This window comes from Mus musculus, chromosome 16 (assembly GCF_000001635.26).
Source record: "Mus musculus strain C57BL/6J chromosome 16, GRCm38.p6 C57BL/6J".
Classification (NCBI taxonomy): Eukaryota; Metazoa; Chordata; class Mammalia; order Rodentia; family Muridae; genus Mus; species Mus musculus.
The window spans coordinates 93,339,191-93,477,088 of record NC_000082.6 but is presented as its reverse complement, the minus strand read 5'-3'; the positions used below and the strand labels follow the sequence as shown (position 1 = coordinate 93,477,088).

Genomic DNA, 137,898 nt, shown 5'->3' with positions numbered 1-137,898 from the left:
GTACACACATTTAAATTCTAACAATGGAGGTGAAGTTAGTTTGTAGAAAGAAGCAGTCATGTTTGAAAGTAACTTCTAATTGAGGTGCAGATGAAGTGACAAATGAGAGAAAGATCTGACATAATGAATCAGAGGTGGGACACACCTAACACTCATGAGGACAACACAGAAAGTGAAGCTATTTCAGAGCAGTGCAGGGCGAGAGTGAGCAGTTTGGGAGTCAGTGAAGAGAATGCAGTGGAGTTGAATTTGTTAAGGAACCCATGCAGTTCAGTGCAGGTGAGCAGAGGCAGCTGAAACCAGAGGCTATGAAGGAAACGGAACAATCAGAACAATTATCTAGAGTTAATTTGTATCCAAGCAGAACAATTCAGTGAGAAGCTGAGAGAAGCCAGTTTGAATCAGTCAGCTTGGAGAGGAGTTTGAGACAGAGTATCTGAGTTGACTCAGCCAGCCTGAGTGCAGAAAGAACTAGGAAGGGTGAGCTTACTCAGCAGTAAGCCTTTGAGATGACAATTACATCTGGCAAATAAAAGTTACTTTTACATCAATGTTATCTCTTATGGGAACCAATCTGGTTCTACAAGATTGATCATTTATGCCACAGGCACAGCCTGGCCTCACAGGTAATCATCTAGGGCAGTCTGTCCTCCAAAGCTCTGCTGTTCCAAGAATCCAAGATGAGTGCAGGGTTAGGAGAGGGACATATTCTACACCTTGCTGGTAGAGCAGGTTAGCTAGATAGTCACTGCTCAATGCTTTACCTGGCTATGCAGCCAAGGAAGAAGACAAGAGGAAGGGCGAGTCCTGCCACATTCTGTCCTGCTTTGAGCTACATTGTAGGACTTTGTGAGTAAACCATGCTTCCCAGCCAGAGCAGCTTCTCTGTGCCTGTTACAGTGTGTCTGAGAATTTCTTCTGGATCTGGTTTTTAACTAGGTGAACAATTAGGCAAACTTGCCTGTCACACTTGGTACTTTCTATAGCAGCAAAAAAGTAACAGGTTTCATGATGGCATTTTCATTATACAGTAACTCGAGTCATTCATGTTTACTACCTGTTCTCCCTCATCTCCCTGCCTGTATGTGCTAGTGTTCCTCCTCCACTTTCACAACACATTTGTTTTTATCACTCTCCCAACCCCTTCCCCAAGGACTCTCTTCCCTCTCTCATAGTTTTCTTTCTAGTTTCCCGTCCCTGAACCACAGTCACCCCCACACAAATACACACCTAAAAATCAAAGCCCAGATCCTCATATGTAGGAGAACATGTGGTATCTAAGCCTGGGTTATCTCACTCAATACAATAGTTTCCAGTTTCATCAGTTTCCCTGTTAACTCTGTGTCTGAATAATATCCCATTGTGCATATAAACCACATTTTCAGTATCTAGTCATCTGTTGCTGAACATCTAGTCTCATCCCACTTCTTTCATATTTGTTAAGAGCCTAGCAATAAGCATGGATATGACGCTATAAACAATTGTTTATACACAACACCAAGGTATAGCCTACTACAATAAATCAACCAAGGCTGTGGGAGCCTGAAGTAGGTGGGTATATCAAATTCACAGTCAGGAAGCAGAATGTGACAAATGCACGCTGCTGTTCAGCTCTATTCTCTAGCTATATGGTTTAGGATCTCAGCCAAGGGGATGGTGCCGCACACAGTGGTCAGGTCTTCCCACTTCAACCAATGCTACAAAAATAATCTCCTACATGCATGTCTAAAGGCCTGCCAGGTGATTCCAAATTCTGTCAAAGTAACAGTGAATGCCAACCATCACACAAAGTGTATATAATTGTGTTATAAATATTACTTTGGTGATAAAAATAAATTAGTAAAAACAAATAAAGTGAAAAGAAACTCTGTAGCATTGGTGCTTGCCATGTGCTCCTTAGTGATCCACCTTCATTTTCTTCCAGCCACCATCTTCTTGACACAATAGTCATTGCTAACCTTGGGTGGAAATTGCTACAGCAGAAGAGAAGGTCAGGAGCAGGTGTGACACTGGTCGCCTTTACCTCTGGTGCTGTGAGAGGCTTGAGTGACAGCGACTACCAGCTTCTTTTGTTACACATTAGGCTGTCATTTCCCTTAATAATCTCCACCGGCTAGACAGCCTGCTGTTTGGCACAGGCTTAAGTGCAGGTTTGCTGAATTTTCCAGTTTCAGAGATGAGGACTAATTCTTCCTGGGCTCTTCTTGTTGTCACAACACCAGTGGCAAATCCTTGCTGACTGATTTGAGGAGCTGTTGGGGTTGATGGTGACAATTACAGATCCCGTGCTTACATTAGGATGCCCTCTGATCCACCCGAGTGCTTCAGCTGCCTGATTAATCAGGCAGCTACAACTGTACATCATTGTAATAATATTTACTTTGAAAACTCACAGTTGGACCAAGGTCTCTAGCGCAGGCTCTGCTGACACCCAGGAATCTTAAACTTCTTATTTGGCAAGGAGGCGTATGAGCCTTTTCTTGGCAGCACAATTCTTCCAGCAGATGCTTGTCAGATTCAGGGGCTATTAAGGAATTGATGTTGGATTAGTGGTGAGCTTTTTAGTTGCTTCCACACCTGGATGAAGCACAGAGTCTGCTGTATTTTTGGAGTCTTTTCTTTGCAGTGTGTCCTGGAGTGGAATGCTGATTCAATGCGCAGCAGGGTCAAAGCAGGAAGCTGTAGACATCTTCTCTTAAATGTTCTGGTTAGTCTCATGCTTACAAGAACTGTTGATCTTATTTTAAGGACACCCGCCCCCCCAATGCTATGAAGTTCAAGTTACTTGGAGAGTAAACCAGTAATAAACGAAGCCTTCAAAGAAAACCTGTACTAGGGAAGCCCTGGAAAAATACTTTCATTATTAAAATAGCTTTGCTAAAATTGTTCCCCATTTTGACTTAAAGTGAGACATATTTCACAGTATTTCCAAGAGCGTATTTTTGGTCTGACTTCTCATTAAAAAATATTTGATGCTGGTTAGACATTAAGTCCTGGGCTTTCATAAAGGCTTGTGGCATCCAAATCTCCAAGAGTGGGCCATACATTTCTACTTGAACATTTTTACACATAGAAGTTTGAGAATCACTGACGTTTGCATTTTATCATTTGGCACTTCTTTGTTCTTATAGATTAATTCTAATTGACAACTTAACACAATGTAGATTCACCTGGAAAAGGAGACTCAGTAAAGAATGGTTTAGATTAGCTTGGCGAGTGTATACATCTATGGGGGATTATCTTGATTATTAGAAATACCTGTCCACTGTGGGTGGTATCATTCCCTATGTAGGTAATCCTGCACTGTATGAGAATAGAGAAAGCAAGCTGAACACTAGCATGTGTGCACTAATTCACTGCTTTCTTCTCTTGCCTGTGGGTATAGTGTGACTCGCTGCTTTAGGTTCTGACAGGTTTAGGTTCCCAGCAAAGATGGACTGTCAACCTAAACTCGTGAGTCCGTTTTTTCCCTTGGATTGCTTTTGTCAGGGTATTTTGTCACAGCAACAGGAAGCTAAGGCATAGATATTCCCTGGTATGTGCTGAATTTATTGGAGCCGAAAATAGCCAACATCTGCTCATCCCCAACTTCCTTTCTGTTCTGTCTACTGGTGTTGATTGCACATTATTGAAATTATTTTATTCTGATGATTTCGATGCACCAACTGCTTTCTCTTGAACACCCTCAGCCTCTCTATGACACCCTGGGTCTGCTCCTCATCTCTACGCTAGCCTCTTCCTCCTATACCTGACACTTCTGAGAAATCAATTGCATGACTGTCCTTGTTTTCCATCACGTTGTAGGGTTGGGTTTCAAATGCCTTACACCAACCCATACCTATTTGCTGAGCTCCAGACCTGGTTTGCAACAGCATACAGAGAACCTGCACCGTGGATGAAGGATGAACTCCTCACATCTACCTGTTGGAACAGAGCTCAGTTGCCCCCAGCACTTGACTCTTCTTTCCCTTTCTGAGTGGAAGTTGGTAGTGTTGTCTTCCATTGCGTTCCTATATACTCTTCTCATTCCAGCTCTGGTCACGAGAGATCTCTTGTTTGCTCATGCTCATGCTATCAGTGACATTCCAGGTTTCTGATTTCTTTCCTGGGGTCAACTGCCTCACCCCAGACCCTCCTCTAGATGGCTGATCTTCACTGTCCACTTGACCGGATTTTGAAGCACCTGAGAGACACACTGCTGGGCATATCTACAAGGATGTTTCCAGAAAAGATTGATTGGAGGGTGAAGGTCCACTCTTAGTGTAGGCAGCAGACAGCAGCTTGCAATGGAGAGCCCAGAGAGAGAGAGAGAAGAAAAGCAGGATTGGGCCTTCCCATTTTTCCAAGAGCACTGAGTACGTCTACATGTGCCCGTGATCCTCCATGACATGACTCCAGCTTCTTCAGCCTTCATGGTAGACTGAATGGCAGCCACTCCTTGAGTCGTTTCTAGGCTCTCAGTGCTACATCAGGACTGCTGAACCCTATAGCCTCCAGCTACTGGGCTTTCTGCCTCGTGGGTATTGATAGACAGTGAGGAGTCCATGTGTTGGAAGCCTGGTCCTGGGTGTGATATTATTGGGAAGTTGTGTGGCACTTTCCAGGGATTGGGCTTAGTATATACTGGGCCATCAAATGCTGCTCTCTGAAGAGAGTAGTTTAGTTCTTATGAATTTATTAGAGTTGTGCAATGGCCCTGATTCAGTTGTGTAAGAAGGTTGTTGTAGAGGGAAGGATGTGGACCCCCCTTTATCTCTGGCTTCCTGACTCCAGTAGGTATCTTCCTGTCTTGTGTACTACAGCCACGTGCCATCTCCAGTGATGTAATGAATCTGGAGGGCCCTATAAGAGCCAGTGAATACCTGCTGTTAGGACTTACCGCCTTTGCGACCATAAACTCAATAAACCTGTTTTCTTTATGCAATGCTTAGTTTCAGGCATTTTGTCTTTATGATGAAAAATATAATAGAGTAGTCATTTCACCATGTTGCTATAGCATGCTTCCTGCTTAGCTCTGCATTGTTAGGAGCTCAGAAGTTCTGCACTGCCCAAGGTCTCAGTCTGCTGCTCAGATCTCAGCATATGTCCATTGTTCCTCATGAGAGACTCTCCCCTCCTAGCAGCAGGGCTGAAGGCTAACATGTAGGTGCTGTGTTCCATAAGGCTTGGTCCTGGAACCCAGACCTCGGCAGTCAGGGAATGAAGAAAGGACAGAAGGAAAGACACACATACAGAAAATCTTCAGGTCAGGTGATCTCTACAACCATACCAGCTAACATAGCACATGGGGGGAGGGTTAACTGGTTTAGGTAGGAGGTCTCTGTAGGCAAGCTGTCTCAGGCTGCAGATATCAGGGAGATGGAAGCCACGATTGCAAGTTTTTGTTCATACTGATCAGTAATCCACAAATGCTCGTACCTGGGCACGAGGGAGAAGGCTTTGCCAAATCTGACCTTGACTCATGTGGGAAAAGACTGCCAATTTCCCATGGGTCTGAAGCCTTGCTTCTTGCCACAGCTTGTTTCCATGTCAACAATGTTCATTTGCTCAGGACGTCCCTCACTCCAGGCTTCCCCTGCTCCCTGTCACCTGGGTGGACATGAGGTCCCTGATTTGTGTCCAGTCTGTCCACGACCCCTTCACAATCATGAAGCATGCTTCATAGAACATGGTGGTGGCCTGTCCTTGACTCTGACCTCCAGAGTTTGGGATCCTGACTGGCTCTTAGTAGGCACTTAATTACCACTTCCCACATGAATGAATTATTCAGTACTTCACTTAAAAAAATCATATATCACCAAACAGTCTATACTCAGATTTTAGCCATTCTTCCATTTTTTGAAAAACATGCTGTAAGTTAATGCCTTGGCAGTCGAGTTTATAAAAACCACTCTGTTATTCTGATTAATTGACTCATGCTACCTGCTTAATTTTCTTATTAAAGGGTCAGTCAGAGGCAGGAAGTGGAGCGGATTCTGTGGTAAGGATCAACATTGGAAGCTTGCCCTCCGATAGGCAGGAAGGCGATTCAACAAACCACCAAGGTCCCGAGGCACATTGCCTCATCTGTTTTGACAGGTCTGGATTTTTTTTTTTTTTTTTTTTTTTGTTCCCTTTAAACTGAAGGATGTCATATTTCATCCCAGTAAGCAGAGTTGTGTTAGTCCCGGGAAAGTGAGTGATTCTAACATTCTAGATGATACCTTGCCATCAGCTGTCACTATGATCAAGTCTGAGATACCCAAGTAGGTACCTTTCTCCTTGGGACTATTTTAACTTTCCGACCACTGGGGTTAAGGAAACCACATGGAAGAGTGTTAGGTGTGAGCTTGGCGGTGCCAGACAGAGGGACCAACACATCAGTGATGCATCCCGAGAAATACCCGCTTTGACTACAGCACACACAGAGCTCAGAGCTGAGGACGTTTGCTGACTTGACTCCCTGGGGAGGCCATGAGGTTTTGTATGTTCTATTTCCTATACCATTCAGTCAATTCTGGAATGCTGTGAATAGGTTTCTTTCTTTCTTTCTTTTTTTCATACTCAGGAACTGTTAATAGATTTTTGGTAGCTTGGGAAGTGGCTGGGGAACAAGAAAGTAGGATGTGAGTTGGGTCCATTGTTTAAGATGCTGGACAACATGGTGGCTGTCTGGCTTGACCTCCAAAGGGAAGATGAACTCCCGCCCATCCCTCTGCCCTCCCGCCGGTCTCCCCAGCTCTCCCTCATCTCTTCCAGATTTGTGCCTCGTGGGTGCAAGGGAGGCCCTGCCCCTTTCCCAGATGAGCAGGAGCTTGCATTCGGCTCCTTGGCTATTCAGACTGAGACAGCAGCTCTCCGTGTGGAGACAGGCTTGACACTGTCAGCTATCCATCCCTTTCAGCCCACAGAGAGTGAGGAGCGTGTGAAACCTCAGGACTTCTCATTCCCCTGAGCCTTGCCCAACTCTGCATGGAAACGTGGCACTCAGTCTCACGCACTAGCACCCTGTTAGGGTAATACCATGGGAAGACCTTAGTTTACAGATAGATAGGACCATTGACTTCCTGTGGGCTTAAACTGCAGGCCCAACATTTCTGGGTGTGGAACATGAGTCTCTTAACATGCTCATTGCCATTGTGTCTATACTACAGTGGACCTGTAATGTGCCTGAGTCACAGCCCTGTTGGTTGTGGCTCTTTTCTCCTTGCTAAGTGGATGATTAGAGCTGTACCCAGTTATGTCCCTCAAACTCTTGCTTCTGAGCCTTTGCCTAGCAACTGAGTTCCTGGTTCCCACATCCCACAGGGCCGAGGTTCCCCCTTACCTTCCTCACCACTTCTCTCGCTCCGCTGCGGTCTTATGGCCGTCCACAGGGAACCTTCTCACCAGTCATCTGCTGCTCTTCAAACACAACTTGTCAATCTTTTCTTATGCTGGGTCCATTTTCCCAGGCAAACAGACTCTTATCTCACACTCCCCTCTTTCTGAAGGAGAGGCTCTTCTGGGCTCTTCTGAGCTCTGACACAAATTATATTATCTTTAAGACTATATAACAACATCAGACTGCAGTAGCTAGTCCTTATGGAAAGGGTGTCTCCTTCAAAGCCCCCCACTAGGAGTCCCAGAGTAGCTTTTGAATATGTATTGACACCTGTGTGTATGCCTCTGCATATGTATGTATACTTGTATGTATGTACATGTGTGTATATACACCTACATGTATGCCCCTGTATATGTGTGTTTACCTGTGTCTATGTACATGTGTATATATACACCTGTGTGTATGTCCCTGTATATATGTGTATATAGCTGTGTGTGTACATGTGTGTACATATACCTGTGTGTATGCCCCTGTATATGTGTGTATACCTGTACCTATATAAATCTGTGCATATACATCAGTGTATGCTCCTGTACATATGTGTATACTTGTATTTATGTACATGTGTGTATTATACCTATGTGTATTCCTCTGTATATGTGTGTATACCTGTGAGTATGCCTCTGTGTATGTATATGCCTGTTTGTATGTACATGTATATATACATCTGTGTGTATGCCTTTGTATATGTGTGTATATAGGCCTGTGTATATGTCTTTGCATATGTGTGTATGTACATGTGTGAATACCTGTGTGTATATACACTTGTGTATATGCCTTTGTATATATGTGTGTATACCTGTGTGTGTGTATACTTGTGTATACATGTGTATATGTGTATACCGGTGTGTATACCTCTGCATATGTGTCTAAGTAGACCTGTATATGTCTCTGTATGTGTGTGTATGTATAGCTGTGTGTATACCTCTGTATATGTGTGTGTATTTGTATTTGAGATACAACTGCACAGTGTAGCCCATGCTGGCCTTGAACTCCCAATCCTCCTGTTTCAGCTTTCCAAGTTCTAGGATGACAGGAATGAGCCACACCAAGCTTCTCCCTCTCTATCTTGTGGAGATTATGGTAATTGCTTACAACTCTGAGAAGTTGGAGCATTATAGAAACTGGTTTAGTCCTTTAAACTCTGTCTCCCAAATTTACATCCATAGTGCTGTAGCCCAAACCCAACACTGCTTGGGTAACCAAGAACCAGAGACTAGATAGTCTAAAGACCTAGGGTAAAACCAAACACAATTGGTAAAAAACAAAATAACACACAACAACAAAAAACAAAACAACAAACAAAACAAACAAAAAAAAAAACCCAAACCAAAACCCACCGCCACCATCACCACCAATAAAAACAATAACATAACTTGTAGTGGTTTTCTGCTATACCTATGGCTCAGTGCCTTATTCAGTCATCATCAGAGAGGCTGCCTCTTGCAGCAGCTGGGAACAGATGCAGAGACCCACAGTCAGACATTATAGGTCTCCATTGTATCCCTCCCCTTAGAGCTCAGGGCATCCTGTGGTAGAGGAGATGGAAAGATTCTAAGAGTCAGAAAGGATGGAAGGCGCCAGGAGAACACATCCTCTGAATCAACCACGATACACATGAAATCACAGAGGACAAAGCCGAGAGCACCAAGCTGACACGGGCTTGCACCAGGTCCTCTGTGTATGTGTTATAGCTTTCAGCTTAGTGCTTTCACAGAACTCCCTACTGTGAGAGTGAGCAGGTCTCTGACTCTGGTGCTGCTCATTCGTCTTGTTGTGTTTCTGTGTCCAACTTCAGGCTGAACGTTTTTGCTTCATCTTATTATATTTTATGTTTAAAGAAACCTGCTTACCCCTGTAAACGCTGTCTTCCAAACCGATGTCCTCAGAACCTTTCACTTCTGTGATGCCCGAAGCATCCTTTTGGGGGGGACACTCAAGTGTTCATGACACACAGTTAGACATTTAGAAGTCTTTACAGTCTTGGTAAAACGCAGAAATTGTGTGTGGCAGAAGAGAGAAGGAGCTAAGTTGCTTTTTCTTTCTTTGACAGTGTGGGTTCTGGGTGAGGAAACGACCCTGGTCATTCCGAGTTAAGGTGAAGGTCAAGAGTGGTCAGCGGGAAAGGCTGAGAATAACTTGGGGCATGGGCTTATCCTGAGCCCCGAGGCTGGGCTGGGAAAGGTCAGGTCTTCCTAGAGTTTCACAGCCTCCATGGAAACATCGGAATCCGAGAAAGCTTCATATACAGAAAGCAAAACCAGTTCTGCTATAGAGATACTGTTCTCTGGCTGGGGCGAGGCTCAGGAGTAAAGCCCTTCCTGGGCAATCATGAGGTCCTGGGCTTGGGGCCAGCACTCCTGTAAAAAGAGGATGGGACCCAGTGTGTCTGGGACCCCAGTGCTGAGGGAACAGAGACAGGAGACCTCGAGCACCACATTCAACAAGTGATTCTGTCTCAAAGGTATGGGTTAGAGAGGCATAGAGCAGGATACTAAGTGCCTGGCCTCTGTATGTATCACAGTCACACACTCATGCACATGTGCACACATTTGCACACATGCATGCACATACACACATTGTGTGAACATGCCCACAGGCCCACATGCACACGTGCACACACACCTGCACACTTCCGCACATATATGTGCATATGCATGCACACACACATGCATACACATACACACATGCATGCACACACATACACACATACACATGCATGCACATGCGCACACACATACACATGGTGTGTGAATGAGCATGAGTGAGCACAAGAGCAAACCCCTCTAAGCTGTGCAGAGAGAAAAACAATGATTGGATAAAGAGGGAGAGGGCAGAAACATGGACCTGAAAAGATGTTTATAAGACATTCATTTTGGTGCTTGAGAGATGGCTCAGCGGTTGAGAGCACTGACTGCTCTTCCAGAGGTTTTGAGTTCAAATCCCAGCAACCACATGGTGGCTCACAACCACCTGTAATGGGATCTGATGCCCTCTTCTGGTGTGTCTGAAGACAGCTACAATCTGAAGATGAGCTACAATGTGCTTACATACATTAAAATAAGTAAATAAATCTTTTTTTTTCTTTTTAAAGATACTTTATTTCAATGTCAAAATCTTTTCTGGACAGAACTGAGGGCCCAATATTACAGCACATCCACCTTTGAACTTTTCATAGTGACTGAGAGTGGCCCGAGACCCCTATTGATTTGGTTCAAGTTTATATGGTTACTTCTTGGTACTTGCTACATCCAGGCCATGCTGGATGCAGAGGTGACTATGTTGGTTGAGCATCTCTGACAGATCTTCCATCTAGGGAACCAGGGACTGTGGAGAAGCCTTGAGACAGAACAGTGTTAATGTGTCACCCCGGCAGAGGCTGCCTAGGGAAGCACCTGGCCTTCAGGCTTCAGGGGATGTTCCTGTGGAGTCCCTTCCTCCAGGAGATGCAGAAGGCGCAGTACCCATGGCCCATGTGACCATTTGAGGCCCCTGGAAACATTTCATTTTGTTAAAATTAGAGATAAAAATGAATGGTTGAGCCTGGGTAACTGTGTTTATATCATCACAGATACGGACTACTTGTGAACTTTAGGGCAGGTGACTCACGGGTGACTGACTGTTATTAGAGTGTTTTATAAAATACTGCAGATGGGGTGGCTTGAACACCAACACTTATTGTCTCAGAGCTTTGGGGGCCAGGAGTTCAAGGTCAAGGCTGAGTCCTTCCACGTCCCTCCCCCACCTCTGTGGCGTGTGTGGGTGCGCATGCACACACAGAGCAGGCTGGTGAGTGTGCTCCTATCATTCTCTGCTTTATTGTCTCAGGGAACCAGAAGCTTGGCTGGGCTGCCTGGCCAGTGAACCTATCTTTGCCTCCCAGTGCTGAGATGGAAGGTACATACAGCCATGTTTGTCTTTTGGCAAGGTGCTGGGGTTCGAACTCCAGCCCTCACATTTGCAAATCCAGCTCTTATCCACAGAGCCATCTCCCCAGCCTCCAGTAGTGGAGCTTTAGATCCTCTCCTCCTGGCATGTGCTGTCCCGGTGGAATGCTTGCTGCATGACAGACGCTCTGACTTCTGTCCCTCAATGTATTTCTTAGGAATAGGCCTTGAGCGGGACACAAAGGCCAGTAAGAGGCGGTAAGAACTTAATTAATGCAGGTCTACCCTAGTCCCTCAGCTCTTGTCCTCTGAGCCAGGTGAGCCAGGGTAGGAGCTGGCAGCAGCCCCTCAGTCTATCTTAATTTGCATCTTTTCTGATGCATGTCACCTGGGGGGGGGGGGAGGGCGCTCCAGAGGACACTTGTGCCCACTCCAGTCTGGAGGTGGGATTGCCCTGCATAGCTGTCCCTGGTATGCTGTGAGAAGAGCCAGCTTGGTTTCTCATCTCACCCCTCCTCTCCCTCCTAACGTCCCGCCCCTTCCCAAGGAGCTGACTCTGCGTGTGCATCTGGGTGTCTGGTCTTCATTACAGTCAGCTGAGTTGAGAGTTCACAAGCTTCGCCCTCAACAGCCACCTCACCTGGGGTTGGCCAGATGTCTCCAAAGTTACTTCTGATGAAAAAAAAAAAAAAAGGCCACAGGGGACAACTCAGGCAGCCCCAGACTGTCCTCCAGCTGTGCATACCATGTAACTAGTTGAGGCTGGCACCCCCTTTGCCCTCAGGGACTGGCAGAGCCCCCTGGCATGCAGCCACATAGAGGTTTCTTCTGGTGTCCATCAGCATCTGGGTCCTCACACAGGTTGGAGAGGGAGAAATGAAAAATGTGCTAAGTCCATCCTCAACTCCTTTATTCCAGCTTCTGCTTTGAAGTTCTCTGTGTGTTCTTGGATGTGTGGTTCTCAGTAATTTAAAAAAAAAAAAAAAAACCAACTCCTGGGGCTGCCCAGCAAACACCCTACCTCACAGTGTGGACTCCTGGGGCTGACCAGTGAACACCCTACCTCACAGTGGGGACTCCTGGTGCAGCCCAGTGAACACCCTACCTCACAGTGTGGACTCCTGGAGCAGCCCAGTGAACACCCTGCCTCACAGTGTGGACTCCTGGGGCTGCCCAGTGAACACCCTACCTCACAGTGTGGACTCCTGGGGCAGCCCAGTGAACACCCTACCTCACAGTGTGGACTCCTGGGGCTGCCCAGCAAACACCCTACCTCACAGTGTAGACTCCTGGGGCAGCCCAGTGAACACCTACCTCACAGTGGGGACTCCTGGGGCTGCCCAGTGAACACCTACTTCACAGTGTAGACTCCTGGGGCAGCCCAGTGAACACCTACCTCACAGTGGGGACTCTTGGTGCAGCCCAGTGAACACCTACCTCACAGTGTGGACTCCTGGGGCTGCCCAGTGAACACCTACCTCACAGTGTGGACTCCTGGGGCAGCCCAGTGAACACCTACCTCACAGTGGGGACTCCTGGGGCAGCCCAGTGAACACCTACCTTACAGTATGGACTCCTGGGGCTGCCCAGTGAACACCTATCTCACAGTGTAGACTCCTGGGGCAGCCCAGTGAACACCTACCTCACAGTGTGGACTCTTGGTGCAGCCCAGTGAACACCTACCTCACAGTGTGGACTCCTGGGGCTGCCCAGCAAATACCCTACCTCACAGTGTGGACTCCTGGGGCAGCCCAGTGAACACCTACCTCACAGTGTGGACTCCTGGGGCTGCCCAGTGAACACCTACCTCAGAGTGTGGACTCCTGCTGAAGCTGGAAGGAGCAGCTGTAATTAAGAATATGCAGAAGAAAGGGCTGAAGTTTTTCTTTTTTTTTTCTTTTTCTTTTTCTTTTTCAGCATCTGAACCCTCTTTGCTATTAACAGCAGGAAATATTTAGAAAAAATCCAGACATTTGCAAACATTTGACTGACAAAATACAACCAGAGTATTTCTTTTCAACTTTGCGTGAGCTTACGGTTAGTCGGTTAGTCGGGGTGTTTTCCCCGTCTTTATGGTTAGTCGGTTAGTCGGTTAGCCGGTTAGTCGCTGAGTTGGTTAGTCGGGATGTTTTCCCTCTGTCTTTAGGGCTTTCTCCCTCTCTCTTTCTTTTTCTACTTTTTTTTTTCCTGTTCAAAAATGGCTTCTGTTACAACTATTTCCTGTCTTTTGTTTTGGGCTTGGCGATCCAGCTAAGTGGCTTTTTATCATGGAAAACTTCCCGTTACCCCTTTAAAATACACCGATGGGGCCTGGAAAGATGGCTGGCCAGTTAAAGGGTGATGCTCATAGGCACATGCTGTTGAATCTCCAAATCAGGTTTTCTTTCGCAAAGTTTTGTAAAGTTTTTGCTGTTTTGTTCAAAGGTCTAAGATGAAAGGGCTCTGTGTTTGTGTGTGTGTGTGTGTGTGCGTGTGTGCTTATTATGGTGTGTACATTTGTGTGTTTGTCTACTATGGTGTGTGTGCGCACATATGTACCTACTACCATGGTGTATATGTTTGTGTGTGTTCATGTATCTTTGTATTTGTGTGTATGCCTACCATGGTGTGTATGCTTGTGTATGTGTGTATATTTGTATGTATATATCTGTGCGTGAGTGTATTTGTATATGTGTATATTTGTGTGTGCTTATTTGTATGTGTATGTATTTGTGTGTGTGTGTGCATGCTATGATGTGTGTATGTATGTATTTATGTGTATATTTGTGTATATATATATATATACATATACATATATATATATATATATATATATATATTTGTGTATGTGCTTGTGTATGTATGCCTGCTATGGTAAAAGTATATTTGTGTGTGTATGTATTTGTATGTGTGTGTTTATGGCTCATGGTGTGTATTTGTGTGTACATGTATTTATGCGTGTTTTTGTATATATATATATATATATATATATATATATATATATATATGAGTGTGTGTTTATGTGTGTGTGCCTGCCATGGTGTGTGTGTATGCATTTATGTGTGTATTTGTGTTTATATATATTTGTGTGTATGTTTGTGTGTGTGTACCTGCCAGTGTGTGTATAGGCCAGAAGACAACTTTCAGGAATTGGTTCTCCCTTCCACTGTGTGGATTCTGGGGACGGGATTTGAATTCAGATGGTCAGCTTTGATGGCCAGCCCTCTCACCCACCAAACCATTTGCCAACGTGTTATTAATTATTTAAGCATCTGGCAGTAGGACTGGCTCATTTGGGATGATTTAGTTGTTTCATCTTCTTTGCCTGAAGCCCACCCTCCCCCCTCCCGCAGCCCGGAGGAGGAGCTCCTCCCAGTGGCTCTTTAAAAGATGATCTGATTTACTTCATCACGGAGCCTCATTCCCATGCTTCTGGAAAAACACAGCCTCGGCTAGAAAGTGGCCTGGAGACTCAAACTCCTCACAACTCGCCAGTCAGGAGACATGTGCGCACGCAGAGTCTTTAAAAACAAATTATTTATAGCTTCAATCTTTTCTTTATGATGTGTTCCAATGAGATCCTCATCAGGGAGGCTGGTTTCATATTCCTCCCTGGAAGCCAAGGTATTTGCTTCCAAGTGAGAATTTAAAGAAAAGCCCAGTGTTTGACTTCTCCTTCCTCCTTATCTTTCTGTGGAGCAGATATATTGTGTGAGTGGTCAGCGCCTCTGCCAAAGTCAACTTTTAAAATAGACATAACGTAAGAGCCGCACGCAGCTTCAACTTGGTTCCTGGTGGAGTTTTGTCTCTGGAGGCCTGGCTTCCAGAGGGCGGGTTCGCCAGCCGGGAAGCCTGCAGCCCACGTTCCCCAAGAAAGAAAAATGAGCGCGCCACCCCATCCATCAATAGCATCGCTCCATGCAAGCTGGTGGAGAACTTTGAGGAATACGTGTCCCCACTGGGGGACACATTAAGAACATGGCACTGTGTGACACCTCAGCCGCAGTGAGTCTGGTCTCCTGTGGCCAGTGCGAGGCTAACCTGGCTCTCCTTAAGCAGGGCTCAGTAAACACACACGTCTCCGGCCGATTCCTCCAGGGTCTTAGCCTTCATGGGAGACTTCGATTGTTAATATAGTGTGTGTGAGCAAGCATGTGTGTACGAGCAGGCATGTGTGCATGGGGGTGTGAATAGAGGTCAGAGGGCAGCTTCCAGGAGTTGGTTCCTTCCTTCTACCACCCAGACTCCAGGGATGGAACCCAGTTTATCAGGCTTAGTGGCAAGTGCCCCTTTGAGAGGACTCCGAAGCACCGGGGGAATAAAGTGCTGGCCGGAAGCTGTACTTGCCTCTGAGGCAGAACTTCCGGGGACTTGTACGCTCTCGCAAGTCAGCCCCAGGATTGATGATCAGTGCGGGCCTGGGTTTGAGAATGAGTCACTGCGGATGTTTTAAGGGGTGAAGAGCAAGGCATACTGAAAAACCTTCCAGCCTTCAGATTCAGGGAAGTTGGATACTTCACAATGCAGAGCCGAGGGTCAATTAAAGAATGAACGAGGGAGGAAACATTCCAGCCCATGAGTGGTGTCTGTGATCGACAGCCAGGTTTAATAGCTATCAGGATCTCGCAGTTGGTAGTGGACCTAGAATTATTCCTGTACTCCTAAACATGGCAAAGTCTGCCATCCTCTGTACCCCAGGACTGTGGCTGGGTAAGAAGTGTCCTAATGTTCGCTCCCTGACGCTTAGCGTTCTAGATGAGGCCTTCGGGAGATGATTGGATAGTGAGGTCTCAGACGTCATCTGTGGGGGTGGACAATTGAAAGCCGTGGAAAGTTGAGGAGATGGGACCTTGCCTGAGAAGGTACTTCAGGAACCCGTGAAGGGTGTGGTTTGTCCTCAGCCTCCTTCCCCCATTCTCTTTGCCTCCTGGCAGCTGTGAGGTAAATTCCTCAGCTCTACCCTGTGCCCCTGACCTTGCTGTTCTGCCTCACCTCATAGCCGAGTGAGTATAGACTGAATTCTCTGAAACCTTGTGTCCAAAGACATCTTCCGTCTGGAGCCTTTTATCTGGGTATTTTATCAGAGCCATGGGAAGTTGACTGACACACTGAGACTGTGACTTTAATCTGGAAATAGGGTCTCACAGGCGGCCAGCCTCCGGAGAGGGATCTCAGGGTGAGGTCATGGTGGGTTTAGCAGGAGACTTAACTCCGCTGGCTGGTGTCCTCATAAGGGAAAAGACAGGGGATTTGAGGTGGATGCACAATGGAGACATTGATGTAAAGATGCAGGCAGAGAATGGAATGCTGCTGCCAATGCACGAGTTCCACAGGTTGCCAGTGGCCAGCAGGGTCTACGGTAGAGGCAAGGGGTGAATCCTTCTTCTGGGATTCCAGAAGAGCAGACTCTTTCTTGGCTTCTGAACTTCACACAGCGGAAGGGTAGATTTTTATTACATTGTAGCAATTTGTTCATCAGAAGCCCTGATAAGGGTCTTGGAGACCTCCAGGAGTTTTAATTTTGTTTGCAAGAGGCTCAGCAACTTGCCCAGGCACACACAGCAGAGGCACAGTGGCCCTCAGGGGCAGATGTTCCATCCTGGATGCTGACTTAGGGCTTCTGTTCACTCACGGCTGTTTGTAGAGCATCTCATATGTACCGAGCACAGAGACAGATGCTGGCCAGACCTCAGGGTAAGCAAGGCACATCTGACTTGTCATTCTGGGGCTTTTACAGTCCGAAAATGTTAAGAAAGACTGCTATGTGATAACATCGGAGTATAGGTCACAGTACTGGGGACAGTGTGTGTGTGGCTGGAGGGTTCAGAAAGTCTCCTCAGGGTGATGGAGCTTCAGTATGCAGAGACGGTGGAGAGCAGAGAGCTTGTGTGCAGTGGTGGGTAGAAGGCCAGGTTTTTATCTCCAGGTCAGGCAACGTCTTCAACAAGGATGCTAAGTCTCTTCAAGGACCATAGAACAAGATGAATCCCACCAACTGCCTGCCGCTTCTAACTTTTTTTCTAGATAACATCTTTAATCAGAGAGCCACTCCTGCTCTTCAGCTCTTCAGCCAAGCACCTCAGAGGAAGCTGAGCCCATGTGGAGTCCCCAGGGGTGGTCGAGTGATAATGTCACTTGTGCCATATGTACCCCCTTGGCAGAATGACGGATATGCAAACTAATTCCAGCTCATAGAGTGTAAGGGGAGGGCCCGAGGAGCGGCTCACTGGGTGAGAGGCCAGCATGAGAACTTGACTCCTGATCCCTGATATTTGTACAAAAACTCCAGTGTTTTCAGGCCCAGCACTGGGGGCAGAGACGGGCCAATGCAGAGAGTGTGGAACAAACCAGCCTGCTCAAAGCAGCAGATTCTGATTCAGAGAGATGCTGTCTCAGGGCAGCAAGGTAGAGAGGGAAATTACCGAATGCCTCCCCTCCCCCAACACTCACATCCTGTAAGAGGATTTCTGGCGGAGGCAGAGATCTGGATGCTCCTCCCTTCAGGCTGGAGAGGCAGAGAGGAAAACTCACGTTTCTAGAAATGTAGCGTCTGCCACAGTGACAGACATTTCGCTACCACCCACAACAGTGACAGACATCTCGCTACCACCCAGCAGCTGAAGCTCTCCCAAGGGACAGGGTTCTTGCTGGCCTGCTGGCCGCGTGGTACCACTGCCCAACTGTTGTGTTAGAAGGTGGCTTGTATCTGGACAGATCACACCACAGCAGCACAGCTCTATGAGAAGAGATTTACTGGGGAAAGAGGGGGTGAGGAGGAGGAATGAGGGGAACAAAGAAGGGGAGAGGGGTCTGGGGCCCTGCCTTTTATTCAGGCCGGGATGTAACCATGAATATCAGGTGCGCAGGTGAAGTGCGCAGGTGAGGCGCACATTGGGGGGGGGGGGGGGGAATGATGTGTGGCGGTTGCCATGGCAACAGACGCATGAGCGTCCCTGTTGCCTAGGGGTGACCTCATCGCTGGATTCCGAGGCGACCAGTTTCTGATGTCAACACCATTGCTTACCTTTGAGGTCTCTTTAATGTATTGTTATTTTGGCCAGTGGGAATCACTGCTGCTGGCGAAAGCATGGGGCTTCCTGGAGGAGGAGACCTGGTGACCCACAGGCTGTCTGAAATGGTCTGAAAACGAGCAGAAGTTAGGCCGATGTAAGTAGAGTGTTGTAGGCAGAAAGCACAGTCCCCGTCCCCGTGTGGTCGAAGACACAGGACAGTCCTGACTCAGAGGTAGTACGGATCACAAGGAACAGAGGTGGGGGGGGGGGGCACGGGGACGGAACGCCCTTTCTGACTCTCAAGATGGGCTCATCATGTTTGGCTCACGAGGCGCTGAGGTCCTCACTGAACTCAGAGGGAGTTTGAGGGAGTTTGGGCGTCGCTCTAGAGAAGATGGATGACGGTGGAGTGCCGTGTGATGCTGGTGCACAGCCCGCTGCTACCCAGGTAACCACGGTGGCCCTTGAACTCGGTTCCCCTGGACTCTCAGGACTTACTTGGGTGCCGTTCTCTTCTCTCTCAGCTGCCCGTCTAGGCTGAGTGCCGCCCTGAGCCCTGTGTTGGCCTCAGTACTCCATCAGGTCCAGCCCCCGGTCTCCTGCTTCGGTTTGTCTTTGTCCTGTGTTGGGTGTGCTGCTTGGACTCCTTATTCTCTCAGAGCGACCAATTGAGAGGCAAAGAGCAGAATGAGCGAGCGGCTTCCAGCACACTCAGAGTGAACCAGAGGCTGAGGGCACAGCCATTGTCCCTGCCTCCCATGAGGATCTATTTGAGGGGCTGGGCCTCCCTCAATGCCTGGTTTTGATAGGCCAAGAGCCATTGTAAATATATGAAACTGTCACTGGTATAGCCGAGAGGTGGAAAGGGAAGGGCTGGCTAATGGAGAGTCAACTGTGGACATCCAATTCTCCCCTAAAGGCAGGGTTGGGAGGGTGCTGGATGCAACAATGAGGACCTGAATCTAGATTGCCAGAACCAAGGGTAAAAAAACAAAAAAATCAAAAAACAAAACAAAACAAAAAACAAACAACAACAAACGACAACAACAACAGCAAAAAAACCAAAAACCCAAAAACCCAAAAAAGCCTTGCATGTGGCACACACACACACACACACACACACACACACACACACACACACACTTGAAGGGGCTGGAGAGATGGCTCAGTGGTTAAGAGCACTGACTGCTCTTCCAGAGGTCCTGAGTTCAATTCCCAGCAACCACATGGTGGCTCACATCCATCTGTAATGGGATCTGATGCCCTCTTGTGGTGTGTCTGAAGACAGCAACAATGTTCTCACATACATAAAACAAGGAAATCTTAAAAAACAAAAGCAAAACAACAGCAGTAAAACAAACAAAAATTCCCAACTACTTTGGAGGCAGGGAGACAATAGCTCCCCAAGCTGACTTTTTTTCCCCCTTCTCAAACTGTTCAGTTTGTCTGAGGAGGGGCACAAGTGGCCGGAGGCCAACACACCAAGGAGTGCTGACCCCAGCTCCCTGCTTCTGGGAAGCCTTGGAGGAAATCCTTTGGCACCAAGCAAGCAAGCAAACACACACCCAAACAAAACAGCAGGAGAAGCCCCACACCGAAAAGTTTCCACTTGCAAACATGTTTTTGTCACGGCCAAAGGTTTAGGATTGCAACATTTTGGGCGTCTTTGGCCCTAAACTCAAGGACTCTGCAGTTTTCCCAAAGCACCTAAAATAAAGAATTCTCTTTGGCAAAAACAGTATGTTTGTAAACAGAACGGTTTTATTTTTGAGAAACTCGATTCCTGCTTAGATGTAGCAGATTCTGAGTAAAGTCCCTGAGGCGATTTTCCATCTGCCTCCCTCGTTCCAGATTGTCCGTGGCGCAGGTAATGCTCATCTCCTTTCCCGCCTGTGTGTGGTTTTCATTAGCTGGGTGTGTGTCTGGAATGTGTGCCTGTTGGCCAACTGCCGGGTTCCTTCTGATGTTGGAGAGAAAGGTCCACAGATGAAGGAAGCCCTGGATGCTCCCAGACTGGGTTTCTCATGCCAGGACCCTGAGGCTGGAAGCATCCTAGAGGGGTCCGACCTCCTCCACGCATGGCCGGAAGCCTGCTTCACGCAGCAGCAACGTCAAGTCTGACCAGTTTGTTTTCTAGCTGATTCTCTAACACTTCATTGCTGAAGATGAGTTCTATCTTTCTATCCCAGCCACCAACGCATAATCTATTTAACACTCTGTCTCTATCAGCCTTGTTTGAAGGAAGGCGGCAGAGTAGCCAAGGGTCCCTAAATGAATAGACAAGGCCCCCGTTGGAGATGGAGATGTCAACAAACGGTTATTTCTCACCCTGTCCCCATGCCTCCTCTGTCTGTGTTACCTTTGTGTGTATTGTCTATCTGTCTCCCTTGCTATCTATTATCTACCCATCCATTATCTATCTGTCTGTCTGTCTGTCTGTCTACCTACCTAATCCATCCATCCATCCATCCATCCATCCATCCATTATCTATCTATCTATCTATCTATCTATCTATCTATCTATCTATCTATCTATCTATATCTCTGTCTGTCTGTCTACCTACCTCATCCATCCATCCATCCATCCATCCATCCATCCATCCATCTATTATCTATCTATCTATCTATCCTATCTATCTATCTATCTATCTATCTATCTATCTATCTATCTATCTATCATCTATTTATCTATCTATCTTTGTGTCTGCCTACCTACCTAATCCATCCATCCATCCATCCATCCATCCATCCATTATCTATCTATCTATCTATCTATCTATCTATCTATCTATCTATCTATCTATCATCTATCTGTGTCTGTCTGTCTGTCTGTCTACCTAATCCATCCATCCATCTATCATCCATCCATCTATCATCTATCTATCATCTATATGTATCTATCCTATCTATCTATCTATCTATCATCTAGCTATATCTATCATCTATCATCTATCTTTCATCTATCTATATCTATAGTCACCTATATCATCTACCATAACTATTATCTATTTACCTATCGTATGTATGTATGTATGTATGTATGTATGTATGTATGTATCTATCTATCTATCTATCTATCACCAATCTATCTCTATCTGCCATTATCCATCTCTATTTAGGAGAGAGAAGGAGTTATGGGAAATAACTTAGAGAATTTGCTCTCTCAATTAGGGAGCCTAGGAGAGGCTGTGATACACAGATAGAGGGCCAGGGAAGTCAGTTGTATGACAATCACAAGTTCAGAGGTTCCGGAGACCTGCAGAGGTGTGGATGGTATAACTGTCAGTCTGAGGCTGAGAGCCCTGTCCTAGAGCCCTGGAGTCTCTGGTGTGAATCCTGAAGTTCACAGCCCATAGTCCTGATATCTTGGGGCAGAGGATAGCCCAAATGGCACCTTCCCACCTCTTGTTCCATTTGGGACATGACGACTGCATAAAGTCCACCCACACTGAGGGCAAGCCGGCTCCACCCAAGCTATGAAATCAGGGAAGTCTTCTGGAACTTTCTCACAGACTGGCAGCTCAGTGATTCCTACGGGATGCCAGACACTGGGGCCTTCCCTCAGCACAAGAGAAAAGGCTCAGAGCCCACAAAGCAGGGGTGGGGGTGGGGGGCTACATATCAGTGATAGAGCTAAAGAATAATCATGCTTTATCCATCATCAGACTTCCTTAATCCAGCTAAGCTGGTGTTCCAAGAACTCACTACCACATTCCCATATACTCTTATCTAAAAGACTAAGATATGACATAATGCATGTATATACACTGTATGATGTGTGTGTATATCACATGTACATACTATGTGTATTTAAAACTCAACAGTTGACCCATCCTGGGTATTTTATTTAAAAGGAATGTTCTGCAGTCTAGTTGTGTCTATTTTCCTTTACTTAGCATGGTTCATGCACCTGTCAATCATGCCAAAACAAGTCTCCAACTCCTTTGTTCATCTGGGTCCAGTAGACCTTGGAAGGAAATGGGGTAGAGAGGCGTCAAAATGCCTCTGCCCCTTTCATCTTGTCAAGGGGCCCAGAGGTCTCCTAGGGTAACAGTGGCAGCAGGATGGCATCTTAAAGACTCAGGAGTGACCAGTCAGGACACAGTGTTAGTTATAGTTGCACTAAGTTCTTTATAAGCACACACACCAATGATTTGCATATGGCTTTTTTTTTTTTCATTTATTAGTGCTATCATTCCCACTGGCTGTGCTTTTTGTAGCTATTTTCATTTTTAAAATCAAACTGTATTTTAAGAACCTCTTCTAAAAGTGAAGGACTTTCTCCTCCTGGATCTAGAACCTTGCGTCTGCTAAGCTTTAGTAGCTGAGTCTGTACTGAGCAGATCCTGGGTGATCTCAGGCAGAGGTTACTGTATCAGCAATTCTTTGTGGCCACTAGGTGGCGCTCATGCGCTATTGCAAGTGGCTGCCGCGCTGCAAAAGTTACTTGGCAAAACTAATTGCCTTCCTTGTAGGTAAACTGGTCCTGTGAGCTGCAAGTGCCTCTTGGGTTATAGATTTCTCAGCCCCCTTCTCTTTCCTTAACTGCCTTCAAGAGTTTTCTTGACTACGGCCTCCTGGCTAAGCATCTAGAGTTAGGTCAAGTGCAAATACTGACTCTTATCATTGGCTGTTCTACGGCCTTGGGATTTGACTTAGCTTCAGTTTTCTCAGCCATAAAACAAGATGAAGAGTTCTACAGTTCAGCAGAGAGTGAGTAGCTCTGTGTTCAAGCACTCAGCATCCTGTGTGTTGGCATCTGCTGTTTTGTCATTTGTTACGGCCTCAGGGATCTCAGAGACGCTGGCTTAAGGACCTGTATTACCAGAATTGCCCAAAGATCTCCATACGAAGTTTCTGAGATCTGCATGCAGACCTTCCATTTCTGAACTTTTGGTGTGGGACCAGGGACTGGATGCCCAGGAGACGACCTGTTGATCTTGAGACTTCCCAGTCTCTACTGAATAAAGCAAATATTTGCCCTTTATAGGTTTATCCAGCTTCTGGTATTTAGTTATAGCCACAAAACAAACATAAGCTATCATAGCCTCCATCTGACAATGGATGCTGCTGGGGCTGCCCAGCTGTGTGGCTTTGCGGTCACTGAGTGACTGGCCATGGCTGGGTGTTCCACCTCTTCCAGTTGCCACGAGCAGGCTTGGAGTCTTTCTCTTTAGTGCTCTATAGCCCTTGCCACAACTTTCCAGTTTCTACGATCTCCCACCATGCCGCCGACTTGCCACGTTTCTCTAATACCTATTTATTTTTAGAAAGGAAGGAAGTGTGTCTCTGTTCATGTACGTTTGAATACAGGAAACCGCCATCAGGAATGTGCACCGACAGGACCCATCCTCTTCTCCCACACTGGTATACCAGAATTCTGTTCTTGGTTGTCGTAGTCCTACAGCAGATCCCCCAAACTCCACAGTTCTTGTGCTGGCTTCACCGCGATACTTTCTATCACGAGGGCCGCTGGATCACAGGGAGGAGCTACTGGGGCCGGCCACTTGCCCTGTAGCCTGGACCTTCTGTGGACCCTTTCCACTCTTTCCTCTCCCATCCGAACTGGCATCTTCTGTATTGTTATCGGGTTATAGGGTATGAAAAGTGTTCCCTGCTGGGAAGTCAGTGTCTCTCAGACCCCAAAGGAATCGACTAGGTGTGGTACATCCTCTGTCTAGGAAGACCAAGAGGCAGTAATTTGTTCTTCCCCTTGGCTAAGGTGCCCCAGCATGCCCTGGAACCCAGACCTTTTATAAGTGATGGCTGGGCTCTCAAATCCCCAGCAACATTACTTTTTTTATTGCACGAGTGTGACTTACCATTTTTGCCACGTCTGGTTCACATGATATCTTCTCCAGGCTGCCATTCTTCAGTGGCTCAGCTGGGTCTTGTCTCCTCAGACTATATTATGACAGGGGGCAGGGAGGGTATTAACACAGCCCTGGATCAACACTGTAAGGGAATACTATTGTCTCTTCTGAGCAAATATGATGGTCCCTGACCCTTGTTTTTGGCAGAGATGAAAAGAACTTGCTCCCCCAGATCAAAGGCTGCACGCCATGTACCTGAGCCTGTGATCTGTGAGGACGGAGCGTCTGGCAGGAGGCCTTGCAGCAGCTGGGGGCTACTTGTCTCAGTGGACACTATATGATCTCCCAGGACCCATCTGTTTCCCATAGGGAGTGAGCAGACTGTTTAATCAAGAAGTGGTTGGGTAGGGGCTGCCTGTGTGCAGCCTTGATGCTAGGGATTATTCTACACTTTACAGATTCTGATTCCTGCCCCTGCCCCTGCCCCTGCCCCTGGCCCTGGCCCTGCCCCTGCCCCTGCCCCTGCCCCAGGATGGGAAATTATTATGGCTTGGGCTAGAAGTGTTCTAAATAAAACCTTCCCCAAGCCCTGTTCACACACCAGAACACACCAGAAAACCCAGTGTGGGTATTTACCACTGTCCAATATGTATGTTGCTAGAAAACATCAGACACCTGGGGAAGCAGGTGGGTTCCTTAGCTGGTGGACCCAGCAGGCATCAGCCCTCGTCTTGTTGGATAAGAGTGATGACGAAGGAACGGTGGCTCGTGTATAAAGAGAGATTGTCAGGTTTTTAGGATCACTGTCTGCCATTTTGGGTCGGAAAACTTATTTAGGCCTGGAAATTGGACTAAGAACCCTCAAAAATGTGACCCTTATGTATCAATAGTCTTTAAAGAGGTGGTCACATTAAACTGAGGCCATTAATGGAGACCCTTATCTGAAGAGTTGATCACCCAGAAGCCAAGGAGAAACTAGTCCTGCTGACATCTTGTGAGATGGTTAATTTTGTGCCTATTTAGTTGGATGAAGACATGACCGCACAGCTGGTAGAACCTTTCCAGCATATCTACAGGAGGGTAGCATTTGGACAGACTGAAAGAGCTCGCATCAATCCCCACAGGCACCACCCAGTCCACTGAGGGTCCAACAGATGAAATGCTGACTCCCTCTTATCTTTCTGTGAGTGGGGACACCCATCTTTTCCCACCCTCAGACACTGGATCCTCCATATCCGAGTTGCAGTCTAGATTGCATACTGGCAATTACTGCCTTGTGCTGCCTCCCACCCCCATATTATGAGATCCTGTCTTCACAGCCAATCGCCGTGCACACATTGCTCTATGTGGGTTCTGCTTAGCTGAGAACCCTGGCTAATCCACTTGACCTTGGGCTTGTAGCCTCTAGGACCATGAGATGATTAAGCCACTTCATATGGCAGCTCACGTGTGTCAGACCAGATGACACCACCCTGCCAACCTTCTTTCCTGTTGTGTCTTATCATGGAATACCCAAGACTGTGTTTATAAAGAACAGAGGTGTCTTCATATCCCTAGAGGCTGGGATGTCTAAGGACCAAGAGAGCTCGCATCTGACCCAGGCCTCGGTACTTTGTATTGTATGGGGGAAGCTTAATCGGAGTGCGAGTTGGAAGGAGAAGAGGTGCTTAAACTCGCTTCCATCACAAAGCTACTTCCTTAAAGAAGGTTCAGCCTCTTTGAGGCCCTGCAGACAGAGTCCCGGGACACTAACACCTTCAGGTCAACTTCCCAATGCCTGAAGGACAAGGTTTCTGAAACAGGAACCTTATGGGATGTGTTAAACCACAGCGGTGGGCCCCATCCTCACCCTTTTCTGCTGTATGAATGCAGGAAGGCCTTTCCCTTCGGTGACCAGGAGGCCTCTGGGTTTGACCCATGGCGATGTGCTCAGCCTATGTCACCCTCTGTCACTCCCAGGCAGCTTCATCAAGGTCAACCTTCTTTTCTCTGTGTTTTTCTCAAGCAGCTGTGGCCAGCAGTGGCCGGTGTAGTGTAGTTTCTGACTCTGACAGACCACCATGGCTGCTCCCAAGGAGGGGTCACTCTGGTACCTGGGCCGTGGACTCTGAGGGGGACTTAGCTCTCTGGGTGCTTGTAGGGTACCCTTCTGTGGTTCAGGAAAGAATTCATCAGGAGGGGACAGAGGTGTCTGGAAGATGCTTTTTTCTGGGAAGCAGCTGGGGGTGTGGCCTTCAGTGTCCTGCTGAGCTGGGGCTGAGGGTCAGGCTGCCAATCAGCCCATTGTTTTCTGTTGTCACAGAAAAGCTGTGATCTTGGGCCAAGTGGCTCCTTCTGCAGGCAGCCTTAGCATAGGATAGTCCTCCCCAGATATCCATCCCAGCACCCTTTAGTTCTGAAGGAGGGTGTGGGGAAAGCAGAAGGTAGCCATGGCTGTAACCCAAAGGTTTGCTGGGAGAGCTTTGAACTTCATAAGGGCCAAGGTTAGTGCTAATGTGTCTCCTGGCCCTTGGGAACAGAATGTCAACACTGCCACAGAACCAGGACCACACTCAGGCCTGATGGGTCACGCAGAAGTCCGTTTCTCTTTCTTGAAAGGAAGTCTTTTCTAGGGTAGCATCTCCTAGGGGGCTTAGAGCACAGGTCAACGTCTCTTCTTGATTCGAATCAGAGCCTCCACCTGCCGCTGGGCTGTCATTGAGCCAGGAGTGACACTGAGACAACCTAGCTGTCACTGTGCTTTGGGGGCTGGTAAAGGTGAGTCAGAGAAGTGCAGACATAGACACAACCGGCTCACACAGGTCTGAACTGCACACCCCCAGCCTCAACCACAACAGAAGCTCAGCCCTGAAAGGCCAGGCCCATGAAGTGCTATTTGTTTTCATTGAAACTTCATCCCTCGCACTTAACAGCCTTCTAACCAGCAGCAGAATCAATTACCACGTGTCAGCCTGGAATCTGACACAGGAACTGAAGGAAGGACATAACCTCTCTAGGGAAGGGGAGGGGGAAGGGAGGGAAGGAAGGAGGATGGGAGAGAGGGGAGAGAGAGAGAGAGAGAGAGAGAGAGAGAGAGAGAGAGAGAGAGAGAAGGAGACAGGGAGAGGAAGGGGGAAAGGGAGGGAAGAAAGAGGAGAGGGAGAGAGAGAGAGGAGAGGAGAGGGGGAGACAGTACAGAGAGGGAGAGAGAGAAGAGGAGAGGGAGAGGGAGAAAGAGAGAGTAGAGGGAGGGAGAGAAGAGAGAGAGAGGGAGTGACAAGAGAGGGAGGGAGGGCAGGAAAAAGAGAGAGAACACTCCTGTGGGATGCTGGAAGCAAGCCACTTCAGGGCCAATTCTCCTGCCTCACCTTCCTCTCTCTCCTCCATCCTGAGCCCCCATTGCTGGTGCATCTCTGGGCCATTGTCTGCCACTTTCACAAAAAGCGATCAGCAAGCAACTTGGGCCTTAGATGTAAGCTGCTCTGTCTAGTAATTGAGGGCCCAAAGGTTCTTGGCGTTCATCTTTAATAGGGAGCTTTGGGGGATAGATCTTTCAGGGCAGTTGTGTTGATAGGGTGGGGCTGAACGCTACATCCTCAGGTGCCAGGGAAGAGTGGTGTCAGCCTCTTACAGAGAGCCACTTACCCTTCTGTTCCAGCAAGTCTCACAGTGAGCGCTCGCATGAGACATGTAGACATGGTCCTTTCCTGTCCCCAGGCTGCTGACTGCCTGAGAGCCATGCTGCCCTGGCCAGAACACCCATCGCTTGTGCTGCGATCTCGGCTGGCCCATTAGGATCTTCACCTGTGGAGATTCTCCAGCCACAGGCAGCCTTTGATGTGCCACATGAGTGCTCCATCCACGCGCTTGTCTGATTGTCACAGCTTTGGGGAGACTTAGGAGATCATTTTCTTTAAAATATTTCTAGGGATGTGTGGATGTGTGTATTTCTTAGAGCTTTTGTTTAGTGACTACACATTTCTTCCGCTGTCGCCAATGGAAGACCTTGTATTTTCCACTGACATTTCAGAAGTGAGTTTTCTGTTTCAGAAGTGAGTTCTGTTTGGACTGTCTCCATTATTTTCCTCCTCCTCCTCCCCCTCCTCCCCCTCCTCCTCCCTCTCTTCCTCTTCTCCCTCCCCCTCCTCCTCTCCCTCCTCTTCACCCTCCTCCTTCACCTCGACTTCCTCCTCCTTTCCTCTTCTTTTTCCTCTTCTTCCGTGCCTATCACTTTTTCACTAAAATCCTGATAAACATTTTGAGTTTACCATCTGTTAAAAAAAAATTAGTACCAACACTTAGCCACCTTGGAAACATACAGTCGTGAAGGTGTGATTGACATGTGTCTCTGAGATGTTCGGTCAACAATCACCACATGCTCTGTCTGCCTCTGCAGGAACCTGGACAGACAGCCTGGGTTTTCAGGATTTGTTCAGGCAGCACCCATCCCTTCCCCTCCCCTTACCCCCCCCCCCCCCCCCGCCCAGGAATTCTCCTTGTTTTTCTTTCACAGTGACCTCTGAGGCACAGGGAATAGTTTGGTGGAAATGAATGGCCTAAAACATATCTGGCCACAAAGTATATGATGCTGGGTAACATGCATACACATGCCTGCAGGTGTGAACACACACACACACACACACACACACGCACACACACACGCGCGCACACACACACGAATGGAAGCATATGGACAGCAGATGACTTCGAATGTGACTTACATGCTCATTAGGTCTTTTAAGAGAAATTCCTCACCAGGCTCCTGGTCCTGCAGGTGAAACGCAAGAAGCCTTCTGTTGGCGCCCATTTCAGATTTCTAAAGTTTAACTCCAATCCCTTTGAAGTCGTTTACTCTGATTGATGGATCATTTCAACATTTTGATAAATTCAAAGGCCCTCGATAAAAGACAAAAATCAGATGACTTACCAATCTGCGGTGCCAGACAAGACTGGAAATCGGGAGGAAATGTGACATGAACAGCCATAAACCGACTTAAAAACCTGTATCAATCACTACAAGTTTCAAAGGAGCTCGGAGACGTTCAAAGCAGGGAAACAGTAGGGCATTTTTAGGAGCCATTGGGAAAATATTAAAATGCTGTTGGTATGAGAAATAAATTCTAGTTTGTGCCTTTCTGAAGTCAACATTTTTATGACACAATTTGGCTTCTCAGAGAAGGGACACCTGCTGGCTTTGAGCAGAGGTACCCAGGCTCTGGCTTTTAAATTCGTGCTACCCCGATGGAGACAGACGCTCTTTCAGGCTGCGCAGGGAGGTCTCACCATACACCAAGGTGTTGTGTTCATAATAGCAGTAAGTGTGGCCGGCTTTCTTCACATATTTTGGGCTATGGGGCAGAAAGGGTGTGGGCCAGAACCCAGGGAGGGCTAGGACTCACAGAACCTATTTCCTGGTGACCCTCTTTCTCCAGTGAGGCCTCACCTCTAAAGGTTCACATTTCCTTCTACTGGGGACCAAGTGTTCTTCAGGGAACATTTTCCATTCATACCCTAACACCAGCCATCTGTTCCTGGGGGCCTGGAGTGTGCAATGGTTATTTGGAGGCTGGCTGGCAGATAAGTGGGTTGAGATAGTAAGACTGTCTAGGGAAAGCATCTTGTGTGTAAGCCTGTGTGTATGTGTGTGTGTGTGTTCACATGCGCGTGTAGGTCAGAGGACAGCCTAGGGTGTTGCTCCTCAAGCGTCTTCTACTTCTTGCTTGAGGCAAAGATTCTTATTGGCCTAGAACTTCAATAAACCATCTAGATTAGCTGATCTAGGTTCGAGGGTCCTATCTGCTCTCATTCCCGACTCCCCTCTGCTGGTCTTGTGGGTGTGTGCTTCCTGTGTGCTTGTGGGTGTGTGCTTCCTGTGTGCTTGTGGGTGTGTGCTTCCTGTGTGCTTGTGGGTGTGTGCTTCCTGTGTGCTTGTGGGTGTGTGCTTCCTGTGTGCAAGGACAGTGCAGACAATCCCGGCATCCTTAGCCTGTTAGCACCAGGCGGAAACTCTCAGAGTCATGTAGCAATTTTTATTTTGGAACCAAAGCTCCTATATATATATATATAATTTGTATTATTTTAGCTTATGTGTGGATGCTGGGAACTGAACTCAGGTCTTCTGGAAGAGCAGTCATTCCTCTTAACCACGGAGACATTTCTCCAGTCCCCACACATGTGTTTGTAAGCACAAAAGACAACTATATCTACCTGTGCATCTAAATATATATTGAGGAAATGGACTCCTCTAGCACAGAGAAAGAGAACTCCGTGTCTGTAAACTGGAGATCCTGAGAGGCTGGTGGTGTAAGCTAAGTGGTTAAGTCCAAGGTCAAAGGCCTGGAAGCCCGAGAGAGAAGACAGTTAACTCCCAGTCTTGGGGTTGAAGCAGTTGAAGTGGCTTTTCCTAAAGCAGACAGGCAGGTAGATAAAGAGAAAAATTCCTCTCCCCTATGATTTATTTGTGTGCTCAAGAGATTAGCTTATGCCCACACACATTGGGGAAGGCAATCTGGTTTCCTGAGTCCACTGATGACTTGCAAGAGAGATTGTTTAATTGGCGTGACTCACAGAAACGTAAAACATGCATGTCACAGCACAGAGGCCATTGAAGGCCTAAAGACAAACAGAATTGAGTCAGAACAATCTACTTTAAAAAAAGGGTCGGGTTCTGGAACTCGGCCCCGAATCATCTACGAGAGCGAGGGGAGGGGTGGTGTGGAGCGACCGTCACAGTTCATCTCTAACTCCTGTGCCAGCCCCAGCTCCAGCCTGTCCCAACGGGTTCTGAGCTGTCCGTTCCCATTCGAGAGAGGGGCCGGCTCTGACTTGACATCTCATCACAGTCTTCCTGTCCAGCTCGCCCTACTGCTGCTTCAACTTCACTTCATCCTCATTTCTCCTGAGACTGTGGGTGAGCACTGAGCTCCCTGAAGTAACTCCTCCCTGCTCCCTGGTTTATGCATCAACTTCCCATAGGGACTGTGTAGCCTTGGCTCTCATATTCTTCTGTTCCCATGAGCCCTTGGGCCCTGCCACTGCCTGGATCCCTGGAGCAGTACAGACACAGGAGATGTGTGGTTTCTTTTCTGCTTTCTAAGCAGCCCTCAGTGGTCAGTGTGTGGTGGAGTTCTTGCCTCCTCTGCACAGGTGAGCTGACTATTCAACTTCAAATGTTTTACTCAAAGCAAAATCCAGACTTTGCAACAATGTAACAAACCAGGTAGCACGTCTAAAGAGAGTTGCACTCATTTCAAGAAGGCTAGTCTCCTTGTGCACTAGAGGTGAAGGTCAGTCTACAGGGGTGGCCTAGCTTTGGGTCCTCGCTATGTAATCTCACAGCCGTGGTGGTTTTGGTCCTACGCATTTTGTGCTCAAAGCCTTCCGGTTGGTTTGTACATGCATAGTCTCTCATGGTGAAGATCCTCTGGGCAGTGGGTTTTCCCCCCTCTCTAAAGCGTAGTTTGCAGAAATGGTGGGCACTTCAAATTCTCATCCATTTGTCGGTCTGAGCACGAGACACAGCTGCGGTCTTCACTCACCCAAAGGATGGGGAAAGGCAAGAATGTCAGTATCTGAACTTCCAGAGAAGAGAAATTCCAGGGGAGAGAGACTTCTTGTTAAGGAAATAGCGTAGGGGATGGTGAATTCTTGTTCTCTTCTTATTGAAACCAAATCACAGTTGTAGAGCTGTTGGCAACTGTCAACTGCTGATGGAGGGAAAGACAGTTTTCTCTAAGAGTGTCGTCTCCACTAAGCTGACCATGCTCCAGGGGAAGACCATATATCTAGGAACATTTGAGTAGTACAACTTGGTTTTTATGGATTTAAGAAGAGGGACAGCAAGTTGGGTGGGTAGGAAAGTGGGGGTAGATCTGGGAAGCGCTGGGGGAGGACAGGTGGATCTGATCAAAGCACACTAGGAGTTACCAAAGAGCTAGTAAAAATGAAAGAAAAAGATTAAGGTCCTGGCATAAGGTCATGGTAAGGATGTGGGTGCACGGTCAGTTAACCATCCAGTGCCACTTTACAGGGATGCACCCGTCCCCCGACATCTCTCCTTTCATTCTTGTGCACTCTTTACATGTTCATGGACTCCCAATGCCCAAACCAGAACCCAGTGGCCAGAGATCTAGCTGGGTGAGCATTCTCTGACTGTCCCTCTCATGAGCAAAGCAACTTGTGTGGATTCCATCATGGGATTATGGAGGCAGATGAGTTAGCATGGTTGATGAGAGATTTAAGGATCATTAGTACCTTTTTTTTTTTTTGGTCAAGGGCAGAGGATCACAATGTTTACCTTTGCCAGTTTTCTTTTCCTTTCTTCCTTCCCTTTTCTTTCTTTCTTTCTTTCTTTCTTTCTTTCTTTCTTTCTTTCTTTCTTTCTTTCTTCCTTCCTTCCTTCCTTCCTTCCTTCCTCTCTCTCTCTCTCTCTCTCTCTCTCTCTCTCTCTCTCTCTTTCTTTCTTTCTTTCTTTCTTTCTGTCTTTCTCTTTCTTTTTCTCTCTCTCTCTCTCTTTCTCTTTCTTTCTTTCTTTCTTTCTTTCTTTCTTTCTTTCTTTCTTTCTTTCTTTCTTTCTTTCTTTCTGTGTGTATATTTATGGATGCTCATGTGCAGGTATGAGCACACCATGCTACGCGTGTGGATGTCAGAGGACAACCTGCCTCTGAGTATCCGTTCTCATCTTCCACCTTCTTTGTGGTCGGGTCCCTTGTTTGCTCTTGTGTGTGCCAGGCTAGCTGACTGTGAGCTTCCAGGATGTTTTAGTCACTGTCCTGTTGCTGTGAAGAGACACCACAACCAAGGCAACTGCTGTAAATAAGGCATTTCACTGGGGACTGGTTTACAGTTTCAGAGGGTTAGTCCATTATCATCAGAGTGGGGAGCATAGCAGCACACATGGTGGTAGAGCATAGCTGAGAGCTACATCCAGATTCATAGGCCAAGAGAGAGACACTGGGCATGCTGTAGACGTTTAAAACCCCCAAAGCCCACGTTCAGAGCCACACTTCCTCCAACAAAGGCCACACCCACTCCAACAAAGGCCACACTCACTCTAACAAAGGCCACACCCACTCCAACAAAGGCCACACCCACTCCAACAAAGCCACACCTCCTAATCCTTCTCAACGAGTGCCACTCCCTGATGACAAAGCATTCAAATATGACTAAGCCTACAGGGTTCAGGGTAGGGGCATGGGGACTATTTATATTTAACCCATCACACACTGATTCTCCTGCCTCAGTTCCCTCAAATCAGCATAGGAGCGCTGGGATTACAGTTGCGTGCTATCACATCTGCCCCTTTATAAGGATCTGGGGATCGGAGCTCAGGATCTCATGTTTGCATAACCCCTGCCATCTCCGTAGCCCAAGCCCTCCGGATTTTTATGGCAATGGGCTGGCGCCAAGGTATAGTAGGAGGAGTTTAAGGTTGAGAACTGGATGGATACATGGGACTGGATAAGATTTGATGCCTTATTATTTATAATCCCGCAGGCTGTTCCGAAAAGCGCACTGTCTTCCTTCCTAATGAAAACCGCGGCGTGGCATCTGAAATTACATTTATCTCTTCAACTTCCTTCCTAACCATTGTTTCACGTAGTCTGGTACTTCATTAGTAATGATTCTACTGACAGTTCCCTCAAACAGACCCTCAGCCCAGGTGGAGGAAGATGGATTTTTAACTAATCTTTTTTTGGCATAAACATTTATCACCCAGAGAGTAACTATTGCTTCTATTTTTCATCTGTTTTCTTTGGTGGTACCTGACAGTAGGCTGTCAGGGCAAATTAAAGTGGTGACCGAGCAATAATTGCCTCGAGACAGAAAAGCACGGGTAAAAACGGCTTTTTAAGGCAGTCGATGGTCAAGTCTCACGTCTGGATATTTAGGTGAGCATCTGCGAAGGCAGCTGGCAGGGCTGGGAACGTGTGTTTATGGAGCCTGCTTCGTCTTCTGCAAGTGGGGATTTGTATGAAATAATTCGGGTTTGCTGACTTCATAGCTCAGGCCTCCTGGAGCCCTGCCAGGCCCCTGTGCTTTCTGCAGGAGTCCTGGAGCTGTTAACACTAATCTTGTCTGTCTACCATTCTTTCCCCAGACAATCCCCTCTGATCCTCCCACCCCTTCAGCCCCGAGTCTGTTTACCTAATCATTGAGAACTGCTCCCGGATATCTAAGAAGAGAAGTCAGATTTCTTTCAGAAAGTCAACCGGAGAGCAGCAGGAAAAGTGTTTGGCCCGTTCTCCAGTGATGCCCTTGATGTTCGAGTCTTTGTTTTAGTCAGTTTCTGAACTGACTAAAACTTCAGTGGACTCCCGGGGCTTTGTGCCATGATTTCTTTGGGGACGATGAAGCAGAGCAACATCCTTCCCCTCAGTCAGTACGTGATCTATTTACAATTCTTGGAGGTATTTTTTACGACCGTGAAGTCTAGTGACTTCATCAGTGGGTGGAAGGGGGCCTGTTAGCATGGTCTCCTTTCCTGTCACTTGGCATAGAAAAATGTGACAAAATGGAAAGCTTTGTCTTAGAAGAGAAGGAAGTTTGCTCAGGTTTGGCCAAAGGAGACTTTCATGAGCTGAGGTAGGTCAATTCTTTGGGTTTGAGTTAGGGTTTCATGTAGAGAGTACCTCTAACTGCTGGATGACTGATGCAGGACACTTGGGTTACCTCAACTGCGTCTTCTCCCAGTCTCCTCAGAAGAAACCACAGCAGGAAGGGAAACCATAGCAGGTTGTTTCAGTTTTGCTCCTCAGATCCTTAAAAGTTGCAGTTGGAAAACCTCGCAAAGCTTGTTCCACAGACACACACGTCCCAGGGCGTGAGTGCTCAGGGCTGACCCTATAGAGCGAGTGATTTGATGACTGAGTTATTAATTCAGAATTGCTTCCCTGTACAGAAATCAATACCCATACGTCCTTGCAAACTTTTGGTGTATCGATTAATTAAACAAGGAATCAACACTAATTAAGTACCCTCTTGGTATCATGAGGTAGGATAATGAAATTGTGTGACACAGCCTGTGGCCACAGGAGTTTGTGGTCTCAGGCACAAAGGCAAGAAAACATTACCAGAAGAAGGTGTTCTGAGCAGTGCCTGGGGGGGCTGCAGGCAAGCAAGAGAGAAAGGTGAATGCAGGGATGTCCTGAGGCAGTGACTCGGGACTGGCCTGTCTGAGGCACAATGGCCTGTGTCCAGAGAGTGGCCAGGAGGTACAGGGGCTTTGTGAGTAGAGTCGGGAGTTTCTGTCACTCAAGATGGTGAAGTATGGCTTGGGGTATGCTGTTTCCCCTTCTCAGGTAATAATCTTTTGAATTAATAAATATCTTAATTTAAAAGTCATTTTTTTTTTGTCTTACAGAATTATCTGAATATCCGCACCTTTTTCTTCTTCTTCTCATATCTGGATAGGACATGGTGCAGTGGCTCTCCTTTCATGGCTCAGTGATGTGCTGTGTTAGTACAGTGCTTCATATGGACTGGCTGAGGGGTCCTTAGTGTAAACCTGGTTATGCTAGGTCATCCTGAAATGATATGAAAAGCATTCTGTGGATTTCCTTAGGATGCTGTTTTCTGTAGTCGCAGGATCCATCTCTAGGCTGATGGTGGTTTTCCCTCTTCTCTTGGCTCCCTTTCTTCTGGTCTGGGTTTGGTTTCGAGATTAGATCAGTTACACAAACAGTGTTGGCAAGCTCTCATGTGTTCTATGTTCTGATGTAACATACAAAACCAACCTACTCCATATTTAAAACTGCGTATTTAAAGACCCATTAAAGTCCATCGCCTCTTGGAGGTGGATTTTGGGTAATTTGCTAACTTTTCCCATAGATTCTGGCCTATGCCTGTGAGCTGCCCTCCAGGTGGTTTGGATACCAAACATATTTAGAAGGGAATTAAAAAACTATGCCTTTATCCCTTTGCTCTCCTTGCATTTCTGCTGCTGCGGTGCAATACCTTGACGAAAAGCAACCGTAATGGAGGAAGAAGATAGTCTGTTGTCCAGGTTCCAGTCCAACGCTGTGGGGAAGTCACCTTAAATCACTGGCAGGGATTGGAAGCAGCTATCCAGGTTCACAATCAAGAGCTGAGAAGAAGGAGTGTGTATGCTCTACGCTCGCTCGATAGCTTGTGTTCAGCCCCACCCTTCAGAGTTCAAGACTCTCTCCCTGGGCCAGTGACTCCTAACCTTCCTAAAGCTGGGACCCTTCTGTGTAGTTGCCCATGGCTGTGGTGGTGACCCCCCAACCACAAAATCCCATTGTTGTTTGTTGCTACTTTGTAACTGTGATTTTGCTGTTGTTATGAAGAATCATAAGGCAAATATTTGTGTTTTCCTTAGGTGATTCCTGTGAAAGGGTCTTTCCACCCCCCCCCCCCCCCCCCGCGGGAATCATCCATCTCTGAGGGGGTGGTTCCATCCTCAGCGGGCTGGGTGGTCGCATGTTAACCACTCTAATTAAATCAATCCTTCCTAGACAAGCTCACAGGCCAAGAGACCGTAAACAATCTCCATTTAAGACTCACTTTGCAGGTGACTCTTGTTGAGTCAGGCTGACATGTCTGTCACATCCTTTAAACGTTTTAATAGTGATCTTTTCTACTTTTGCATCTGCATAAGTCTGCTTTTAAGTTCTTAATTCAGGTGACTAGAGACACACACCTGTGCATAGGTTTCTAAGGTGTCTGCTATTGTATTCCCTAGTTTAACAACACTTATTTCAAAAATTATTATTTTCAACCTCTCTTAAATTTATTTGCTTTATAGATTGAGGGCTCAGTTAATTTAATTTTATTCCTTTTTTTTTTTTATCCTAGAAGAATTAAACTGCAAATATCCTAACAAGAGCCACTTGGGCATATCCCAAAGTTCTGAAAGTGACAGCTTTAAAATTTTGCACATTAAAAATTAATTAATTTGTTAGTTCCTTTATTTGTTTAATTTTAGTCAGGAATTATTTAGGACCATAAAATTGATGTAATACTTTTCATATTACTTTAGAAAACATCCCCACCATAACCAGCTTTACACACAGGTCCCATCAAGCATTGACTATGAAATACTGTATTAATGTAACACACTGTGGCCAGTTAGAACAGCAGTGAGTTACCCAAGTGTATCAGGAAGGTCCCCAGAGTAACTTCCTCCTGTTCTCTCTATATTGAAGATTCTATTAACTTGTATAATGGTCCAGGTTCTTACTATTAGTTATTTAAATAACCATTGTTTTATTTGATGCTGTGCAACTTGAAAATATTATTCTGTCTCCCCTTTGGATTTTATATTTATTTTGATATAAAATTTTGACCTGTGTCCTATTTAATATTCCCTATGGCACCGAAATGTCTTAGAAATGAAAACAGCTACATTTATCCTATTTTCATCTATTTAAAAAATTAAAAAATTTCCACTTTAGAATATTAAAAATATTAATATTAAAAGTTAAAAATCTCTGCTTATTAAAATATTGCCAACATTATCTTGTGAATACAACTTCGTTTAATTTTTAGATTCTCATCGCATCACTTTTAATTTTGTGTTTTTCAGGACACTTGTCTTTTTTTTTTTTTAAGGGTTTTGCTTCTTTCTAATGTTTGTTATTATTTTTATGTGCTCTACCGTATTCTTACATGGCTAAGTTCAAATATTCTAGTTTAACTCCTCAGGAACTCATTACATTTATAAAAATCATAAAATCTGTATTTGTATATAGTCAAAATTAAGAATGAGATCATTTTAGCAAGCCTTCTATATCAAGAAAGTATAAGATATAACTTTGCTCCCCAATTCTCACTGATAGCATTTAAAAATAGAAAATGGAGCTTTTGGTTCAGAAACCTGTTGATGAATGCGTCTTAGAGCAATCTGCACTTTTTAGATGTTTTACATGATCTGCAGTTTTTCCTCCTAGACCTGGGGACTAAATTCATGCTCTTCGGCTCCTTGGGCAAGTGCCTGGCACTGAGCTAACCTCCAGTCCTCTTGCCTTGCCTTCTCATGTTACTAATACAGACTGCCTCTAATAGCATTCAGTGTTTACAATCTGTCCTTTTGTATAACAAAGCTTATTAGTTTTGAGGTATCTTTTATTCCCCTACCTAATGGCTATAAGAATTTGAAGAGTCAATGGAATAGGCCAATCTTAAGGTTTTTTTTTTGTTGTTGTTGTTGTTTTTGTTTTTTGGTTTTTTTTTTTTTTTTGGTGGTGGTGGTGGTGGTGGTGGTGTGTGTGTGTGTGTGTGTGTATGTGTGTGATGTGTCTATGGGGTATAGGCACATCATATGGACACATGCAGACATGCTATGGCATGCATGGAGGTCAGAGGACACGTTTCTCCTTGTTTTTCAGTTGACTGCAGGGACAGCCAACCTGTGTGAGTTGAGCTGCTAGACATCCTCCCCTGCTCCCCTGCGCCTTCTTTCTCTGGCAGGAAAGCTGATGTGGCCCTTCCCACTTGGATGGAGGAGTCCTGAGTGCAGGACTCAGTTTGGGCTCCCCTCACCGCTTAAGGCTGGGCCATGGAGTGTAAACTCTCTCCTTCACTACCTGTTGTGAAGGAATTCTCCAAAGATTCCACTAAGCGTTTGTTTGAGCTTCTCCGGGGTGGGCTCCTCCTCAGGAATTCATGGTGTTGGCTCTGGGCACCCTTCTGTGTCTTCTCGCTCCTCATTTGTCTCTGTCATCCAGCGTTTCCTCCAAACCCTGGTGTACAATCCCACAGGGCACAGCCAGCTTCTCCCTAGTCGCACGCAGATATTTAATTAAGATGCTAACCGGGTCCTGCTTGCAATTCAGTCTTCCTGGTCTCACCAGCAACCTCTTTCGTCACCTAATTTGCATTTTACCTCAGAGTCTCCCTTCCCGCACTCAGCAGGGTCACAGTATCTCCTGACTGCTGATAGAAGAGCTCTGCCTGCCGCAGGCACCACCCTGACTACGGCTCCGGGTTCACCTCAGCCATGGCCCACTTTCCCTCTCTCCTGCTCTCATCCTCTCCCACGCCACTCAGTTAATTGGCTTCCTTCTTGAGATAAAACCTAAGGCTGGGCTCTGAAGGGATTTCAACTGCCTAAAACCCTGCGCCCCCAGAGCGTGGGCCTGATGAGGCTGGTTTGGGACAAACAAACCAGAGTCCTGGGGGCAGAAGCAGACTGGGTTCTGGCAAGGCCAAGGATTTAACTCTGTAACTCACACCATCTCCTTCCTTATTCTGGAAGTCTGTCAGCCAATGGGAGATTTACCAGTGTGCACTTCCCCACTCCTAAGCAGAGAGTGGGAGGAGACTATTCTAAACCAGAGAATAACATACACAGATTGTTTTTCAAAGTGGCTTTTCACCCCTCTTCCCATGTGCACTACGCTTTGATGATGATGCTCAGTTACTCAGAACTGTCCTTAAAGCTCAGGTTTGCATGTGGCAGTAATGCACTGCAACAGTGCATGCATATTACCCCAGCATGGCAACAGTGCATGTGAGTCCTCCCAGCCCCACAACAGTGCATGCATGTAATCTCAGCACTGTAAGGCAGGGGGGTTAGGAGCGCAGCTCCTGCTTCACAGTGAGTTCAATATCAGACTTAAAAAAAAAAAAAGAAAAATATAAAATAGAAGAAGTGAAAGAAGAAGGAGATAATGATGAAGAGAAGAAAGTATAAGAATATGAAAAAGAAGAAGAAGACGTAGAAGAAGGAGGAGCAGGAGGAGGGGAAAGAAGAAGGAGGAGGAGGAGGAGGAGGAGGAGGAGGAGAAGAAGAAGAAGAAGAAGAAGAAGAAGAAGAAGAAGAAGAAGAAGAAGAAGAAGAAAAAGAAGAAGAAGAAGAAGAAGAAAAGAAGAAGAAGAAAAGAAGAAGAAGAAGAGGGAGAGGAAGAAGAAGAGGAAGAAGAGGAAGAGGAGGAGGAGGAGGAGGAGGAGGAAGAAGAAGAAGAAGAAGAAGAAGAAGAAGAAGAAGAAGAAGAAGAAGAAGAAGAAGAAGAAGAAGAAGAAGAAGAAGAAGAAGAAGAAGAATGCAATGCTAAAATCCTGGACAGGATGAGGTTGAATAGTTTCTCTTGCTCCCTAAGCCGTATTGTAGGAAGAAGTGACAGGAGGTGGGTGTGAGTTAGTGGAAAGTAAGCCTGGTTTGGAAATCAGAAGCCTCAGCAATCTTCTGCGACTCTTCCTGTGTGTTTCCCAAGAGGAGAAGGCTGGGCTGACAGATCTCTGCAGTCCTGTCGCTTTAGCATCACAGTGACACTGTAATCCTCATGGGAAGTGTCACAACCCTCTCTTCTTTCCATGCTTAGCTAGGCACAAGGGAGAGGTGACTCTGCTCAGTGACAGCAGTGGGATGAGAAGGCATGGGGCGCTTGAGGGCTGGCAGGAGGTGCTAGTACTCAGAAGAGTAGATCTTCATTGCCTTTATTAGTTATTGGCTGGAGGAGGAGAGGGAGGTAGGAAAAGGAGAATGGAGAGGGGGAGGAAGGAGAAAGGAGAATGGAAAGGGTGAGGAGGAAGTAGAGATGGGGAGAAGGAAGAAGAGAATGGGGAGGAGCAGGAGCAGGAGGAGGAAGTGGAGGGGGAGGATGGAGGAAGAGGAGGATGGAGAGAGGGGAAGAAAAAGAGATTGGGAGAAGGAAGAGGAGGATGGAGAGGGGGAAGAGGGGGGAAGAAGAGGACCTGAAAGAGGAGTGAGCCACTGATCTATTGCTAATATCAGATGCTAATGACTTAGACTAGTTTAAATGGGATAATTGAGACATGAGCTAGGAGAAATGAACCATAGCAATTGGCCCAGGCATTAACTCATATATTAGAAGTCTCAGAGTCACTGATTTGGGAAACTTGTGCATGGGTGGAAGAGCCTGCGGTTACTCGTGACCTAGTAGGCACCTGTGGCTGCTGTGAGTCCCTGCAATGTCTGTGTCATGCCCTTCTCCCATCAGCTGACACTTACATTCCTCCCCAGTGTTCCTGGAGCTGAGAGGGTCTGTATGAGTATCATTTGCTCTCAGTACCACGTGCAACGTACGTCTTTAATTAAGACCGAGAGTAGCATTAGCTATGTCTACGGTGTAAGCATCAATATTTAGACAGCAGTGTGATGCTGAGTGTTTATCCTTAACCATGAGTTATGCTTCGTGGAACTGATCTGTGTGGTTGTAAAGATCAACTTTCTACCTATTTATCATATATTCCTTTAAAAAAATAGTTTTCTTGTCTTCCAGATTTGCTTCTACAGAAAACAAAGCCCAGTGTCTGAACCCTCGTGGCTAGCTGAATTCCTATGCTTAAACGTTGTCACGTGGATATTTATTCTCTCGTTTTCTGCTATCAGTACCTCAGGTCTGTTAGTGGACACAGTAGGGGCTGCCACCTCCCACGCATCAACTCATTGCGTCTCTATCTGAGCACAAATGCCAAGGGCTTGAGCTTACAGTTCTCTCTGCCTCCTGCATTTCTTCTCAGGCACATGTAAGGGTGACAGTTTTTCTTGACAGCTGGAGGAAAATAGGCAATCTAGTGAGTTCTCTGGACAAACACAGGAATTCAGGGTAGGATGCTGTAATATTAAAGAACAAAACTCAAGGGAAGAAGAGGAAGAAGTAACGTTGGGTGAGAGACGCCCTTGGGGGTCGTCTGCTGCAGCTTGAATGTTCCCAGTGTAGGTGCTGTCAACGTGAGAGTATCTAGAGGCATCACCTGTAAGAGATTAACTAGGGCCTTCTTCAAGAGAGATCAGGCTCTTATCAATGAAGCTTCAAGCAGCATTCAGCTCTCTTGTCCTTCCGACTTCCACCATGATCTCAGAGCAGGAAGGCCCTTCCCACTCACCAAAGGCACCGTGAACTTGGGCATCTCAGGCTTCGGGACTGTGAGAAATTTATTTCTGTTATTTATGAGATACCTAATCTGTGACATTCTTAGAGTGGTATAAAGTAAAAGAAGATGCGGCCTGACGAAGCTCTGTGGGCAGGCAGAGTTCTAAGCCAGTACTGCCCCTCAGTGGCTTAGCTTTGGCCTAACATGGTTGGCTCTCTATTTAGCCTGTGGCCAGAGTGCAGAGATTTCTGAAGCTCAGGCAACTGCAGTTAAGACAACAGCCCTTCTCAAAAGGGAGATTTAGTTATCTGCACATTGCCATGAGTGTACCATATTCTCTAGATTCTTAGTTCCTGTCCCTTTGGTGGGATCAAATTATAGCATGACTCTAGAGGTCTCGGTGTGCCAATGGATGATGTAGAACATCTATATTACATATTCATGGGGGAGGATGCTTTAAAACAACATCACAATATTGAATCCTATTTTTTTTTCAGTCCCATTGTTATGCTTGGTGGAACACTTCCTAGATGGCTTCCTGTTGCTCTTCCTAGGCCCAGTTTGCTTATGTATGCCACGAGGAGACAGATAATTCCCATCTATCAGAGCACTGTGGAAAGAATTATTGAGAGAACATTTAGTAGCGGTTCAGTGAATGCTATTGAGACAATTAGGTCTTCCGTAAACATATGTCACATGCGAGGCTTGGATCTACATACTTTCTTCTCCTTGTCTCATTGGATCTTCACTCTGTCCCTTTGCTAGAGCCACCAGAGCTAAGACCACAGACTGGTGGCTTAGGACAGAAGGCGTCTAGTTGTGCATTGTTTTGGAGGTTGGGGTCTGGCAGCAGTTTCTGAGAGAGCAAACACAGCGCCGGCATCTATAGCTCTGTTTCCTCGCTGTGGATACAGCATGACCAGAATCCTGAAGCTCCTGCTTCTGCGACTTCCCAATCTTGTGGGCTGTGCTCAGGGACTGTGAAGCACAGCGGATCTCTTTCCCTTAGTTTGCTTTTGTCAGCTGTCTTAGAGCAGCAAGAAGAAAAAGATCGGATCCAGGGATGCTGGTATTGGAGTTGTCCTGTGGAAAGGCAAAAATCCAGCATTAACTCCTTTTTTTTTAAAAAAAAATTTATTAGGTATTTTCCTCATTTACATTTCCAATGCTATCCCAAAAGTTCCCCATACCCCCAACTCCCCTATCCACCCACTTCCACTTCTTGGCCCTGGTGTTCCCCTGTACTGGGGCATATAAAGTTTGCACGACCAATGGGCCTCTCTTTCCACTGATGGCCGACTAGGCCATCTTCTGATAAATATGCAGCTAGAGACCCGAGCTAAAAAGCTTGTGATGTCTAGGCTCGAAAGAAGGTCTCCAGGGATCAAGAAAACTGGTGTCTGGGCCCTGGGCCACCTCGCCTGGTAGGATTCCATCCACTTCAGTTTGGTAAGAGCTGATCTGGGGTTTCCACAAGAAGAGCCTGAACATGATTTCTAAACTGTCAGCTTGTCTGATAATATTAGTAAGTTTTATGTGGTTAGCCTTTGCATGTCTACCTTTAAAATACTTAAGTTACAATTATGTATTTGTGTATGGAGGGACACACGCATGCCACTGTGTACAGACAGAAGTCCAAAGACAATTTGCAGGAGTCGGTTCTGTCCACCCACCTGTGGGTCTCGGGGATCAAACACACCTTGTCAGGTTTGACTTGACGGCATGTGTCTTTACCTATTGATCTATCTGGCCAATCTTTTGTTGTGACGGGCTTGTCCAAAAAGATTTTGCTGACTTTAAACATTGTAAGATTCGTCATCTTATCATTGACTTTTTGGATGTTGAGACATGATGCTTTCATATAGCAATGACTGACTTTGGTTGAGCTATGATGATTTCTTCAGTGATTAACTTTGGTGGTTAACAGCGATTAACATTGATTAACAATTGATCAGCAATGATTAACTTGGTGTCACTTTCATTAAGGCTTGGTGCCCAGCCCACGTGTTGCCTCAACGAAATCTGTACATTTCCATGATAATATTTTAAAAATGCAACTTTGAATAAAGCAGATAACACTTCACGTGTGCGTGGGCCTCAGCAGAAGCAGATGAAGTCCTCAGAGCAAAGAGAGATTCCACCCCCATGCCAAACATAACAACAACAACAACAACAACAACAAAATGGCAGCGAAGAGCTCTACCCTTTAAGATGGCAATCTAGAGACCCTGCCCTGATGTCTGTCTTGCTTGAGTGTCCTGCAGAGTTTGAACCTAAGACTGCAACACGGAGTCTTCTCCAAACCCCCAGAGTGCTCTACAGGCAGGATGTGCCAGCCCCAACAACTGTGTAAGCCACTCCTTAGAATAAATACCTGTCACTGCCTCTGTCATCTCCGGTCTCCTTCTGTTCCTAGCACATCCTCTCGTTGTTTCTCTGTGGGCCTCTAATACATCACCCAGCCAAGGTAACCCGGCCTTAGGTGATAAAGACAATCATGGACTCAGCAAGCTTGAAGGCAGAAGGAACAAAACACTCAACACTGATGGCTACAAACCCCTAAAGTGCTCAAGGACAGATTCTGATGGAAGGTCACTCATGGAAGTCCTCAAGGGGGACCCCGAGTGGGACACATGAAGCCACTCAGTGAGGTGAACGTGGGTGTGGCTCGGGAGACTCTGAGGTGTTCGTGCTGGTACACTTGGCATCCTGCTTGCCTCCTCTGGGCTGCTCAATGTCTTTGAGAATCCGTGAATGAGAGATGGTGAGAATTCTGTCTCCTAGTCTATCAGTGCCCTGGCTACACAGTTGGGCGAAGCCATGCTTTGGCTTACATAGACTCTTTTTTTTTTCTCCCTGGTATCTGCTTACTTCTTAGAATTCCTGGCTCCTAGGAGTTCTTATTAGAAAGGCAGGCTGTCTTAGCAATGCTCTGGACTTCACATGGCTTTCACCAGGTTGTGAAGGGCCAAAGCAGTTAAATAGCTTGGGCCAATGTATGCAGTTGTCCAGCAGCTGGGCTATCATCGTGTCTGGGTGCCTAGCTGCTTTTAATAAAAAAGAAAGGTTTCAGAGAGATAGCCTGGGTAGGGCGAGGGTTTTGAGGGAGTGAGGTACATGCCTTGGGTACGGAATTTAAGGGGTACAAGAAACCTCACTCGTTGAGACAAATGATATAATCATATTCTATTAAAAATATACAAAATCCAAGATGAACAAAACTTTTAAATAAAGACAGGCCTGGTGGACTGACGGGGGCCATGCACAAACAGTGGATCCTATGGAGAAGGCTGCTCGATCTTCAGACCACTTTGCACCATTGCCTGAGCAGTAGTGTAGACCTTCTCAAGCACTGTAGCATGATAAGACGCTTGCAGTATCTAAGACTCAGAGGCAAAAAGACAAAGAACCATGGGAGCTCCTGCAGCGGGAGATTGAGCACAACAACAGGACGTCTGTGTGAAGGAGCTCATGTCTAGGAAATTTTTGGCACAGCATCTAGGAGGCTTAATTTCGAGAGACTTAAATGATTGCAGAGCCTAAGGCTCCCCTAGGTACTGTTCTTTGTATTAAGACTAAGCTAATCAGCCTCTTCAGACGCCCTGGGATATGCAAGCGTCACCCAAGGAGACTCTGCCACCGTTGGGAAGGGAGTTAACTTCCCTGGCTCTGAGGTATCTTTGACATAAGATAAATGCGCTGCCTGCTTTGTTGGGTTTCTCCCTGAGTTTTGTGAGTCTCAGATGAGATAATTGTGGAAATCCTTTATAAAAGATGGTGATCCACACAGTTAGCCATTGTTACTCTGTGGTAGATTCTGGTGGTAGCGGTGGCTTTGAAACAGTAGGGAGCCAACATGAATATTTTTATAGACTGTACCATGCAGGACTTTTTTTGTGAGGAGTTACATTTTTGTGGGTGGCTAGTGGGCATGACTGACTCATAACTTGCCCCCAACCTTGACAGTGAGTTACTGAGTCCCCCACACATCAGGCAACACTTGGAAGCAACCTTCCACTAAGAATATGATGCCGGGAGCTGGCTGGAGGTTCCAGCTGTTAGGTGCACTGTATGGGGAGGGGACTGTCTCAGAACTGGATGACATTCTTAGAGAAGGGAGATGGCAAATGTGAAAGATAAGAGTTGGCTTTAAAGTTGGATGACTGAGAGACACAGATGGGCTCGGCTGGGTCTCTCTCTTGGTTGAGATTAAGCTGGTCCCGAGTCCCAGAAAAGTATTGCATCACCTGGCCAGAGCTGGATGTCAAGAGAAAGATGTCACAGCCTTTGATGACCAACTCAGGGGTCTATCATTCACTTACATGAGCAAAAAAAAAAAAAAAGTATCTAAGTAGCAACTTTTATGGACAATGGGAAGGATCTGTGTTTCTAAGTCAACGGGTATCACTCCTAACTGTCAACACGCTTTCAATAATCGTAAGTGAGTGTGTTTATGACAAAACAAGGTATCAAAGAAACTGCTCGAATACTCTAAGCTCTTGGGACTTGTTTATTAAAGACTCTACTTTGATCAAAGTGTTAGGAAACAGCCCGAGTGTTGAAGGAGCCACTTGGGGGTGATGTTTCAGAGTCAGCTCTGTGACCTTGTGACGACTGAGCCGCACAATACGGTCCTGAGTGGAAGTACACTTTGGAAGCACCTGGCAGGGAGATGGTGTCTTGTTTCCATTTGATGTAGCCTACCACACATCTGATTTCCACTCGCCACAGAGCAGAGCTTCAGATTTGGCGGGCCCCACCCAGATTTCAACACTGACCAAGCTTTTGTATTAAGTTCAGAGTAGGAGATGGTGTGGACAAATAATTCATGTCTTTTGATGGGGAGGGGCAGGGTTGATTTAGGAATGAAATTGTGTGTGTGTGTGTGTGTGTGTGTGTGTGTGTGTGTGTGTGTGTGTGTATACACTTTAAACTACCCATGAAAGGGATTGTATTTGTATCGAACTCTATCAAGTTGTTGATTAAAAAACTAAAAGTGGCCTTTAACTTTCTTACCATGACAGAGATGCCACACCTACAGATGGAGATGGTGAACTATTAATGCTCACATCCCTCTTCCAGCCCATCCTGTAAGAACCACCCATCTCCTTAATTACTTTGTCTGGGCTTAGTCCTATGCATTAGGTAATGTGAGCTAAGCATCCCTGTTAGGATAGAGGGGCCTTAAAATGCCTCCTCTAAGATTTCACTTGAGGGGGATACCTTTGTGGAGACAGGCTTTAAGGTGGACCTCCGCAATTTAGGGCAAAAGTAGACATGGATCATGAGGCAGTAGAAGGGTTTGAGAGGAAATTACCATGGAGATGGGAAGGGCTCAGAGAAAAAGAGAGCATTGCTTGTGACCTAAACATGACAAGGTCTGTTCGGAGCTTTAAACTATTGGGATAAAGGATGAAGGGAGAACACAGAAGAAGTTCCAAAGTTCCTGGTGGACTCTCAGCCTTCACCTTCCCATGATGCACTGGTTAGGTCTAGCCCAAGACTCTTTCTCTCTATCCTCCTCAGTGGAGCAGCTTATGACTACAGCTGGCTGAGACAAGTTTCACAATAATCATATTTAGTAGCTTTTCATAAGTAGGAGGAACAATCTCTTGTAAAGCTGGCTGCCTTCCAGGTTTGTCTTTTAGACAATCAGTTCCTTTTTCGGTCTGTCAGTGTTCAGGTTATTTTGACTGGGAGGGATATGAATCAATACTGTTCTAACAAAACCCCCAATTCCCCGTGAGCCTGTCTTAATCACAAGGGTAAAACACAGAGGCAGACCCCTCCTACCCTGTCAGAATCGCTTTATTTTGATGTGTGGTTTATATGAATGGAACGACTCCAACGAGCCTGAACCGGAAGCTGTGATTTAAACCCTGTTACCCCGGTCTGTCCATGAGCAGCCTGTTTTTCCATACGTATTATTATTAAAGTTTTATCCAAATGTCATGTAGTGTTTATGTTCTTTTGTCCTGGCTTACTTGGTGTATGTAGATCATTAGCGACGTCAACTCATTCATTAGGTCCTAGGTCACAAGAGCAGTATGGCTACCTCTGTCAAGCGAGAACGGCCAGCCCAGGAAGCTGCACACGATATACTTACAACAAGCGTGGTTTTGGAGGTACAGGAGAGGTGTGGAGCAATGTGGACCAGATACATTATCTGTCCAATAAGGGGACCTGAATTTGGTACTTTGATCCTGTCACTGTGACCAAGATTCTGACCAGAAGCAACTTGAGGAAGAATTTAGGCTGGTTCACAGCTTGAGGGATGCAGTCTATTGTGGCAGGGAAGGCAAAGTATAGCGAAAGAAATTCTTATAAATCCTAGCCCGAGGGCTTCCTCCCACCTTAGACTATCTATGTTCCCCGATGAAACAGACTTTATACTTTTAGATAGCCGTAGGCAGCACAGGAGCTGGGCAGCTGCTACTCTCCGTGCCGTTAGAATCCACTTTCCTATCAACAACCCCAAGTTATCACAATTATCATCTACAATGTTCCATCTGGGTTGCTCTTAACTTCAGCTGGGCAGCCGTCTGGGTCACTTTCTTGTGACCCTTAGCTCATGGAAGCTTCTTCTCCCTCCTCTCCTCCACATTCCTCTATTCCACGGTGGCTGGTTTCTCCTTCGTATTCCTGCTGGGGTCCGGGGATGTGTGTTGGTTCAGAGCTTCTTCTTTCTCCTCCCAAGCCCTTGAAACCTCTACCTCACCTATTTTTCTTCTGCCCACCTATTGGCTGTTGGCAGCTTTATTTGCCAATCCCAATCAACTGGGGGCAGGGTCACTCAGTGTCTCACGTGCGTCCTCTTTAGTCTTTGGGGGAATCAGTCTTGGGGTCCCCAAATTAGCATTAGATACAAGCAGCATCAGGCGATCCCCCACCACAAGGCTACAGAAGCTCTGAGAGTCTAGTCACACTACATCCACAAGGGAAGTCAGGAGCAACGCGTTCCTGTGCTCGGCTCACTCTCTCCTTTCAGTCTTGGACACCAGCCCTCGGAATACTGTTACCTTCTCTGGAGGTGGGTCTTCCCACCAAAGTTAGCTCATCTGGAAACTGCCTAACAGCCCTACCCAGAAGTTTGTATCCATGCTGATTCTAGATCCTGTCAATCAAGATTGACCCTCACAGAAGCCTTTGCTGATCTCCGCGTTGCTCTCAATGGCTCTCAAGTCTCTTGGGAGGTATCTAATTTGTGGCTGGTGGGTCATATAATCATCCCTCAAGATCCACAGTGGACTGGTTCCAGGGTCCCCTGTGTATACTGAAAGCACAGAGCTCAAGCCTTTAATGTAAGACGGCCAAGCGTGCACACATAACCCATATCCATCCTGCTGGGTACGTTAAGCCACCACTTGGTTACTTATGGTTCCTAGTGCATGTAAAATGCCATGTAAGCGGAATTCTGTATTGTTTAAGAATAGCAATAATACTCAGCACGTTTTCAGTTTGTACACACTGAGTTGCTTCTGCCATACCTGTGCCCTTACTTCAATGACAGCTCCAGAAAATAATTTCTGGTTTACCTATGGCATGGAGGATTGATGAGGGAGAAGCTGCATAACACAGGCAGTGTCTGTGTGTGTGTGTATGTGTGTGTGTTTGTGGGCGCAGAGCATGACATACCCCTATAGCTAGTGAATCTCAGGGACAGAGACCCCAGAGGCTTTAGAGCAGAGAGGGTCCAGCTCAGGCCTGCTGGGATACAAGGATGTGTATTGGTTCAGTGTCCTTACCTCGTCCTTTCTGGGTCTGTGTGACGCAAGCTGTATGAGGTGGTGTTGGGAGGGTGCCAGGGCTTGCTGGCATTTCAGGACTGACAGGATAGATACTGAGGTTGACAGTGGACTTGGAAAGCCTCTGAGTGACCTGTGCCATAAGGTCTTCAGACTGTCCTCCCGCTGAACTCCAGCATTTTGGGGGCAATGCCATTAGAACCTTCCAGATCATTTGACTGACAGACACATCTCAAGAGCATTTTATTTTTTTCTTCTATCGAAAGCATGAAAAGGAGATTCTAAGGGAGGGGAGGTATATTTCAGCTTCTTAGAAATGAGCCCAAACTTGTAGAATTGAAAAAAAATTGACATTGTGTGTGTATGTATGTATGTATGTGTGTGTATGTATGTGTGTGTATCTGTATGTTTGCATATATGTGTGTGTATGTATGCATGTATGTGTATGTATCTGTATGCATTTGTGTGTAGAATCTGTATGTTTGTGTGTATGCATATGTGTATGCATATATGTGTATGTGTGTATCTGTATGTATGTGTGCATGTATGCATGTGTATATATATATATGTATGTATTTATGTGTATGTATATATATGTGTGTATGTATGTTATATGTGCGTATGTATGTGTGCAAGTGTATATATGTGCATGTGTACACATGTATGAGTGTGTATGTAGGTCAGAATACTTTTTGCAGGAGTTAGTTTTTTCCTACCAGTTGCATCCCAGGGGTTTGAACTCAGGTCACCAAGCTTGTAGGCAAGCACTTTTACTCCCGTAGCTATCTCAGCAACCCAAATTAAAATAAAAGGAAACAGTATGTAGAAGTGTAGTTTATACTGAGTTATTGAAGCCACACAAGTGGCCAAGGTCAGGAGCCTTGCTGGCAAGGCCCACACTGACTGAGCCCTGTCAAAAACAGAAGTGGGGAGTTTGAGATGGTGGGAAGGTGCTGCTGACCACAGGATGGAGATGACATTCGTAGCTCTTTTAAAACCACTGACACCGATGACCCAATGCATTAGCAAACTTCAGTTGGAGTGACCATCAGCTGGTTAATGAACTTAGCCATCCCCAGGGTTCCTTATTTCTCAGATGGCTCTAACCCAACTGAGCTAAGATAAACCTTTCTTCTTAAAAATACCAGAAGCACAGGGAGTTGTGTTCTTTGAAAAAGAATCTGCTTCGTTCTGGATGATGGGGTGGCCTGTGTTTAGACTTCAGTTTTCTCTCCTGTGTTTCAATTTGAAAATCATCTAGAATTAATTTTAGCATTTATTGGAACCTGAGTAAGAGATTGCCATCTGCCAAACAACAACCCTCAGGGCTTTATTGAAGTTTACTTGATGTATTCGGCACTTTAAAAAGTGCTCAAAGCCATGCACCATGTCATAGACAGTTCTGGAGGGTCTTGGCCCGAGACTGGCTACAGTAACAGGTGCCGTGGGAGCCGTCTCTTTACTCAGGAGAGGCCTCTGCTCACGGGAGGCAATTTTACGACAATTGTGGAAAGTTTTTAGAAATGCAAGACAACTATTTCTTGTTCTGCCAAACTCAAATTCCCACAATAGTTTCTGTTTAGTTCTGGATAAAGTTATCAGTTCTGGGGAATGCTGTGGGCAACGCAGTGTGCCACTCACTCTCTGTGCTGTGGTTTTCCTGAAGACTTGTCTGGTCTCTCTGTCTAGCTACTGGGAGTCTGAGCCCTGCCAAGGGCTCTCCTTTCTAGGGGATCAACTGTGAGTTTCTGTGATTTCTTCCTTCCTTCCTCTCTCTCTCTCTCTCTCTCTCTCTCTTTCTTTCTCTCTCTCTCTCTTTCTACCTTCCTTCCTTCCTTCCTTCCTTCCTTCCTTCCTTCCTTCCTTCCTTCCTTTCTTTCTTTCTTTCTTTCTTTCTTTCTTTCTTTCTTTCTTTCTTTCTTTCTTTCTTTCCATTAACCTACAGAACAGGTCTAGCCCTGGGCCGCTCCCCTCACTTCCTGGAGGGCTAGGAACAAAGCCTTCTGTGTTTAAGGGAACATTTTTAGCAGTACTATGACATGCCATGATACACACCTCTGAAACCCTCTGGAAGAATTGATTAAAATTACCACTTGGCCATGTCATTTCCCATAGCTGGCCAGCAATGTCTCTGCATGGCCAAGAATGTCCCTCAGTCGTTGGTAATCAGATCACTGTATCAGTTTGCCTGGAATATATAAAATATGTCTTAGCATTAGGACAGGAAGAAGCAAGGCCTATTTAGCAAGTTTGAAAAGTGCAGACTATGAAGTATATGACTCAGTTTCCCACTTTTTACTATCCACAAACAGGTGCTTCAAAAGGCGGGTTCTGTGAAGGCCAGCACTTGGCTTCCGAGTTGTGTGCCCCTTATTTCCATTCCTGGGTGAAGATTAATGTTTCTGACATGGCAGAGGGTGAGTTGGTATTTCTGAGTAGAGAGCTAGAGATTATGCCACTAACAGGCTAGGCACAGGGTGGGGGTGGGGTGGGGGTGAGAGCTGGGCAGAGCAGTGGCTTCTATCTTTGCCTTCTCTCACTTTCAAGCCTCCTGAAGGTAGGGTCCAGATATGTGCAGCTGATACGAATGTGTGTGGCTGATACAAAGATGTGTGTGGCTGATATCAGATGTTTGGCTGATATACAGATGTGTGCAGCTGATATGCAGATGTGTGGGGCTGATATGCAGATGTGGGGCTGATATGCAGATTGGGGGCTGATATGCAGATGTGTGGGGCTGATATGCAGATGTGTGGGACAGATATGCAGATGTGTGCAGTTGATATGCAGATGTGTGGGGATGATATGCAGATGTGTGGGACAGATATGCAGATGTGTGCTGCTCTTCACGTTGGACTTTGTAGCTATTGACAGATTGTTTCCTTTGGGAAACGACTGAGGTTGTGATAATAAGTTTTAAGAAGCATGGATATCTTGGAGAATTATATAGGTTACCTCAGGAAGCAGGAAAGAAACTGGCATCAAATAACTTCAATATTATCTCTGTTGGCATTAGCAATCAACATGTTGCTTCCCTTTGATATGATGTTGTATAGAATAAAGAGTCAACATACTTTGAAAGTAGAGAGATTTTCTCAGCAGAATGTTAAGCAGGCTCTGATATTCTGAAGTTGCAGAAAGGTACGAGTAGAGGTGAGAAAAATGGGAATAAGCAGTCTCCGTAAACTGTGTGTTTCCAGGGGCTAAGCTAGCTACTCTGTGCATGCCGTTCATTTTTCAGAGATGTTCTTGTGAAATAAGTCTCAGGTGGGGAGAACAAGGCTGGCAGAAATCAGGCAACTGACAGGACACAGAACAAATGGAAGATTTAGGTAGTTGGGTCTGTGTCTGATTTTGAAGCCCTTGGCTCCATGACTGGGCTGAGTATGGTGAGCTTTGGTTATGTTAGGAGTAATCTCTTGGAAGAAAACCCTTACAGAGGGGACTCATCAGTCAGCGAATCTCCGTCCTGGGGAGTCATAGAGTAGGAATAGTCATTGAAATGATCTCTGTGAGGGCCTCCAGTGAGAGGTGCGGCAGAGCCAGGCAGCTTTAGAAAGTTATTCAACATACAAAGCAACGGTGGATCGAGCTAGTGCTATGCGCTGGACGCTTAACGTGAGCTGGCCATGTTACAGCCTAGAATCCCTCAGTGTTCCGTTCGGAAGGGAAGCACAAACGGAGAGCCATAGAGTACCTTAACGGACATTCTGCCTATGTAACTAACTGGCTTCCGGAGGAGACGGAGAGATTTTGTCTAACACAGGAAATCCATAGGGTGTGACCAGACAGGCACCCTGGGAGGAAGACTTCTCCCTTTTGCTAATTTTGGGATATTGTGATTATTTTCCTAGAATGCTGAAATTGGTGTAAAATGCTTTTAGAAATGATTCAGGGAAAATCTGTCTCTTGCCTGCCCTGCTTGGCTGGAGAAGTTGGAAAATTAGATAACCGTGTCTTAAGAAGCCGGGGAAGCATTGCGGGGAGCTGGAGGGGCGGGGAGTGGGAGGGGCTGCTCCCGCGGGCCCTCTCCTGGCTTCAACCGCACTGTTCCATCACCCATGAGCTCCTCATCTTGGCTTGTCACGGAGATTGTAGCTGACAGTTGGAAATCGTTCACACAGATTTTCTGTTTCTTCCCCCCCTTTAGTAGTTGTATTAAGTCACATAAAGAAAGAGCTAACACATTGAAACCGCCTGCTGTGCGACTCGGGGTACAGAGCACGCTGTGGGGCATGCCTGCTTGTTTCTCACAGCTTGAACTAATCTGACAACAGGCATTTTGTGGGTGTGTTTGAGGTGGTGACATGCCCCAGGGACTTCTTGCACAGTGGCCACCTTGGCGTTTGGTGGTGCCCGGCACCCCATGACACATCAACAGACCTTGCCTCTTGGCTCCTGACCTGGTCACCGAGGAGGTAACACAGGCTGTGAGATAGAAAAGCGAGCCGAAGGGCAATCCTGCACAGACCCGCTCTTGAGACAGCGCCCAGCAAGTGTGTGCTTCTCACGTGCTCACATATTCTCAGCCAGACTTGGAAGCCCCCAGAAGCCTGTGCAGATGAGACAGGCTGTCCACAGGCAAAGGCTCCCAGGGGCTCTCTTGGGATATCAGTAGTGCCATTTTCAGTGGGATCTGAGCCAGCCTGGGTTGCAGGTTCATGACCCCAGCATCTGCAGTACTCTTGAGTAACTACCCCGACACATTTAAGTTCTTAACTAATGTTTTTCATAAAAGCCATTTCAAAAAAATATCAAATCAATATTCAAAGGTATTTTCTATTTTTTTTTCTACCACTTTTTCGTGTTTTATTTTTGGGAGCGTCTCCATTCCTTTATCCCTTGTCACGTGCACGAACCGCTAACTGGAAAGGAAGAAATGAGGACCAGAAAGAGTGAGCCTTTAGCAAATTATCAAATGAATGGGTCATTACTCCCAAGGAAGCGCCTCCTGTCATCTCTGATCGCACGTCATTTCATATAGAAGCTCTTGGGAGCCAGCGTGGCGACAAGTGTTACCATGTGTTTGAGTCTGAGCCTCGGACTGAACCCACATCGACTTCAGGCTGCTCTGAGAGTCTGAACCTCCTTGATGCGTCCTTGGGGGATGAAACTTGAACTGGATTATATTTAAATTCAGTTTTGGAGAAGTTAGGTTACATATTGACTCCCAAGAACACGAGTGTCACTTCTCTGGTTTCACTCCGGGCTCTGAGAAATTGAGAGCAGCTGAGGCTATTTTTAGAGATTACAGTTAATCGGACGGAGACAGTGATCTGCGGGTCTGATGCCTCTTTTTTATGACTTCAGCTCTGAAGCGAGGTATAGTTTTATGCTTAGAAGTACCTCTCACTGCGTAACACCCTCTGAGGTTCGCACACCCACCCTTTATTCCGAGAATCATATACTGGCCATTGTCCAGAGGCAATAAGGTCTGACCTGATGTCTCAACTGTGGAATGAATATCACGTGGTCCAGCCTAGGCTCATGTAAGGGGAAGGAGCTTATTCTGCCGAGGTTCGCCTCCTGTATGGTCAGTCAGGTGGTTCTGAGTCTATAAGGAAGGTGGCTGGAACGTAATCACCTTGCCTCCCTCTGTCCCTCAGGCTGAGACTTTCTTCAGCAAATTAGCTTGGACTCTGACAAGGCACAGTTTGCATGGGCATTTGAATGAGCACATTCATTAGGGTCTGAATCACAGAGAGCAGGGCCACCTCATTTTCCCAACTGGTCCCATGCTGAGGGCTGTATTGGAACTGGCTTTCTGTTTTTTGTTTTTAAATTAGATATTTTCTTTATTTACATTTCAAATGTTATCCCCTTTCCTGGTTTCCCCTCCAAAAACCCCCATTCCCTCCCTCCTCCCCCTATTCACCAACCCACTCAGTCTTGCTTCCTGGCCCTGGCATTCCCCTACACTGGGACATAGAACCTTCACAGGACCAAGGGCCTCTCCTTTCACTGATGACTGACAGGGCCATCATCTGCTACATATGTGGCTGGAGCCATGGGTCCCTTCATGTGTACTCTTTGGTTGGTGGTTTAGTCCCTGGGAGCTCTGGGGGTACTGGTTGGTTCATATTGTTGTTCCTCCTATGGGGCTGCAAACCCCTTCAGCTCCTTGGGTCCTTTCTCAAGTTCCTCCATTGGGGACCCTGGCATCATTGTGAGGAAGCTCTGCTGTTTACAAATCAGCCTTCACCTTCTAATATGGAGGAAAGAGCCTGGGAGAGTTAGCTTGTGCCTGTTGCCCATTAGGCCGGCCATACTGGCAGCGGATTATTCTCCAATCAAAATCAAAGCCCAAGGCCAAGGCTGAGGGGTATGAGTGAAAGCAATTTGACATTGTTGATTAGAGACTCTTAGAAAATCAGGCATGTTGGGCCAGGCATGGAAACCCTGGGTGGAGATCTGGAAGACTTGGCAGGAATTGGTTTGATTTATATTCATTCCCCTTTCTTCTGCGTCCCTCTGAGTATCAGGCTGCAGGCCCAGCCGACTGACTCCTCCATCTTTTCCTCCATTGCTACAGAGCCCTCACTTTTAGCTGAGTTTGTGACATCCTTCCAGATGACGGGCAAGGAGACCTGAATGAGTTGTGAACAGACTTACAGAGGGCACCTTCTGGCTTCTCCCTTCAGGGGAGCAGGCTTCTTGTCTGCCTACTTTCCTTCCCTCCCTCCCTCCCTCCCTCCCTCCCTCCCTCCCTCCCTCCCTCCCTCCCTCCCTCCTTCCCTCCCCCCTTCCCTCCCTCCCTCCCTCTGGTTAGCATGGGGAGGAGGTGACAGATCGCCCTCTTGGTGTCAGAACAACAAAGGGGAAGAATCTTGGGTCTCTCGTGCTGTGACACCTTCTCTCAGCCCAGAACTGGAGTGTGTGTGTGTGTGTGTGTTGGAAAGAAATTCTGCTCCTACCACCACTGCATCCGGGCTCTTTGTAGTCACTGCCCTGTGTTCTGTGGTCTTCCTGACTAGGTCACCATCCTCCTTCACTGCCCTTGCCATGAGTGACTGCGTCACGGGGACTGCTGGCTCCTAGACTTTGATTTGAGCAATGATCAGTAAGGTGGACCTTCTTCTTCTTCTTCTTCTTCTTCTTCTTCTTCTTCTTCTTCTTCTTCTTCTTCTTCTTCTTCTTCTTCTTCTTCTTCTTCTTTTTCTGAGACAGGGTTTCTCTGTGTAGCCTTGGCTGTCCTGGAACTCACTCTGTAGACCAGGCTGGCCTCAAACTCAGAAATCCTCCTGCCTCTGCCTCCTGAGTGCTGGGATTAAAAGTGTGTGCCACCACGCCTGGCTAAGGTGGACCTTCTTAAATGCAGGTTGCAGGTCTTACCTCTCAAGGCTGTGGCTTAGGACATCTTAGGTCAGGTGCAAGAATTTGCATTTTCAGGACCCACGAGTGACTTGGTCTGTGTGTTGAGAAGCTGTGATGCAGGTCTGGGCTGAGAGGATGTAGACTCCTCAAATGGCACAATGGTTGCTGTGCTTCAGTGGGAGCTGCAGGTCTGTGTAGGCTGAACGCTGGGCTCATGGTGCCTGGACAGCTACTCTGTTGACTCAGCTCCTCCAGGTCACGCAGTGACTCAATGACAAGAGAAAGCAGCTGCCAGAGCATCCATGTAACACAGAGAGAACGAAGCAAACACATGGCTGACTACACTTTCCTGCATGTCAACAGTGGCCTTTCCATAGGTGTATAACTTGAGAATACAGGTTCTTGATGGCAGTTGTGTAGCTTTGGTTACTAATTCCTGTAGGGAAGTCCTATGTCACCTGAGGTTTGTGGCTTGCATATGCATGTGTGTGTGTGTGTGTGTGTGTGTGTGTATGTATGTATGTATGTATGTGTGTATGTGTTTGTATGTATATATGTGTGTGTGGGTCTGTCTGTCTGTCTGTCTGTCTGTATGTGTTTGTAGGTATGTATTATGTGTATGCAGGTATGTGTGTGTACATATGTATATATATGTGTGTTATATTTTTATGTGTGCATGTATGTGTGTATGTATATGTGTGTTTATATGTATTTATGTGTGTATTTGTATATGTATATGTTTGTTTATATGTATTTATGTGTGTATGTATGTATACATGTATATATGTTTATATGTATTTATGTGTGTATATATGTAAGCACATATGTGCATATGTATGGATGTGTGTATATATATGTATGTGTATATGTGCATGTGTCTGTCTATATATATGTGTGTGTGCAGTATATATGTGTTTATGTGTTTATATGTATGTGTGCATGTATGCATATATGTGTGTATGTATATGTATTTATGTATGTGTCTATATGTATATATGTGTGCATATGTATTCATGTATGTATGTAATTGTGTATATGTGTTTGTGTACATATGTGCCCTGTGTGTGGGGTATGTATGTATATATGTATGTATGTTTGATTGCTTGTATGTATAAATGTATGTCTATGTACATATGTATATATATGTATGGGATGTGTAAGTGTGTATGTGTGTATATGTATGTGAATGTATATATGTATGCACGAATGTATATGTATGTGTATGTATGTGGGGGGCAGTGACGTGCAGGTGAGGGGCACATGGACCAGTGCATGCATGTAAAGGCTAGAGGAAGGTATCAGATATCCCACTCTCTTCTGTCACTGAAGATGGAACTGGGTTGGTTATGAGCAAGCCCCAGCAATGCTCCTGACTCTGCTCTCTACTCTGGCATTATGGGAACACATATGGTCACACCTGGCTCCATGGGTGGATGCAGGACCTCATGCTTGCCCACTGGGCATCTCCATGGCCCTCCAGAGCTTTTATAACTATCCTTGAGTTAGAATAGAGTTGCCATGAAACTGTGAATGGCATCCATTCATAGGACAGACTACCCACGCCCAGCTGGACTCTATGCACCAAGCTGTTTTGTAGGGAGGGGAGGCAGAGGGACAAGGAGGGGACAGCTGTGCCTGGAGAGTCAGGCAGATGGCCACCCTCCTGCCCATGAGTCAGATCATTTCTGTGGCAGTGCTCTGAGGGAGACAGGACGGTCTGACCCTGCCTGGGGTCTGAATGGAGGAACACGGGTGTCTGCCTATCTTTAGAATGAGTATCTTCTCTCTGCAGGGCATTTCTAGAGTGAGTCTTCAACTCTGAGTAATTTCTGTTAGGGGCAACTCGAACGGTGGTGTCATTTGATAAGAAAGTAGAGTAGCAAAGAACGAAGTGGGTTGGGCTGAGGGTGGAGGGGACATGCCCGATGGCTCTGTCTCTTTGTGCGGAGTCTGACGGTCCTGTGCGTTCACCCAGAGGAACCTAGTCATGGTGCTGAGACTCAGGCAGGGATCTAGGCTCAGGATGTGCTTTAGAGATTTGTAAATACGAAGGAGGATGGGGAGGGTGGAGGCGGCACATGAAGGACTCATACCAAGATGGTGTGTGATGAGAAGGAGCAGAAGGCCACAGAGAGACTCCTAAAACAACTGTCCCGTGCCTGGGCAGCCACGCCTCAGACTCCCTTAGACTCAGTAGCTAAATGTCTGAAAGGTATTTTCTTCGCTACAGTGCTTTTGCCATCACCGCCCCGGGGAAGATCATTGCAAACTCTTACAGGTTGCCTGGACACCTGTTAGGTGTGTGCTGAGTTGAGAAGTGTAAGCCACTTTGCAGCCTGGGTGGTGGTGGTGGTGAATGCCTCGACATGGGCCACATATTATCCAACTTGTTTTCCTAAATGTAGATCCCTGTGTCCCATGCAAGGCATTTGCATGCCAAGTTCCCTGAGCAAAAGGTCAATTCAGTTGCTATTTATTTATTATCATGCTGTTTTCCCCTGATGGCCTCACAGCTGACCTGTTCGAGCACTTTTTTTTTTTTTTAGTAAGATTTTACATATAATTTCTTCCTTCTGAATTAATAATAATACAAGATCTAGGCTGGAGTGATGGCTCAAAGGTAACCTGGGGTCCGGTGGAGCAGATGCTTGCTCTCAGGCTCAGAAGCTCTGATCCAATCAGCTGCACTGGGATTGGCCCATGCTGTGTAAGCAAACAGAGATGTTGCTGTTCAGTCATGAGAACTCGAGTTTGGCTCCCAGGTCTCACGGTGGGCAGCTCACAACTGCTTGTAGCTCCAGTTCCAAGAGATCTGATGCTCTCCTCTGCACCCAGAGGTGGACATGCCCATGTGCACAAACACTCAGACATAAGTTATGGCAGCGGGAGGCACAGGCTCGCATCCTTCAGGGTTTAGGTTAGGCTTTGGAGTCTTTTTCAGGAACAATTTGTGAGCCTTTACTTGTAACTCGTTTTCCATCGAGTTTAAGACTTTTCTTTCACGTGTGAGTGAGTATTGATAAAACTGCTTTGCGGTCTCTAGTGCATGAAAGGGTAAAATTAGACTGTATATAAATATGCTTATTTTCCTGGTTGTTATTTTAAAGTGGTAAAAGAAAACCAAAGAATTGGTTCGAAGGCCAAGAACAAAAGCCACTGTTTTTATCTTCTGTGGTTGAGCTTGGATTTCGAAGCTGATTTTGTTTCTGTTGTGAATTGTTGGCAGCAGCTTGGTATTTGGTCTAGTGTATTTCTTACCCTAAAGTGATTATTCATGGTCCCTTAAAGAGGGATTTACTAACAAGTGGGGTTTTTTTTTTTTTTAAAGAATTGAATGATCAATGAATAATATTTTTGGAAAACTTGGCAGATGTCCTTAGATTTCATTGTAAAACAATTCCTTACAAAGAATTTGAAGATTGTGAAACTTTGTTTGCAGAAAAGTTTGTAAATTGGTCCTGGAGGCAGGAAAAAGCATCCTATTATGTAAATATTTTTACATATTTTTGAGGCATTCTGAAGCTCATGTAACATCTCAATCAAATTATGATCTTAATTTGTCTGACTAAGAAAAATAGTTCATTTGTTTCTAGGACATGAGATGTTGGGGGATAGATCATCTGCTGCCTGTCTGCCTTAGAGCCCTCTGGGGAGACTTTTCATGCGGCCTGGGCCTGACTCTGCACTCACTTAATCGGAATTTCTGAGAGTGAGGCCATGGGCCTGCTCCACAGCACCCCAGGTGATCTTTGGGCTTCATGTAGGATGAGAACCCCTTCTTGGTCCAGCAGCTGTGGGGGCTCCCGGAGGAGGGGAAGGGGAAGTTCACGGAACTTGGAAGGTCGTGGACAACTACACTCAGTGTGAAGATGGGTTGTAATCTTCTATGGAGCAGTAGATCACAGAACTGAGGGACAGAGATAGACAGCTGTGGAGAGACTACACGGCTTTATCCGCCCTTGCTGCTTCTTTAATATTTCTGTGATCTTTTTATTGTCTCAGTTCCAGAGAGGAGAGTTGGAAGTGTCATAATGGAACCCAGTTCATGCCAGATCTCAATAGGCCCCTTATTCCCTGGTAGCTAGCACAGTATTGGGGTACCCTGCATAATATATGAGCCATATACCTGAAGGCCTAAACTGATTACATTTCTGTCGCTGGAACAAGTAGTCTTACCGCCGCACCCCACCCCCAGCCAAAAAAAAAAAATCATTTTAGAAGGGGAAGAGTTTATTGTAGCTCCCATTTTAAGGTTGTAGTTCATTTTGGGGGAAGTGAAAGGAAGGAAGAGTTCAGACAGCTAGTCACGTCACATTTATAGTCAGGCAGAGAATGACTGCATTCACACTGCCTGCTTGAATGCTTCACTCTTGAACAGTTCAGGGCTCAGCCTAGGGAAAGGTGCTACCCACAGTGGGATGGACCAATTAACAATCAAAACAATCCCAAATAGACCTGCCCATAGGTCAACCTGATCTAGATAACTCCTCAATTGAGACTTTCTCAAGGTAGTGCTAGTTTATGGCAAAAATGTCATTTAAAACCAGCAGTCAGAAGGCCTATCCACACAGTGTGCACCACACTTACATGTATTGCACACTCACAATCTAACATGATGGGATAGTGGCAATGGTTACTCCTCACCGTCACTTACAGCAGAATGGCATCACTACCACAAGCTCTTGCCTTCTCAGAGCCTGGGGAAGAAACAACATGGCCTGAGTTCATGTGAACATAGTTCTCATTTCCAGTGCCTAGAGACATATCTATTTTATTTGAAGTGTGACCATCCCAAAGGGGCAAACAGTCTGAACCAGTAAGGTACCTCTGAGATTTGTACCTAAAGTTCATGTCCAGGCAGATGTGAGCTCTCCTCTTCTGAGTCCCCCAGAGCTGGGCATCTTTCTCTGGTATTCACTTGTCTGTTGTATTTTTGCTTAATTCTCTTATGGGCCTGATTGTTGTATGAGTTGGGGAAAATTCTCTCAAGAATACAGGATCAAAGCGCTGAAATCTGGAGTTGAAGATCCATGTTTCTCTGCCCCAGACTGTGGCCTGACACAACATGACACCACTGTTCATTTTTACAATTATTCTAAAGCAAGCACAGTCCAACCAAAGAGATAAGTAATTGACAGCAGGCCTCACAGTGGGAAACAGTGTAGTATATAGTGTTTGTGCATGGGAAACTGTAATATATAGTGTTTGTGTATGGAAATACATTGTAGTATATAGTGTTTGTGAGAAACTGTAGTATATAGTGTTTATATATGGAAAACAGTGCATATAGTATATAGTATGTTCTATATGTAGCATATATAGCATATATAGTATATAAAGTATATAGTATATAGTGTTTATATTTGGGAAACAGCATAGTATATAGTGTCTATATATGGGAAATAGTATACTTGCAATGCTAATGTATGGTAAACTGTATAGTATATATGTATATATATATATATATATATGTGTGTGTGTGTGTGTAATCTCTCTCTCTCTTTATATATATATATATATACATATAGTGTTTATGTATGGGAAAGAGTATGGTATATAGTATGATTTTACTGGGAAAGAGAAGAGAGAAAGTTCTGGAGAAAGAACTTAGTGGGCACACAATGGGAGCAGCTATCATATGAGTTAGATATGAGTTAGACCACAAGGAGCAGAAATCAGTGTAAAAGCAAGGCAGGCATCATGGTGGCTATCACCGCATATAGTGTGGGCATGAAGAAGATAAAGGAAGCCATGGTGGACAAGGAAGGAAAGTGCCTGTATTTTCAAGTTTGGCCTCTGTCTTCATTTTCTTGTGCTGCTGTAAGAGAAAAGCCCAGAGTAAACGGGTTACTGAAATACAGCAACCAAGAATTATTTTTGACCTATGGTTCCAGAATCTCAGAAACCCCAAATCAAGGACACCTCTGTGGGCACCTTCTTGCTCCATCATCCTGTGGCAGAAGGGCAGGGCATGAGAGCATGAGCCCATGAGACAGGGGACTCCAGCCTCAGGTCCTTGGCAGTGACATTAGTCTGTCTCTGAGAGTGGATCCAGGAGCCTTCAGTAGCTCAGTGTGCTCCAAGTCCATCTTTCTTTTCCTTCCTTTTCCTTGCTTCCTCCATCCTTCCCTCTCTTCTTCCATCCTTCTCTCCCTCCACCCTTCCCTTTCTCCCTTCTTCCCGCTCACCTTCCTTCCCTCCCTCCTCCCCTCCTTCCTCCCCTCCCTCCTTTCCTCCTCTCTCCCCTTCCTTCCTTCCTTCCTTCCTTCCTTCCTTCCTTCCTTCCTTCCTTCCTTTCTTTCCTCCCTCCCTCCCTCCCTAGAACTTAATACATAGCCCAGGGGCTGCCTTGGAACTCACTGTCTGGCCTGTGACTCCTGACCTCCCACAGCAGGCTCCCAAGTGGGAAGTACAATACTTGGGCCACCATGCCTTGCTAGGCCTAACATTTTTCATCAACACTTTTCTTGCTGTCATTTGTGGCCATCACCGGACTTGTGCCTGTTTGCCTGTGCTGGGCCGCTCGTGAAAAGGTGGGTTACCAGGGGGCTGAAGCCATTGGTGTGTCTTCTGAGAGTTCTCCGTATCCAGATTGTGAGTCGCCCAGCAGCTACTGTAGTTAATATGTAATTAAAATATGTAGAACATTATTTCAGCAACTGTAGCGTCTTGGGATTTTGTGATTTATTTCCCTTCAGGAAAGTGGTTGCTGTATTTTAGGCTTTAGAGGAAGCAAGCGGATTCTGTGAGACATGAAGTAGCCAGCAGGTGACGTGGAATGTGTGACGATGACTCTTTTGTGAATGAAGTCTCAGCGGTGGCATTTGTGGCTCTGTGGAATGAGCCAACTGTCATTTCACATGAAGAGTCTCAGGTGCTAGTGGGCTGAAGGAGCAAGTCTTAGTTTTGATTACTAGTACTACAATAAAATACCACGAGGAAAACTTATTTGGAGAAGAAAGGGTTTATTCAGCGTACACTTCCACATCCACAGTCCATCACTGAAGGAAGTCAGAACAGGAACTCAAGCAGGGCAGGAACCTGGAGGCAGGAGCTGATGCAGAGGCCATGGAGGAGTGCTGCGGACTGGCTTGCTCCTCATGGCTTGCTCAGCCTGCTTACTTATAGAACCCAGGACCACCTGCCCAGGGATGGTAACACTTACAATGGGCTGGGGCCCTCTGCATTCAATCACCAATTAAGCAAATAAATGCCCTACAGCTGGATCTTATGGAGGCATTTTCTTAATTGAGGGATCCTCCTTTCAGAAGACTCTAGATTGTGTCAAGTTGAGATAAAACTAGCTAGGACATGGGAAATCTTCATTCAAACCACCACACCTTGTAGACACTAACTAAATACGCCTTTCCATGGGTCTGTATTGGTACAAGTAATAATAGAATGTATACTCACACCCACCATGCATGTTTGCATGAATATGTTTGGGTGTATGAGGTGCACGTGTGACTGCAGACATGAACATGCTTGTGTGTGCATGCGTGTGGAGGATGGGGTCATTCCATGAAGCCCTTGCTCAGGGGTCAGATCTCTTGTTTTGTTGAGAGTCTTTCCCTGGCCAGGAGCCCTGAGGATCTGCCTGCTTCTGTCTCCCTCGTGCTGGAATTCAACAGCTTTCCACCAAATCGGGCCCTTTTTGCATGAGTTTTGGGTACGGGAATCAGGTGCTCACGCTGTGTAGTAAGCCCTCGGCTGACCGATCCATCTCCCCAGTTCCATTTTTAATTATTCACTTTGCCCATTTAATAGAAATAATAATTTTTTTTTGCTTTATGCAGCACACAATACATGGGTAGTAATATTATACTAAACTCCCCTCGCTGAAACAAATTCCAGGATTATTTAATAAGTGAAATCAATAAAATATTTTAAGCAGTCAGGTTCGATGTCAATCTGTCCTGTAAAGAATGCTGATAGAAATTTATGATCAGTTTGTTTGCTTCTGAGAAGATGAAATGTAGACCACACCCTGCCTGCCAGTCAGCACCTGTCTTGACCCCTGTGCTTCCCAGGATTATGAAACCCACAGCAGCAGCACCTGGGAGTTCAGGGAAACCGCAGGCTCTGGGCTGGACCTGAGAGGCTGTGTTTTAGAACCTTCAGAACAGGCACTCTGTGCTGGCTAATGCTACGACAATTTAAATAAGCTAAACTCATCTGAGAGGAGGGAGACTCTGTTATGAAAGTGACTTCATAAGATCCAGATGTAGGGTGTTCATTTTCTTAATTAGTGATTGATGGCAGAGGGCCCCAGCCCATTGTGGGTGTGACTATCCCTGGGCTGGTGGTCCTCCGTTCTATAAGAAAGCAAGCTGAGCAAGTCATGAGGAGCAAGTCAGTCCGCAGCACCCCTCCATGGCCTCTGCATCAGCTCCTGCCTCTAGGTTCCTGCCTTGTGTGAGTTCCTGCCCTCACTGCTTTGATGATAACGTGTTACATGGATGGATGATAACATGTCACAGCGTTCTTCCCTAAGCTGCTTTTGGTCACAGTGTTTGGTTACACGCTAAGACGTGCCCCATAGGTTTATGTATTTGAATATTGGTCCGCAGCTGGTGGAACTGTTTGGGAAGGATCAGAGGCATGGTCTTGCTACTAGGGATGCACTTTGAGATTTCAAAAGCCCACCCCTTTCCCAGGCATTTCTCTCTTTACCTCCAACCTGCGGATGAAGATGTCAGATCCTAGCTCTAATACCATAGACTTTAACCCCTAAGCTATAATCCGAAATTGAATGTTTTCTTTTATACTTTGCCTTGGCCATGGGTTTTATCACAGCAGTCAAAAAGCAACCAAGACAGAGCATTACTGTAATGGTAGATTTGGTGCCCATTTGACTGAGCCACAGAAAGCCCAGATGCTTGGTATAACTTTGTGAGCATTTCTATGATTAACATTTACAGTGACTGACTTAGTAAAAGAGATACAACCTAAGCAGTGGAGAGCCTGAAAGAATAACAGGGTGACACTCTGTGGTCTGAGAGGCCTTTTGTTCTCACAAGTCACTGGCTGGCTGTACACGCTCCCAGGCCCCGGGACTCAGACTAGAACTGAGCTATTGGCTCTTGAGCAAGCGTCTACAGCTTTAGGACCCAACACATAGATCCTGGGACTTGACTCGCATAATTTTGTGAGCCAATTTATATATATATATTTTTTTTTCTACATTTCTCCACACATCTTACTGGTTCCTTTTCTTTACAGTCTTGATACAGATACATCCTAACTTTAATCTTTCCTGTTTTTTTTAAAATTTTTTTTATTACGTATTTTCTTCAATTACGTTTCCAATGCTATCCCAAAAGTCCCCCACACCCCCCCCACTCCCCTACCCACCCATTCCCTTTTTTTTTTTTGGCCCTGGCATCCCCTGTACTGGGGCATATAAAGTTTGCCTGACCAATGGGCCTCTCTTTCCAGTGATGGCCAACTAGGCCATCTTTTGATACATATGCAGCTAGAGTCAAGAGCTCTGTATTCTTTCCTGTTTTATCTTGATGTTGTAATTTCCAAAGTACTTGGAAAAGTAGCACAGTAGAGGCCCTGTTATTTATTTATTTAAAAGATTTAGTTTTTGTTCTATGTATATGGATGTTTTTGCCTGTGTGTATGACTGTTCATCACATGCACGCAGTATCTGTAAAGGCCAGAAGAGGGCATCAACTCTCCCTGGAACTGGAGTCACACAGACAGTTGTGAGCCTCTATGTAGGTGCTGGAAATCAAACCCAGGTCCTCTGCAAGAGCAGTCAGTGCTCTTAGCCGCAGAGTCACTTCTCCAGCCTCCATTTAGATATGTGTATGCCTCAGTCATTTCTTGTTTGTCAGACTATGCATGCATGGAGCACAGGGATGAGATAAACTTATATGTTATGTGATACACGGGACTTCAGCTCAGCCCAGTACAAGTGTGAGTCTAGTGTGCAGGCCTTGGGATTTTTTCCTGGAGAGACACGGCCCACCCAAGTCAGGACTAACATTTTATATCACAGCCTTTTTGCTAAGGCAGGAGCAAGACCAGACAGGGCAGAGGGTGAACAGAGGCCTGGCGACAGCTGCTCCTATCACCAAGTGTTCTTAGTGACATCATGAGCTACTTGTTTCTTGTAGCACTTTGACTCAAATAGTCTTCTAGAACCTTCTTTATAATCACAGCACACGGTTTCTTACACCAGTCTTAGCCATCAGGCCCTTCTTTTAAAGCCACAATGAACTTTGTAAAAGGAGAATTGGCTTAAAAGAAGAAAGACGATCTCTCGTCACCAGCATGGCATGAATGTGTGTATTTACACAGAATCTTGTATGAAGAACACGTGGAAAAAATTTTATGTCTCTCTCTTCTACAAATATTGACTTCATTAGTGAAATGGAGATTTATTTATTTTTTTAAATAGTTGCAAGGAAAAATTCTTTCAGCTGAAAATGGGAAAGAATTTACTAAGTTTGAATATCTTAAAATAACTCCTGGACCCTATTCTTGTCCCAGCTTTGGAGGATTTTGCTCCTGATAGTGCTATTACAGGATATTCCAAAAGTGAGAGCATTTCTGACATTTCTGTAAAATCAAGAGTGTGCTCTGTTTAAGACATGGAAGAACAGAGTTTTGCTTTGTGTGCATGCCTGGGCCTGCAATGAGCTGTGGCACTGGGATTTTCTATGAAATTTGGGAAAAGAAAGCATTTAAGAACTCATAGGAGAGTGACAGCACACACTGTGGCACATGCCTCTCTGTGACAACACACTCTGTGACACATGCCTCTCTGTGATGGCACACACTGTGGCACATGTCTCTCTGTGATGGCACACACTGTGTCACATGCCTTTCTGTGACAGCACACACTGTGTCACATGCCTCTCTGTGACAGCACACTCTGTGTCACATGCCTCTCTGTGATGGCACACTCTGTGTCACATGCCTCTCTGTGACGGCACACTCTGTGTCACATGCCTCTCTGTGATGGCACACTCTGTGTCACATGCCTCTCTGTGACGGCACACTCTGTGTCACATGCCTCTCTGTGACAGCACACACTGTGACACATGCCTCTCTGTGACAGCACACTCTGTGTCACATGCCTCTCTGTGACAGCACACTCTGTGTCACATGTCTCTCTGTGACGGCACACACTGTGTCACATGCCTCTCTGTGACAGCACACTCTGTGTCACATGCCTCTCTGTGACAGCACACTCTGTGTCACATGCCTTTCTGTGATGGCACACACTGTGTCACATGCCTCTCTGTGACAGCACACACTGTGTCACATGCATCTCTGTGACAGCACACTCTGTGTCACATGCCTCTCTGTGACAGCACACTCTGTGTCACATGCCTTTCTGTGATGGCACACACTGTGTCACATGCCTCTCTGTGACGGCACACTCTGTGTCACATGCCTCTCTGTGACGGCACACTCTGTGACACATGCCTCTCTGTGACAGCACACTCTGTGTCACATGCCTCTCTGTGACGGCACACTCTGTGTCACATGCCTCTGGAGCCCAGGGTAAACAGTGCTGTGGATGTAAAAGCACGCTTGATCACACTCCATGTTGTTTTCTTGGGCATCATGCCAGTCTTTTTTTCTTGCGTGCGCAGGACTGGCTAGCAGCAACGCTGCAACAGGATCCTTCTGCACACGTTTATTGGGAGAGCTTGATTGCAGAGGCGAAAAGACCCCGAGCCCAGAACTGGTGCTGCTTTTATAGGCCTAGGAGAGGCGTGTCTCACACCCGGATTGGTTATGCACTACGCCTCATTTGCATGTTCCTCATCTGATTGGCTACTCCCTCTCTGTACCTCACAGAGCCTCATTATCATACCTCATTTGCATGTCTCACATCTGATTGGTTATACTCTCAAAGCCTCATTATCATGCCCGGGCCAGGCAGTGTCTTTGCAAAAAACTTTACTGCATATGTACACATTGGTTGTTTGTCCAAACTTATGCGTGGTGGCCAGCAGTAGTCAGTGCCACTCTGCAATGGCACATGTGGCTTCCCACATTTTTTGGTCACAGCTTTTAGTCCACTACAGAATCATCCATGGTTACTAATTGTGAACTATGACAATGGTTATGGGATGCCCAGATGTTTGCAAACAAAGTAAAAGATTGGGCAGGTGATAAGCTACACCGTTGCCTGAGAAGGTCCAGGTCAAACTCAGCTAAGAGCACTTGGTCTCAGTCTCTTATTGTTTATTAACTTTCAAGTATGGCTCCACTGTCCTTTGGTAAAGTTTGGGCCCATTGTCCCTTGGTGAAGTGTGGTTCCACTGTCCCTTAATGAAGTGTGGTTCCACTGACCCTTGGTTAAGTGTGGGTCCACTGTCCCTTGGTGAAGTATGGGACTACTATCCTTTTGTGAAGTGTGGGTCCACTGTCCCTTGGTGAAGTGTGGGTCCACTGTCCCTTGGTGAAGTGTTGGTCCACTGTCCTTCGGTGTGTCAGTGTCACACCTGTGCAGAACAACAGGTTCTTAGTGTAGAATGTTTTCAGAGCACAGGTCTGAATTCCCAAGTTTCCCTTCCCTTCAAGGACCCATGACGGTGCCATCTTGGTTTATGGCTAGTGTTTTGACTGCACTGGAAGTGGGTTCCTGGAGAGGCGAGCTAGGCAGTGAAGCAAACCTTTTGTTCACCCGAGGGCTCAGTTCCTGGAGTTGGACATGATCAGCACTGAGGGGCACACTAAGCTGAAGGAGACTGCATTCATGGGTGCAGCCTGGGCCGTTCGCATGAACATTATTTAGCTCTGTTTCTAAGAGTTGCCTGAGCGTGTGAACCCATTAAGGATTGGGACACATGGGTGACCCAGGACACATGGGTGACCAGGGATACATGGGTGACCCAGAACACATGGGTGACCCAGGACACATGGGTGACTGGATAAGATTCTCATCTTGCCACTCCTGGTCAATGTGCATTGAACAGTGAATTTAGGTTCTGGAGCTGTGTGAATCATTTTTCATCCAATGAAAGCCCTTATTGAGAAATTCAGTATTGCTTTGCTAAAGTGGGCATCTACTGAATACCCCGATGCCACCCTTCCATCTGATATAGTAATCTGTTATCTGTATTTAATTATGGAAGGTGAAAGTTGCCGGGCAGCCCGATGGAAATTTTTAAGTCCTTTCAAGCTAGGTTGGCTGTCTTCTCAGATCAATCTCCCTGCCAATGACAGCCAATACTTTCATATGTGATTACAGGCCCGCTCCATCTTTTCATAAGCAGAGACTCTTTGGAATCATATGTATTGATCTTTTTAATAGAAGTCAGGAAAAATAAAATTACTCTGGCTTCTTGCGGCAGAACGATGATAAATGATAACTTAGAAACTTATGGGAGAAATTTTTTTCCTGCCCTGGATTATTTTAATCACTAAAAATGATGGTCTTTTTAATAATATTTGCTTTCCATTATGCTCATTTGCAGCCTGGCCAAAAGTGGTTTCTGTATTGCTTGAGTGACCGCATGGAGGCAGAGGCCACTGGTGTTCCCGTACCTGCTGGTGACTCAGGTACAATGGGCCCTAAAAGGGGGCAAGAAGCCAAGTTCGTGGCCTCTGCAGGAACTCCAGGCTGAGTTTCAGTAAAGACCTTTGCAGACACAGAGTATGCTGTGCATTTCTTTCCCCTTGGCTTGAATGCTCGTTGCTCACACCCTTCTCTTAGATTTAGCTTTTGTTTCTTGTGTCCACCTTCATTTATCTCCTGTTTGGCCAAGTCTAATTACTCTCTGATGGTTTTTCTGTCTTGCTTAAGATAAAACATCGGTGAATTCATGCCTCTGGCTTTAATTCTTCACTGTGTGTTCCTGAAAGCAGTCGAAGGTGCTTTGTTGAAAACTAGAAACCAAGCATGTTGGATTGGGTCACCACTCTACCAAGTTCCTCCCAAAGTGATGAGCACGGGCCTTGTGGTATCTCTTATGTTGGAAGATGGGTTCCTGTTTTAAAATTGGATCAAGTTTCTATTCCTATTTGAAGGCAGTTTGTCCTTTTGCCTTGGGATCGAGGCATAGAGGAGCAAAGAGTATCAATGCCAGGACATAAAGTAGACTTCAGAATCATGGATGAGAAACAGAGCATCGAAGAGGTCAGGCCAGAGTATGCCTTGCTCTGCTTGGCTGGGCCATGGGCAGCTGTTTGTGAGAGGCCATGCCAGTCACCTTCATGGTTCAGTGACCTTGTGTCACTGTGATGAAGTGAGAATCTGTCTCATGTGTTCATTTATTCTCCATTTCCCCCCCCCCGCACCCCCACGCCCGCTAAGAAAAAGATCTGCCTATTTAAGAAAAGGCCTGTGTTCACAAGATTGACTTTCAACTTGGTTTAATCCAGTCCTGCCAAGACTTGATAGAGTTAGTGCGAATTTTGTGAAGACAGGTTTCCAAGCTGCGTCTACGGCAATGTCATGGAGACAACCCTGTCAGTCAGCCTTGAGTGACACTTGGGGGTGGGTGGGTGAGTGGAGTCTGATGTGGAGGTTCATGGAGGGCTACAGGAAGGTTGAAGACTGGAGAGCAGGTGTAAGATAGAGGAAAGCTAAAGGGCATGGGAGGGGCCGGGCGTGGTGGCTCAGACCTTTAATCCCAGCACTTGGGAGGCAGAGGCAGGCGGATTTCTGAGTTTGAGGCCAGCCTGGTCTACAAAGTGAGTTCCAGGACAGCCAGGATTATACAGAGAAACCCTGTCTCAAAAAAAAAAAAAAAAAAAAAAAAAAAGGGCCTGGGAGGGGAAGGGCTTGCAAGGGAGCAGGCGCTTTCTGGGGAGCTAAACAGCCTCCCAAGTGGCTGACACACAGAAAGGACCCAGAGACCACTCAGAAGTATGGGAAATCTCTTGAGTTTAAATTTCTTCACACTTGGAAAACACTGGTGGCTCGAAGGTTACTTGTGCTTGAACCTTGTGCGTGATGCTGTCTTTGACTGGCAGAGAATTCGATTCACTGCCCCTGGCGCACATGCAGTGCAGGATAGCTGTGAATTGCTCCCAACATAACCTCATAGATTTACTTCAAACATCATGAGACTTTCTTGCCATTTAGGTGTGCGCAGTTGTACAGACAGTGTTGTGTCACAATGTCCAAAGGTTGAACTAACTTCTATACTGTTCAACCTTGGCCATATCATTCTATTCCATTAAAATTTAGTGCCTGAGAACTATTTGTTTATGGAGAACTGACCCCAATATATCATAAGGTTGGAAAAGTGCTAACACGTGAATGCTGATACCCATAGAACAAGCAAACTGAAACTACCCCATGTGATAGACATGAGGATGTGGGGGAACTTGGCCACTGGAGATGCTGCTGGATGTGTTATCTGTAACAAACCTCCAAGAATCAAAACTACCATAATAAAGTCTTTATTCCTTCATTTATTCATCTCAGAAGCAGTTGTGTAGTGCCAATGGGGTGGCAGGCACTGATCTAGACACTGAGCATGTCTTCCTCCAGGGAGCAAAGGGCCCAGGGCAAGGCACAGGTTCTTGGCTGCTGTCTGGCAAACTGCCCCATCCTCAGGCCTGGGAAGGAACTATCGTTCAAAGACAGGAGACAGAGGAGCTATAGTAATTCTGCCCGGGGCTCACAAGAGGCACGGAAAATTACCCCTCTGAGGTCACAGAGCCGCACTGAGGGAGCAATACTTGTGCCAGCATGATCTGGGATTTTCCGAAAGGACACCACTTTATGGAGAAAAACGGTCACTCAAAAATGGTCACATGATTTATATTTACAGTGAATAACAACCCTTTTCTCCTTATGGTTATTTGTTATTTACTGTTTGCACTGTTGCTTAAATTCTACATTTTAAAATGATGAACCCCATCTTACAATGCATATTGGCAGAAAATTAAGAACAAACTATGAAAGCACAGTTTTTAAAGAAATCCTTTTAATTTATATGTGGAGACAGGTTCTTGTCACATCTACTTTTGCACATAAAAATAACTTACTCCCTACAGTGCAACCTAGGTAATTTTTTTATATGAAATTTGTTTCAAGCTGATTCGCCTTTCCCCCACTGGGTGACAGCTGCGTCCTCACAGATGACTGTATTTGATGACGTCGGGTATGGATGTGTGAAGCATCTCCTTCTCCCATTCCTGAACGCAGTGAAAAAGGCAGAATTTGAAAGTGCAAATTGGATGCCCGGCAGCTCTCGGGAGAGAAAGGATGATAATTTGTTTGCCTCTGGGATTTGATAACTGTTAATTCTTCATGAACTTGGCCCCTACCAAACATATATTGTACTTTTCTCTGATAGGAAATTCATATTGTTAAACTCTATGTGAACTCAACGTATTAATGTAGACTGCTTACTAGCAAAAATGACTTTCAAATGTCAGATAAAATTAAATAACATGGCTTAATAAAATAAGCTTGTTTCCGAAAATCTGTTTTTCATATTTGTGAAGGAGTTATCTGTCCAGTTATTCAAACCAAGATATTGCCAACACAGGAAAAAGAGACAGTCTTTTATCAATTATCAAGAGGACCATTGATTTCACAAAGCCAATTAGAACAGATCTGGAAGACATGTAAATATTAGTTTTAGAAGCATTTTTTTTAAAAGAGAAATTCAGTTAACTAGAGTTACTAAATAAAAATAAGACGTCGCGTTTGTTACCAGAGTCACACTTTGCTGTGGGGTAAGCTTGGAGGAATCTAGCTCTCAAATATTATCAGTTAAATGAGTTCATATAGACATGATTTGTTCATAAAGTATAGGGTCAATTTTATGGTTACTGCTGGTTAACTGGAACAGGCAAACATCCCATTGTTGATTAGATAGTTTTGTAACAAAGTGCAAATGATCAAGAATGCAGCTCTGAGCACTGCTAGCCCTCTATGATGTCACTGGTGTAGTAGCTGTCTATGATGTCACCAGTGTAGTAGTCATCTATGATGTCACCGGTGACCCCTGTTGCTTGCTTTGCTGGTGTTAAATGGAAACAATCATTTTCCATAACTTCATCCCCAACATCAACATCATCCCCAACATCAGGGAGGAAGAGTTGAGGATCTCTGTCTGATGGTCTCCAGAAGCAGAGCAGGGCAGCATCTCCATCTGATGCTCTCCAGAAGGGAAGCAGGGCAGCATCTCCATCTGATGGTCTCTGGAAGGGTGGCATCTCCAGCATAGACACTAAAAACAGACCAGGAACAGGAGTTGTAGTATCTGAGAGCATGGATGGTTACTTCTAGAACCAGTTTGTTTCTGCTTAGGCAGTGTTTTAGGGAGAGTGGTTAGTCTGCTTTCTGTCATTTGTAACAAAATGCCCAAGATAAGAGGAAAAGAAGTTTCTTTTGGCTCATGGTCTTGGAGGCTTCAGTTAATGGTCAGTTCAGCACATTCCTTTAGGCTGTATAACACCGTGTGTGAGCATCCTGAGGCTGTGCAACATGGTGTGAGCATCCTGAGGCTATAAGACACGGTGTGAGCATCCAGAGGCTGTACAGCATGGTGTGAGCATCTGGAGGCTAAGTTACTTGATTTCCTGCCTGCTATCCATAGACACAAACAAAGTAGCTCACTTTGAAGAAACATTTTGGATAAATGTATCCCTCAAAGGCTCCTGCAGTAGGAACTTAGCTGCAGAGTGTCAATCAGTGTAAGTGGGTGGGAAGAGATAAAGATAATTCTCACGAGACGTTGACTTCTCATATTTTAGCTGTTTTTTAAAAAATATATTTTCATTTGGTGTGTGTGTGTACAGTCTGTGTGCATGTGCACCTGTGGCTGTCAGAGGATAATCCATGGGAATTGGGTTAAGTTCTTTCCTTTCACCATGTTGGTCCCAGGGAGGGAATTCAGGGTGTCAGGCGTGGTGGCAAGCTCCTTCACCAGCTTAGCCATTTTGCCATCCCTCTGATTTATTTCTTAAGAGATCTGTTATTTAAAAAAAGAAATAAAGCAAGACGCCATAGCTACTTGCTTCCTTCTGGCTTCTTCACTGGCTGTGTGGTCTTTCTTTCTTGGGTTCCTAACTGGAACAATGCCAGCTCTCTGGAACTCAGACTAGATAGTTGTTATATCGGGATTCTCTTAGTTCTACTGAGTCTGGGACACATGCTGCCTGCCTCCACCTTGTCAGAGGAAGGTCTTCATTTCATTCCTTGTTACAATGTTTCCTTCCTGTCTTCCTCTCTGTATCTACTAGACTTCCAAGGATTTTCTCCATTTCTCAGTCTACATTTCACACATGTGGAGGTCAGGGGGCGACTTGTAAGAGTCGTTTCTCTCCTTCCACCATGTGAATTGATGGGGATTGAACTCAGGTCTGCAGGCTTGGTAGTGACTTTACCTACTGAGCCAACTTACTGCATCCAGACTACATTACTGCTATATAGGAGGAGAACTGGAACTAAGACCCGTGCCAGCCTTTGCTGTTGCAGCTATTTTAATAAAATGCCCTCACTGGCATCCCTGACATTCCTCTTAGCCCTGCTGTATTTCCTTGTCAGCACAGTTCCCACATCTACCCAGCTCCATATTCCATCCACTCTCCTGTATCCATCCTGTTCTTGAACAGCCGGGCATGCCCCTGCCCCAGTGCATCAAGTCACCTCCCCCTTCCTCCACAAATATTCTCACCCAGGGTCATCTCCTCCCACCCTAATGTCAGTGAGCTTTTTAAACCCAGGCCTGGATTCCTATACTTCTCAGCACTTTGTGGCCTCCTGCTACCTCCAGAACAGGCAGTGAGCAAGATGCACTTACAAGGTCCCTGCTGTTTCCTCTCCCGTCATCCTCTCTCAAGCATCTCCTCTTACCTGTGTCCCATCCCTTGTACATCACACCCTCTACTGGACCTGGCTGCTTTCTGTCTCATTACCTTCCCGTCTCAGCCAGATTCCAGAACCAGCTTCATCTCTCACACCCCTGTGGCATCCTGAAGTTTGACTGTAAGTTTTTTTCCAGTTTTTACCCTTACTTTGTTTCTGCCACTTTCCCCTCAATCCAAGGTTCTTGGTGGAGGGCGGGACCAGGCTTGCAGGGTTCCCCAGTCTGTACTTCACACAGAGTCGTCTTATCAGTCTTTCACTGCCTGGATGATGCCCATCTCGAGTTCATGCTCTGGGAGGATGCTAAGAAAATTCACCTTCAAGGCACAACTTTGGTGTGTCCAGGGTTCCTCATTCCTCGCCATGCCTGTAAATGTGACTTCTGGGGTCAACGGCAACATTTTCTAATACAGCTACAGGACTGTCTGATGTTTGTGTTCCAATGGTTTCCTTATGTCTTGAATGTTTCCTTTGAGCCAAGTCTGAGGCTCCATCCTGCAGGAGTGATTTCTCATCTGCGGCTTGTACCAGATAACACCGTATTAGTCTTGAATGAATGTGATGTATTTCTAGCCAAATTCATCATCCTGGCGAATGCAACGCTAAGGATTTCAGTCAAATGGAGGGAAGGAGATAAAGAGGCTATGCTGACTTTATTTATGAGTTGTGTGCTCCCAATGCTATAGCCTACAAGGGCTCAAATAAAATAATGAGGCTCTCATCTCCCTCTACGTCGGAATAGATCTAAGCCACGTCTGTCTTCTCTAGACAACAGAGACAGGAAATTCAATAAGCAGAAAGGCCTTTCTTATCAGAAACATCAGGAGGGAGGAATGTCCTAGTTAATGGCACCACCAGTAACTTTGGTTTGAGCCAAAAGTAAAAGTCCCCCTTGATGCCCCCGCCCCCTCCTGTCCCCTTACCTCATGATCTGTATTTATTCTGCTGCCTGAACCTCTCAGCCCCATGGAAATGCATGAACTTCTCTGGCACCATAGCTTCCTTGGTTTCCCCACAGCTCTCTCATCTCCTGAAATCGCATCTTGTCCCAGCAGTCAGAGATCTTTCAAAACCCAATGAAATCATAGCATCCTGATGTTTAAAACATTCCTAAAGTTTCCAACAACAACAAGAGCATCAAAAAACTAGAACTTATGGTCTGGTTTATGAGGCAAATGACCCCCCTTAAGAGAGTCAGCATACAACGGAGAGCTGATGCTCTCTGCGAAGCTGCGGCTCCCTCCCCTTTGGGGCATCTTTTCATGCCCTACTTAGCTTCCCTTCTTTGGCAACAACATGGTGCTAGGCACCTGCTTGGCTATTTGTTTTTCTGTTCCACTCACAGAATAGTGGCTTCAAGTGTAGGGACTCTGCAGATCTTGCAGAGAGCATATGAAATGCCCCGCCACATCATGTGAAGCTTGCTCTGTTCCCCAGCTGACGGTTCTCATTTGGGCGGTTCTGAGATCTTCTGGCTTAGGTGGAGGAAACAGATCATTGAGAGCCTATTTACAGATTTATTTTTGTTTTTTAACTATGTGTAGTTATATTTCATCTCTGTGTGGGTGTGAGCATGTGAGTGTGGGTATCCACAGAGGCCAGAAGAGGGTATCAGATACCCTGGAGCTGGCGTTACAGGCAGTTGTGAACTTCTCAACTTGGGCGCTAAGATCTCAGGTCCTCTGCAGGAACAGGACATGGGGCCAAGCAATCGCCCTCTGGTGAAACGGAAACAAATGTTTCTGTAAGTAACAGATGCATCACTTTGTGCTACAGATGCAGTACCTGTAGTGTCTGCTTGTTAGACAGAGGAATGCAGAAGACTGTGCATGGCGCTCAGCCCCGTCCTTGTGTTTTTTTTCCTGCAATTTCACTGAAGACTCTTCCTAAAGAAAAGGATGGGAGGAGGCACCCACTGCACTTGTGTGGGTGTGCTCACTTGTTGCTACTGTACCAACGGTTTGGAGGACCCTGGGGTGGTTGATGCTTCCTGTATCCCAAGCGGCAAGGATGCAGTGAGTGAGGCTGGCCTGCCCTCCACTGTTGTGACTGCTCTGGGGCAGGTCTTGCAGGGCTCCCTCCTGGTTGGCTCTCTAGCTCTGACTGGAACTATCTGTTTGTCAAGACTGCTGAGCCCTCATTTGCACCTTGTAAAGGTCTCTCTGCTCCTCAGGATGCCTCTTTAGTAAACAGTGGTGGCATCAACTCAGACCTTTGGGGACATAAGCCAGGGTTTTGTAAATGTGTGTATTAAAAGAGTCGGCCAGGTTTTGCTTTTTGTGGATGTGTGGGATTTGTTTTTAAAAAGGATTTATTTATTTATTTTATGTACAAGTGCACTGTCACTGTCTTCAGACACACCTTTCAATGATGAAAATTGTGGCTACAGTTACCAGGGTTCAGATGTGTGTGTGTGTGTGTGTGTGTGTGTGTGTGTGTGTGTCTATGTGTCTGTGTGTATGAGTGTCGAGTTCGTGTGTGTGTGTGTGTGTGTGTGTGTGTATGTGTATGTATGTTGTCCATGTGTCTGTGCATGTCTCTGTGTCTATTTGGGTGTGTGAGTGTCTCTGTTTGTGTATATCTGTATGTGTGTGAGTGTCTGTGTCTGGGTGTATGTGTGAGTTTGTGCATGTGTCGCTGTGTGTGAGTGTCTCTATATGTGTGTGATTGTGTCTGTGTGTGTGTGAGTGTTTGTGTGTCTGTGTATTTGTGTCTATGAGGAGGGGGTGAGGGCCACTTTCACTTTTCTTCTCTCATGATTATCTCGGTGGGTGGTCTAACATCAAGTCCAGTGTGTTCCCTTCCTCCACCTCCAAGTGTGCCCTGAGGATTCTTTCTTTCAGCCAACTCTGCTGACAAAGATGCATGTGAGACAGACCCAGGCAGAGGGGAGGGCACTTTGGATGAGGCTTCCCATTTCCCTGTTGGTGGCCATTTGGAGAGTTGTTTCTGCCTTTCATCTGCCTCCCTTTCTCCTCCCTTCCTCTCTCTTCCTTTCACTTGCCCCACTTTCTCTCTCCCCCCTCCCCTTCTTCCTCTCTCTCCTTCTCTCTCCTTGTCTCCCTCCATGATATCCACTCATTCTCCTTGCCCTCAGGTGCCTCCTCTTCCCAATTTCTTTCTTTTCTTAGAAATGAGCAGTGTGTGAGAGCAAGGCCACATAGGTAGCCAGGAGAGACATGCTTCCTCTCTGGCTAAGCCAAGGACCTCAACCAAGTACTTGTCTGGTGCTGCTTCTCTGCCACCAACTGCTGCCTTCCCAGGGTGCACCAGACATCCTGGGGTTTACCCAACCATCCTTTTGTCACCTCCTCTTCTCACCAGCCAAGACTTGAAGGGAATCTGGGTTCAGAAACAGAGTTTGGGATGGGCCAGGTAGGCAATGGCTCTGGGCGTCGAGCTGTGAAAGGGGTTAGATATTTCTGTCGTCCATTCACCAGAGCCCAGACTTCCCTACACTGCAGACTGGCCTATCACAGTGTCCTGTGGTAGACACCCCCCAACACCCTTGTCCTAGTCCTTTCTTGAAGCTCATTGCCAGAGGAAGAGGTAGCTAGAGATGTTGAAATTCTGAATTCAAACTGAGCTCTTCAGCGCCTGCCAGCAGTAGTGTGAGAATTAATTAGTTCTACACATCTTATATGCATGTTGTGCCTTTCAGTGATGGTGGTGGTATTGTGCATGTGTGCGCACGTGTGTGCGTGTGTGGGTGGGTGTTAGGTGCTCAGCGAGCTGAAGAACGCTAGCCATTATTTCTTTTATTCAGGTACTACTTTAGACTGAGGAAGCGAGATGAAGAGCCAATTGTTTTCTGCATCGAGTTTGTAAGATGTAAACAAATCTTGCTGCTGATTGAAAAAGAGAACAACTATTGCGACCGTCCTCAAAAGGAGGAGTCAGATTACTGCCCAGTCTAAAGCAGCCACATGCTGACAAGCCCTGTCTGCTGAGGCAGCTCTTCAGATGTCTGGGGAATGGAGACTGATGGTCCCAGCAGGGGAGAGACTGTGTTGACTTCGGATGTCTCCAGAAACAGGGATGTCATGGTTTGGATTGGATGGATGTCATGGTAGGTGTCTGCCAAGGCTGGGCATCCAAGGTTGGTACTCAGCCTGTGGCACTCTTCAGAAATGCTAGACCCATTATTGGATGAAGTCCTGTGGGTTAGGCAGTGAGAGTATGCCTTGAAGGAGATGTGGGTGGGCCTCTTGTCTCTTTCTCTTGGCTTCTTGGCTGTGTTGTTCTATGTTGTTCTCTTCTGCCATGTTCAGCACAGTTCCAAAGGAACAGCGCCAGTGTCTCCAGGCTGAAAACTCTGAAATGGTGACGAGAAGCCCAGGCTCTTCTCAGATGGTTTGTCACAGAGCAGGGAAGCGGACACAGCACCAACGATGACAGGGTGAAGCTTCCGGACTGTGAAATGTCTCGAAGAAAACCCTTTGCACCTGCAGAGCAGACAGTGGTGTGGGTCACAGCAGTATCCCCTCCCCAGGGGTTTATACTCTGGGGTTCCACTGCCCCACGCTCCATTGTGATCTGTAAATGTTAAATGGAAAAATAGAAAATTCATAAGTTTTAAGTAACTTCATTATGCTGAATTGCCTTAGCGACTGTCTTCTCTTACCACCTAACATACACAGCGCTTAATGTAGAGATTAAACATTATCGTAGGGATGTCAACCTAGGAGAAACCAAAACTCACAAAGGGTTTGGTACCGTCCACAGCCTCAGGGATCTCCTGGGAATTTTTAATGTGTCTGGATGAATTCAGAGGATGGGTACGGGCTGGTGCATTTCTCTAATGAGGAAGAGATGCCGTAAAGACTCTCCACATGCCCAGGGGCTGGGTTTCAGTGGACAGACTGTTGCAACTCCATTGTTCTTCAAGTATCCCTTACGAAATGTCAAAAGCAGTCCTTATGCTGAACAAGAACAGGCTATCAGGTATACAGGGGGGCTGGCCGATGACCCTTAATGACCCTTCTGTGGTTCTTAAGAGTCCCTATGCTTCACCAGCTCAGATGCCCAGTGTTACCAGGAGAATCACAGGTTATCCACAACTTTATAAAGCCTTGTGTACCACTGCTCTGGCTGGATTTGTGTTAACTTGAAACAGCTAGAGTTATCCAGCAAGAGAAGCCTCACCTGGCCTGCCAGTGTTGTCTTGATTAACGATGGATGGGGAGGCCCAGCTCACTGTGATGGTGCCACCCCTGGGCAGGCGATCCTGGGTGGAATAAGAAAGCAGGTTGAGCATTTTATCAGGAGCAGGCCAGTGAGTAGTGTTTCTTCCTGGCTTCTGCTCCAGTCCTACCTCCAGTTCCTGTCCTGACTTCCCTCAACGATAGACTGTAAACTTTAACCTGAAATAAAACCATTCCTTCCCAAGTTGCTTTTGGTCCCACCAGGAGAAAGCAAACTAAAATATCCACATGTGGTGAAAGGTAGAGATGCCCAGGGAATACCACAACCACCACAGTCACAGACCTGCATTGGAGTGTGACTCAGGTTCATGTTCATCTTTGAGAGTTGCTATTCTCGACGCCATCTGTACAGCGCAAGTCCATGTGACCCCTGTTTCTTGATTATTGTCCTAGATACTCCCAGGAAGCATTGCGGCTCCCAGTCTTGGAGGTGGTCTGGGCTTGAGCACCCTCCTGCTGTGGATTTTACACGCATCTGTTGTGTATGTTGCCATGGTAGCAAATTTCACAAGCATGGTGGTTTAAAAACAACACAATTTAATATCCATTTCTGTAGTGGGTTGGCCTGATGCTGTTTGTATCCTAATGCTAATCTGGGTCCCCAAAACTTGTTGCCCCAGAGATGAGAGTCTGCGCATTGATGCTACCGAAGTAGCCCTGCCCTTAGTTAATGGTAATTGATAAATAAAGATGCCAACAGCCAGTAGCTGGGCAGAAGAGACATAGGTGGAGTTTAGGCTTCCTGGGCTTAGGGTCAGAGGAGGACCACGAGGAGAAGAAGATGATGCAGGAGAGAAGGAAGGAGAAGCTGCCATGAGTTAAGTGTCAAGAGAACACAGCCCTGAGGGATGTTCAATTGGAGTTAAGAGCAGCCCAGATGGGGCATAGTAAATAGTAAGTTATAACTCAGGGTTATCGATGTAAAGTAGATTCTAACAGCATGGAGGGTAGGCAGCTGCCCAGCTACTGTGCGGTTTAGGGTTTATTGTAAACATAAAGGCTGTGAGTATGTCTTTCATCCAGGAACTCAGTAACCAGAGGTGGGATAGAAACCCCAGGCTGGGATTTAAATATTGAATACTACAACACACTTCAAAAAACATTAAGTGGCATGCGTGTGTGTGTGTGTGTGTGTGTGTGTGTGTGTGTGTGTGTGTATCTGTGCCCATGTATGTGGAGGTTAGAGGTCAACCTCAGTCATAACTCTTTACAACACACCCATCCTCTGTGTGAGACAGGATCTCTCCCTGGGTCTGGATCACTGTTTAGAGGGTCATCTGGCTGGCCAGCGGCTCTGTAGAGCCTCTTGGCTCAGTCTCTAAGGTGCTGGGGTTGTAACTGAATACCGCCACACTTGACTTTTAATCTTTAATTTACTCACTTATTAATTTTGAGACAGAGTCTCACTGTGTAGGCCTGGCTGGTCTGAAACTCATCATGTAGACCAGGCTGACCTGCAACTCACAGAAATCCACCTGCCTCAGCTTCCTCACACTTGAATTAGAAAATGTGGATTCCAGGAATCGAACTCGGATTCTCATCCTTGTTTGGCCGTCATTTTCTTGCCCGAGCTGTCCCCTTGACACCCCCTATTTGGTATCTTAACAGCTCTTGCTCAGAAGTCTTTTATGAGCCTCATTGGAATAAAACAAAGACCTCTTCAAGACTCTAGAGAGGTTACCTTGTTGGAGGCTGTAGAGAAGGGTTCCCACACACGCCTTCTCTAGCTTCTAAAGGACACCTATATTCCTTGGCTAATGGCCCCTTCCTTTAGCTTTAAGCCATGTTGTTGTCTGGTTTTGTTTTTTTTTTTTTCCCATTGTATATACCAAGAAGGATTCTCTGCTTTTAATGTAATCTACTAGTAACTTAGATAATCCTGGATAACAGTCTACCTCCTTCACGGTCCTTATCACATCACATCTGCAAAGTTCCCTTTGTCAGACAGTGTCATGTAGTCATACCTTCTGTGGTTTTGGACAGGGAGTTCTTGGGGATGGTGGCATTATTTTGTCAGCCATAGTATTGGTTTTCTCCTCTGGGGAAGGTATGGGTTGGGTTCACTCAGAGAAAAGTCTTTGGCATGAAGACTCCTCGAAAGAGAGGCCTCGGTTTGTAAGCAACACCCACCATGGGGGTAGGAGTGATTGGTCAGAGTGTGGGACACAGCCTCTGTCTGCCCACAGAGGAAGGAGTGATTGGACAGAGTGTGGGGCACATTGTCCATCAGCCCACGGGGCTCAGCCTTTGCTCTTTACTCTTGGAACAGAGCTGTCCAGACCTTCAGGCAGCTGCTCAGGGCACACACAGCCAGTCCCTCACTGGAGAGGTCTCCCTGGAGCATCCTTGACACGTCCGCCACAAACAAGCAGTTTCACTCCTCACGATGCGTCAAGGAGACAGAAACTCTTATTGATCTGTAGAGACGAGAGCAGAGCCGTTTATTGAATGTGTACCATGCGCCTTGTTAAATACTTTCTGCAGTCACTTCAGTCTTTCAACAGCCTTACCGTCTCCGTGTGTCCGTGTGACAGGATGAAGCAGCGCACCCAGAACTCTTGAGAAACTTCGTATGGGAGCTCAGGAAAGGGCGTGCTGGGATTAAATCCCATGGTGTTTTAATATAGAACTTGGTGCTCTTTTTTATCTGCCTCTTTTTCTTCTTTTCATGTGTATGCATGTGATTTGTATGTTTACCTGTATGTGGACACATGTGTATATGTATATGCATGTGAGTGTGTGTGTGTGTGTAGGCCCGAGAGTGATGTCAGGATCTTTCTTGTTCTCTACCTTACTTGAGAGGATCAGAGTTTCTCAGTGAAATGCAGACTTCACTGACGGAACTTGTCTCACTAGTCGCATCAGTCTCATGAATCAGCTGTCTCTATCTTCCAAGGCTGGACTTCCGTGTCACTGGCATGCCTACGCCACATTTACATAGATTTTGGAAATTCAAACTAGGGTCTTCTCGCTTGGCAAGCACTTTAACCTCCGAGACATCTCCTTAGGCCAGAATCTATGTCCTTATCCATTTCACCCCAATGCTGTCAGTCTCCACAGCAGGGTTTGATGAAGTCTTTTTGTAAAGGGACAAATTGTAGGTACTTTTGGCTTGGATGGGTAGGCTCGTTTTTTTTACTGTCAGCCTGATACAACCTAGATCCTTCTGGGGAAGAGGGAACCTCAATTGAAGAACAGCCCCCTCCAACAGCTTGGCCAATGTCCATGTCTGTGAGAAATTGTCTTGATTGATGACTGAGGTGGGAGGGTCCCGCCCCACGCCCACTGTAGGAGGTGCAATCCCTAGGCAGGTGCGCTGTAGAAAAGAGATGGCCGGAGCACAAACCCATGAGCAAGGCAGCCTACTTGCTCTTTCCCATGGTTTCCACTTCAGTCCCTGCTTGAGTTCCTGCCCTGACTTCCCTCAGTGATAGATGGTGACCTGGACAGAAAGTGGGTTGTATGATCTTGGTCACAACTGTTTAACTCTGCCATTCTGAGGCAGGAAGTTTTAACACACCAGCAGATGGGACTGCGGGGCTCCTGATGGAACTTCGTAAGAACTTGCATCGGGTCCCATATGTGGACTTGGCCCATACACGACACTAAAAGTCCTGCTGAGAAATGGCCCTGGCCTCTCCTCCAGAATGCGGCTGTTCTCTTTGAAATGTGTTTACACTCCGCCGGAGAGGAACTTGGGGCAAGGCAGGAGGGGCACTTGTGGGTGTTGAACTGAGAAACCATGTGCTAATTGATTGCCAGTGGACACATGTGTGTTCCTTTCCAAGCCGCAATTTTCTTATTTGTTAAAAGGAAGTGGTGTTTATCATTTCACAGGTTGTTATGAGAACAAAGTGAAAGGCGGCAATGCAATAATGCATCCGAGACGCTCTGCCCGGGTCTGCACAGGCGTGTGCTTGTGCTGACTGGCTTATTACCTATGCTCCCCGTGGGATGCAGCAGGAAGTAGCATCTAGAGAGAGAGGTGTTGTGTGGGTGCGGGTGAGGGTGAGGGCCCAAGCAGATGGGCAGGGAGCTTCCTGGAATAAAGTACTCACTCTTGCTGTTGGTTAATACATAATGTGCATAACCAGTCAAGGTCAGCTCTCTCTCTCTCTCTCTCTCTCTCTCTTTCTCTTAATTTGGGGGGCTGGAGAGACGGTTCACAGAAGCTAACTATAACCCCAGCTCCACAGGCTCTCACAGGATTCTGTCCTCCAAGGGCTCAGCCAGACATGTACTGTAGCTCTTTTTAGGTAAATAGTAAACACTACAGCTCCTTTGAAGTTTTCCAACGTCCTTGCTGTCACTTACTCTCTTCCTCTGCCTTCTGTATTTATCTCCCAGGTAGTCTTCCCCATGGAGGAACACACCGACTGACATCCAGTACTATGGCGTCAGCCCCGTACTGCTCCACCCTTCTGTGCTCGATGCCTGTAACATCCTCTGCACCCAGGGCCACACTGTTCTACGCTGGTCATTCTGTTGGGACTTGGGGAAAAACAGTTGAATTGTGGAAAATTTAAACAGCAACAACACCAGCAACCTCAAACCTCTCAGAAATTTCCATGTGCTAAAATTCCAGAAGAATTAGAAAGTTACGTGAACGTAATGACACGGGAGCCTTTTGATATGGAAGAAAGGCTTCAGCAAAGCAAATACAGAGGCCCAGTCAAAATGGCCAGTCCTCTGCTAGAGATGTTGTTTTGTTTTGTTTATAGTATGAGGATCAAGCTCAGGTCTCCACACATGCTCAGCAAACTCCTGAGCTTCACCCCAGTCCAGACATTGCGTTCTAATCAACTGTGGGCCTAAGTGCCGATAGTAGGGCCAGCTCTTGCTAAAGAGAAAACTAGATGTATCAGTTAGCTTTTGCTGCGTAACAAGCACCTTCATAATTAAATGACTTAAACCAATATTAAGTATTCAGATATTTAGGTCCTACTTCTGTTGGGTGGCTCTTTGGGTCTGGAGTGGGATTGGCTGATAATGACTGGCTACGTTTTGAGTATGTGATCATCAGGTGGGTTGGTCTAGCGCTGTCAGGTGTTGGGTCCTTCCATCCAAGTGACTGGTGTTTAGGTGATGCTGAGGAGGTTACTGGAAGACCCTCTTCTGTCCCCAACTTGGATCTTGCTCTACCCGCCTTCAAGAACAGAGTGGGCAGGCATTGCGAAGTCCAAACAGGAAGTGCTTTGTTGTAATTGAGGATTAATAACCTTGAAGGGGATAAAACAAACTAACACAGACGGCTTCATGGGATTTTAACAAAACAGGTTGGAACCCTCAGTGGTGCCTGATGCTCGCCGAGAGCCCGTGGAGCTCTGAGAAGCATTTCATCTCATAACTCTTGGGCGTGTTGGGATGCTAGCAGAGCAGAGCTGGCTTGCAGTGCTGTGGGCGGTTCTAGCCCTCACAGACTTCTCAAGCCGTAGGTTTCAGACCTGCTGGGCAGGCTTTGCATCTGGAAGCTGGAAAATACTGGACAGTGAATTTCTGCCCACAGCCAAAATGTCAGCATCAGAGATCAGAGACAAGACTCAGTGCCCTTGGCCTGTAGCCACTGGTAGTAGAGTGAGCTCGCAATGGTGGCAGAAATTTCACACCCAGGGGCCTCCTCCATCTCCATCAACCGACTCCATCTCCAGAGAGTCTTGGAGGAAGCTTCCTCTCCACCTCCCGTTGAATTCTAACGTCCCCTGAGCTCGGAAGCCCACATTTATATGGTGCCAAGTCTTTAGCCAAATGTGGACATGCTGACAGGATGCAAAATAAGACCACTCTGGGATGAGTGGGCGATCCGACTGGGGACGTAAAGAACCTTGAGTTCACCAAAAGCTCACCAAACAGTCTTAGTCAGGACCCTGGCCCATCTCCATGGATATCTAACCCTGAAATGCTTCCGTTGGCTCCTGGCTCTGCCTTCCCCACCATGTTCAGTGCAGACACATGTTTCTGCCCTTGCTGCTGCACTGGAAGTTACCAGCAATCTGTATTTGAGGACTAAGCCTGCTAGCTTCCAGAAAGCTATCAGAAAGCCCCACCAAAACTCACATCCGCCTAGCTATGGGGTGGCTTTGACAAAGCTGCCCCACTGCCCATTAGCTGGTGTATTCACACGGTGGCAAGATTCTTAAAGCAGCAAGTACAGGCTTACCAGGTTTCTGAAAGAATAGTACACCCACGACCAAATTCCCAAATCCCAAACCCTATTTTCCACTGGTTCCTATCTCAGGATGCTCTGTGGACATCCAGGGAGATGCAGAGCTCAGCATGAGAATTCTGCCACATGTTGGTCATTCTCAACAGCATAGAGAGGGAGCAACAGGGAGGTCCTCCCTCTCCCTCTTAGTGAGGTCCTCCCTCTCCCTCTTAGGGAGATCCTCCCTCTCCCTCTTAGGGAGGTCCTCCCTCTCCCTCTTAGGGAGGTCATCCCTCTCCTTCACAGGAGGTCATCCCTCTCCTTCACAGGAGGTCATCCCTCTCCTTCACAGGGAGGTCATCCCTCTCCTTCACAGGGAGGTCATCCCTCTCCTTCACAGGATGTCATCCCTCTCCTTCACAAGAGGTCATCCCTCTCCCTCTTAAGGAGGTCATTTCTCTCCTTCACAGGGAGGTCATCCCTCTCTTTCACAGGAGGTCATCCCTCTTCTTCACAGGAGGTCATCCCTCTCCTTCACAGGAAGTCATCCCTCTCCCTCACAGGGAGGTCATCCCTCTCCTTCACAAGAGGTCATCCCTTTCCCTCTTAAGGAGGTCATTCCTCTCCTTCACAGGGAGGTCATCCCTCTCCTTCACAGGAGGTCATCCCTCTCCCTCTTAAGGAGGTTATCCCTCTCCTTCACAGGAGGTCATCCCTCTCCTTCACAGGAGGTCATCCCTCTCCCTCACAGGGAGGTCATCCCTCTCCTTCACAAGAGGTCATCCCTTTCCCTCTTAAGGAGGTCATTCCTCTCCTTCACAGGGAGGTCATCCCTCTCCTTCACAGGAGGTCATCCCTCTCCCTCTTAAGGAGGTTATCCCTCTCCTTCACAGGAGGTCATCCCTCTCCTTCACAGGAAGTCATCCCTCTCCCTCACAGGGAGGTCATCCCTCTCCTTCACAGGAAGTCATCCCTCTCCCTTGTAAGGAGGTCATCCCTCTCCTTCACAGGAAGTCATCCCTCTCCCTCACAGGGAGGTCATCCCTCTCCTTCACAGGAAATCATCCCTCTCCCTCGTAAGGAGGTCATCCCTCTCCTTCACAGGAAGTCATCCCTCTCCCTCATAGGGAGGTCATCCCTCTCCACATTTAAAAAGCAGCCTATTCACAGATAAGTGTAGCTCTCATCCCTCATCAAAGGAACTTCTTTTGGGGATGGGGGGCTGCAGATGAGACCATTACAGAAACCCATAACTGGTCACAGTACAGAGAATCAGTGGCAGCCAGGTACTCAGCCCCAACTGATATATCTACAACATGACACTATACTTAAGGCTTTGGAAACATTGCAGAAGAGGGAACAGATAGATTGTGAGAGCCAGAGGACTAAGATGTCGCTGGGAGATTTTGCCTCCTGTGTATGTCAGGGACACTGCACCCATGAGAGTCCACGATATGCTTGCCTAAAGCAGACCTGACTAACTATAACACAGTTCATGTCCCATCATGTATGGGGAAATCCTTGCAAGACCCCATACCTAGATGAACTACAGATATTCAGTGATCGCTGAGAGAGAGAATTAGTTTCCCCCAGGGATGAGACCCCATAATTGGCTGTTCAACCCCAAGTGGTCAGCCCTAAAAGCATACACATACAAGTAGTAACTAAATGGTCTCAGTGGGATATTTATATGTGCATGCATGCGTGCACACACACACTAATTAAAGAAAAAGAAGCCATGAATTTCAGAGGGACTGGGAGACTATGGGGACATGGGAAATATATAAGTATACTACACATATATGAAATTAAAAATTCCTTTATAAAAAGGCAGTGGTATCTCTCAAGGCATTTTGGGGATGTGTTTTCATGAGTTCGCTTCGCTTCTGCTCAGGCATGTCGACTTTACCTACTAAACGGGTGACGACATTTTCCCGGGTGGAGAGTGTATTAAGGAATATTTATCCGATGCACTTGTCAACAATGCTCTCCCTGTCCAAGCCGGGGCTGTGAGTCCTCTCATGCTCTGCTCTCCGAGGCTTGGTCATGGCGTTCTCAGGCACTCTGAGTGGACGTGGGCCTCTTGAAACCACTCTTTGTCTTGCTGGATGACTGTTAGCCACACGTGACAGAAAGACTGTTTTCCACATCCTGGTAAGGAAATCCTCTACAAGAGCAGCAGACTTTCCCTGCCCTCCTCCACCGTGTCCTTGCCAGGAAGGGCTAAATAGGCCTTCTGTAGTCACTTCTCCTCAGCACCTTACACCACAACTCAGTTACAGACCCTGAGCCAGAAAAGTTAGCTTCTGCTCGGAGACCACAGGGCCCATAGAACAGAGAGCTGTTTTAGGATGGAGGGTCTGCGCCCAGCCGGGTCCAGCCTCCTGCAGACACATGGCATCTAGGGAAATGTCCCCTTTCCTCTCCCCTCTTCTCCTATAACTTGCATAGCTCTGCATGTATATATTTACTTAAATATTCAGCTCCACTTTTCGTTTTCTGTGCCAATGACCTTCTGAGGCAAGAGGCTTAACCAAAGCGCTGAAATTTACACGTAATCCATTACATGCTACTGAAGTGATGTTTGGAAGCGTTGGCCTTATCCAAACTAACTCCTTGTCCAAGACAAATCTTTTTGTCACCGTAAATAGATGCCATTGCCCTGGGGAGTGGGTGGGGGAACCCCATGCTGCTGGTAACTGGTAGACTGTAACTCAGTAAAAACATAGTTCCTCTGATGATGTGAGGTTTCTACGTGCCTTCAAGAGTTACCATGGCCGTTCATTTCTGCCCACTCTGTGCCTTCCACATGTGGCTTCTCTGCTTGTTCATGCGTATCCTTGATGTCGCCTTTTTATTTGGTGATGATGGTAGTGAGTGTGAGGTAGGTTGGGAGAGGTTGTGGCAGACATTGCTGGGTCTCAGGACCTATATTTCTGAACAGTGGCTCTCTCTGACTCTAGCATTCTGGTTCAATGTTTTTTGACCCTTTTGAGGTATGTAGTCTGAATCTGCTTTAAGTACTGAGAGGGGGCTGTAGTGGTTGGCCTGACTGATCAGGAGGCAAGCTTGCTCTCCATATCAGGAAGAGCTACAGACCCATGGCGCTGCCCTCCAGGCTCAGCATGGGTTGTAGACACAAGAAAGATCTGTGCCTACTCTGAAAGCTGCTATCTGTATGGCCACTGTGACTTGCCATTTCTTCAGGACATACAGCGAGTGGCTCTAAGCTATTTTCCTGGGCTCCACCCCTGAGCACACCTGAGCATGCGTGGCCAGAACAGAAATCCCGCTCATTGAAACTCACCTCATGTTTTCCTGGAAAATAAACATCAGTCCAGTGGGATGCAGAATTTCAGACTGGAAGAGAAGAAACAAGAAGCAACATTATGATCTGGCCCTGCTACATTGTATTAGATGTGGGCTGAAGACTTTCTCTCTACAGTAGAGTATGGCTGGCCTGAAGCCAGGAAGCCTTCCATACTGCCTCCACATAAGATTTACTTTTAATTACATGTGTGTCGGGGGTATGTGCACATGAGTGCAGGTGACCAGAAGTATCAGAACCCTCTTATGCTGAAGTTACAGGGAGTTGTGAGGCATCTGATGTGGGTGCCAGGAATTGAACTCAGGTCCTCTGCAAGAGCAGGGAGTGTCCTTGACTACTGAGCTGTCTCTGCAGCCCTGTCTATGAGTTTGGATGCATGGTTTGCACACATGCACACCTCCATGCACACCTATAGGCACACGTAAGTCATGGCTGCTGTGATTCTTAGTTGCATCCATCTTATCAACCCCAACGACCTCTGGTGTGTCACTGCAGCACCCTGAGCTCCAGCGTAGGCACTGAGAACACATTTCCAGGAGATCCATTTCTGCCGTGCTGTCTCTTCTTTCAGTTTGATATTTTATCGAGGCCTCAAGAGCAAGGGAAAGAGTGCTGAGAAGAATCCAGGTCCCAGGGAAGAGGGGACTCTGGACCCATCTCAGGCTGTATACCCTGAACTGTATTACCGGCCATGACCATGAAGCAGAGCTTGCAGGTAAGAGCCCTTGTCTTCAGTGCCACCATCAACATCTGCCTTGATTTCCAAAGAGCTAATGCTGGGCCACCATGGCAGAACCTCCTATGCTCACACTGAAGACCTGTTAGGAAGCCCTCGCCGGCTCAGGTCGTCCAGGACGTGAGGGTCTTTACAGCCCTTTTTTGTTTTCTTGCCCGTCTCTGTTGGCTCAGGTTCTTCCTGTTGCATTGCCACATCTGACCACAAGCACCAATCACTTTCTAAATTGCCCAACTCTTCTCATGAGCTTTCTGTGTCCTCAGTCAATGAGAGGTATACCTCTGAAATCTCATGTCACACGGAGACCACATCAGCCTTTGACATACACATGTACTGCAGTTAAGAGCACTGGCTGCTCTCCTAGAGGTCATGATTTCAATTCCCAGCAACCACATAGTGGCTCACAACCTTCTATAATATGATCCAATGCTCCCTTCTGGCATGCAGGTATATATGCCAATAGAGCACCCATATACATAAAATAAATTATAAAAAAAAAGACATCTAAGTTGTTGATGTAAGAAACACAGCATCCACCCTAAAGGGGATAAGAGATAGTTAATCCTAGAGCCAAATACGATTGCAGTGCAGAGTGGCAGAGTTTTCACTGAGATTTGTAATGAACCACTATGACACTGGTTGCCAACATGACAGGATTCAGAAGCGTGCAGGAGCGAGATCTCTGAGCATATCTGTGCGAAACTTCCAAGGTTAAGTTAATTGAGGTGGAAAGATCCATCCTTAATTTACCATTGATCTTTCAATAAGAGACTATAAAAGTTTTAGACATTACTTTAAAATCAGATAAAGAAGTCTTTCCTTGTCTCCAGCTCTAGCAAAGAGCCAGAAAGTACCACAAACGTGTGCTTGCTTGGTGCCCTGGTCACACTAATAATAATCTACAGACCCACATGTGGGGAGCTCAAGATGGCCGAGCAAGCCCTCTGAGGCGGCAGCTGAGGCCATGCCAGCACGGACTCCTGGTTTCAGCTCTTTCCACACATACAGACTCCAAGTCTTTTCTTTCTCTTTTTTGCTCATCCCAGACTTAAATTCTCCACAATGTTTTGAACAAATCTCATGTAGCTTGTGTGTTACTTCTTTTGATATCAACTTAAATAGTGAAAGATTTAAGACATTCAGTGGGAAAACACATCACATAGTCTAGTTAATGCCTAGTTAGATAGCTACTTGTAATTGTACACGTTTGATGGAGACAGTGATCACATGTCTCATGCATCTTGGTATATAGCCACAGCACCGAGCACTTAATACGCTGGCACGCTTTGCTTTTAACGCTTTGAGAATTTCGTAAAAGTATGCAGTGTACTTTGATCACAACTACCACCATCTTCCCCCCTCCTATTGCTCCCAGATCCTGCCCCCAGACCTGCTTCTGACTTTGTGTCTTTCTTCTTTACAATACACTCAGACCCAGTCAGTGCTGCTCAAACGTGCATCTGCATGGTAGGAGCATGGTTAACCTATCAGAGGCCACAGCCCTGAAGAAAACTGGCTCCTCGGTTAGGGGTTGGGTCCTCCCAAGCCCTTCCTCCTCTTGCTTGATGTTGACTGGCTTGATTTGGTGCAGGTCTTGTGCCCTTACCCACAGCTGCTGGGAGTTCACGATGCAATAGTCCGGCTGTGTCTGGGAGACACGATTCCTAGATTCCTAGAATGCCTCCTTTATCTCTGGCGTTTGCCGTCTGCCCACTCCCTCTCCCTCCATGTTCCTTAAGATTTGAGAGCAGATGGTGTGATGTGGAAACCCCATTTATGGACTGTCAGCCCACAGACATTCTCTTCCTTTGGATCAGATGTGTGACTCTGCTAATCACTGTCTGTTCTGGAAAGAGGCCTCTCTGATGAGGACTGAGACCTGTCTAATTCGTGGGTATAGAGGTAAATATTAGGAGGCAGTCTGATACTTTGTCTGTTTACAAAGAAATAGTAAGAGAGTCTCCTCTCAGGACCATGAGCTGCCTAGCCACACCTTTTGATGTGAAGAGTCCTTCTGGATCCTTACATGGCAATAGTTGAAACCAATACATGTAGAGAGACTACCACCCTCCCATTGTGGCCATTCTTCCTCGATAGTGTTTTGTGACAGGAGCTCTACTATTTTTTTGAGGAGCAATGCCTGCTTAGCTAGAGACCACATTCCTCAGTGTCCTTTGCAGCTATGTCCAAGAGTATAGTCAGGCCAGTGGGACATGGAAGTAAGAGGTGGCTGGAGTTTTTGCCTGTCCTTAAACAGAAGTTTCCAGTTGGTTATTATTGCTTTTGTTAACTCTGCCTTTGATAGTGTAGGAGAAAACTTTTACCTCTCACTGGCCCTGGGGTGGGAGCACATACACACACACACATGATCACATGACCCTGTGGAGGGCAGATACACATACGTGTGATCACATGATCCTGGGGAGAGAGCATACACATACATATGGTCATGTGACCCTGGGGAGGATACACACACACACACACACACACACACACACACACACATGATCCCATGACCCTGGAGAGAGAACATACACATACACATGATCATGTGACCCTGGGGAAGGTACACACACATGGCTCTGGGGAGGTCATACACATATATGATCACATGACTCTGGGGAGGGAGGTAGCACACACATATATTACACACACATATGATCACATGACCCTGGGAAGGGCACATAAACATATGATCACATGATCCTGGGGTGGGCACACATATACATATGATCACTTGATCCTGGGGAGGGCATACACACACATATGATCACATGACCTGGGGAGGGCACACACACACACACACACACACATACATATGATAACATCACACCTGCTGTCTGCCAGGCACCACGGGGAGGTCACTGAAAAGTCTGAGTCATATCTACCCCCTAGTGTGGAGAAGCAGTTGGTATTCCTGGCAGAGAACAGGGAATTATAAATGTTTACAAAGGAGATGAAGGAATTAAAAACACCCTAGTGACAACATCAGATTTCCCGTGTTGAATAGGGTATCCTTCAAGATGTCGAAAAGATCATAGGAAGTACTGCATTGTTGATAGCAATTGAGAATAGACCTGTTTTCATGATCCACCACCCATACAAAGCCCAAATATGGAGCTTGAAGTTATAAACCCTGTGACGTCAGCCAGCGTGTAGCCCCACTACACAGTTACTAATGATGCTTGCACTATGGTTGTACATGTCTGCTCTAGTGACATGTGACAGTCAGTGTGTAGCTCCACTACACATTTCATTGCTAATGGGGTTTTCACTCTGGCAGTGTGGCAGCTCTAGTGAATTCTGTGGGCATCTTGTTGGGAATGTAGCTCTAGAAGAGAGGCCGCTCACACAGATTCCTTTAAGCCAGCAGTTCTCAACCTGTAGGTCAGGACCCCTTTAGGGGTTGAATGGTACTTTTTGCAGAGATTGCCTAAGACTAACAGAAATAACAGATATTTACATTATGACTCATGACAGTAGCAAAGTTACAGTTCTGAAGTAGCAATGAAAATAATTTTATGATTGGGCATCACCAAAACATGAGGCACGGTCTTAAAGGGTTTCAGGGTTGGGATGTTGAGAACCAATGCTTTAAGTTGGCTTGGTTGTGCCTGGAGACACATGCACTATCTATGGTGGCAGCCTCTCATGTGGAACAGCTGTAACAGGGGACAAGCATTCTAGAACATTCCCAGGAAGCCCGGCATGCTTCAGCTACATCCGACATGACAAGGAGCCCCAGATCTTTCCGGCATTTTCTGGATTTTTCTTCTCTCTCTTTATTTGGTTGAACTCTGCAGACTTCTCTGTCAAGTGCTATTTATATGATAGATATAGACACAGGAAAGCCATTTCACCCTCCAGGGCTGGGTGGAAAAAAAAGAAACGAGATTCTTGCCTGAGAGTGTCACCGGGAGCTGCGGTCACTCCCCGTGATGGAAATACATTTTACGTCTTTTTCCTTCCCCTCTGTGCCTTTTATATAAACAACAAAACACATTGAATCAATTTTTCAAGAAAACTTACAAAATCCGAAAACACTGCCGACCTTTAACGGTGGGTAGCATGAATTATTGGGGGCTACAAAGAAGGTTTTTAACTATTGAAACATGTTGGCAACCTGAAAAATGAGTTCTCCCTCCTTCCAAACCGTTAAAAATAGCTTTTATAAACTCTTAACTCCCTGTGAGGGTGAGCTGGGCATTAATCACCTTGATGACATCTTCTATTTAGGCCGTGGATAAGTCTACAACCCTAATGAACCACTTTCCTGAGGAAATTGGTCAAATCCCACCTGGAGGGAGGGGGGGTGAATCACAACAGCCTCACCATTCAGACAAATCTCTTTTCAAGGAGCCTTAAAGCTTCTCTCATTCTCCAGCGAAGACAGCCTCATAGGAAACAATAATAGTTTAATCTCTTGAAAAATTTCCTTCCTGCGCTGCAGCCGTCAGACAGGTAGTGAGAGCGAGCCAAGGAAAATGCAGAGAGCCCCTGCCAAGCCCTGGCTGCTGCCTGGCTTCTGCTTCCCAGCCTCACACAGAAGCCTCCATACTCTGCCTGCTGGAGATGTTCTGGCTTGGCTCAGTGGCTGACCCTCCTGTCCCGCCTTGCCTCTGAAGGAGAGAGCAATGGAAAGAAACAGTGTCGTTGTTGACTCGTCCCATGGCTGAGTGTCTGAAAGCCTCTCTATTCCTCTGGGGCTTTCTAGGACACCCTTTTCTTAGGGAGACACATTTTATCTGGAAACACACACACACACACACACACACACACACACACACACACACACACACATGGAGCTCTCAGGGAAGTGCAGAGTCTGCCTGGTGTATCCCCTGTGCACTGTGTCTGGGCTTGCTCAGAGGACCTCGCTGCCTCCTTGCTGAGCAATGCTTCCCCAGGCTGCTGGGACTGTAATAAGGCTCCAAGGAACCTGAGCAATTTTGAGATTTGTGGGATAGACAGGATCCATATTCAGTAAGTCCACTGGCTTTACCCGGGCTACCCAGTTCACAATGCCAGCCTGTAGTGACGTTCAGCAACCCGCAGGGGATTTTTGTCAGGCCCATTACGTATAATAACTCCTAGGGATTAGCCTGCAGTGCTCATGGATGGCTCAAGCTCTGTGTAATTTGCTTCAAAAGAGCTATTTCCCATCAGCAAGATTGCTAGAATGAGCACATTGACGGTTGGCTCCTCCTCATCTGTGTTCTCTGTGTGTATGTGTGTGTTTGTGCATGTGCAAGTGTGCATGTTTGTGTGTACAAATGGAAGCCAGAGATAACACTGGGCACCATCTTCTCACTTCCTCCTCCTCCTCCTCCTCCTCCTCCTCCTCCTCCTCTTCCTCCTCCTCTTCTTCCTCCTCTTCGTCCCCCTCCTCCTCCTTCCCCTTCATTTCCTCCTCATCCTCCTCGTCCTCCTTCATCTTCTCCTTCTTCTTTGTCTTCTTTGTCTTCTCCTCCCCCCCACTCCTCCTCCTCCTCCTCCTCCTTTTGGAGACAGAGTCTCTCACAGAACCTGGGGCTCCCCGATTTCTCTAGATTGGCAGGCCAGGAAGCTCCAGGAAGCCTCCTATGTCTGCTCCTCCCATGCCCCCTCCGTGCTGGGTTTGCAGCCCCACTTATCACATGGCTGCTTGGCATTGAAACAAGGTCCTCAAGCTTGAGTGGCAAGCACTGAATCTCCGTAGCTATCATCTGCGTTCTTGACTAGTCAGCTGTAATTTTCACTGTCTGTGCTCTCCAGGGAGCATCTCTGCCCAAACACATCCCCAAGTTTTCTGGCTCCCAGGCACCCCCCCTTTTTTTTTTTATCCAGTCTTACTTCTGGTTTTCCTCTTGGCTTGGCCACTTCAGGAGCCATGTGCAGAGTCTGGGCAAACTGAATTGTATTTTAATTTCATGTCTATTTCCCGTACTCATATTAGTGACTTGGAATTTAAAAAAAAAAACAAGAAAAAAAACCAACACAACTCTCATGATAGAGAATAGAACATTGTCTAATCTCTCAAATAAATCGAGAGGAGGCTCATTAGCTGAACTGCTGGGTGGCACAAAAGTTAAGTGAACCAATTTAGTTATCATAAAAATAGCCTCTCCAGGCCACCCACCGTGTCTAAGAATTCTTTGGATCAATTCCCATGTTTTCAGGCCAAGTAAGAAATACATGGAACAGAACCTGCTTTTATCTAATTTTCCCCGTCACCGTTGCGAGTAACTGAAGGCAAATTCCATAAATTCTCCTTAGTCAAGCGCCTCAGCCAGCACCTTAACAGGCTAAGTAAGAAATGTTGTAGTCTATCCAGATGCAGTAGCTGAGGACAGACCCTTGAAGTGAGGATAAATAAAGACCAAAAGACAGACAGGATGCTCATCATAATGCTGGTTACCATAGCAACTAATCATGAGTGACATATTGCCAGCAATACACGAGAGGGTGGTCAACATTAGTGACATGAACACAACCTGCGGTTCTTACAGATGTGCAAACTCATATTTTCTAAAAACAAAAACCAAACAAACAAAATTGGAATATTCTTATGCTATATTAATTGAAAAAATCATCGAGTGTGATATATTTTTCTCCAATGTATCTATTACAAACAAAAGTGTATTTCTGATTCATGGACTAGAGTGAACTTACTTCATTTTTATAACTTTTTTTTTAATATCTCAGATGACCTTACTACAGTTTGGTGATACAAACATCACTGAGACATCGGCCACAAGCAACTTTGTGTTTGTAGGATGGTGAGTTCCTTGTGATTATTTCTGTTGTGCCTGTGTTAGGTCAGGGAGTAGAATGGACAGAAAAGATAATTTGTCTTCATGAGGGGCAGTGCTAATCCTAATGGCTGCCCAGTTTGAGGTGGAAATCTTCAGCTGCCTTAAGCTGGTATGGAGGGTCTGGAAGGTTCTAGAAGAGCTGCTGGTCTTTAGTACAACTTGGAAACTTAAAGACGCTGCGTTGTGACAGCAGTGAAGGGTAGCTGCCACAGTTACAAGCGGGGAGACGCAAACCGGAAATGACCTTGCCAGGGAGACAAGCATGCAGAAGGACTCCTTTTGTGGGGTCGGCCATTGGAAGGCCCTGCTCACCAAGAGAATCCCTCACAGCTGTGCTTGGCGGCTGGCTATGTGCTTGATTTCAGATGTCGTCAAGCTGGTGACCAAGACAAACTGTCACAAGACCTTTGCTCCTTGTAACTCTTTATAATTGCTATAGTGACACTTTTTTAAAAAATTATTATTATTAAGAAAATGGGTTTTCTGCTTGGCTGCAGAACTTCCAAAACTTCCAAGTTTCTTTCTGTATTAAGTGTCCCGGTTTCTGCTCCTGGTCTTCCAGGTGCCCAGCTTCAGCCGAGCAGAGCACAGTCCTGGCTCCTCCGTGTTCAGAGAGAGGGACCCACCACAGAGGTGCGTGGATGCCCCTCGAGTGGTCCTCTCTACACCCAGCTACAGATGGAAGCCCCCCTTTATTTGCCTGTTATATGGCTCTGCCTTAGGTGAGGATGGAACCTTCACAATTCACCCTGCCCTTTAGTCTATCCACAAATCTATCCACTTCTGTGACATCAACCGCAGGCCTCCCTCCTACACAGGGGTGATTTCTTGTTTACGCCAGCTCCCACCCTTACCTGGAGCAGATGTCCTACAGTCTGCCTTTGTCCCCAAGCCACCACTGAGGACCTATTCTCTTATTCTCTGCTTGTTCTGCACATCTTTGGCCACACATTTACCAAGGGAACCTACCTCTAAGACTTTCTGTCTCCCCAGGTGCTACTATGGGACGGGCATCTTTATTTATTTATTTATTTATTTATTTATTTATTTATTTATTTATTTTAATTTATTTATTTAATGTATATGAGCACACTGTAGCTATCTTCAGACACACCAGAAGAGGGCATCGGATCTCATTACAGATGGTTGTGAGCCACCATGCGGTTGCTGGGAATTGAACTCAGGACCTCTGGAAGAGTAGTCAGTTCTCTTAACCGCTGAGCCACCTCTCCAGCCCCAAGGGTTTCTCATCTTAATGCTAACTTGTTAGAAGGGCAGAACGGAAGCATGCCGTTTTTAGTTTCTAGTTCCTGAACTGTTTGTTTTAATCACAGGAGAATTCCCACTATGATTGTGACTGCAGCAATTTTGACCAACTTGTTTAGCTATGGACACTAAAAGGCCACTTTTGCCTTGTTTGGCACTCCTGGGCCATGAGACTTGAGATGGTCTTTTTCTGATTCTTTTCTCTACCTGTGTCAGGCAACGTGGGCCCAATAATTCTCAGGTAGAATTGTGCAGGCACCATGCCTTATGATTCTTCTATGAAATCTGCTTAGAGGAGGAAGCTCAGAGAATAGACAGGCATAAAAAGAGAGAGAAGGAATTGTGGGAAAGACAGTGAGAGCAAAATATTTGACTATATTCTTTAAAACCTTTGTGCTGTTTATTTGCACTGAACACTTTTTATCTAAGAAAACAAGTTATATTTTTAACTTGAAGAGGAAGGGATCTGTGTTTGTCTACTACAACAAGAAAGAAAATCCTGAGTTGACTTGGCTTCTGCTGGTAGGCCCAGAGTAGGAAAAGCTGCCAAGAAACAAACAAGTCTAAAATATGCTATATTAACCCACGGCTTTCTAAAGATCCACTGAATTAATGATCCGCTCTGAACAGGAGTATCTTCAAATAGTAAAAAATGGCCAAAAGGAATTTCCTCAGAGACTGACTGACTGAGGAGCCAAATACAATCTGAAATAAAGAGGATGCATTTGGCTGGCCAGGAGGGAGAACTGAGGCCTGCCCAGTAGCCGCCTCTCTGCCCACTCTCTTCTTGGGTGCTTCTAGCCATGGTCAGATAAGTCCTGTTATGCCTGGCTGAACTTCAGAAAGGTTCTGTGACCAACCTATCAAATAAACAAGGTGTGGTGGGAACCAGAACTAGACTCCACAGGGCTGAGCCCCACCTTTGAGCTCAGAAGCCGGCCGGCTCATCTTACAGGATACCTGGCCCAGGTCAGGGCCTTGTGGTGTGTCAGCTTGGTTTGTTTCGGGCCACAGCTTGAGTGACTCAGGGAAAGTTCACAAACATTGTGGCTGTCACCCCATCTTACTTCCCTGGTTTAGGTATAGGAGTTGGGGGCTGGCTTAGAAGAGTCAGGTGGCTCATGAGAACATGAGGGATCCTGGTCTAATTTGTGCCGATGTATGTTGGCATGGGGCAGGATGGGGGAGTGGGTGACCCCCTGGACAGGTGGGCGTGGACTTTCATTCTCTTGCTCCCTCTCCTCCCTCCTGCTCCAGGCTTCTGTGCCTGTGTTCATCAAGTCAGTCAGGTTGCCCTCAGTCTCAGGGGATGCTGTGTTTCTCTACATCTCATTCTTCACCAACAGAGTGTGCTCCAAAGATCTCCAGGGGACCAAAGGATGGTGGAGCAACCAGGAGGGAACCAAACACGTTTGTTGACCCACTGTGTAGAATCCTTCTTTCTGCTAAGCATCAGACAGACACGAGTGGGACATAGACCGTCTGCAGACTAGGCCATGGGATTTCGGTCTGTCTGCAGTAGGCATGATGCTGATCCAAACAAACTCACCGACTTCACAATGGTCATCATAGCCTAATTATCGCTATGATTATTTTCTTAGATTCCTCATATATCCAATGGATATTGATGGTGCATAGGCCGTAGCATGGATATAGTAAATAAAGTGTCGAGAATCATGCTCATGAAATATTGATTCTTGCTCAGGTTTCTAGCAGTATACTGCTGCTACTACTACAGCTGCACCAGCTAGGACTTTTTATTAATTGATGTTGTCCCTTGGCAATTTTGTATATGTGTATAATGCATTCTGCCCCCCTCCCTCTCTCTTACCTTCTTCTTATCCAATGTTCTTTCCCAGTCTCTATCCCCCTACTTGCCCCCCGCCCCCATTTCCCAGATCCATGACTGCCGGTTTTACTTGTGACCCCATTAGGTTAACCGAGCCATGCGTGTGAGCACGGGACTGAACTCTCCAATAAAGCCTGGTGGGATCGGCAGAGGGCACACAACAGAAGCCATGGCTCCTTGAATCCATCGGTAACCAGTAGTCTTCAGTGGGTTGGGCTCCTGAGCCCTTCTCCCAAGGCCTGCTGCAGACAGGTCTGTGCTTGAGAAGACCCAGTTCAGGCACTGGAGGCTGCTGTGTATGGGGATTGTAATGGCTGTCTTTTGACTAGAAGATCTTAGTACACAGGCCTGCTTCCTACCCTTATCTGGCCTTTGTGTTCTTTCTGCCTCTTTTTCCTCAGTGTTCCTCAAGCCTCAGAGGGAATGGCCTGGATGTGTTGTTCAGGGCTATTAAATAGCTATCAGCGACTCTCCTGCAGTAGCATCCTGCCATTGCTCCAGGGCTTTCATGGTGAAGGGAGAAGTCCATAAGGGAAGTGACAGCTACATTGGCTCTCCTGCTTTCTCCTTTAGTCATAGGGCCTTGATCTATTGTCAGTGCTGGCCTGACATCCAGATTCAAGCTATCCTCTTGCCTCAGTTTCCAGAGCTGCTAGGACTACAGGTGTGTATCCTCGCCTCCAGAAAGTTTCCTGAATAGAACCTAGGGGAAGTCCCAGCCAGACTCACCGAACCAGTCCGTGACCCTGCCACAGCGATTGTGTGCAAGGAAGTGGGGGATTTCCTATTGTCCTGGAAGGCAGATGCCATTATTCACAGTGGATTTACAGGAGAGAGATTGTCTAAGTTGTGAAGAAATATTTGAAGAAATAATCTTCCCAGCTCATTTGGGAGGAGTGTTGTTAACCAAAAGAACAAACCCTGGGAGGGCACAGCCATTTTGATGTAGCAGTGGCTGTAGGGTGGCTTTGACACCTCTGTAGGGGTTTGCTTTAGCAAACTGCACTATAGAGTCTGAGCTAAAACTGCATTGCGTCAGTGGTGACATCCATGCTAAGGAAGTGGGAGTCATCTTAACAAACCCTTAAAGGGAGGTGTTCAGGTCCTAGAAGGGTGCTGGGGGGAAACAGGACAGGGTGGGGAGTGGTTCCAGGCTGTAGATTCAGACTGCTGGGCACGGATCCAGCAGCTGATGTGTGTAGGAGTGACCGGATGCTGCCTGTTCTTACCAATTCAGTTACAGAAAAGGTGTGTGTGTGTGTGAGGGGGCAGCAAGAGGGAGACACGGTCTTTCAGAGGTAACATGGCTCCTTCAAATCCCACGGTGAAGATGAGGCTCGCTAATGTCAGTGGAGTCTGGGAAATAGAGTGAATGGAGAGATATGTGGTCATAGGAGGGTCCATGTGTACTGCCTTTGCCATGAGTGTGTGTGTGTGTGTGATGTGTGCATGTTGTGTGTGTGTGGTGCGTGTATATATGTGGTGTGTATATGTGTGTGGTGTGTGTGGTATGTGTGTGGAGTGTGTATGTGTGTGAGTGTGTGTGTGTATGTGTGGTATGTGAGTATGTAGTGTGTGTGTGATGTGTGTATGTGTGGTATGTTTGTGGTATGTGTGGTGTGTGTGTGTGTATATGGTGTGTGTTTGAGTGTGTGTATATGTGTGGTATGTGTATGGTGTGGTATGTGTGGGTGGTGTGGTGTGTATGGTATGTATGTGTGTGGTATGTATGTGTGTGTGTGTGGGGGGTATGTGTATGGGGGGTGTGCATGTGTGGTGTGTATGTGTGAGTGTGTGTGTGTGTAGTTCTTTCATGACCATTCAGGGTTTCTGGGATCCATTTTAGGTAGTTTAAAAATGAGTAGAAATATCATAAGGAACATATTTATGCTCATGCACGCACACACGCACGCGCATACACACACACACACACACACACACACACACACACACACACTTCCCTGTGGGAAGCCAGCTGTTTGCTTTCCTCTTCTGAATGAGTGGAGTCCGTGGTCACACACCCCTGCAGGGATGACACTTCTGAGAATTAGGACAGAGAGAAACAGCAGGACAAAGAGCTGGGCTTGAACCGTGATCCAGGTGGAGACTGAGAAATCAGAGACTCCTGAAAACTCACGTCCTAGCAGGAAACAGATGGCATCCAGGTCTTGGTGACAAGAGAGTCTGTGAAATTGGCTGGTGGATTTGGGTGGGGAGGAGGCCATGCTGGGCAGAGGAAGCTATGGCAGAGCATACCCAGGCTCCTTAAAGTGAGAAGAATTCAAGTACCTTAGCCCCAGAACTTAACCCGTGGGTCTGGTGTGGCCGAGTGTTGGCCTTCTAGTTCATGAACTCATAGTCTCAGAGCACACAGCTTCTCCTGGTTAGTCCTTTACCGTTTACGGGTCTATCCGGCTCCTGAGACTGGCAGTTTGGGTGTTTGCCAATGTGGCTGTTTCCTAAGGTGCCTCTATTCTAGGGCTCACCAAATCGTCTGCTGGACAGACACCCCTTCACCAGCCCCTGGCCTGGCACAGACTCAGCTGACCATAGCCACCAAGCTGTCCTTCCTTTGCAGCTTCTGTAGTTTTCTCAGACGATTTCGTCAGCCAGCTTGGAAGTGGTACCTGGAATGCAGGTTCATATTTTCCTTAATGCACAATATAAGTGAGGTTAAAGACTTTAAGTGGGTCTAGGAGCCACTGGAGGTGCAGGCACCATCTAACTAAGAATGTCTCATCAGCTCTAAAACCTTGCTGGGCCTCTGTAAACACGTCAGGCGGAACTCCGAGCTAATGACAAGCAAAGTCAAGGAAGAAACACGATGCCTGACAGCATCCATCCACCTGCATCTAGAACAGCAACTCCTTTTTTCCCTGTCTTAATAATTCACGAAAGAGGAAAAGGTGCGGTCACTCTAGAGGCAGATGCAGTGGCCTTTATCAGAGCATCCGTTTGTCTTCCTGCTGTGACTCAGGTTGGTGGTAGCATCGAAACTCCTCAGTTTCATAGAGCATCATCTCGTGTTTAGGTCATCACGCCAGCTGCTGTGACCTTTCCCATTAACAAAATGTACGCATGGCAGTAAACGCAAGTTAAATTTCAAATTATTTGCGCAGTTGATCCACAGTGATCACCGATACGTGGGTGTATTCTTACAAAGTTGACATTTTAGGTAAAAATTGATTATGTAGGACTAATTTCATATTCTTCAGCCTAAAACACATACAGTGTGATTATGTTTTTCCTTCACAAACAGCAATAGCATGCACACTGTACCATTATATTAAATGTATCATGAATAAAAATACCTACGCTAAATGCCTGGCAAGCTAACTTGTAGAGCAGTCAAGTCCATGAAAGTCATCGTGCTGTGTAGAGAGTGGGTTAATTCTCTGAGGGGACTGAGATATGGGTTGGCGTGGACTAAGTTGAATTTCTCCCAAAGCCCCAGGTCCCGCAGGGCAGGGCCTATGGATGGGGCTTTCATTGCTTTATTGGCTTAGTGAGTGGTAAGGGCTTAATGAGTCCTAGAGAGATGTGTCTTTACAGGAAGGACAGTCTCTACGTGGGTGTGTCCTGAAGAAAGGACCCGAAAGGACACAGCAAGAAACTGACCCTTCACACAGCAGGAGAAACCCTGCTGGATCGTGACCCTGGGTGACAGCCCGCAGAGCTTCAAGAAAGCAAACATCTGTGGTTTAAACCCATAGTGTTTTGTAATACAGCTAGAGCTGACTAAGGCGTGAGACGGAAAGATGTCGCCGCCGTGGTAACGCCTGGGATTTGTGAATCCATGGTTTCCAGATGAGTAACTGCAAAGGTGTTGTGGCTGAGAGGCCGGAATGAGCTTCCTGTTAGAACACAGAGCAAAGGCTGCTGGGTTTGGTGGTCCAGCGGTGATGGTCACTTTCCTGCTGCTATGAGAAAACACCTGACCGACTAAGGCAACTTCGGCCTGGAAGGGTTTCTCCTGCTCAGGGTCTGAGGTGCAGACTGTGACAGTGGGGAAGCCATGGAGCAGGCACACCAGGTCGCTGCTCACAGTGCACCTGGCGTCAGGATGCAGAGGGGACTGAAGTCTGGCTCTCAGCTCACCCTCTCCTTTTCACACAGCCTGCGACCCTGGCTCCCATTGGGGTGGACCTTCCCTGTTCATGCAAAGCATTCAGGAAACACATTATAGACACAGCCAGGGATGTGTTTTGTGGTGATTCTAAATCCTGTCTGGCTGACAGTGCAGTTACCCGTCACCACACAGCGCCCATGTTGACCGATGAGTGCAAAGCCAGACCTTGGCCAAGCTCACAAGCTACTTTAGGGATGTGATTTGGCTTCTGCTGTTGTCCTAATAACTCTGTTTGTTGTATAGAATCTACCACAAAACGGCACCAGCCTCCAGTGTTTGTATTCAGACAGAGAGCAGGAGAACTAGGCCACTGGGAATGGAGACTCTGGGGTGTCCCAGATCCATCTGTCCAGCCTAGCGTTCAGCACAGGTGTATAGTATACGCAACAGAGAGGTAGTGAAAGGTTTTAAACAACCATGGAACACTGGCCGAAGGCATTATTCTCAGTGGATTTAGAGAGAGAGTGCCATGTGGTACAGTTCAAGCATGGCCTTGAAGAGGACGTATTTGGAATGGTGAGGCAGCCCAGGTGACTGCATGCGGTCTCTTCAGCAGCATTTGCTCTGACTGCGATGATGTGAACGACCTAAGATGGGTCTCAGATTTACCTGGTTCCCTGCGGAGAAGAGGCAAAGAACTCGGCCTCAAGTACTCACGTGTGTGTGCATGCATTTGTATGTACGTGTGTGCATGTGTGTGCATGCATGCACGCATGCATGTGTGGGGTGTGTGTGTGTGTGTGTGTGTGTGTGTGTGCTTGCGTCTATTCCCAGTCACAGTAATCTACATTGTCCTCAAGATTAAACATTGGTGTGGTCTGGAGAAATAGGTTAAGTGGAAACTGTGCTTGCCACTCAAGCATGCAGGCTTTAGTGCAGATCCCCTGAACTTGTCCATGCCATGATAACCCCCCCCTATAATTCTAGTTCCCAGAAAGAAAAGACAGAGTCCTTGGAGCAAGCTGGATAGCCCTACTGATTAGCCCTGTGGTCAATGGAGAGACCCTGCCTTGAAGAATAAGGTAAAGAGAGGTCAAAGGAGACTCCCACACCAGCACTGGCCTCCACACACGTGTGCTCCCATGTGTACACACACCTGCACACCTGTGTGCATGCACACACAAATGAACATGTTTATATATACACAGAGACTCGGATAGTATGCACACTCGGATAGTAAGCAACAGTACGCGTCAGAAAGAGCTTGGGGTGGAGGGATGCGGACACTCACTCTCTTAAACACTTAGGACTCTGTCAGCTAAAAATGGTGTGCCGGGATGAGGAGTTAAAGTCATACTTGCAAATAAGTACACAATGAATCCTCTTTAATAAAATGGTATATTTGTCACGAAGCACAGAGCCCAAGTTGGAATAAATTGTAAAGTTGTCCCAGGCTACGGTTGCCTGCCTCAGAAGGAAATCTCAGTGAGGGAGCGCTCAGCCCAGACTGGCCTTGGACATGTCTGTGGGGGATTGTCTTAATTCTTGACTGGCACAACAACTGTATACGGGACACCACTCCTCGGACCTTCAAGCCTGTGTTCAGTGCTGTCTTTTTGAAGTCTGAGCCTATTACCTTTCTCTGACAGGTTCCTGACTGAATAGGTAGCGTGGTTTGCAGTAGGCCCTTGTAGAGGCTACAGTGTCAGTGCATGAGTACTCATATGTGCATGTTAGTGTGTGGACAGGCAAGCGTACGTGTGTGCACACATGCATTTGTGCATGTGGAGGTTAGAGGTCAACCTTGGGTATTATTCCTCAGGCTCTGTCCACTGCCTTTGAGATGGGGTCTTCGCTGGTCTAGAGCTTGCTGATTTAGCAAGGCTGGTCAGTCAGCCCCCAGGGATCTGTCCCCTCTCTCTCCAGTGCTTGGATCACATGTATGTCTTTTAATGTGGGTTCCAGGGACAGAGCTCAGGGCCTCAATGAGCACTTGCTGACTGGGCTCCCTGCCCAGCCTCCCCAAACACACTCAGCTTACCTCACCTCCACCGCCCCTGCCACCTCCCCCTTGCAGCTGGAGTTCCATTGGCTTACTATGTCAGAAGGCAGCGCTTATCCACGAGAAACGCCCTCCGAGGACACCCCAGGCACGTGCGAACAGCGTCCTCTCATCTTCCCTTTCGAGGTGAAGGCTATTAATTACACTGAGTGACAAAGACTCTCCGTGTTGTATGATTGACACAAGGATGAATCTTTGTTACTGATTGCAAATAATAGGACCGCAGTCGGTAGGTTATGTAGAGTCAGGTGGGGAGCCTGTGCTCACAACCAGGCCGTGGGCAGGCAGTATCCTCTTCCGTCTCTGCCTGAGCTAGCGGCTGCGGGAGACAGAGCAGGCATTATCTTGCCACATTCCTTCCCTAGAAAACAGCCTCTGTCCTACTTTGCTTGTTCGCTCCTGGCACGGGGACAACCTGTCTCTTTACATTAGTTTAGATCTGTAAAGAAACAGTCATTTAGAAGGAAAATAGTCGGAAAATTCGGGCAACGATCCATCTTTAAAGTCGTAGCTGAATGATTGCTTTCTTATTGTGTGACTCCAGGGCTGCAAAAATCCCCCGTGTCTGTACACATGTTTCTCTTTTCCTATCTTGGATTTGGGTTTTCCTTTTGCTTAAAACACAGGTATGTGCCAGAATGAGAACTGTTAAAAAGGGAAGGTTTTCAAGGACTCCTAAAAATAGGACCTGCTGCCAACCACACAGCCCCCCAGTATGTAAATGGTCAAAAGTGGAGCAATGGAAAGCATATGTTACCGACATTCCCCTTAGAAAAAACAAGAGTCTGAGCTTGGCCTCCCGGCCCTGGCACCCTTGAACCTGTGGTTTCCATTTAAGCCTTATCCCAAGTCTGCAGCAATCATTCTCGGCATAGCTGACTTCTATCTTTTAATCGAGGCTGTAAAAAGCTACCAGGAATAGTTTTATTCTCCAAATGGGAACGAGTTATTTCATCACATCAGGCTGGGATTTGACACAAACCTTTCAAATAATTATCAAGGCTCAAAGGGGATCAAACACACGCAGCGCCCAGGCCTAGGTGGCTGCCTTGTAGGCCCAGGGCAAAGGAGTGGGCTGGGAAGGTAGTCCAGGGCGGATGAAGTAAGAAGCTATTTTTTGTTTGCCTTCGGTGGCAATGAGGAGTCACCCCGTCTTCTTCCTGGAAATAGAGCTCAGAGTGTACATACATTCATTAAAGTCAAAGTGCTCAACGGTAGTGAGGTTTTGCTAGGAACTCCTTCTGTGGCTATCCTAGGATGGACTGTGTCCTCTAGTCTTACAATTTCGAAAAGGCATCCTATGAAAAACCCACAAGAGAGTTAGCCTCTCCAATGCTTCCTTTTGTTTTCTGAAGAAAAGCTTTTCTGACTAGCAGGACTTATATTACTCATCTTGTTGACAAAGGTCCACAAACCTGCCTAGAGAGTGCATCCTCGGAGTGGAGCGCTCCTGTGGGGCTGAAGTCCTGTCCCTTGTCCCCTGGAGACCTCTCCTCCTTCCAGCAGGCTGTGGAACAGAGCTGGTCCCCCAGAGAGATGTCTAATCTTTCAGCTGTGGAGCTATCTTGCTTTCCCAGTTCTGGTTAAATTTTGTCTTCCGTATCTTGGTATTTCCATGATAGGCCATGGAAAAAGAAACTTGGAGAATGTTTCCCCTTTGCTGTTAAAAGTTGTGACCTTTGCTCACATTTGCCAGAGAAAGTGCTTATAGCACCAATTAACATGAATTATTAACTCCCGGATTAATAATTGATTAGCAAGCTAAAGGCCCGGGGCACCTGCCACATCACACTATCGAGAGAGGAACCTACGAAACAATTTAGATACAATTAGAACAGTTCAGGCAGGGCTTGGCTTAAGTAATGACATTTTGGCTTTTTAAAGGATTGCTTATTTCTCCTCTACTGTCATGTGGCCGGAGAGTCAAAAGTCACAAATAATTCATAGACTGACTCATGTGGATGTTGCCTTTAAAATTTTCCTTTTACAAGTATCTCTGTACCTCTTTCACTGTATTAACCTCTGTCTGAAAGGGCTCATATGGATTCTGCTTCATGATTATCACTGGAACTAGTGTGTGTATGCACATGTGTGTGTCTGGCGTGGTGTGTGTGCACATGTGTATGGTATGTGCATGTTCATATGTGTGTGTGCAGCAGTGGTGAATCTCAGCTATTCCTCATGAACCTTGTAGCTGGTTTTATAAAGACAGAGTCCATCATTGGCCGTCTCTGCCTTCCCAGTACTGGGATACAAGCATGTGTACCCCACCGCACCCAGGGTTTTGACATGGGTTCTGAGCATGGAATGCAGTCGCTCATGCTTGCTGGGCGAGGACTTTACTGACCAAGCCTCCAGAACCAAGTCTACAAAGGCATTCTTTTAATGTGTCTTAATAACTTCAGAGGCCCCAGTGTATACTTTGCTGGACGGACCCAAGGACCATGGACGGAGCTGACTAAACTGCAGGCATTTCTTCACGGTTCTGGAGGCCAGAATCAGATTTGGTTACTTTTGGTCTGTGAGGGAGGGGTCAGCTATGGACCTCTGCCCATGGGTGATCTGCTCCTGGCCTCTCCTTCAGGCTCTCTTCAACCTTTTAAAAAGACCATTTTAAACATTTGTATTAATTGTTTCGGAATCTTATACAATGTATCTTGGTCATAGTCACTCCCCTCTCTCAGCTCCTCCCAGACCCACCCTTAGTTTCCCCCAGTTTCCAGTCAGCTCCCGACCCACAGCAGTATAGGACTTGTCAGAGGCTGTGGCTGAGGGTGGCAGTACCAGGGCGAACCTGGTGGGGAGGGTAGATGCTGAATTCCCCCATCACATGCCTGCCTCACTCATAGGACCCAGAAGCACCAAATGCCTGTCACTGCCAAACATCCACTGCAGCATTCCAAACACAGCTCTGTAGGGAGTTTGATTGTAGCCTCTGTGTGTGTGTGTGTGTGTGTGTGTGTGTGTGTGTGTGTGTGTGCATGCCTGCCGGTGCATGTACACATGTGCACATGAGTCTAAGGTCAGGATTTCAGCAGCATTGGTTCCATTGAGGGATAGGAGGAGGAACATGTTCCAGGCTTCACCCTTGGCTTCTGGAGCTGCTGCCAGTCTCACAGAGGGTTTGGCCCACAGTATAAGCCACTCCATTGCGTATGGTCCTTGGGTACATCCAACCAAGTACAAGCAGAGTCCTCTGAAGTTTTTATCATTTCCTGACAGACGTACCCTCCCTGTGACGTAAAGGCTGAGGCAGGTGAGCCTCTCCAGTCCCCTTTCTGTTTGTGGTGGAGGTAAGTCTCAAGGCTACAACCTTTGTGAGTTGTCCTTATGGCACCAAAGCCAAGAGGGACTGGTGAAGCCCAGCAGCCCCACCCAGGGACGAAGGTCATTGAGGAGCCATTTGTTACAGCAGGGACTTTCTGAGAAGAGGAATTAAACCACCTAATCCCATTTCCTCTGATGACAAGTAATGATCACGGGGCCCCAACTTCTGGAAAGTGTGATCCCTCAGCATGTTCCCACAGAGATAAACAAAGTTAAGGAAGAGGTTATAAATGGAGCCTGAGCCCGGAGGCCATGACTACGTGACTCAGGTTCTGCCCTTCTCTCTAAGCGGGTCCCCAGCCCTCCCTGATTCTGCCTCAGCAGCTCTGGAAGGCAGATGGTGGCAAAGCAAGGGTTTCTTCCCCTTTGTCCCTGAAGTGTTGTAGGAAGCTGTGATTAATGGATGCCAAAAAAAAAAAAAGTTTACAAAAAGTGCACTCCTGGGTAATGGCATTGCTTGGTGGCAGAATGTGTGCCTAGTGTGACTGAGGCCCTGGGTCTGAATCTTAGCATCAAACAGAAAAAGATGAAAAAAAAAAAAAAAGATCATTCTTGGGGGTTGACACCTGATTGCTATTTCCTTAGAAGAAAGGTTTTGTTTTTATTTCTGACATCTTTTATTGATGTCTGCTGATGACATAGCCTATGGAGTTTGGCCTACAGGTAGCTCAGTTTTATGTCTCACCTTGGCCTGTATTTAGGGAGAGTCATTCTCTGTAAAATGTCAGAGGAGTTTGTTTCCATTTATAAAGGCCCCTGAGCATCTCCTGTTGCCTCCTTCCCCGTTCTGGTGAATGTTGCTGCTTAAGACTCAGGAGTTAGAGCTCAGAACCAGACACACCCTCACAAGAGGTATTCTAGGTATTGTATAGTAGACAGTTGTGAGGTCCCTGGGTTGGGTCAGAGAGGAATGAGGTCAGAGGGCACACATTTGAGAGAGGTGGGAACCACTATCCCCAGTAGACTTATAGGGTTCAGGGGTAATAAGGTAAAATAAGACAAACTCCTTCACATCTCAAGTACTGAGGAAGCTGAAGTCACAATGAGTAAGGAGGGACACTGCCAAGGTTAAGGCCAGGCAGACTGGAGTTGGGGGACTATGAAGCCATCTGCCAAGCTCACTGCTTGGGCTCCTCAGTGTGGCTGATGATACAGAGATTCCTGGAAACCTGGCCCCTAAGGATGTATCTGCATTTCACACTCACATGTTTAGACCCGTGAGATAACATTTTCGAAGAGTCAGGAGGTGAGAGAGGATTTAAATTTCCTGCCTCTGTATACACTTACACAGGGCTGTAGGCAAGAGTTGCTTTGGGCTGTGGGGACATCAGATGGAGCTGTTACTGATGGGGGTTGAGTGGAGATCTCTCTGGTTGCTCTATGGAAGGCTGATGGTGGAAGGAGGATTCTGGAGGTCTGCTGTGTGTGGGGAGGGGGTTCCATCCATGCCCCAAATTTACTCAGTGGCTACAGGGTCTTGGGAAGTCACCCTCCCCAGTTTGTTTTCTTCTGCTCATGTTTAGCTTAAGAGACCATGATTGCTCTCAGGGTAAGTATGATCAGTGAACTTTGGAATAGTTTATAGGTGACTTTAAAAATAATTATTGTTTGGTATTTTAAAAGGAAGAAGACAGGAGCGGGGAGGAAAAGGTCAAGAACTCTTAAACACTATCTTGTTCCCCGCTGAGAGTTCTGAATTACTTCAGTGAAAATTTACTTCGACATGGAGATCTTTTAAAAATTATTTGGGTGAATTTTGGGCACTCTGGAAAACACAGGTAATATTCATTTTTTAAATGACATTTATTTTTATTTTCTGTGTTGCAGGAGTTATATCTGCATGTATGTCTGCATAGCATGTACCTTCCTGGTACCTCTGGAAGCCAAAAGAAGGCCTCAGCTATCCTGGAACTTGAGTTACAGATGGTTGTGAGCCACCACATAGGAATGTTGGGAACTGAACCTGGGTCCTCAGGAAGACTGGCCAGTGTTCTTAACTGCTGAGTCATCTCTCCAGCCTTGCACAGGTAGATCTTATAATCTGTTTCTCAAACACGGAGGATAGAGACACATTAACCACGCAATCGCCGACTTGACTTCTGTCTGACAAGCCAGGTTCCAATCCCGGGAGACTTAAGTCTTGGCGTTGGCTGCGTCCCTCCTCACAGTGTCGACATTCACTTTAAAACTGCAGAACTGTGCAATATGCTTTAACCACAAACCATCACAGTGCCTGGCAGAGCAGATGCTCCGGGAGAGGATGTCTTTGAAAGACTAAGACAAACATTAAATTAATCAGCCAATGATCTTGGGGGGGGGGGGCGGGAAATGGTCACTAATTTCAAATTTTTCATCTCTGGAAAAATCAATTATTATTCTGTTTATTTGTCACTGTTTCCAGCCATTTCACCGGATGACAGGGGTTCAAACGAGAGCATTGTTATAAAAGAGGTTAGGCATGCTGGATTCTGTCCCTGGACTTTCCACCTCACAGCTACCTGGGGTTTAGGAGACAGATTAACTGCTGTGGGGGCAAAGGCTGGGCTTGTGTTTCTTTGTTCTTCCCTCTGCTGATTGCTTTGGACTCTGTAAGATTTTGAATATTTAGTTAAGTACCAGTTAATGCCTGTTATTCCCTGGGCAGGATTTTGGAGGCATGTATATGAAGTGAATACTCTCCTGAAGCAAGTTGGGGCTTGGAACTTTTTTCCTTACCCCCCAAAGATCCTCAGAATGTTGCTTCACTCTCAGGTAAAGCTCTCCGAGATCAGAGAAGAAGATTAAAGACATTCTGCTGATATGTTTAATGGCCCCAGTAGCCCTGACTCATAGTCAAAGCTGTGTGCGAACATTGTTCCCCGCTCCGCTCTGCTCCCTGTTGGATGACTCTTGTCCTTTTGAAGTACTTGGTGATTTGGGGTTCCCATGACAGAGATCTAGGCAGGTTTAGCAATAATAGCCCCACACAGGCCGCTCTCCCATTTGGTTGCATGCATTTTTAATGTGTGCGATTATGCAAACCACAGTAAAATGTAAGGCTTATGTACATCCTTACATAAATTATTATAAAGTCACAGGCATTGTTCCATTATGTTCATTAACTGGGGATATTGTCTTTAAAGTATGTATGGAAAAATTACATGTATAAATATGTATCATATATAGCCTAATAGACAGTGTTAAGCAAGGCAGTCTGGGAAAATGTGAAGATAAATTTACTATAGACTGCATTCTGTAAGTATACCATATGGCAAGTACATTTGTATTGTAAAACATCTAGTATATCAGAAATAAATGATTTCTAAATGAAGCCTCAGATGATACATGCATTTGTAAATCCTTACTTCATTTAGATATTTACAAAGTCATACCTATTTACTATCACACATTTAAATAACACAGAATCTTATTTTTAAAATAGCAAAATAATTAAAAAAAAAAAAACAAAAACAAAAACCCAAACCAAACCCTTTCCTCCCTAGATTTTACCTTACAGGGGACACAAGTTTTAAACATGGGTGAGTTCTCTTCCTAGATTTGTTGTTTCCCGGACAGCACGGAGGCAGGCCCAGGTGTCAGCTGCTCTAGCATCCCTGTGATCAAACCCCTGAGAAGACTTATTTTGCCCATGGCTCCGGGGACTGTATTGTGTCCCATGGACTTGGGCAGGATGTCATGATGGTGGGAATAGTGGCAGAGAAGGATTTTAATCCCATAGTACACAGAAAAAAAAAAGGGCCAACTAAAAAGGGGACATAGTTAATGCTCTGAGACACCCCTCCCACCAGTGTTCTGCTCCTTCCAACTAGGTTCTACTCCCTGAAGTTTCTAGAATTTCACATAGTAGGACCACCAAATGGGGACAAGCATTAAACACATGAGGCTGAGAGGCTATCTTGTATTCATACCACAACAACATGCATATAAATGTATATGTGTATATGGACATATATGTATATGCTCATACACACATATAGTAGGTATCTTGTATCATTACTTTATTCTTCTAAATGATTTCAAATGATTCCTATTATCCCACATTATGAATGAGTTAGAATTTATTGCCCATTCATTTCTTGGTGGCATTTGCCAGTTGGTTGGATGCTCATTTTTGCATTATCCTTTAAACGGATTCCCAGTGGGTAAGAATCTGTGTTGGTGGGCATATTCACCTTGTAGGCGAGGTTCTGTGACTGGCCTTTGAAGCTTTCAATATAGAGGCATCAGGCAGGGCTGACTTGGACTGGGAAGTTTCTGGAAGCAGACTACAGTGAGCTTCTTTACCATCTAGAAGAGAGATGCTTGGGACTTGAACTAGGACTACTGTAGAGTTCAGCATACAAAGGAAAAGTTTGTTTTGGACTTCTGGTTTTGAGGGAATGGGCTCTGTGGAAGCCCATCATGGTTTTAGTGTTGGGTCCAGTAAACCTTTCCACAATGTGACCAGGGAGCAAATAAGAGAAAGAGGAAGAAACAGAGACCAGAGTTTTCTCAAGGACCTCTCCCAATGACCTATGAACCTCCCCTCAATGACCTATGAACCTCCCCAATGACCTATGAATCTCCCCAATGACCTATGAACCTCCCCAATGACCTATGAACCTCCCCCCAATGACCTGAGGGCATCCTGAGGGCAGATGCAGAACTGCACATCCAAGGCCAGCCTGGGGCTACAAAGTGAAATCCTGCTGAAGCAACAGTAATCAGTTATTAGAAATCTCCCATTCTAACAGCTCAGAAATCAGACGTGTAATTTCTTGTTCTTGGTGAGTCCCATGGTACACCAAGAAAGCAACAACACACATGCTTTGAGTTCAGTAAGAGAAGCTGAGACTGAACACTATATAGAAAGGCTCTACTTGTGAGTTTGATCAACTTTTTAAAATGTGTCGGATTATTTGGCAAATGCTGACGTGGCTTCAAGATGGAGTAGTGCCACGTCATGATCCGACAAGACTTCTCTGTGCTCTGCTTATGAAAAGATGAACCACAAACCAAGGTTTGGAGACTTTAGGCACATAACATTGCCAGGTAAATAGAATTGACTGGCCCTCTTGAGTGTCTATAACACCAAGGTCAGAAATCTTGTCAGCCAGCTAGCTACTTCTCTAAACCCCTCCAAATTTGTCAGACACACCTGGAGCAGTCTCACGCCTTCGATACTGAACCTTGTACTCCCAGTTGAACAGAGCCTGCAGATGTGGTGGCCTCACGGCAGCTGCTGTTCCATGCTTGTGTACCCACAGATCATAAGAATTAAAAATTTCAGCACTGAGTGGGGAAAGGCTCCAAACACCTCAGCCACAGCAGAGAGCAATAATGAGAACTGATGTTACTGAGGGAGGGAGAGCCACTTTGCTTTGAGGAGGTGGCCATTTTATATTACCCATGATCCCTTGCATTCACATGGGCAACACTAATGGGACTTAGTACGTTATTAAGAGACTTGAAGTCGGGAGGGAGATGGGGATGTTGTGGGGAGGGAGAGGAGAGTTGAAGATGGCCAAGATACATTCTAAACATGTTTTGAAAAGAAATCCCCCTTCCCACTAGATAAACGGATTTGGTAATGTGTTCTACCAAGCAGGGTTTCACCACATTGCTGTCTGGAAGGGTCATGTCTGTTTCATGCATGTGCACTGGTCAGGTCATGTTAGCCCATGGTCACTAGCTTTTCCAACCAGCCTTGTTCCTCCAGGGGAGGGTTCTGGAAATTCTGCATTTGAGGAGTCCAGATTTAAGAAGGCAAAAGTGCCCTAGTCATAATAGATTTATCTCCTCTAAGTTTATTATTTTGGGGACAGTGACACTGTCAGAAGATTGACAGCCCTCTGATTCCATTTGTCCCGTAACTGCGCATTGGTGACCAGCCAGCTTGGCAGTAAGTCGGCAATGTTTAATAAGATTGTGCCCTGTGATTGAAACAAATGCCTCTCCTTTTGTCATCAGAAGTGGGAGCGCTACGCATTTGTTTTAGTAATACACGAGCTGACATCATTAATAATCCGGGCTTGTGACTGGCGCTTGTTGAATACAATAGATGAATGAAAAATTTAATTTTTTAGTAGATCATAAGAGATGTGCCAATATATCAAAAATAATTTAGGCCGACTACCTTTGAGGTGGCAGGCATCCCATTGTCTCTGCTTTTTAAGGCTGGCTCACTTTCTCCAGCAATCAAGGGAATCTCCATCAGCCCCTGAAGATGAATTACAGACTCCTGCCTTCATGTTCTGCCGCTAGGCCACAGGTGAAGAGCACTATCTCTTATTTGATTATCTACAGTCTTTTCTTCCCAGGACTGTAGTAATGCTGACTGGGTGTGCTTTGGGTTTCTCTCTCAAACTCAACACTTAAACCTCAGGCTCATAGCAGTGAGCTTCTCGCTGGTGTTAGGTCTGTGTGGCGCTTCTAAGAACTTCATCTGTCCTTGACCTTGAATGGAAAATCACCTTCATAAGGTCAGAGAGCATGTTTGACCTCTGCCCTTTGGTCCCCATCAATTGGTGTAGCTGGAGTTCATAGATGTATCTAAGGGGCTCCTTTAACTTCCAACGGTCATGGAATAATTGAGCGTATGAGTAGGGTACAGTGGGATAACACTGTACGTGCTTACAACGTGCCATGACCCTGTTGGAGCAATTAGCATTTGTTCATGCCGAGGACCTTGGACCTTGTCTACTTGCAGTTCCAGATGTGCGTTTTTCCTGTTCCAGGTCTGTATCGACCTTCTTATTCATGTTCCCATAAATGCTACTCAAGGACACCTTTGACAAAGAACAGACTATACCCCAAAGACCCCACATCTCGCTTCTTGCACCTTCTTATCTGTACAGTCTGAAGAGCTCTACTTATTCCAACAGATTTTTCCTCAATCATACTTACATTTCTTTTCTTAGCATTCATCTCTGCTTGGGATATTTGAACACCTGCTCTCAGTGTTTATTTTCTTTGGATACATTAATTATGCTTGAGAGGAGATACCATACCTCTGCCTACCTGAAGCACAGAAATGCCTGTCCAGGCTGTCTGGACAGATCCAATAAGTAGGGAGAGGAAGCTTGGCCCATTGTACTGCAGGCTTCAGCTGACCTGGACTTTCCAGAGTGTCTCTTTTGGTGAGAGACATTCGGTGTCCCACGTGTTGTGACCTTTTCTTACGTGAGTTGTCTCTGGAATGACAGAACAGTGCTAAGGACACTTCTGGGGTCACGGCATAAGGAAAAGGCTGCTCATGGGTTTTGCTATAAAAGGGATGCTAGAAAAAAAAGCATAAAAAGATGGACACTTCTGTCTACTGTGCTTGGAGAGGAGGTGCCTCTAAGTGTCAGGAAGACAGTACACATGAACAGACATCATGATGCAGAACTGTCAGAGTGTCTGTTCATTACTCTTGGCTGACGTTTAATTTTCCCCTTAGAAAATATTTCTTTTACCCCGAAATCTCTACATGGAATCCCACCATCTAGAGATGATCTACAATCCATAGTGCCAACCATCTGTCTCTACCCCATCCTCAGCAGGGTCTAATGATATGTTCTGTTTCTCTCTTCTAGGGGAACAGCTGGAGGTTGCAAACATGGTCGAGAAAGAACTCGCAGCTGAGACCCATCTCAGGAGGTAGCATCAGATTTGCAGTCGCCTCCCTTTCTCTCCCGGGTGATGCTCTTGTTTCTGTGGGAGCTGCAGTTAGCCTGGAGACAGCGGATTCTGATGATGGGTCCTTATGCTTTGTCTTACTACTGACTGGGCAACTCTTGGCAAGTCATAGAAGGTCCACGCCTGCTTGGGAGTTTGCCTGGCAGTGGGTCATGGGAGATAAGTTTTGCCTCAAGGGAGGTGGTGAGAGGCAAGGATATTAGATAAACACATTAAAAACAGGGTGCCGAATTTAGAATGCCCAGTGGAACCACATGCTGAAAAAGAAAGAAACGGAGCTTGCTAATGCAGGAGGAACACATGGGCATTGCCAGTGCCCTTAAGCAAAGTGGTAAGGAAGACCGGGAACTTCAGAGACCTTTGCGGTTTAGTCTGTTCTTGGCCTGAGGTGTTCTTGACTGATATAAATGAGAAAATTGTTACAGAGTCAAAACAGGACAGACAGGGTGGGTGGGTGGGGGGCCCGCAATGATGACAAGATGAAATAGTTTCGAGGTCCTCTAAGGACTTCCAAGATACAGGAACAGAGGTAGGGGTGGGGTCAGGTGATAGAAGGCACAGAGAGGATGAGCCCAGGATGGTGTGTCACTCACAGTGAGGACTGTGCTCTGGTATGGTTCAGCCATCTCTCTCAGTCTGGTCATGGAGGAGTGTCACCCTCTGAGGTGGGTGAGGGAGCTACGCAGAGCAGGACAGGGTCATGGCTGACTGGCTGTGGGTTGCATTGCCATCCATTGACAGCAAACGACAGAGCTTCAGAAAGGAAACTCCTCCTGCATGACCAGGTCTACAGAGGACGCGGCATCAGACAGTCAGCCCCAAGCCCTGCAGGGTGGAAGGAAATGAGCTCTGGGAGGGAGGCTTCCCAGCTAAAGAGAGGAGAGGGAGAGGGAGGAGTCAGAGAGGCCATTTATAGTTTTGCCCAGATGTGAACTTACAGAAATGTCCTGCCAGGCAAGATGTCCCAACTGATATAATGGCATGACTATTTATATTATATTATATTATATTTACATCATATATTGTGTCACATTAGTTATATCTAATATATACAATTATAATATTATATTGTGAGAGTAACCAACTGATTTCTGGTTGGAGTTGAGCCTGCTCAAGAAGAGTGATCCCATCCCTGGTACAGAAAACTAGGTCAAGAGCTCATGGCCGGGAAGGTCATAGGCCTTAGTGGGGACCTATTATTTTTGTTTTAATAAATGGATGCTTCCTAAACAGGAAGTTACTTTTTTCACATCGTCTGACTTCTAACTCAAAGGGCAGATGGGAAATAAACCACCCAGTGTGATGTGGTAGAAGAGCTCAGAGCCAAGAACTGTGGACAGAGCTGTAAGCTGGGCCATCTGGGGCTTGAACCGGTACCTCATGGTGACTCTCATATGGCTGATTCTAATGGTCAGAAATGCCCAGAGGTCTAAACACACCCTTAGGAATATCAGGTTGCATATCTAGAGATGATTATGAGGGTTCTGATCAAGTGAAAAAATTATTCATTGATGAATTCAAAATTTGGGAGGTGCGGATCTGTGGATGATGGGGCCTGGGGGCAGGAGGTGCATCACAGGAATCAGGGCATGGACTCCCTCAAGCTCTTTAATGTCAGCATCTCAGAATCTCTTTCTGCCAGAGACACATGATCACCACGGTCCCCTTCTGCCTGCATGTCAGCACCACAGAAGGCCTGCTCTCTTGCCCACCAGCCATGGAGTCTTTGGAAAGAGCCATCAAGCCATGGTGTCTCTGGTAGGAGCTATCAGCATCAGAAATGTCCAGACAATAACTTCTCTTGGAGAAGGGAAGGGAAGATCTTGCCCAAAGTGATTTTTAGGAGTTTGACCTGTTCCTAGTATCTAGTCTCTGTTGGCTCCAAAATCATGTGTCTTACCTGCCTGTGTTGCTATAAAAACAGAACACCACAGACTGGGGCATTCACAAGGAAAGAAATTAATTAACCTTACAGTTCTTAGAGTTGGGAGTTCAAAACCAAGACACCTCCACTATCTGCCTAGTATCTTAGCCACTCCTGCAAGATGGCTGTAGAGGGAGGGCAGTTACCTCAGGACAGCAGGTGCCAGGTGAGGCCGAGCTCATTTTGTGTGAGATGCCTGCGCAGTAGAAATCAATTTGCAACAGTGTTCTTTTCTAAAACCCCAGGATCCCACTGCCTGTTACTAGGTTCTGCGTTCCAGCTGTCAGAGTGAGATTATGTTTCCAATAGACCACGTTTGAAGGGAAAGTTCCAACCATCACACCATGCAACACTGACCTAATAATAGTCAAAGGTGCGTGGGGGTTTGTTTTAGTTAAGAATCACAGCATGAAACAAATCGCATTTATCCAATGTGGCAGCCTCTCTGCTTCTTCTATAAAAAGCCCTTTGTGTTGGTATATGGAGGAGATGGGTCTCGGGCTCAGGGTGATGAGTAGTTTCTCTGTCAGTATAACAGTGAGTCGTCTTCCTTACTGTACTTGGCAAAGCCCATTTTGGTGACAACCAACAGGTACAGCTGGTTCAAATAGGCTTCTCTGTAGGGGGTTGGCTTGATGCTGCTCTGTATTCAAATGCTAATGCTGGCACCCAAGATCTGGATGCCCCTGACTAAGATCCTCACTTATCACAAAAGATACTATGCAGCTGTCTTAGTCAGGATTTCTACTCCTGCACAAACATCATGACCAAGAAGCAAGTTGGGGAGGAAAGGGTTTATTCAGCTTACACTTCCACATTGCTGTTCATCACCAAAGGAAGTCAGGACTGGAACTCAAGCAGGTCAGGAAGCAGGAGCTGATGCAGAGGCCATGGAGGGATGTGAGTTACTGGCTTGCTTCCCCTGGCTTGCTCAGCTTGCTCTCTTATAGAACCCAGGACTACCAGCCCAGAGATGGCACGACCCACAAGGGACCCTCCCCACTTGATCACTAATTGAGAAAAATGCCTTACAGCTGAATCTCATGGAGGCATTTCCTCACCTGAAGCTCCTTTCTCTGTGATAACTCCAGCTTGTGTCAAGTTGACACACAAAACTAGCCAGTACTCTAACCTTGTTCCCTAAGTTAATTGGTCAATAAGAGGCTAAATACCATAATTGGGCAGTAGATGGAGGTAGGCAGATTTTCAGTTACCTGGCTGGGGGTTGGGGGTTGGGTCCCAGGTAGAGTTGGGAGAAAAAGAGGATAGGAGAGGATGAGAGTAGGAAGCCGCCATGAGAGGAAATGCACCGTGGGCATGTGGCTAGGAGAAACAGGAAGTAGCAAGGGACATATGGCTGGGACGTAAGATAGAATAGCCCAAAACCTGACCAATCAGGTTATAGCGTGTAAATAAAATTCCTGGATTGTGTATCTTTTATATCGACTAGCTAGAATATTCAATTTATTTTGTACTTCTCTGCTTCAGAGTGGTCCTTTCCATTAGAGAGTGAGAGTTGAGGGAAGGGGAAGATGTTCTCAGAGGCCTAAAGTAACCACGGAGGAAAGGGTGTCATGTCGGTAGGGGCCAGCCGGGGCAGAGGGCATGACCCAGCAGTTCAGATGCCATCAGAGGGTGCCACCAGAGGGTGGCCACAGAGCTCCTTGCAGAGCGTGCCCAGGACACAACACATGTTCAGAGAAGGCGCATGGGTTTCTGAGTCAGAGGTGCTGATTTCCCCCCTAGGACTTGAAAGCTTTCCTGTTCTTTGCTTGTTTATTTGTTTTTTCCTAGATTCTGTTGGGTATAAAGGGGTCGGGAATGTGGCCAGTGTGATGTTGGTCCCCTTTTCAGATCTGAAGGGATGGGGAGACTAGGGAGGAGGACCTTGGATGGAGGCTGTGGCTGCAGGGAGAGGAGGACAGCCTGACAACTGAAGGCATGGAGGAAACAAGTGTCCTGGCCTTTGCCTCCAAGTCTCCAATCTCTACATGGCATGTGGGTTGAAGGACACTGCATTAGCAGGAGCCCTTCACAGATAGGAGAGCGTCTGCTGGCAGGCCCTTGGTGGCAACTGTGTGATTGACAGTTTTGTAAGTGACGGCTGCTTTCTTCTTGGTTTTAAAGTAATCAAGTATACAAGTGTCTTTGTTATTCTGTCTGAAAGTCCTTCCTATTTCTCTTCCTCCACATGAATGACCTGGTAGGGTAGGAGCCCTGGGAATCTGTCAGCTGCGTCTATGGACACAGGCCAGTGGTTATTTCTCACTACTGTTTAAGGCAGGCTCTTTATGGACAGAACAGGAAAAATATTGATCTCTTTCCCCAGAGCCAGATATTTTAATATAGTTTAACATACCGAGTTGCTAAGGTTTTGTCTCCTGGGTCAGAGTTCAAATCCTAATTCCATTGCTTGCATTTCTAAATTTCTTGGGCAATTTTTAGCACAAGCCAATTAAAAAAAAAAAAAAAAAAGCTTTGTGCTGAGGCTGACAGCTGTCCAGGTGTTCCCCTTCAGTGATACTAAAATGGTTGGTGTCCTTACCCCATGTGTCAGAGAATTAAACTGTGTACACATTTTTAAAAAATCATAGCAATCTTTGTATGTTTGATGGCTGTTATGGTTGACCTTACCAGACAGCTGGACATGTGTGGGGTCAAACACTAGCCCAGATGTTGGGTCTATTCCTGATGAAGGTTCTGGGCCTGCAGGTCACTAAGCAATAACTTTGGAGAACACTGGAGTAATTTAGAATGCTAATTTCATTTGGTTCCCTTTAAAGCAGCCAAGTGGCAGCCCTGGAATTGTAATGTTTGTTGAAATTATCTGAGCGCTGTGTCCTGTGTCCGTGGCAGTGTTTATTCGACCGCTGGTCATGTTATTGATTTTTGATTAAGCCCAGAAGGCCACCTCTGTACAAACAAACATGTTCTGGAGGCAAGAGAAGTTGAGTACTTGTGGAGAATCTCCTCGAGGGAGGACTCTCGCTAATTCCAAGTCAGGAAGAGAAGAACAACCCCAGCATTCTGGGCATGAACAGAGAGCCAAGGTGGTAAGCAGATAGCATGGAGGGGTGGGGGAAATATGACAGAGGTATGTACAGAGGGACAGGGTCACCACAGACCAGAAGAGGAATGTTCTGGGGGAACATGGCTTAAAATTAGCTCCATATATAGAGATCACTGAAGGAGCCTTCTGGAAAGACGGGTAGTGATGAGACATGTCTGGGTGGGAGACAAGGATGAGCAGATTCTGGTGGCCTACATTATAGTCGGGGCCTCATGCATCCCGGGGGGACCAGAAAGCCTCCCTATAGGAAAGAGATGTTATAGGATTTTAGTGGGGAGCAGACAGAATGTGAGCAGAGATTAAAGAATAAAAAAGAGGCAGATAAGGGAATTCGTCAAGGAAGGATAAAAAGAACCTGAACTAATGTCAGGTTCATGGGATGAGAGGGCTGGGGAAGGGGTACGGCAGAACGATATTTCTGAGATATGTGAGCAGGTTTTGATCCACGGTGAGAGTGCCCCATAGTATCAACGTGTCCAATAGGACAGATCAGCAGCACATCCAAGAGGGAGGGGACTGAGTGGGGAACGCGAAAGGTCACCTGGTGGACCATCTTGGAGGCCTTTAGTGGAGGTGGGCAGAGGCAGGAGGGTCCAGAGACTGAAGGTGGGCAGGAAAAGCAACGGCCCTATCAGGAGGATGAGCTTCAGACAGTGGGCGGGGCCACAAAGGGCAAGTGTATCACAGGGTCCAATAAACAGCTTTCTCTGGTCTTTCCAAGATCACAATTTACAATGCCCCTTTATAAAAAGGAGTTATTGGAAGAAGGTGAGATCATTTCGTGGAAAATACAAGCCGGGGGTCCGTAGAATGGAAATTTGACAAGGTTGGGAATCTGTGATCACGATGAACGAGATGGAGCTTGTGGTTGGATCGGAAGGTTTTCTGGCCTCAGGAACTTTGGCCAAGGCAGTTTCCTGGGTTGGTAATGGTGAGTTAGGAGAAGGAGGGGAGGAAGAGCTGGAGGGGAGCCTAAGTTACGGCTTCAAGACAATTCACTGGGAAGGGAAGGCTAAGCGGTTACCTTAGGCTAGGTGGGTGGGAGTAGTCTAGGGATCCATATTTTTTAGAGTAGGCAGATTGCTCATATGTGATCATTTAGGGAGCAGAGCTGGGGTGGGGGCAAGGAAAAATCCGGATGTCTGTTGATGGTATGGAGGAGTCCTTGCATAGGTAGGGAGGACTCTCCCTTAGAGGAGGAATTGTGGGAGCAGAAGACCTAAGCAGAGTCACAGTGTCCCAGGAGCTGAGGACAAGCTGGCTCCTCCAGGTCCCCTGCTCCTTCCACATGGGACTGTCCCCTAAGGACCCTCTCTGCCTACAAAGGAGAGTGAGAAAGGTCCCAAAATGCAAATACAGCAGGGTCCTGGAGCCGGCTTGTCCACAGGATTGCCCAAAAAGCATAAAGTTATGTGGATGGTGGTGTGAGAGGTAGCAGGTAAAGAGGCTGTGAAGTCAGCTTGAGGGCCATGGAGCCTCAGGGTCGGGCAAAGGTCAAGTCCAGCCCTTCACTGGGGAGGCGGCTCTTAGCTGCAGGGTGGGTGCCACCCCTACCCAGCCAGCTCTCACAGGGATAGAGGTGGACCACAGGAGATCCCACAGCTGGCTAAAGCAGGGGTGAGAGTAGCTTTTGGCCCATAGTCATGGATACTGATGGTTTAAGATTTGGTAGAAGGAACACAGGAAGGGTCCCAAAAAAAAAAAACAGGCCACAAGTGAGCAATGAGACCACAGTGCTCTGTAAGGAGATGGGGATAATGAATGGCTGGGGTTGTGGTCTAGAACCTTCTTTCTCATTAGAGTAGACCATTCCTAGGGACCTTACTGTAGGTGTGCGACAGGTCCCCAGAAGCACAGGACGTGAGTGGTGGCGAAACTGTATCATAATGTTCAACATGCAGAAAGACATCATTAAATTGGTCTTTCAAAAGCTTATTGAGATGGTGATTAGTTCATTGGAATTTAAACAATCCTTTTTAATTCATTGATATGTATAAGTAAACATATGTATTCTGTATTGTATAATAGTATATTTAATATGTGGCTCAATGGCATTCTAGTGACATGCATTACACTCTCAGTGGTTGGCTTGTGTGTGTGCAAATGTATGTGTGTGCGTATAGGTACATATATACCTATGGATGTATATATAGGGCCAGTGGGATGGCTCAGTGGGCTAAGGTGCTTGCTGCTAAGTTCCATCCCCAGGACCCACAAGGTAGAAGCAGAGAACTGACACTCTCACAGGTTGTCCTCACATGCACAACACCATGGCTATGTGTGTGTGTTATTTTACAATTAAAAAATACCTATACTTTGTATCATTACTTACCTATCTCTATTTAATAGCTTCAGTTTTCATGATAAGAGGAAAAAACTTTCTTGAAATTATGGGATAGATCTTCAGATAAAGCTAGATTATTTCGAGAACTATCATTTTAAAGTAAAAGTTTGGGTAGAAGTTTATTTGCAATCATTATATGCAACCACTAAGTCAGAAGTTTTTTTTTTTTAAAACCTGAACTCTAAGACTATGTTATTATGCAAAGACCTTGAAAGACCAAGAAATGACATAAAATTGATGATATAATTTCCTAAATGACCAGCCATCACTTCTCTAAGAAATGCTATCTTCATTTGTAACTCTCAGGATACTCTGAAATTTATAATACAAATAAGATTTCTGCGGTATCGAGTCCACAACCCACACATAACAGCCCAGTATATCTTCATTAACAAGAAACATTCCTATTGATTTCATTTTGCGATGTTTCATATTACACATAACAAATATGTATGGTCACCTAAACGAATTATTGCAATCCAATTTGAAATGATTGCAGGACATTATTGTGTTATCTCGAGGGTGCTTTAGTCTCTGGGTGTCAAAACTGTTTTTATTTAATGGGATAACATGGCAAAGTTAATCAGAGTAGGTGAACCTCCGTGGAGCTGAAGGTCACATGCATTTACTCTCGCTTGGAAATGGAGGAGCTTCGAGTCTGAACCCTGGTGGGGGAGGGTGAAGGGTGAAGGAGGAGCAGTACAGGTTTAATGACTGCCTTTCCTCGGTCTCGGCAGCATCACTTGGCTCGTGGGCCTTTTCAATAACTGGATTTTTGATTAAAAATTTTCCTGCAAAGAAAATAAAATTAAACAGGCAATACAAACATAATCAGAAATCAATAGTGCAGTTAACATTTCTATTGTGTGTTATTGAGCGGCTTGGCCCGGCCAGCTTTGCATCCAGACAAGAACATGCCCAGAGTTCCTGAACATCTACAGGGCGAGTGTGAGGAACTGTGAAGACAGAGTCCTCTTCGCAAAATTGCGTTTCCAAGAAAAGCAGTGCTTCTCATAAAGTGAGCGGTGTCCCTGCGGGGCGGGAAGCAGGGGTAGCGACTTCTCTTTGGCTGAACTAACCTGCTTGCTTTTGATGAACACACCAAGGATGCAGAAAGATGCAGGGAGTGGAGTTCCAGACTCCCTCTCCCAGTGATTTCCTGTTGCAGAAGCTTCTATGAGGCGAGGTCGTTCATTGCCTTACAGGGTTTGCTGGCCCATTGGGGGTTTGTTTCTTGGTTTCTTTTCTTGTTTTGATCAATCTTTGGCTCTGAGACACAGAAGAGCAGAGTGAAAGGTACTCAGGTGAGAGGAAGAGTTGGCCATACGTTTATCTCTCTCTGCTTCCAACATTCTTCCACAGTGTCAGGTCAACATGAACTGAGATCACTGGAAAGCCCCAGTTCTGAAATCATGAAAATCTACTTATGACTTCAAACACAGGGAAGGAAGAGATCCGGGGGCCAGAGGCAAGAATTCAGAGCTGGGTCAGGACTAGAGCAAATAAGGCATTTGGCATACACAGAGCAGCAGGGCAGTGTCCAATCAAAAGGTTTAAGGAGACCATTAAGGATTAAGCAAAGGCCATTATTGTGTCACACTCAACCGTACAGTCTGTGGCTTCAAGACAAAACGCACCAGCCAGACACAAACCAAGGCCCCACATCAAGCAACAGTATAGTATAGAAACAAATGAAAAATAGCCTCGAGCTGGTGGATTCCCTGGGATCAGCAGAAGCCGAGGCTGAACTTCCTTCAGAGGGAAGGACTTCAAGGGCCAATATAAGCTACAGACAGGTTTGCATCTCACTCACTGTGCACAGACATGCTTATGACAGAAATATAGGAGGGTGTCTTAGTTAAGGTCTGTTGCTATGAAGAGACACCATGACCCAAGCAACCCTTATAAAAGACAACATTTAATTGAGGCTGGCTTACCATTGTTAGTGGTTTAGTCCATTATAATCATGGCAAAAGACATGGCAGCATGCAGGCAGACATGGCACTGGAGAAGGAGCTGAGAGTTCTATATCCTGATCCACAGGCAACAGAAGGAGGCTGTGTCTCACTGGGCCATTCTTCTATGTGGGAGTCTTCCTTAAAGACCACTCCCACAGTGACACACTTCCTCCAACAAGGCCACACCTACTCCAACAAGGCCACACCTCCTAATAGTGCAACTCCCTATGGCCAAGCATTCAAACACGTGAATCTTTGGGGGCCATGCCTAGTCACACAACCGCAGAGTAAATTACATCCCTCAAGAAAGATAGGCAAGTCCTGCACCAAATGGGAGGAGAATTCACAAGAACTGTAGATGAAGGTTATATCCAAGGAATCTGAAAATGGGAGTGTTTAGATGTTCAACATGGTGAAATGAGGAATATAGTTCACTATGCAAAGTGAAGGGAAACAGGAAGACTTGGAAACAGAAGCTAGGACTGCAACAGGGAAGGACAGGCTCAGGAATGAAGCTGAGAATCCCACTGAAGATGTGACTCAGACGGGTAAAAGGGACAGAGAGGAGCTCCAGAGGGGCACCAAAGGAAAAACAGGAGGAAAACAATATTTAAAAAATATTACTGAAGAACTTCCATAATTGATAAACAAAAATCAATGTTCAGTTGAGCCCTAAACTCAGACAGGGACACAGACCATTGACCCCTCCTGACACAGTCCTGTGAAGCCGTGACATGAGAAGTCTTTAATCCCAGCATTCAGGAAGCAGAGGCAGGTGGATTTCTCTGAATTCAAGGTCAGTTTGGTCTACAGAATGAATTCTAGAACAGCCATGGCTATTACACAGAACAATTCTATCTCATAAAAATTATTATTATTATTAGATTATTTTTAAAAATACCTTATTATTTTTAAACAGTAGCAAAATTACACTTGTGAAATAGTAATGAAAATAATTTTATGGTTAGGATGGCCACAACATGAACTGTATTAAAGAGTCACAGCATTCAGAAGGTTGAGAACCCTTAGTGTAGGCTCTTGGAGGGGGAAAGGAGTATATGTATGTATGTTCGTATGTGTATGTATATCAGTTCATGTGTGTATGTCAGGGTATGTGCACACTAGCATGTGTATATGCCATAATATGTATATGTCAGTTCATACCTTAGTATGTATGTTTGAGTGTATGCATGTCAGCATATGTTTGTATTTGTGTGTGTGTATGCGTGCACATACCTCAGTTTGTATGTGTTAAAGTCTGTACACATGTATGTGCATGTCAGGATATATGTATTTGGGTAGGTACATGCTATCATGAGTACATGTCAGTTCATGTGCTAGTGTGTGGGCATGTCAACATGTTTGGGTGTGTACACGAATTACATATACATGCCAGTTAATACATTGGTGTGTGTGCACATCAGCTCCTGGAGGACACTGTGCCGGAAGAGCTGCAGTCACAGTCCACTCTGTTGGACAGCAGAGGCTCAGCTGAGGATGCATGTGGACAGCCACACCTTTCTGTTGTTGCTTTGGACATTGACTGGCACCCTACACTCAGAGGCCCTGGCATTTTGAACATCACGAGTACAGTGAGGCATTACAGGTTCTGTAGAGTACTTGCATTGGTTACTCCCTTCCATTGGACTGATGAGGTTTCTATAGCCTTTACCAGAAAGCATAGTCCAGCCTCTCCCTCCTTCAAGGTTTTCCTTGGCGTAGACGAGGAGACTATTTCCAGACAGTGGAGACAACAGAGGTGTGTTCTTGGGTGCCCAGACACCTTTCTGACAGCTGTTGATGGTGCAGTGTGGACCCAGAATGCAAACTAAACACACACACACACACACACACACACACACACACACACACGAAAGGATGCAGCCCTCTTTTGTGTGGGTTCCTGGTATTAGTCTCAGTGCTGGCTTCCTGTCTGGCAGTTGAGTTGGTGGCTGTTGGAGCAGCCATAGCCTTCACAGCTACCACTGCTGACTGCAGACAGCTGCTGCCAGGTGAGTGAGCCCTCTGCCCCACAGCCGGTTCTATGGGGCAGAACAGAGATGGGCTATGTACATGGACAAAACTGCCTCCGCATCTCTGGACTTAAAGAAGAATGAATCCTGCTCATGTCATTGTCACAGGAGGAAAGATTTCCATTAACCCAAAGGCCTGATGGGATTTTAGTCCCAGACCATGAGGCCATGCACTTTGTGTTGGCTTCCTCTAGGGAGAGGTACTGTGTCTGTTGCATAACAAAGGTCAGACAAGGTCATCAACATTACAAAAAGGTAGCATGGAGGTGACACCCTGAGTGCTGCATCACTCCTCCAGGACAACTGTGGTGACCTAGAGGGAGGGGTCCAGGGCTCCTCAGGAGGTTCCCATGGCAACTCAATGCATGACTGAGGCTGGATGCTCTCATTCTGCTGTAGAAATACATTCTGTTTTTTCCTCTTGTCTTCTCTGAACAGGTGCCTGTCTCCTCCAGGGCCACTCAACACATCCAATACTGTGACACAGGTAGGCTAGCCTCCTTCTCCTCTTTCCACCCTGTCTTTAGGATCATCTCCAGACATCGAAGGGCATCATTATCACGGATAAGAACACAGATGCTGGGGCTGGAGAGATGGCGCAGAGGTTAAGAGCTGGCACTAATCTTTCAGAGGACTGGAGTTTGGTTCCCATCCCCATGTTGGGCAGATCATGACGACCTGTGACTACAGCTTCAGAGGGCCTAGAACCTTCTTCTGGAGACCCTGCATGCTCTGCCTTCATGTGCTCCTTCCCCTAAGACACAGACGTAAGCACACAATCAATTTATAACGAAAAAAAAAAAAAACACAGTCACTGGTTCTGTGTGGCTTCCCGGGGAGGAGCCTCTGGGCTTCAGTCCATATCTGTGAAATGGGTTAATGAGAACACCTTTGTCCTGGACACTGAAAAGGTCAGAATAATGAAGCTAGCCTGCACGGTGTCAACCTCAAGCATTGTGGCTGTCACCACTGATGACCAATTGATTACATAGTCTCATGGGGAAGATCAAAGGGGCTATCTTAGTCCACCTTTCTCACGCCACGATGGGAGAGTCTAGTTGATCTAAGTGAGACCGATGTTCTGCTTGGTTTTTGAAAGACTCTCAGCGAGTGCCAGGCTGTGGTGGCATGGAAGCCCCAGACTCCAGACTCCCAACTGGTTATTCCTGTGTCAAGATTAGGAAGTTGTGACCCTTTATCTAAACAAAATTGGGTCTGAAAGCATCTACTATGTCGCCATTGTTGTTCCCAGAAACCAAGATCAATAATTGTGAACTGCAGCAAAATGCCACAAGAAAGCAGATTCCACAATCCCAACCACAGGCCGTGGGAGGCCCTGGCTCTCCCTGCCTAGCACAGCCAGGGCTGGGAAAAGATACCACAGGGGCTTCCCCCTCTTCCCTCAGATAAGGGAGAGAACGATAACAGATCTGCAGTCAAACCAGGATGGCAAATCTGCATGTACTGCTCACACACCGTTCTGAGATGGTTTTATGTTTTTAAGTTCATTCAATTACTAGGTAACGCTTTGTAGGTAGGTTGAATTATTAAACCCACTTTTTTTTTTATGAAATGCTGGGACATGGAGGTTTTTTTTTTAATTTAAAAAAAGTTTTAAATTTATTTTTACTCCACGTACATTGGTGTTTTGCCTGCATGTATGTCTGCGTGAGGGTGTGGGATCCTCTGGAACTGGAGTTACAGACAGTTGTGAACCGTCCTGTGGGTGCTGGGAACTAAACTTAGATCCTCTCAAAGAGGAGCCAGTGCGCTTGGCTGTAGAGCTGTTTCTCCAGTCCCGAGACCTGGAGTTTTTATTTATAAGTTCTGACCAGGCAGGAAAGGGGAGCTTGTTGACTTTGGACTTTCACACACAGCATCTTAGCTAGAGGTGTTGGAACTCTGGGTTCTAATTGTCTTAATGTTGGCACATTTAGCTTCTTGATGCCCTGTGCTTAAGGTAGAGACCCTAAGCTAGCCATCCCGGCAAGCTTCAGACGTGTGCTGGGTGGTCTTAGATGTCTGGTTACCATAGCCAAGAGTGGCCTGAGCAGAGAGACTGAGGGATTACCTAGATCCGACTGCCCTGTGGGCACATGTGTGGGGATTGCCTTGACTGCTAATTGATGCAGGAGGGGTCATCCCGCTGGGGCAGCGGTGGGCCTGGGTATATGAGCTTTATAAGGAAACAAGCCAAGCATGTGCCTGGGGGCAGCCAGCAAGCAGTGGTTCCGGACGGTTCCTTCTGTACTTCCTTGGCTGAGAGCGAGTTTCCTGCTTGGAGGCGATGGTGCACAGAGCACAGTAGCAAGGGATCCTACCTTCAAGTTCCACTTGAGTTCCTGCCCTCACTCCTGTCAGTGATGGATTGTGACCCGGAAGGGTACGCCAAATAAATCCCCTTCTCTTCCTTCGGGTCATAATATTTACCAAGTCACAGAAACGAATCTAGGACAGCAAGCAAGCCCAGTATGTCACCCTCCGCCAGGCAAGATGTAGAATGCCAGCCGAAACTCTCCCCCTCCTCCTGGCTCATCGGGAGATGTTAGTGTTCTTTAACATATTTTTCTCTTTCTCAGGCCTTCCTAACCGTCTCTGGTGACAACAGGACAGGAACATCACAGCTGTTTATGTGCTATGATTTCCTATGTGTGCACACAGGAATAAGACTCTCTTGCCTTGCCCACAAACCACTCTTCACTCTTGGGATGACCTTGCTCCAGCTGGGATCAGAAGTTCTAGAGCATTCTGGGTATGAAATCAAGGCCTGTGGGGAAAATTTTAGCACCCAGTGTCTGCCCCGGTGTGCTTAGTGTCACCCCCATAAGCGTTGACTTCACTATCCCCCGTGTCCTGACTCCTATAAAGATGTTGAGTAAGCTCTGAGGTTTCCTGCCAGCTGAAATGTGGTTCTCTTCTTCCACCACGTGGGGTCTGGGCTTGAGCTCAGCTCGTCAGGCTTTGGTGTAGTTAGCTCTACCCACTGAGCCATCTTGCCACTCCTATTGGTATTTATTCATAATTATGTTATTAATGACAAGTCATTTATATACCCAAGGTATCAAATGCTGGATGCAATGTCCATGGTTAATCATGAGACATTATAAATTATTTTTCAATAATTTGGGCAAAAGTAGAAACTGAGATTTAATATTTTTTCATATATATTTTAAAATGTCTTATATGTTTGTAAAATATATAAGGAACTTATGGAACTGAAGAGTAAAGGGGGTTTAAATATGAACTTTCCTACAGAAGACAAAATGGGTAGCAAGTACAGAAGAGAGCTCCCAACTTCATCACCACCGGGAAAATGCAAAATGCAACCATGAGATGCCACCTCTCAAACATAAGGATGACGAAATGCAGAAGTCAAGTGGGTGAAGCCGTGCCCTCTTACAGAACTAGATAAAGACATTGTGAACACCCGGCGCGGGGGCTTCGTAGAAAGCTAAAAGTAGGGTTGCCGTATGATCCAGCAAGCTCACTTCTGGATAGAGCAAAGGAAGTGAAGTCACAGACAACCGCTTTATGCTTATATGTTGCAGTGTTATAATTGGTAGCAATTTGCCTGAGATGTGCCAACTGATCCAGATGAAGAAATCAGGCTACACACGTACAATAGAAGGGAATGTGCTTCAGCCTTGGAAGAGGCAGTCCTGACGTCTATGAGTGAACATGGAAGACAAATGTGCCCCTCAGGGAAAGCGACACATACAAGTTTGTCTAGAGAACTAGAATATTCTTTCTTGTGGAAAGAAAGGCCATTTCCCACGAGAGCTGATGACCAGGATGCGAAATGACATCTGGTGACCGCGCAGCTGCGGATTGTCGAATCCAAAGCAATAAAAGGATCTAGAAATGTGAGCCAGTACTCTTTAAAATAAAAATAAAAATAAAACCATTCTATTATAATGAACTCACAAATGAAACATCACACAGCTAGGTTAAAATAGACAGACTTGGGCCTCGTCCCCGACTCTGCCTTTTAATGAGCTTTTCCACAGCTAGAAGGGTTTTCTGAGCCAGGGAGTGTCTCTTAGGGCTTTGCGCTTTTACAATTAATTACATTTTTATACATGGGTATACCACAAAAACCAGTCAAGATAGAAAAAATTAGCTCTCTTCGAGGACACATGTGTCCTTTGCCTGGATTCTGTCCCTTTGGTTGTCCTTTGTACATGTTATATGTACCCATATGTACATTCATTTACACGTATGGATATATATTATAGTCTAGGATCTTCATATGAGGGAGATTTTTTTTTCTTTCTGAGATTGGGTCACCTTGCTTATATAGATTCTAAGTCCATCCATATTTTTGCAAATAAATTTCCTTGCATATTTCACTCTTCTCTTTGTGCATTATAAGAACAGGGTAGGGATTACAGAAGGTACATCCAGTTGACTGCCACACCCTTAGGCTTGTGCATTTTCAGATGTCCTGCCTATTCTGGACCCCAACTCTAGATTCACCTGGAAATAGTTTATTTTAGAAGTTCACGGGCGTGGTGGTACATGCCTTTAATCCCAGCACTTGGGAGGCAGAGGCAGGTGGATTTCTAGATTTGAGGGCAGCCTGGTCTACAAAGTGAGTTCCAGGACAGCCAGAGCTATACAGAGAAACCCTGAAAGAAGAAGTTCACTGTTCTATCTTCTGTGAACTCTTTAGAGGAAAGATTTCTGGCAATGGCTGTGTTGTGGGTGAGTGCCAAGCTCCCCGGAATGTCAGACACATGGCACACAGTCAAAGAAATAGCATAGAAACAGTGAATGTCATAACAGTTAGCGGGTTCTATCAGAGACTCCAAATAGGACATCTTTGCTTACTGCCAGTGGGGCTTTTGCTGGTGTCTTGAGGGCATGAAGGAACCATGAAGATGGTCTTCAATGCATGGATAACAAGGGATGATGTGTTGTGTGTTCCTATGCTTGTTCTTATTAAAAGAAGAAAGATGACTGCTTCCTGGGGAAGAGAAGGAAGATTAGTCAACATGACATGGTTTATCCTTTGTATGGGAAGACAGGATGAGAAAGCTGGCCTTGAAGGACTGCATCAGACCCCCACTTCAAAGCTTCCACTGCTCTTCAGCTTGAAGACATTAAATTGCCCATCTTCAGAATATGCAGAGTGCCCGACTTGCAACTGATCCTGAGTTTCAAATCAATAGGGTTTAATATTTCCCCAGCAACCGTAGGCTGAAATCAATGCCACTGCTGCTCTCCAGGAGAATGGACGGGTAGGAAACAAAGGAATTGGAGGCGGCCTTCCAAGGTTGAAGTAAGTATGCTGTGCAAACGCTTTTGTACAGGGAAATAGACGGCAGTTCAGCCTGTCTCCCAAAGCCTTCCCTCCAACTTTAGGTTTAGGTCTTTGGGGCTCCAGGGAGTGGTTTCAAGTGGCCCCAGAAGGAAGAGATAGATGATGAGCATTTGAGGATAAACTAGAAGCCTGTATTGGTCAGTTCTCACTGAATAACAAACACCCCATGTTTGCATAGTTTAAACATCTAGCCATTTTTTGTCTCACCCTTGAGTCTATAGGTCTGGGCCAGCCTTGGGTGTCACTGCTCACCTCAGATGAGTTTATTTCTGTGTGTGGTCAGATACCGGGTCAGCCTGGGACTGGTTACATCAGAGTAGCCTGGGAGTGTTGCCATGGAGACTGAGTTGGCTGGAAGAGTTAGAGGTAGAACCATTCAGAGACTTTTAGTGCCTAGGTTCCAACTTGAGACACTGACTCTTAGACAGTGCATATGTGTGTGTGTGTGCATGCGTATGCATGTGTGCACACCTGTGTACATGTGTGTGCCTATGTGTAGGTACATGTGTGTGCGTATATGTGTGCATGCATAAGAGAAAGAGAGACAGACTGACAGACAGACAGACAGACAGACACAGACAAAGACACTGAGACAGAAACAGAGACAGAGGCGGAGAGGACCAGGGCAGAGAGAGAGAGAGAGAGAGAGAGAGAAGAGAGAGAGCAGATACAGTATACCTGCGTGCACATGTGTGTCTATGACCTCAGCTGTTTGCTCCAGAGATGAAGAGCTGACAACACAGTCCCGTTGTGAAGACGGGGTGGGGGGGGGGGTGAGTATTTGGAGGAGGGGAGGAGCCCAGCTGCTTTGTGGCCTGTCACTCATCATCTCACCATGAATCAACTTCCCCGTGGGCATCAGGCATATGGAAGTCATCCACTTTGGAAGCATTTATCTGATTTATTTAGCGGTGTCCCATTGGTTTGGAGGACATGGCTTGTAATAGAGGTGCCCAGTGGTGAACCTTTTGGGGCTGTGGGTGTGGGTGAAGAGGGGAGTGAGAGAGAGTGCCTGCATCCCGTTAGAGTTCCGGAGGACTCCCGGACACATTCCACATGGCCCTGGGTGGGCATCTGGCTGTGTGAAGCCACTGACCCCACTCAGCAGGGGTGGACAAGGGGCAGCCCCCTGTACTAGGTTCTCAGTCTACAGCCTCCCATGCTGGATATGGTGGAGGAGCTGCGAACACAAGAGTGGCCCTGGGGTGACTCTTGGCCCTGGAGATAGGGAAGAGAGGGCAGGGACAAAGGGGACACTGAGTGGTTTCCACGCAGGTAAGTGTTTTGTCCCGGTCTGTGGCTGGAGCGCAGGAAGGCCTTCTGATTCGAGGTTAGAAGTGGCTCGTTAGAAGAAGGCCTATCCCATTGTCCAAGTATGGCTGGCCTTGATGGACAGAGACAGTCTATGGTTTTAGAGCTTTATTGTAGAAAGGCAGGGGGAAAGAGAGAAGATAGAAAAGACAGAGACTGGCCATGGCCATGTGGAGAGAGGGGAGCTAGAGAGTAAGAAAGGTGAAAGCTTAGAGAGAGAGAGAGGGAGGAGAGAGCTATGCGGGGCCAAGCAGTCCCTCTTACAGTGGGTTTGTTATCTTGCTCTTGCTAGGTAACTGTGGAGGAGTCTAGCCAGAATGCCAGAAGCTTGGGACATTGTCTGTGTGACTGATAGCCACAGACCTCCCCTGTGGGGGCTGTGGGGGTAGTAACTTCGACAGGAGCCAGGGGTCCAGGAAACATGATCGAACACCTTCTGTCCCATGTAGGTGGAAATCACCACCCACTCACTGGGTCCCATTGGGTCCCACCAGGGTTCAAGGCCTCAGCTCGACTGAAGACCAGGCTGTCTGTGTATTAGCCCATTGCCCCACAGAACCTTACAAAAGAGGTTCATTTTAAGTCATGCAAATATGTGAATGTGTGCAAAGGATTACATGTGTCTGTGGAGTCTAGAGGAGGGTGTCAGGTTCCTGGGCATGCATTCTCGAACAGAACTCTGCAGGTGATCCTAATGCCAAGAGCTGTCTTCCGAATCCCTTTCCCACCCTTTCACAAGAAGGGAACAAGAACATGTGAAGTCCTTCCTGCCCCTCCCACCCCCTGCCTCCCTTCTACCCTCTGAGACGAGGTTGGAAGAAGAAAGAGCAGCATCTTCTGTGTGACATGGCATACCACTGAGTGAATTCGGAAGCTCGTCACCTCAGGTTACGGGATGCCTTACATTATGACGAGGCTGAGGGTTGGGTCATGCCACAGCTCTGTGCCCTGGAAGCTGACACTACTGAATATGAACAGTATGTTTAAGAGCTGCCTAGGGATTCCCCTGCTTATGGATACTGTGGGGGGACAAGTCTGCTTAACTAATGGCGCTAGGTCTGGGGGTTAGCCCACGCTAACCAATCAATCCAGCAGGGTTAGCCACACCGCCTGGTGGACTCATGAGCTTCAGGGGCATACTGGCTGGTTTTGTGTGTCAACTTGACACAGGCTGGCGATTTCACAGAGAAAGGAGCTTCAGTTGGGGAAGGGCCTCCATGAGATCCAGCTGTAAGGCATTTTCTCAATTAGTGATCAATGGGGGCGGGCCCCTTGTGGGTGGTGCCATCCCTGGGCTGGTAGTCCTGGATTCTATAAGAAAGCAAGCTGAGCAAGCCAGTAAGTCACATCCCTTCATGGCCTCTGCATCAGCTCCTGCTTCCTGACCTGCTTGAGTTCCAGTCCTGAATTCCAATGGTGATGAACAGCAATGTGGAAGTGTAAGCTGAATAAACCCTTTCCTCCCCAACTTGCTTTTTGGTCATGATGTTTGTGCAGGAATAGAAACCCTGACTAAGACAAGGGGTATGAGCTGGGTTTTCCTCAGAGAGATGGGGAGTTCTAGGTGGCCACCACATAGCTTTACCTCACCTTGCTGTGTGGATTATGAACCCATGCCAGACCCGAGCTTCCTCCAATCACTCTTCAGAGTGCCTGGGACCCAAAGTGTCCTTGACCTAGCTGGGCAGTGAGCAGAGAGAAGCACAAAGACATCCTGGAGCTCTCCAGGGCAGAGCCCACTCTGACCTACCCACCTCCCTTCTCAGCCGCTGACATTGCTGACTCTGAATCTAGGTGGCTGG

The 137,898-nt window shown here is 46.4% G+C and overlaps 2 long non-coding RNA genes and 1 other non-coding gene across 8 annotated transcripts; 2 read left to right on the top strand and 1 right to left on the bottom strand.

Moving 5' to 3' along the window:
- The first annotated feature begins 18,216 nt into the window (after nucleotides 1-18,216).
- Nucleotides 18,217-80,274, top strand: 1700029J03Rik (RIKEN cDNA 1700029J03 gene). Its single transcript, NR_040494.1, has 3 exons — nucleotides 18,217-18,396; nucleotides 79,464-79,766; nucleotides 79,969-80,274. It is a non-coding gene; the product is annotated as an RIKEN cDNA 1700029J03 gene (long non-coding RNA).
- Nucleotides 80,275-107,272: 26,998 nt separating this feature from the next.
- Mir802 (microRNA 802) lies at nucleotides 107,273-107,369 on the bottom strand. Its single transcript, NR_030429.1, has one exon. It is a non-coding gene; the product is annotated as a microRNA 802 (primary transcript).
- A 10,176-nt stretch (nucleotides 107,370-117,545) lies between these two features.
- On the top strand, nucleotides 117,546-133,373 carry 1810053B23Rik (RIKEN cDNA 1810053B23 gene). Of its 6 annotated transcripts, none has more exons than NR_040489.1 (4): nucleotides 118,377-118,464; nucleotides 129,990-130,229; nucleotides 132,042-132,214; nucleotides 132,718-133,373. It is a non-coding gene; the product is annotated as an RIKEN cDNA 1810053B23 gene (long non-coding RNA). The 6 variants fall into 6 exon arrangements; NR_040488.1 differs by lacking the exon at nucleotides 118,377-118,464 and adding an exon at nucleotides 123,018-123,107; NR_040486.1 differs by lacking the exon at nucleotides 118,377-118,464 and adding an exon at nucleotides 123,900-124,058 and having other exon boundaries at nucleotides 129,901-130,229; nucleotides 132,718-133,365.
- Nucleotides 133,374-137,898: the final 4,525 nt, after the last annotated feature.